This window comes from Myotis nattereri, assembly GCF_964212035.1.
Source record: "Myotis nattereri genome assembly, chromosome: 10".
NCBI classification, from domain to species: Eukaryota; Metazoa; Chordata; class Mammalia; order Chiroptera; family Vespertilionidae; genus Myotis; species Myotis nattereri.
In genome coordinates this window covers 58,748,531-58,892,709 of record NC_138085.1, presented here as the reverse complement: position 1 = coordinate 58,892,709, position 144,179 = coordinate 58,748,531, and the positions used below count along the sequence as shown (strand labels likewise).

Genomic DNA, 144,179 nt, shown 5'->3' with positions numbered 1-144,179 from the left:
CCTAGTTCAGTTATGGCGAACCTATGACACGCGTGTCAGAGGTGACACGTGAACTCATTTTTTTGGTTGATTTTTCTTTGTTAAATGGCATTTAAATATATAAAAATAAATATCAAAAATATAAGTCTGTTTTACTATGGTTGCAAATATCAAAAAATTTCTATATGTGACACGGCACCAGAGTTAAGTTAGGGTTTTTCAAAATGCTGACACACCGAGCTCAAAAGGTTCGCCATCACTGTCCTAGCTCATAGGTCAATGCTCAAACATTGAGCCACACCACCCGACTCCTGTGGTTCTAAAAGCGTGGTATACAAGCCCGCCCAGAGAGTTTAAATGCCATATAACAGACAGTGACTGAGATTACCGAAGGCAAGGATAATCTCTGTAGAACATGGTTACAATGTTCAAAGGGCATTTGATGACTTAGATGATGAAAACACACGCAGGCAGACCAACCAATACTAAAGGTGCCTTGGTCGTGGAACAGGAATAGGCAAATGCATATTGATCAGAGAATTTACCTGACATGCAAACCCAGAGTAGGTAGGTTCGACATTGGATGGGGGGAAGCTGGAACCTTGAGGGTGAGACTGAGATTGGGCTGAAGTCAGGAGCGTCTGAGCTGAGCGTGGAACCCCCGCTTCTCATCTGAATGGTGGGACCCTCCCTAGAAGAGGCTCAGGTCCATGGTCCTAGTCTGTCTGTAATCTGGGAGATAACCCGTAGGCTTTGTCTCCTTAAAATTCAGAAGAAGACTAAACTGAGAAATGGAGGAAAGGGTAGGCCAGTGCTTGAGTGCTCCAAACCCAGGGCGTGGGTCCTGCCAATTCCTGCATCTGTACGTGCCAGCCCAACCAGCCCAGAGCGCTCAAATCAAGCCGCTCGCTGGTCAGACTCATGGCTCTCTTGGTCTAATGCCCTGTGGTTTTAAACCACCAGCTCTGCAACAGGAAGAAGAAAGTACTGTATTTCTTCTGGGCTTCAGCAGGCTCTTAGAATAATGCTGTTTCTGTTTCAGATGATGATACCCTGAAGTGACCTGCCTACCCCTGCAGTTTCTCGTGCACCCAAGTCAATAATTAATTGTCCAACTAATCTTCTTGGAGACACCACTGAAGACCCAGTGCTGTGTTGGGCCTATGAGGATACCCATAGGTTCACCACCCTGCCCTTGTCCTCAAGGAGTTTAGCACCCAGATAGCGTTTGAGTCACCTTGAAGCTCGGCATGAGCACAGCGGAGGGGAAAAAAAAAACAACAGTACAGGAAACGCTTTCCTCAGTGTCAGCTCCAGCAGAAGATCACCCCTGATGACATTTGCCTGTGGCTGGAAATGTTTACACAGGGATTGCATTGTATGGAGCATTGTGCCACATGAATTTGCCTTCACAGGTTGAATTGTCCTTGCACATTTCCAAGGGCTGAGAAAGGGAAAGTAAGGCGCCTTAATGAGTTCTTCCTGTGGATCAGCACTGCGGCCAGCAGCTTTACAAGTGTAACTTCATCCTCACAACCACATTATTCCCACTCTGCAGGGGGGAGGTGGCAGCTCTGAGGGGCGTGGAAGGGCTGTGGCTGAGGGGGCTGGAGCTGAGAGCACAGGTTTGTGAGCAAATGGGGGCAGGGGATTAAGACAGCAAGGCAGGGTTCAGCTCATGAAGGACCTTGGGCGCTGGCTAAGGAGCGGGACTTTCTCCTGGAAGCTAAAGGGGACCACCAGAGGACAGCAGTGAGAGGCCTCTGATGAAATCTGCAGCGATGCTCTCCCCAGCTGTTTCAGGGCTGGTGGGGATGGAGGAGGAGGGATTGCAGCAGGAGGCCAGAAGAGAAGTCTCTGGAAGGGCAAATCTGTTTTCCCTCCCCTGCCCCCACCCCCTGCCCACAATAATGGTCTCAGGATTCAAATAAATTATTTTAATAACCCAATTTTAAAATTTATCCACAAGCTAAGCTGAGCCATCTGACAGAAGGTTGTGCCGTGGCCAACAGTCCGGGTAGGTGGCGGCACAACACCTTGAAAACATCATTTCATTTCTCTGATCCTCTTTGCTTCATCTGTCAAGTAGATTTCATCACCCCTCTCCTGCGTGACTATGGAAGTAGCGCATTCAAAGTGCCTAGCACCCCACTGGCGCTGGGGAAATGCCAGCCAGCGTCATCACTTGTACCTGGTGGCTGTGCTGTGATGGCTCCCGCTATCCTGGCTCTTCCCTGTGGAGCAACAGTGTCCTCTAGTGGCTGAATTGGGGATGACATGCCTACCAGGTGCTGGGGGCCCTGCTCCTGCCCCACCCCATATGGCTCAGGGTAGAAGTCTCCTTCCTACACTATCAGAGCTGACAATGACTCAGAACTACCCAGAATGCACCTCTCATGGGAGTTTCAGCCCCACCCTGCTGAGCAGGTGACAGGCTCCATCATCCCCTCTATTAGCTAGAGGAGCTCAAACTCAGTGGGTTCTGAACCTTCCGCTAGAAAGAAAACACAGCCTTGAGTAGCCTGGGGACAGTTTCCTAGACACGGCCATGACCTCCAACTCCTCTCCCCACACCCCTAAGAATAGTGTGAGTTGAAAACAAAATGCCAGCTGCACAGCCAGGCAGCCCTCAGCAAAACAAGGAAGGAAGCCATCAACAAATCCTCACGGGCACCATCCAGGCCCCTGGCTCCAGGCCAGGCAGTAGGTACAATGCCAGCAAAAACAAAGCCCTGCCCTCAGGGAGCTGGCTATTCGGTGGGAAAGGACATTAACCAATCACCGGATGCGTAATGTCAGACCATAGCAAAGGCATGAAGGAAAGGTTCGGGGTACTGACGCCACCCAGGGCAACATAATGTGGGCTCTTGGCACTCCCATGAGCCTCAGCAGCATTGTGCTGGTTGACGGGCTGCCCGCAGGCTCCGTGCACATAGCACACATTTAAATGTTCGCTGCTTTGGGAGGTGGGTCAGTGTGGCTCTGGGCTACCTACCCCTTCAGCTGGTAGATGGGAGTCAGGGAAGTCACCAAAGGATGGGGGTCGTGGAAGTCACCAAAGAACGAATAGGCATTAATAAGTACTGTTTAAAAAAAGAAAAAGAAAACACACTTCCAGAAGCAGGAACAGCAGGTTCAAAGGTCCTGAGGTGAGATTCCCATGGGGCATCTTGGTGAACAGAAATCAGAAGTGGTTGAGGTAACACTAGACATGGCGGTTCTCAACCTGTGGGTCGCGAACAATGAAAACACATCCTGCATATCAGATATTTACATTACGATTCATAACAGTAGCAAAGTTACAGTTATGAAGTAGGAACGAAAATAATTTTATGGTTGGGGGTCACCACAACATGAGGAACTGTATTAAAGGTTTGTGGCATTAGGGAGGTTGAGAACCACTGCCATAGGCAGGGGCCAGGCCATTAGGTACCAGGAGCCATAATCAGGAGTGTGGACTTGATGCTAAGAACAGTGGGAGGCTATATTTAGTGCTCCTGTCTCCCTTCCACCCCTTTCCACCCTATCCCCTACACACACACACACACACACACACACACACACACGCACGCACGCGCGCGCGCTCCCCCTCTTGCTGCCTCCCTCCGCTGCTCACTGCTCAAGGTGCCTCCACCAACTCTTTTCTGGACTCCGACCTTCTTCCCTCCTCCCAGTACCATCCTATCAAACTGTGTCTGAGATATTCCCCCCTTCCTTCTCTCTTTTCCCAGTAAATCCTGTTAAATAAAAACGACATTCAAAACCATTCTCCCACTTCCAAGCTGCAAGAATTTCTTGCCAGTTCCGTGTGCCCTGCCCTGTGCTAGGTTGGGCCTGAGGATGGAAGAGGAAATATCTCCTTCCTTACCACTAAGGGGCTTCTCATCTCATCCTGAAGCCAGACTGGCTCTCGGCTGGCTGGACTGTTCCATTCTGAGCCCTGCCAATGGGAAACACTTATAAATGTTCCCTCTCTTTCTGAACATTCAGGTCCTCACAAGGAACCAGTCTGATGGCCAGTCGGTTCATCTGGTGAATGGCATGAAATACACAAGGAAAGATCACTGAACCAGGAGTCTGAAAATGTGGGTTTGGAACCTGGCCCTGACTTTTTTAAAATATATTTTTATTGATTTTTAGAGAAAGAGGAATAGAGAGATAGAAACATTGATGAGAGAGAAACATCATGGATCCGCTGCCTCTTGCACGTCCCTCACTGGGGATCAAGCCCACAACCCGGACATGTGCCCTGACCGGGAATTGAACCGTGACCTCCTGGTTCCTGGGTTGACATTCAACCACTAAGCCACACTGGCCGAGTAGCCTTGCCATTTTTAAAACAGGGTGTCCTTATACAAGTTTCTTGAGTTTTCTGGGTTTGGTTTCTTGATTCATCAACTGTGGGTTAACAAGACTTCCTCTGCCTCCCTTGCAGAGGGTTTTGAAGAATCAGAGAGGCTCTGCAGTGGTCCTGATAAGGGTCCTGAGACAGGTGCCACCATGGGGGCATTTTCACCAGCCACAGTGAGATGAGGAGTATAAGGACAATGAAAGCAGGCTTTTACAAAGATTTATTCAACTGAAAGGACTGGCCTTTATTCTGAGATTGTGTCCTTCTTTGCATGGACATTACATTACTTTATTTTCTAAAATGATGTTGAGAGGATTTTTTTTTTAATGTCTTTACTTGACAAAATGAAAAGGTAAGTACTCAATTTGGGGGACCTTAGTGGTCAGTGAAACCCCCAAATCCTCCTGAGTAAGTGACCAGAGGCCCTTGGTAAACCCCTGGCGGCACTCTTGCTGTTTTCCTCCCCTGCCCCCCCGCCTGCCCCCCGCTGGCCTCCTGGCCACAGCCAGTGTCCTAGGGGCTGGGCTCCTCACTGGCATTGAAAGGGCAGAGCCTGGAATCAGACTGTAGGAGGTAAGTACCGGTTATGCCATTTTCTAGCTGTGTATGAGCTTATGGCCTCTTGTGCTTGAGTGTCCGTGTGGATGATATGTGTGTATTGATAGTGAAGATTGAACGTAAGGCATTTAGAGCGGCACGGGGCACATATGGACACGCAATGAATGAGAGCCGTGACGGTGGTATTCTCTCTCCTCCCAGCCCCCGCGCACCAGGTCACAGCTGCCTGTGCGAGTCTTAATAAGCCACAAGTTCTTGTGCTTCTCTTTCTCCCACCTTCAAGGCCTCTCCCCATCTGCCTTTTGGGCCCAAGAAGCCATTGGCTTCTCCTGGAAAGTTCTTGAAGTGAAAGACATACAGGACTGTTCCCAATAAACAGAAAGGAGGGTTTTCACTGTGCTCTTCTTTTTCATCTAAAAACCTGCCCACTAACTTGCAAATGAGGAATTGCTTCCCGGTTCTCAGCAATCATTTGACACAGCTAAGCCAGGAAGCCGAGAACCTGAGAGAGGCACCTGTTTGCAGGGGCCAGGTGTTTTGTTTGTTTGAAGGAACCTTTTACTATTGCAGGGTTCATATATATATACTGTTTTATTCTCAGAGAGGAAGAGAAAGATAGAAACATCAATGAGGAGAGAGAATCATTGACTAGCTGCCTCCTGTACATTCCTACTGGGGATCGAGCCCACAACCCTGACCCAGAATCCAACCGTGACCTCCGGTTCATAGGTCGACATTCAACCATGGGGCCACGCCGGCTGGGCCAGGACTCCTTTTTCAGGACACAGATTCTCAAACCCTTCCCCTCGCGCCGATGTTGGCTAAGACCCCACGGTGGCATTTGTCTCTCCTGTGCCTGCAAGAGTGCAGGGAGCTGGGATGTGCACGCGCCTCAGCGGCTTTCGGCTTTCGCTCCCACAAGACGGAGCTCACAGCTGGCCCCTAGGCTGGGTCAGCCCTCCCAGGTGTTAGCGTGAAAAGACAAGAGGCATAGTCCTGGACTTCTGGAACGAGCTGAAAATGCCAGCTAGCTCCCAGCTCCACGCTCCTGAGAGCCAGCACCCCCCACCCCCCGTCATCCAGAGAGTCGGGCAGAGGTAAGGTACTTTGTTCTTGCTTAGAGCTTATGGTATCTGGCATAATTAGAAGTTGTAAGTTTGTAAGCAGAGGAGTTTCCATATTTCTTTTACACTCTGACGATATGAATAATGAGCATCTTGGGTTTTTTGTGTTCGTCTCTAAGGGCCCTAAGAAGCGTGCAGCGGGTTTTGCCTGTCAGGGCTGCTTTCATCCGGGTCTGGTTCCCTTCATCTGTGGTTCCCTGGGTCCCACCCTCCTCCCTGAGCTGCTGCATGGTGGCCGCATGGCTCAGTCAGGCCATCAGTGTCCCCAAGAAAAAGAGGAAACAAGGCTAGTCCAACATTATAAGCCAGAGCCTGAGAATCCCCCTGGTTGGACAGCTGTTCCCACTGGGATCTTCCTATATAGTCTCCCCATAATCAGTCCTTCCCTGACAGCTGAGCCCACCTGAAGGCCCCACAGAGTGACTCCCACCTCCCTGAAGCTCACAGCTCCTCCCCTCGTGGCTTCTGTCCCGCTGGTTAGTAGAGAAAGGATCTCCTCATTCCCTGGTTCCTTCCCAATTCCAGCAGGAAATTGTTACATGGGTATTGAAGGAGGGAACAAATGAGCAAAAGTCTGCACTTGTAACAACTCACTCTCCCCTCCGTTCACCCACATTTTCTCACTGTTTCCCCTGCACTCACCCTGCTGGACTGTAGAACTGAGCCGAGTGCCGAGACCCACCCAGGGAGGGGCCTGTGACTGGCCCAGGACAGGCCCTAATCGCTGAGCTAACGGGGCCTGGAGCACACATGTGTGGTGTTCATGCTGACCGCACGTCTTTATGACTCTCCGGGAGCTGAGATAGTAGCCAATTAAATTATTTATTAGATGGAAATGATTCCTTAACCCCAAGTTACTCCTTTATTCTCTCTGACCCTGACAAGGAAGCAGCTTCCAAGAGCCACAACCAGGCAGTGGGACTTCAACTGAAATGAATAAGAACCTGTTGAGCGTGTTTTTTGTTGAATTTGACACATATTGTGTGAGCCTCTCCTGGGTGCCAGGGAATGTTCTAGAGGTATCAGTAAACAAACAGATGAAATCACCATCCTTATGGGATGTTTTCTAGAGGGAAAAGGCAGATAATAAACAAATGAGAGTATTATTTAGAATGCCTGCTGGTGGTGGTCCTTTGGAGAAACATAAAGTTCGAGAATGGGATAGGGATGAAGGGAGTAAGAGAAGGTTTAGAATGTTAACAGGGTGTCAGGAAGTGATTCATTGATGAGGTAACATTTGAGCAAAGGCCTGAAAGGGAGGATGGACTAAGCCGGGAAGATAGCTGAGGGGAGACTTTCCAGGCAGGGAGAGAGCCAGTGCAAAGGCCCTGGGGTGGGGACCGGTCCAGGTAATAGAGGAACCGCAGGGAGGACGGAGTGACTGGAGCAGAGTCAAAGTAGTTAGTGCCCAGGCCTGTGCTTGGTCTTCAGAGCAATCCAAGGGAAGAGAACAATAGTCCTTGGCCTCATAGAGGCCATGAGCATCTAAAGCCCACGTGGCAAATGCTAAAATAATAGCACATCCAGGAAAGATGGTTCTGTGACAGCCCTAATTTATAAGCACAAATTGAAAATGCAGGGTCCTTTGTGCAAAAGGCCAGGGAAAGGGGCCATTCAAGGCACTAACATATGGAACTTTTTCCTTGCTCTCACCCCCTCATGGTGTTTCCTATTTGCTAGTTAATGTCATGCTTCCAGGGATATCTGTAGGATGAATGCAGACCCTTACAGGCCCTAGGGTGGTAGTGGACTGACCCCTGACTACGTACAGACACACTGATGTGCCATGCTCCAGGCAGAACCCATGGTGGGTGGGAGCACCCCCAAGGATAAACCTCTGTGCGAGGACATGCTCAGTACCTGGATCAGGGGCGGTGAGAGGCTCACCTCTGCTGCTACTGCCAAATGTACTGACTCCGGGAGGGGACAGCAGCCACCATGCCTCTCCCCGAGGTGCTGCAGGCACCGTGCTCAGCCACAATTCTCCCAGGTCCCTAATAGGGGTGTAAGGTGGCAGCAGTGTGAAGACAAGGGCAGGGAAGGGGAAGCTAGGTGGGGCCAGGGAAGTCAGGGAGCAGGAACCCATCCCAGGGAAGCAAGGAGGTGGTGAGAGGCAGACTATGAATGAGGGAAGCTCCAGGCCCCAGTTCCTGCTTCACTGGCCCATCAGACTTCACTTAGGAAACATAATTTCAAAGAGAACATTATTCAGAAGGGTGAAATTATTCTTAAAATTATCTTCTTCAATAACTCTTAACAATAATTCTTAACATGATTAAAAATATCAAGACAGTGGCCACAGAGCATTCATCCCCACAGGCAGGACCTTCTGAGCATGGAGTCCTTCTGAGCGTGGGGTCCTGGTGACTGCCGTGATCGCACACACGGCCACAGCTTCCAACCCATACATCTTCCGGCTTAGGTCCCGGCAAAGGCCCCTGCTCCCAGTTGCTGCTATCAGAGCTGAGAGCGGTGCTCAGACAGCGTTAGGAGGGCGTGAAGCTCCCCACTGCAATAACGAACACATGGACCACAGCTGAGGAGCAATGGCTGCGCATCCTCAGATTCAGATCCCTGCCACCTCCGCAGCTTCTTCCAGATGCTGAAGAGCTCCTCGAGGCCCTGGGGACCTGGTGTGTTTGTGCCAGAAGTAATAACTTGCTTTTTATTTGCTTTGAAAAATGAGATATACTGCCAATATGCCAGCCTCTGGGATCAGACCCAGGTTTTACATCTCCCAGTGTGCTCTGAGAGAGGTTTATAAACCCAGCAACACTTTCTTTTTTCTCCCCAAGGTGGAGTTTAACCCTAATACTAATTACTACTGATGACTGGAGAGTTGTGTTGAGAACATCTTCTCTGTTCACCTCCATTTCTCATCTTAAGGGACTTGGTGAACATACAGCCCCCATTCGTTTGGGAAAGGTTTAAAGGCCCCTGAAGAAAACGAAAGCAGGTTTTGAGTTAAACATCATAAAGAAATAGAGAGACAAATGCTGGGAAAGTGTTCACTTTGATTTCAGAATCAGTGTGTGGAGATCCAGTTTCACACAAATGAAAAATGTCTCCTCAGCCTGGTAGCTTGTTTTAATAACCAAACACACAGGCAACTGAGCGCATTTAACTTGAGTTATTTGGTCCTAGAAGCGTATGTGAACAAGTACCAAGTCTCTGCTGGGCCCCTTTTTCTAGGCCTGCACAAAAACTGGCACCAGCAAAAAAAATAAATCAATCACCACCAAACTGGCACCAGTGGGACTGGCAGCTGTGGCCGAGCCGAGTCAGCAGAGCCAGGGCCACAGTCCGCCGTGTGGTCAGAGGTTCCTGCAAAGGGCTTTCAGGCCAAGAACCGTTACAGGACCAGGAACCAGCAAGAAGCGCATGGCGGACCCTCCCCAGTGGCCACAGCCCCAGCCCACACACCTCCACCCCTGATCACACTACAGTCCCTGAGGGAGGCTGTGGGCGGGGCCAGCTCGGAGCCAGTGTTCTTTGCACATTTATGCCAATGTGACCTAATTTGTTAAGCACAGGCTGGAGAAGCCAGATATACCTGTTTAAATTCAAAGCCTGATACCAATGGGTGTTTTCTGAGGGAGCGAGATAGCTGGAAAAGCCATCGCGCCATATTTGATTTGTCACCCCCCTCACGCTGGGAGTCAATACCTCCATTGTTCCCAGTTGTGGGAGAAGGACTTGAGTCATCCTTGTCTCCGATGAGCTATACCACACTGTCACCAGCAGAGGGCAGGATTGCATTTCAGAGGGGCAGTTTGAGAACTTGAATTTACGTAAAGAATTTGAACCCCCTCATCACTCTCCACCCCCTTGGAAAATTATAAAGCCATTCTGAAATAATTGTGTTGCTTTTGTGAGGGGGGGTGAGGGGGGGGTGTCCTCATTGGGATGGTCTTGAGCAAAATTATACCATCCTGGACACATGCCCCTTTCCCACCAAGGCCACGGTGTCTCAGGTATAAATATTCCCCCTCACTCCCCTCCCTCCCCCTACTCCCTCCATGGTCACTTTAGGCGTGCTCTTTAGTAATGCAGGGCTTTGCTCCCCATTGAAAGGAATGTCAGGCCTCGGTGAGCAGGTTGGGGGAAACATGCTGGAGGTAGCCCTTCCCAGCATACCTGACATCAACTGTACCTTGAAGGCAGGTCCTGGCAGTCCTCAGGGTCTGAACCTGGTCTCTGAAACACCAGAGGCTCTAACTTGAGTTCTGCCTCCTGAGTCTGGACCCCGCTCTCCAAGGCAGTGACAGTCATGGCTTCCAAACTCTGCTAATCGTGCCAGTAACTAAGCCCAATATAAACTTGCCTGATGGGTGGCAGAGAATGTGCTCTGTGGGGCATGTCTTCCTTCACCCATCCCCATCCACAGTTAGCCAAACCTTGGCCTAAGCCACCTGCTGGTGCTTGGCTTGGCTGTGAGACCCCCCACCCCGCTCCTTGTCCCTTTCTCTGCCTCCTGGGCCCCTTCTGGGTGCCAGCGCCCTTTCACAGGCTCAGACAGAATGGAAAGGTGTGTTTCACCCCAGTGGGCCTTCCTCAGATATCACCTCTGCCTTTCTCACCTGGGAGGGTGTGGGTATCCACCAGAAGCCTAGCTAGGAAAAAGAAAACTCACCATTCTTGACAAGGTGCTTACATTTTAGAAAGGGGTTACAACCCAAAGGAATGGGACTCCTAGCTTTAGAGCAGCGGTTCTCAACCTGTGGTCGCAACCCCTTTGGGATGGTCGCCTAAGACCATCCTGCATACCAGATATTTACATTACGATTCCTAACAGTAGCAACATTACAGTTATGAAGTAGCAATGAAAATAATTTTATGGTTGGGGGTCACCACAACATGAGGAACTGTATTAAAGGGTCGTGGCATTAGGAAGGTTGAGAACCACTGCTTTAGAGGGAGACCTATTTAAGTGCAGGAGACTAGACCACCACATATAGCTGCCTCTTCCCCCTTCACTGAGCAGATAATACAGGGCCAGGCACATCAGCCATGCTTGGTAAGCAACCAGCTCTGCCCAGCTGGATCCTTGGCCCTGTATATCTCTCTCACATTGATGTTTCTCTCTCCTCCTCCTCCTCCTCCTCCTCCTCCTCTTCCTCCTCCTTCTCCCTTCCACTCTCTCTTAAAATCAATGGGAAAATATCATCAGGTGAGGATTAAAGAAAAATGAAATAAGAAGTACATATCTTTCATTTCTCTTCTCACTGTGTTCATGGAATATGAATTTTCCTTACTGGTCTAGGCTCTGAAAAGGATGCAATTGAAGAGCCCGTGAGCCCTCAAGGTGTCTTCCACCCCCCTCCTCCCAGGGGCTAGCTTCCCTCCCCACATTTTTCTCATGGGCTTTCAATAGGCCATTTCAATAGTCCCACTCCATTGAGCAACATTGCATGCTTAGAATGGTGACATCAGACTTTAGGCGCACTCCCATGGCAAACTTCGGCATGTCCTATTTCCCTAGGCACTGGCTCTCACCAAGGAACTCAAAGCCATTTATGGGCCCTGTCTCCTTAGCTCCCATGGGAGCCCTGAAAGTGAAGGAGAAGCTGTGGGAACAAACTTTCATCCTATCTGGGAACAAACAGCCTGAAAGAAACTTCCGGGCCTTTTCTGGTGTAAGAAAGGAGCCTCCAGTGTTAGTCATGGCCACCCATCTTTATCGACAACATTTTGGATTGATAATCCTAGGGCGGTTTTGTGAAACGTATGTTGCAGCATGATATAATACTCAAGAGCCAGGGTTTTCCTATCAAGTGAATAAGGCAAGTTAAACTATCGTGAATTCCGTGGCAGGGAGTTGGCATAAGGACCAAGGCTTAAGAGCCAGCCTGGATGGCTTGGCAGGCCCCAGGGGATTAGCATATGGTCTCAGGTGAAAAACAGAACTGAGAAGAACCTAGACATTTTTATTACAATTCGTTATCACACAGACACACAAGGAAAGGTCGGAACCTAGACATGTGGCAGCGAATTTGGAGAAATGACAACGGGCCATGAGCGACCAGGAGACGGAGGGCAAGTGCAGGGTGAGAAGCGGCTGGAGCACCGGGCGGGGCCCACACGTGCAACTCGAGGACTATAACACGATTTTCAGACTTTATTCTAACGGGTCTCTGAAAAGTTTAAGCAGGAAAGAGACCTGATCAGATTTGCTCTTTGAAAGAATCACCAGGGCTACGATGAGGAGAGGACAGAGTGGGTGCAGGGCGCTCCTGCCGAAGTCCAGGCAGGGGCAGTCCCCTGCACTAAACGGGAGGCAGCGGAGGCAAAAAAAAAAAAAAAAAAGTTAAAGGATCTGAGAGCTATTCATGAGAAAATCCAGAGCGGGGTGGGGAGAGAAAGGACTCAATACTAGAACTGGGTTTCCCAATGTAAACTTTAGCATCTGTTACAATGCCATATCCTTGGAGCTGTCAAGTATGAGGGAGGGCAATGGAGTAAAGAGGGAGTCTAACATTTTAATTCTCAAATTCCTGCTATGAGCCAGGTACTGCCTCAAGCTCGTATAACCCATAGGTTAACGTGGGCTTTGGAATAAAGATCTGTGTTTATCAGACATTCAATTAACTCACCCCTAATGCCTTGGCAGGGCCAGACCAAATGATTTCTCGGACTTTATACAGCCCTCAGGCCAGACTTTCCCCACCCCTGCTACACCAAGGTTAGGGGTTCAATCTCTGGTCAGGGCACCAATGAATGCATAAATAAATGGAACAACAAATCAATGTTTCTCTCTTCCCCCCACACACTCTCTAAAGTCAATAATAATAATAATAACCAAAAAAAGAACAGAGCCTCAGTGATCTGTGGGACAATATCAAGTGACATAACATAATCAGAGCTCCCCCTTTCCCCCATCCCCCCCCAAAAAAAATTGAGGGCAGGAAGGACGAATATTTGAAGAAGTAATAACCAAAATTTTCAAACTTGATACTGTTTAAAATTTAAAATATTAGCAATGTATGGTGTAAAATAATAACAGAGGTAGAAGTAAAATGTGTGATCACTATAGTCCAAAGGACGGAAGAGAAGGAATGGAAATATATTGCTGTCGGGTACTTAAAGTTTATGTGAAGAGGTATACAGACACGTGAAGGTGTTCTGAGACACATAGTTTATCCAAGGCTGCTCATATGGTAGAGCTGGGATTCAACCCACTATTTCAAATTGCAAAGCCTTCCTTAGAGAGATATAATGGGAGGACAGGTTCACACAACACTAAAGTCATCCATGCTCAAGACAGAGTTGTACCAAAGGCTGTGTGTGAAAATGAAGCTCTTTCAACCCACAGTGGGTAGAATTGTGTCCCCTCAAAAGGTATGTCCTAACTCCCTGTACCTGTGAATGTGACATTATTTGGAAAGAGGGTCTTTGCAGACATAATTGAGTTAAGGTGAGGCCATACTGGATTAGTGGGCCTTAACCTGACGTGTTCATACAAAGAAAGGGAAATCTGGACACAGAGAAAGAAGACGCACAGGAACATGCCTGTGACAATGGTGGCAGGGGTTGGCGTGATGTAGCTGTAAGCCAAGGAACACCAAGGATTGCCACAACCACCGGAAGATGAAAGAGGCACGAAAGGGCCTCCCCCAGGTCCTCAGAGGGACCATGGCCCTGCCAGGACCTTGATTTTGAACCTCTGGCTTTTAGAACAGTGAGAGAAGAAATTTCTATTCTTTTAAGTCACCGAGTCTGTAGTACTTTGTTACAGCAACCCTAGGAAATTAATGCAACTTTAAAAAATTACTTTTCCCTAATGTCTCCAGTCTTTACAAGGTTAAAAAAAAATAAATAAAAAGGCTCTGGGTGCCCAGGTGCAAAGTGAAAGTTAAAAGCAGGGCTCTAAGTTGACAAAATAAACCAGCCTCAGGGGCTAAGAGCCATGAAGGAGGAAGCTGGTTGGACTGGTTTTCGAATAGAACTCCCGTGCCTTTAATTTCAACCAGGAGGAATTTTAAAGTTGAATAACTCAGTGAGTAAGCCAGGGCAGGTGCCTGGGGTGTGTGTGTGTTTGTGTCCCTGTGCTAGGCCCACTGGGGAAAGTCAGGTGAGTCAGAGGCCCCTGCCTTTGGAGAGCTCTTTCTCATGGGACATGTCTCAGTGCCAGGTGTAATGGAATAGGTAAGTGATTAGTTAAGGTGTGAGTAATAGGCTGTAGGGGCTCAAAATCAAGAGAGTGATTCATTCCACCTAGAAGAGAATCAACCATTTCGTTTCATGGAGAAGGAGGAGGAGGAGGAGGAGAAGTGGGGGAGGAGTTATTCACCAAATAATGTCTGACTGTGAAGTCTGCAGCCCAGAGGAGAGGGTGGCCTTCTATGTTGCCAAGAACGCTGATGTTTTTCTGGTGTTTCCCACCAATAATAAGTAATGCTCCCAGCTCAATGGAGAGTATACAGCTGTGTGGCCCCTGCTGGACCAGAGCCTCTCTAGAGGGCTCTTAGAATCTCTTCTTTTTCCTTCTGGTTCTCTACTTGCAGCCAGTGATCACCACCTTCTGCAGATGTTGAGGAAGGTGGAGAAGGTCAGAGAGGATAGGAACTGCTAATGATCTCTTATCAATTACATTTTGTTAGCTCTCTCTCAAATAAATTTAAAAAACAAAAACATGCGGTGATACTGAGTCTTTTGGCTTTGTTCTGGTAGCTTGATGAACTAATACCAATTGTCACAATAGCCTAGTGAAGAATTTCATGGCAGTGGCTCCCAAAGGGGGGTGGGGGGGCACGATTTTGCCATTGAGGAATGTGTGACATTGTCTAGAGCAGCGGTTCTCAACCTTCCTAATGCCGCGACCCTTTAATACAGTTCCTCATGTTGTGGTGACCCCCAACCATAAAATTATTTTCATTGCTACTTCATAACTGTAATGTTGCTACTGTTATGAATCGTAATGTAAATATCTGATATGCAGGATGTATTTTCACTGTTACACATTGAACATAATTAAAGCATAGTGATTAATCACAAAAACAATATATAATTATATATGTGCTTTCCGATGGTCTTAGGTGACCCCTGTGAAAGGGTCGTTTGACCCCCAGAGGGGTCGCGACCCACAGGTTAAGAACCGCTGGTCTAGAGACATCTAGTGGATAGAGAATGTTTCAAGATATTTTATCATGCCGTCCTCCAGGACAGTCCCCCACAACAATGATCCAGCCCCAAATATTAATAGTGCTGAGGTTTGATAAGTGAAACCTTAAGGATCTTTGAGCATGTGCATTTGGACTTGCCTGCTGCAAAATGCTGAGCCTGGAAAGTATAAAGATCACAAGCAGTCAGGGCTCCTCGAGAAAAGCCAGAGTGACTGCTTCCGGGTGGGGGTGGGGGGTTAAATGGGTCAGTATTAGCAGAAAAACAACTTAATGACAAACTTGGGACTGTACTATCTGCCTCAACAAATGGACTTGGGGCCCAGCAATTGGCCATGCCAAGCTCCCCCAAGACCAATTGCACAACTTTACTGCCCACCACCCCCACCAACCCTATGTCTTTAGTCTTCACAGGGCAGCTCTCCATTCAGTGAAATCTTCAAGGCTTAAACTCATCATCTGAGTTTCTTTGCACCTGAATACCATGCCTCACAGGGTCTGCTTTTCTTTTCAGGCTACACCCCTCAGGACACAGACAGAATTTGGACTTGTCTGTGTGGGCAACTGAGCAACCAGTACCATCTCCCCAGAACAGCCAGGGGTCTGGGAGGGATACTTGGGGCAACATTTTACCAAATGTTTCTGGCCCTCTCTCAGAGCAGAAAATGTGGTGATCAGGACGTTCTAATCACCAACTCCCCTCTATCCCTCTCTCTGGCTCATAACAAATACTGCAATCACTTCACGCTTTTAGTCATAAAATAACCAGTAATTGTGTCCACTCTGAGTCTGTGAGTGAGAAGAGCTATTTACCTGTATAACATTATCCAGGCTGACTCCAAGATTTAACATCTCAGTCAGGAAAGGGAGAAAAGTGTTAATGAAATATTTACCATTCAGTTTCACCAAAGTAAACACAATGTCCCAGGAAATAATCATTTATATTTCTATATGTCAATTAGTTGGGAGGTATGTGAAGAGCCTTTAAGAAGGTGATATCAGCCAGCACCGGTTTGGCTCAGTGGATAGAGCGTCAGCCTGTGGACTGAAGGGTCCTGGGTTCGATTCCGGTCAGGGGCATGTACCTGGGTTGCGGACACATCCCCAGTGGGGAGTGTGCAGGAGGCAGCTGATCGATGTTTCTCTCTCATTGATGTTTCTAACTCTCTATCCTTCTCCCTTCCTCTCTGTAAAAAATCAATAAAATATATTTAAAAAAAAAAAAAGAAGGTGATATCATCAGAGAAAGGGAAGGATTCTACGTGACTAGTTGTTTTTAAAAGCGAGATGTTAAAACAACAACAAACAAAAATGTAATAAAGAAAAGAAAAAGGCAGATGTGAGCGGGTTGGAGTGAAAAAGGTGAAGGAATTAAGAAGTACAAATTGGCCCAGCTGGTGTAGCTCAGTGGCCCTATGAACAAGAGGTCCTAGTTCGAGTCCTTCTCACTATTGATGTTTTATCTCTCTCTCCCTCTCCCTTCCTCTCTCTGAAATATCTTTTTAAAAAAGTACAAATTGATAGTTATAGAATAGGCACAGGAATGCACAGTACAGCACAGAGAATATAGTCAATAACATTGTAATGACTATGTATGGTGTCAGGCGACTAGATTTATCGGTGTGATCACTTGGTAAGTTACCTAATGTCTAACCACTGGGTTGTATACCTGAAACTAACATAATACTGTGTGCCAACCTTCATTGAAAAAATAATTTTTTTTTTTAAAGCATATCTTTCAAGATCTGAGAAGTATTCCTGAGCATCAGTTTTTGGGAGAAATAGAACAAAGCTTGCTCTCTGCAGTAAGACTATATCAGCTTAATGTTGCTTTTTAAAAGTTTCCACTGACCTTAAAAATACTGAAACCTAAGACACTGGATTTTGGAGTTTGAGGTCGGGGGAATCCCAGGGCTGTGGACACGCAGACACATCCGCCACAGAAACAAAAGGGGAAGGAAAAATGGGACAGCCGCCTGAGCTACTAGGAATCCTGGTCCAGGAGGGAGGCACACAGCCCCATCGGTGCCACGTGACCATCCCCTTAGCCTTCCCCTCGGAGACAAAGGAGAGGGGAGGAGACTTGGGGACAAAGAACGGGAGCTTTAGAAACGAGCCGTGGGGCGAGGATGCGCTGTTACTGGGTCTGAGTTCCTGCCTTTGTTTTTTAACCTCACCCCAGGGAAGTTAAAAATTAACCCGAGCTTGTAACAGGACTCCTCAGTAATGGGCCTTTAACAGAACCTGCTCGTCCAGTCTTCTCGCCCCACTGAGACCAGAGAGCAGAGGGAAGGGCTTCTGTTACAGGTACAAGGTTCATGCGCCCGAAGCTTCAAAGGAAAGGCCAATATTCAACAGACCGGAGTGTTGGAGTAAGGGAAGGTTTACTGATGGAGAAGAACTCGCTTGAGACGATCACTCTCAAATCCATCTAAAGAGAGTTCAGCACTCAGGCATATATTCTATAGCCAGGGAAGGGAATGGGTGAGGGGACAAGGTGGGTGGGGACTGTACACAGCCCAGTGAACAAAAGGGGACCTAGGAAAAGTGGGAAATTTCTAAACCCCCTTGTTCCTGGTCGGCCCCCACTGACCTGAGTGGTTTCGGAGTCATTCCTTTGTGCGAATTCCCCCACCTCATCAATGACAAGGGGCTTCTCAATCCCCCAGCTGAATTCCTCTAGTTAATTAGCATATACATAGCAGGAGCTATTAACCTGAAGGCCACCAGAGAGAGGAAACATTTCACCGCAAGCCCCTCGTGCCAGCCCCTCCTTTCAGGGTCTCCCCCCACCCCACTCCTACCCCGTCCCCAGGGAGTCAGGGCCCTGCAAGGCCGCGGAATCCATTTCCTCTGAGTACAATGAAACTAGACCCTATAGCTTCACATTTATGATTTCCATTATTTGGAGTGTTTGTGATTGTGTGCATGTGAGAGAGGCGGGGTGGCGGCGGCGAGAGAGCTTGGTGCGATTTCGAAATCAAATCTCTGTTGAACAATTTAAATTTTGGAGAAAAGGAATAAAAATCTCCATTGTAGCCAAAACCGGTTTGGCTCAGTGGATAGAGCGTTGGCCTGCGGACTGAAAGGTCCCAGGTTCGATTCCGGTCAAGGGCATGTACCGGGGTTGCGGGCATATCCCCAGTAGGAGATGTGCAGGAGGCAGCTGATCGATGTTTCTCTCTCATCGATGTTTCTGACTCTCTATCTCTCTCCCTTCCTCTCTGTAAAAAATCAATAAAATATATTTAAAAAAAAAAAAAAAAATCTCCATTGTATAGTTCAATGTTGAGTTCATCTCCCTAGTCTTATTAGTAGTTTTGACTTGGCCCTTACCTGCTTCTGTTCTCCAATTTCTGATCTGGCTGAAGGAGGGAAATCTTGGAGTTACAGGCTCTTCTGATTCTTTTCCAGTCTTTGAGTGAGGATGCGCATGGATGAGGCCAGTCTCCTGAAAGTGGCCCGGTAGGCAAATACAAGGAAACATAATACGTGGTCCTTGATTGTCTATTAGTCTGTCATTAGCTCTAAGGACACCATTTTTATTTTATTTTTTAAATTGAGATATAGGTTACATACAATAAAAACCCACAGATCTTAGGGTTATGGTTCAGGGAGTTTTGACAAAAGACTTCTGTAACTCACACCTCTATCAAAATAAAGAACATTTCCATGACAGCTCCCTCCCACTAATTTCCTCAGCACTCCCTTCCCAACCCTACCCCTGTCCCAGGCAACTTTATTCTATCCCTTTGGACTAGCTCTGCCTGTTCTAGAATCCCATACAAAGGAGTCATACAGAATGCACTTTTTATCTAGCTTTTATTGCTGAGCATAATGTTCTTAGAGATTCATCCGGGTTGTTGCAGACATCGTGGTTTCTTTTAAAGATACTATTGATAATAAAACCCCACAATTTATTGGTCACAGTGCTTGATGTTGAGAGCTTGTGATGGCTTTGTTCTGTGCCAGCTGAGCTGAGCTGGAACTATGTTTCCCGGAATTCCCTTCCCTGTATATTTCAGGTGAGTCTTGGCTTCAAGAGAAATTAGTGTGGAATCTGGAAGCTATAAGTGGAGCAGCAGTCATGATTTTAATGCCCCAGGCACTGAGGCAGCACACACGTTCTGCTAGTTCACAGGCTCAGATGGCACCCGGATCTGCAGCTCTTCTAGCTCCTACCAGAACAACTTTGGCTTCTCCACCGTCTGGGTCAAGTGCAGTCTGGGTCGAGTGCAGTCTGGGTCAAGTGTGTGTGGCTCCAGATGAAGGGTGCAGCACCTCCTGCAGGGCACCGATAGCAACAAGGTTGGAAGTGGTGAAAATCAGGCCTAGGTTTTAGTTTGTCCTCATAAGGTCCTGTTTGTCCTGCCTCTCACTCAAGCCCAGCTTTCTTTTCTGATTGCCGGTATGCTGACCTCTGGTGATTGAAGGCTAAACACTAGATACAGAGGCAACAGCCTTGCTGTCTTCTACCAGGTCCCACAATTGTGGAATTCTATATAATCCCTGTGATAAATCCTTTATTCTATGTCCTTCATAAAGTTTCTGCTTCTCTGGTCAAGTACTGATTAATTCAGGAAGGACTAGAAGTCAAAATCCATGTGGAATGGCATCCCACAGGAAACCAAGCCTCCTAGCTCCTTAGGTTTGGAGCCCAGCAGTCCTCTTCGGCAGTCCTCTGTTGTGGCTACACCCTGGACTCTGAGAACATGTGGAATTCCTCCCCCTCTATCTCTCAGCATAAATTCCTTTTTTATATATGTATTTTTATTGATTTCAGAGAGAAAGGGAGAGAATCATTGATTGGCTGCCTCCTGCATACCCCCTACTAGGGAGCGAGCCAACAACCTGGGCATGTGCCCTGACTTGGAATCGAACTGTGACCCCCTGGTTCATAGGTCAATACTCAACCACTGAGCCCCACCAGCTTGGCCTCGCAGCACAAATTCTTGTTCTTCATATCTTCTTACTCCTTTTCCCTGGCTACAATTGCTCTTGGACCACATCTAGACTGCCTGCCCTTGACTGCTCCCTTTTATCTCAGGCCATCACCTCCTGGCTTCCTTTTACCTCTTCCCCAGTCTACGCCTCATAGAATATCACTTGCCAGCAGTTTCGGTGTTGTTAAGAAAAATTATTCAAACTTGGAAACAAAGCAAGAGAATGACTGCCTGTCCTCTCAATGTGCAGTATGGCTTAACAGGCTCACCGAAGATTATTTCATTCGCTAGAAGAAAGAATTCAAGTTTGACTTTGCTATTTGCTATTCATTACAGCTCAGGCACTTGTTAGCTTAAAGATTTTTGTCCAGTAGAGCTGCAAATGATTTCTGTCCAGTGGGAAAGATAAATTATGACTTTGTTGCCCTGTAGAACATCATCCAGTTTTGTATCTAATTTAATAAATATATTCTAACATTCCTTTTTTTTTTTCTTTCTGATAATTATGCAGTCTTTCAGTGCTCTTGAAACAAGCTTTACCATCTTACTGGTTCACTTATTAACTGATGAATCTTTCACACATGTTGTTCATTTTATATTTGTATCAGAATCATTTTTAAATTTTTAAAAATTATACCTTCACTTCCTGGTCCATTTGGAGCATCAGCTCTGTAAATCACCAAGCCTGTATGTATCCAGTCATTTTCACCAAACTGTTCTGTAATGTGGTTTCCTCCAACAGTATCCAGCAAGGCCAGATGTGGATAAGGCTAATTATGTTTGCTCGGCAGAAGCGTAATCCCTCTCTCTTTCCTATATCTTCACCTTCTTCCTTGACTCCTTCCACTCAAACCCCAAGTATGCTCAAATTTTGCCCATCGTGAAAACATATCACATTTGACCTGAGAATATCCAGGCACAGGGCAAACATCATAGTTATTGTTTGGGTTATCACACTTTTTTTTACCCTCACCCAAGGATATGAATATTGACTTTAGAGAGAGAGGAAAGAAAGAGAAAAAGGGAGACAGAGAGAGAGAGAAACATTGAGGGGTTGTCTCCCCAGTATGAGCCCTGACCGGGATCGAACCAGAACCTAGGTATGTGCCCTGACTTGGAATCAAACCCGCAACTTTTTTGGTGTATGGGGTGATGCTCCAACCACTGAACCACCTGGCCAGGGCTGGGTTATCACACTCTTGAATCATTGGCCTTTACTCTCTGGAGTGGGAAGAGCCAAGATTTAGTAAGAAAGGAGGGGACAAAAAGGAAAGGCAGGTCTTCTTTGGTTCTTGACTTTAGGTCACTCCTACCCCAAGCAAAAGTAATTCCTCATATTTTCTGTCTTTGTTTTCTGTCTCCTTCTAGAACCTGAGTTTTAAGGCCAAAGTCTCACTTATAATATTATATTCCTTTTCTAGCCATACACCTCTGTGTATGTATTTCTTATCAAGACCTTCATTCATTCCATCATTTATTCATACGTAACATTTATTGTCTCATAAGCCATGCATTGCATTAATTGCTGAAAATATAATGGACAATAAAGACCTGCTCCTTGCTTCACAGAACTTAGTCTGATGTGAGGGTTGGACATTATTCAAATAATTCCTAAGTTACATATGTAAAATATACCACCAAAAAGAGCTACTTGGGATTCTAGGAGGATCTGACCTGCCCAGTAGAGTCAGTAAAAATTTCTTTGAAGATATAATGATCATGCTAAAGTTTGAAAAATGAGTGGGCACTAATCAGACAAAACTGAGGGGGCAGAACATTTCAGACTGTATGTGGGGGCCAGGTGAACATGGACTAAGTTCCGCAGGGATGGGGAGGAGTGAGGGAGAGCCCAGCGTGCTGGAAGAGAAGAAAGAAGATTAGCATGGCAAGGACTTGAGGCTGTTCGGGCTGCAGGGACCAATCCTGCAGAGCCTTCAGGATGTTAGGAATGGGGGTTTCATCCTTAGACAACGAGAGGGAAGCCACTGGAATGAGGATTGGGTAATCAGATTTGTGTTTTAGAAGGTTCCTCTGGTTGTGTAAAGAACGAGTTGGGAGGGGTACATGTGTGGATGTAGGAAAGGGGTGGCTAGTTGAGACCAGGATTCAGGTGTTTCTGGGTGCCCTGATTAAATACATCTTTTTTTTTTTTAAATATATTTTATTGATTTTTTACAGAGAGGAAGGGAGAGAGATAGAGAGTTAGAAACATCGATGAGAGAGAAGCATCGATCAGCTGCCTCCTGCACACCCCCTACTGGGGATGTGTCTGCAACCCAGGTACATGCCCTTGACCGGAATCGAACCCGGGACCTTTCAGTCCGCAGGCCGACGCTCTATCCACTGAGCCAAACCGGTTTCGGCTAAATACATCTTCATCAGCCCTCACTAGTTTGGCTCAGTGGATAGAGTGTCGGCCTGTGAACTGAAGGGTCCTGGGTTCGATTTCGGTCAAGGGCACATGTCTGGGTTGCAGGTTCTATTCCCAGTAGGGGGAGTGTAGGAGGTGGTGATGTTTCTATCTCTCTCTCCCTCTTCCTTCCTCTCTGAAATTAATAAAAATATATTTAGGAAAAAAAATACATCTTCATCTCACACCATTCGTTCCCATACCCCTCATCCTTTTCTCTGATCCTCCTTGGTGATCTCAAAATTCCACTTCTGCCTCTTCTCTGGCATTCATTTTAGTGTATTATGATTGTTTCTTTCATTAGCAGGAGCACTTGTCAATGGCAGTGACTACGTCTCCTATGTCTCCTTCAGTTCTCTCCCCCCTTCCCTGCCTTAACCGAATGTTTGAAACATAGTGAGTTCTCAAATATATGTAGACCTGAAGTGTACCTTCTTCCAGTTTTTACTCCAAGGTCAGGGCAAGGCTCTATCTCTTCTTTTCCAATCTAGTCCCATCCACTCTATCTTCTGCTCCTCCCCCCAATATTCCACTGAAATTTCTCTTGCTGAAATCACTCCAACCTCCTGGTGGTCAACCATGATGGACAACTTTAGTTCTTGCCTTAACTTGAACTCTGCGCACTAGTTTCTTTGAACTGTCTGAATTGCTTCTTCTCAATATCCTGTAAAGCCTCTAGTGCAGTGGTTCTCAACCTTCCTAATGCCGCGACCCTTTAATACAGTTCCTCACGTTGTGGTGACCCCCAACCATAAAATTATTTTCGTTGCTACTTCATAACTGTAATTTTGCTACTGTTAGGAATCGTAATGTAAATATCTGATATGCAGGATATATTTTCATTGTTACAAACTGAACATAATTAAAGCATAGTGATTAATCACAAAAACAATATGTAATTATATATGTGTTTTCCGATGGTCTTAGGCGACCCCTGTGAAAGGATCGTTCGACCCCCAGAGGGGTCACGACCCACAGGTTAAGAACTGCTGGTCTAGTGCCTCTATCTGTCCCTTAAGTATTGGTATTCCCAGAGATCCAGTCTCAGCTTTCTTTCCTTCTCTTCCTAGATGATTAATTCATACATTCTTACAATTTCAATTATGACGTTAGATACTGATGACTCTAATATCTATCCATATAGCCATCTGAAAACTTTTATCTTAGCTTTAGACATGTGTTTTTTCTTAGCTTTAGGCATGGGTTTTTTCTTAGCTTTAGACATGTGTTTTTTCTTAGCTTTAGACGTGTTTTTTCTTAGCTTTAGGCATGTTTTTTTTTCTTAGCTTTAGACATGTACTAAAATATCTGTACCTAAGCACCTCAGACTCAAATATGAACTTATTCTCTTACTAGAATCTACTGCCCAATCTGCTTCCTCCCTTCATGCCTTGTCTCTGTAAATGGTACAACCATTTACCCTGTCACCATGCCCAGAAAACTAGAGTCCTCCTAAATTGCTCCCTTTTCATTTTTCTCTTTTAAATTTTTATTGATTTGAGAGAGAGGGGGGAAGAGAGAGGGCAAATGAGAGGAGAGAGAAAAAGAGAGAAAGAGAGAGAGACATTGATTTGTTGTTCTGATTATTTGTGCATTCATTGGTTGATACTTATAGATGCTCTGACCGGGGATTGATCCCACAACCTTGGTGTATTGAGACAATGCTCTAACCGAGCTATCGGGCCAGGGCTGGCTCCCTTTTCTTATCTCCTGCATCCTGTTGACTCTACCTCTCATGCATCTCCTAGGTCTGTGTCCTCTTTTCCAGAACCTCCTCCCCACCAACGTCAGTTCCGGCTCTTGATTGCTCTCTCCTTTCACATGGTCTCCCTGTCTCAGCCCTCTACCCCTCCGATCAGTCCTCTGTATCACAACCAAAGGAAATTTTCCACACACCTGACCACATCACTCCCTGGATTAGTCATCACTTAGATAAATGCAAACGCCCTTATCATCTGCCCTTTACCTTCAGCCTCATTGCCCATCATTTCCCCCTAGGTACCCTATAATCTCACTGTATTCAACCACTTTTGGTTCCCAAACTTGTCACAGTTTCCCCTTTTTCGTTGTTGTTTTTTAGAACAATAAACACCATTATTACATGAGCTAAGGTGGGAGGGAGGCGCATTTATTTGCTTTGACTTTCCTCAGATAGAATCCAGCCCTTTGCCCTCCAGCACACAGCCATCTGCTTGGCCACTCTGGCCTGGTCTTGAGCGATGCATGCAAGGAGCTTACCCCCTGGAACTGCTCCTCTGGAAGACTGCTGATTTTGGCATTCTTTTTCCTTTCACCATATTGCTTCTGAATTTTCTTTCATCATTTTTTGTTTAAAAATCTCATGCTCCTCAGGAGTCAGCTTGGCCCCCTTCTTGTGGCCCAGGGGCAGTGCTTAGTGGGACTCATGATGTGCTGGCAATGAGCACGATGCAGTTTTTTACTCGGGCCTCGGTGTCGACCGTTTAGTCATTGGATGCATTGTAGACACCATCAATCATCTTTGTTTTGCCAGTACAACAGTGTGAGCCCCAGGAGAAGTTGCCCTTATCCAGCCTCAAGGCACAGTATGTCTTGCCACCTTCCCACATGAGGACCGTGTAGATGTGGTGGGAGCCAATTTTAAGGTGTGCAGCAGGGCGTCCCAGTCATATTTTCGCTTCTTGTGGTAGGGCTTTCTCTTCCCCACTCTCTTGCAGTGCTTGTGCCTGCTGTCCTGAGAGATGCCTATGGTTTGGTGTCACTGAAAAGAGCTCCCCTTTTTTTATAAGCTGTATAAGCTGGTCTCTGCTGCAAATGCTCTCCCTCCATCTCTTCCCACCCCATTGGCCTGACCAATCCCTGTTCACCTTCAGGACAATTTGAGCAGTCCCTCCTCCTAGCACCTTGACTGTACCACTTCTCTTCCACTATAGTCCTCTCACCTGCCTGAGTCCTGGACTAGAAATTCCTTGAGCAGATTGACCCTGTCTTGTTTATCTACAGAATATCATCAACATTATAACAAAATGAGGTTATTTGAGGACCTGATGTAGAAGTATCTTTTGGAATCAAATCTGAAGTTAGTAAGTGCCAGAGTTACCTGATACACAAATAAATATTTCTCTCAGTTTTCATGACTCAGATGTAAACTTTAGGGTTGATAACTGCATTCAATGAACTAAAGCTAGCTATCAAGTCACAAATTATTGAAATGTATCGTGAGGTCTCAGTTGTTGTAATTTGTTAAACTGGACTTGCATGAGAAATTAAAATATAATAATGATGATGCTTTATTATTAGCCAAAGTGCTCTCTCTCTGCTGAAATGCTTACTCATTGGTCTACCATGAATGTGTTTCAATAATAATCACTCTCTTTGCCTGGCTGGTGTAGTTCAGTGGTTGAGTGTCGACCTAGGAACCAGGAGATCATGGTTCGATTCCCGGTCAGGGCATATGCTCATGTTGGGAGCTCAATCCCCAATGTGGGGCCTGCAGGTGGCAGCCAATCAATGATTCTCTCTCATCATTGATATTTCTATCTCTCTCCCTCTCCCTTCCTCTCTGAAATCAATAAAAAATATACATTAAAAAAAATCACTCTCAGGAGATCAGTAGCCAGGCTGAACTTTGAAGCCCTGAAAGAAAAGCAATTAAGTTCCCCTGAAATATTCTCCTGGAGATTAGTTTATGGACTCCTCAGACACCAGTCTCATGGTGGATTTGGGTACCATGATGCATCTTTCTTCTAAAAAGCTCAATATTGTACCCTAGCATTATTGTCTGATGTTAATATGTAGCTCTTTAATTTTTTTAAACCTCACCCAAGGATACTTTTTCCATTGATTTTTTTTTAAGAGAGTGGAAGGGAGGGCGAGGAGGGAAAAGAGAGAGAGAAACATAGACATGAGAGAGACACATGGATTGGTTGCCTCACACTCACACCCTGGCCAACTACTGCCCTTGATCGGAAATCCAACCCGTGACCCTTCAGCCCGAGGGCCGGTTCTGTAAGTACTGAGCCAGACCAGCCAGGGCTATAGCTCTTTTAATTTTTAACTTAATGTATGTGTCTGATCTCTCCAAATGAGCTGGAGATTCTTGAGGGCCTATGTCTTTTACTTTCTGGCCACCACTGATGCTTAGTACAGAGTTGAGTAACTTAAGTAAGTGCTTAGTAAATATGTATTAAATAAATAAGAAATTAATTTCATGCCATCCCTGAGCTCCAGTGGAATGATTTGACTCTACTGCCTCAAACACATCTCTCTATGACATGCTTCTGTGCCTAAGATTCCCACCATCACTTGGCTTTTTTGGATAAAACATTGTCTCCAGAAGGCCTGCATTATAATATAAATATCTAACCTGGGAGGTATCCCTCACTAGAGATGGTCTTTAATAGTTTCCTAGAAGAGAGCTTGAGCCTAGGATTGGGTCCAGGGAAAGAGCCAGAGAACCTAGGGTCCCACTTGGGGGTGTGGATTAGGTAGAGCACCCCAATGATAGCTGTGACAGATGAGGGGTGGAGCCTGGAGCCAAAGTCCACTAGGCTGGGCACCTGTGGGCTGTGGGGTGGAGTAGAGGAATGCCTAACTGGCTTAGCGTGCATCTCAGTACAACCAGAATTGCTCTGTAACATAGAGCCTTCACAAATTAACCCAGCGCTGTTGGGTATGAATGAATTCCCATCTAACCAAGGCTACGCTGAGAGCATTGTCTGAGTGGTGACTAGGAGATAATCCAGTGCTCTTTGCAGTCTGTTCTACATTCAGAAATAACTGGTAATCTCATTGCAATTGCAAGGAAGACCAAAGTAGGGGAGCAAAAAGAAACAATTTCTGGGGTAAGTACTGGTAGAGGACTTTATTACATCAAGTTCTCAGCTGGAATCACCCCTCCTAAATCATAGGGTCATGGGTTGATATAGTGTGGCCCTTGACTCACAACCAATACAACTTCTGAATTCTGAGTAATCTGTACATAAACATACCTATGCCCGCATGTAATATAGATATGCCCATGTGCCTCTGTGTATATAATTCCAGGCTTTGTTTCTACAAATTGCTTGCTAGTGTGATGGGTAAGAATCAGAAATCAGCAGCAAACCAAAGCAAGTGGGGAGTTCATGGCCACCAGGCAGGGCTCTCTGTACTCCACCAACACCCAGCAGGAAGCAGGCAGGGAAGGTCCCTGAGGTTACAAGGGCTTGGCTAGTTTATTACGCTCATTCTTATGGGCGTTTTTATAGGAAGTGAGCAAAGTACAAAATATTTTATAGCCTTTCAGATAGAAAGTATGACACCACATTTCAAAGAATAAAGGCCCCCATAAAGATGAGCACCTCACTACAAGTTCCTTTGGGAATCAATGGGAAGTTATTAAGTGCCAGAGTTCATCTGATACACAAATAAACACCTCTCTAAGTTTTGACTGTTAAGACATAAAATTTAGAGATGATAGCCCTGCAGCTACACAGTGTGGGGAAAGAGTTTAGGTTTTGAAGTCAAACATACCTTAGTACCTCCGTTCACCAGTGGGATCTTGACATTGCCTAACTTTGCCTAACCCAGTGATTTCCAATCTTTTTCATCTCATGGTACACATAAGCTAATTATTAAAATTCTGTGGCACACCAAAAATATAGTTTTTGCCACTCTGACAAAAAAAAGGTATAAAAAATAGGTATAATTTTATCCATTCATACCAGATGGCTATTGTTGTGTTGGCTGCTATCATTTTTTTTTTTTTAATTTGACAATCTAAGGGAAAAGAGGTCAGTGCCTCTGACTAAATAGTCAGATATTGCATGTTTAAAAAATTCTTTTGGCACACCAATATGCCTTTTGCAGCAACTGGTTGAAAATCGCTGGCCTAACCAGTTCCCTAATTTGTAAAATGGAAATAATATGTGAAGATAATGTAAAGAAAGCACCTTGTGAATGCTTACCAAGTGTTCATTTTCTCCTTTTCTTCCTTTCTAAATGATCAGCTGAATTAACTAACTACTGAGGAAGATTTCAGACCAGTAGCCCAATACAGCTCTGAACCCCTCAAGAGTAAGAAAAGTCTAAAAGTTAAGCTGCAAAAAAAGAGAGCAGTCTGTTTCATTAACATTCCCAATGATCTACAACTGCATGGGAGCCAGACCAACCCTGATTCTATTGATTCTACGGACTGGAGCTATCCATGCGAGTATCTGTCTCACTACTGAAGCTAGAAACGCCTCAAGGGAATGCATGGAGACCGAGAACCCTAAGAACCCTTTCTTGTGAATGAATCTCCACAGAACTAGGGTAAAGCCTCAAAGTTTGATTTTTTATTAAAATTGAATGATTTTTATCTTCTCTCCCCACCAATTAGTCCTGAAATACCATTCTCTTTAGCTAATTTTGGACCCCTCTAAAGCTTATTCATAGGCCAGCTTTCACATTTTTGTTCCCCATTTTATGCCCAACAACATGCATCAAATAAATTTACATTGGCAGTAACAAAATAGTCACAGGGATGTAAGATACAGCATAGGTAACATAGTCAATAATATTGTAATAACTGCATATGGTGCCAGGTGGATTGTTTGAAATACCAGGGGGATCACTTTGTAAAATCTATGATTGTCTAATCACTATGCCTTTACCTGAAACTAGTACAAAATAATATTGAATGTCAATTGTAATTGAAAAATACAAATTTTTAAATTAGTTTATGCACAGACTGTATCTACAGGAGTGGGCCAGTTGGGGTGAAAAGCTAAACTATGCCTGTGTCCTAATCTATGTTGACACAATTTCACTGGTTAGCTATCTCCATTCAACAGACCCTCTGTTTTTTCCTACAAAGCCTTTTGTACCTAAGGATAGACGCAAAGTGTCCTCATGTCAAGATGGCTCACCAATCCTTCACCAATCTGAGATATTCTTTGAGCTGCTTGTAGCATTTAGCTCCACATGCTATTTTTTTTTTTTTGGGGGGGGGGGCTGTCCCTTTGACCAAATTAGAGATAGAAACCTCGTCCCTAACAGTGCCCCAAACTGTGTAAGTGACTCAACTCACCACCCATTAGCTTCTAGCAGTATTTCAGCAAGTTCTGTCAGCTATAGGTAATGGGGAAAATGCTAACCACAGATTTGCCTTCTTTGCTTTATTATTATTATTATTATTATTATTATTATTATTTTAGAGAGAGAGAGAGAAACATTGATTTGCTGTTCCACTTATTTATGCACTCATTGGTTGATTCTTGTATGTGCCATAATCAGGGATTGAACCCGCAATCTCAGTGTATCAGGATGATGCTTAAATCAACTGAGCTATCGGGTCAGGGAAGATTTGCTTTCTATAGGAAATCAAATCATCATCATCACCACTACTCCCCACTATTCTAATCTGCTGCTTGTTCACCTAATAAGGCCTGCACAGAAATGGAAATGTGGTCATTGCTTTATCAGTTCACAAGACTTCCCTACAGACTCCTGGAAGTTCCCCTTCAGTTTTTTACAGACAGGGAACCAACAAAGACATCCTCCCTCCCCCGTCTTCCTTAATCCACATTCTTTATTTCCTTCTTCTTTCAGTTCCTTCTACCAATTCACAGCAATTACTCTCTCTCTCTTTTTCACTCAGTCCTCAATGACTGTTGATTCTTAGTACTAGGACCGGACAGCTCAGACTCCCAGGAACATCATCAGGTTGGGTAGATTCTGAGTCAGTATTGTTTTTTTTGTTTTTTGTTTTTTTTAAATATATTTTATTGATTTTTTACAGAGAGGAAGAGAGAGAGATAGAGAGTCAGAAACATCGATGAGAGAGAAACATTGATCAGCTGCCTCCTGCACATCCCCCACTGGGGAAGTGCCCACAACCCAGGTACATGCCCTTGACCGGAATCGAACCCGGGACCCTTCAGTCCGCAGGCCGACACTCTATCCACTGAGCCAAACCGGTTTCGGCCTGAGTCAGTATTGTATACATTAATGTGTGTTGTGCCTGGTTCAGCTGGACTATGCCACGATAACTCACTCATCCTAAGAGTACCGATGACATTATGTTTGTAACATTTAGTTTATTCTTATCATACACTGATTTTCTAGAGACATCTCAGTCATCCCTGTTGAGACATCCAGATAATGTAAGCTCGTAGTTGTCCTTTGTTTCTTTATCTTGCCTTGCAAGCCACCAATGCAATAATTCCCAGCCAGCAACATAACCCACGAAAACAGTCTTGTTAGACTCTGTCCACTTGCCAGGAGAGGGAACTTCCTCACAGTTACTGTAGCCTAATTGGTTGCTTCAGAGAAGTCATTAAACAAGAACATGGAATACAGCTCTCAGGTTTTATCAGAGCTGTGACATACACTGTAAACGACCCACCATAAGGACCCCACCCCTCTCTCTGGTCCTGAGAAGGCAAAGGTTAAGGTTCATCTCCGTCTGCCACATTCTGTTTCCTTCTGTCCAAGCCAGGACACAACCTCTGGAGCCAACTGGTTCCTCTCTTGGCTGGCTCAAAGAACAATATTCTTTTTACAGTGTTGAATGGTTAAGTCATACACAAAGTAGGTGCCCAAGAAATACTTATTAATGATCACGACTCAACTATTCAGGTAGTCATTAAGCTATGATTGGTCACCCGTAGCCCCTATTTTACCATATCTTCCCAGAGAAAGCACTTCCACCCCTTTCTACAAAGTCGGCCACCACCACTACACTCCGCAGGGAGAGCAGTCAGCCTGGAGCTCCTGGACCTTCCTGCTAACTATTCAAAACCCACGCAGCTCAGGTTCATGCTCCATCTCTCTCCAAGAGCCTGTCAGGCTAATCCTAACGTGCCTCCTATTCCCATTTACCTCGGTCCCTGCCAGAACAAGCCATCAAGCCCAGCCGGCGTAGCTCAGTGGTTGAACATTGACCTGTGAACCAGGAGGTCACGGTTCGATTTCCCGTCAGGGCACATGCCCAGGTTGCAGGGCTTGATCTCCGGGTGGGGCCTGCAGGAGGCAGCCAATCAATGATTCTCTCTCATCATTGATGTTTCTATCTCTCTCTCCCTCTCTGAAATCAATAAAGATATATTTTTTAAAAACTAAGCCGTCAACATTGTATACTCATCCCAGTACCCTTGAGTTCCTAACCTGGTCTGAAACGCCCCCTCCCAGCCTCCCCAAACTCTTCCACTGTATCCTTTGCAACTCCAAATCTGTCACCCTCAAAGGTTGTGGTAGACCCCTCCTCTTCTCTGAACATTCCTGCCACCTCCTGGAAGTAAATGAACCTGGTTGCCCCAATCACCACATCTTCTGAGCAGTCCTCTCAGGTAGAAACTGTTTTTACTTCTCCCCTCATATCCCATGCACCCCAGGGCCAGGGGGTGTAGTAAATGTCCTGCTTGCCATTTCCAAACTATTTCTTTACTTTCCTTCTTCTAAACATACAGCACCTTTAAAGTCCTCAAGCCCTTCCCTTTTCAATCACTAAATACTAGTCCCACTAACTGCCTTTCTGTTCTTCTAGCATACTTTGTGTACAGTCCATTTTTCTATCTTATCTATAGCAGTATTAAATTAGGTCAAATATGCTGCTGAAATCAAGGTACAATATGCTATTATTTAAGGCAATAACTCTTTTATTGATTTTTAGAGGAAGAGGAAGGGATACACACACACACACACACACACACACACACACTCTAGAGGCCTGATGCACAAAATTCGTGCAAGGGGCTCAGCCCTCACAGCTGCAGCAGCTGTCTCAGCCCTCACTAAGAATAATATTTGCGGGGAGACCTTGGTAGCGCCAGGCAGCAAGCCCTCGCCATTTCCAAGCGCCTGCTTTTAAAATGGCAGGGAAGACATACAAACTACTAAACTGTGACAAGCACAAGTCTATGTTGTTGAAGAATGGACGGGACCCAGGGGAAGTGAGACCAGACATAGCTCACCAGAGTTTACTGATGCTGATGGACAGTCCCCTGAACCGAGCTGGCTTGCTGCAGGTTTATACCCATACACAGAAGAATGTGCTGATTGAAGTGAACCCCCAGACTCGAATTCCCAGAACCTTTGACCGCTTTTGTGGCCTCATGGTTCAGCTTTTACACAAACTCAGTGTTCGAGCAGCTGATGGCCCCCAGAAGCTCTTGAAAGTAATTAAAAATCCAGTGTCAGATCACTTCCCAGTTGGATGTATGAAAATTGGCACTTCTTTTTCCATCCCAGTCGTCAGTGATGTGCGAGAGTTGGTCCCCAGCAGAGACCCTATTGTTTTTGTGGTGGAGGCCTTTGCCCATGGCAAGCTCAATGTGGAGTATACAGGGAAGATGGTGTCCATCAGCAACTACCCCCTTTCTGCTGCTCTAACCTGCGCCAAACTTACCACAGCCTTTGAGGAAGTATGGAGGGTCATTTGACAGTAGGACCTTGCTCTGAAACAGAGACTGTTGACATTGCATCCCTGGACTCTTCTAACTCCCTGTTGGATGATGACCTTCCTGAACCAAGACTGGGGTTAGTGGAAGCCAAGGCTGAATGTACATTTGCTATTTGTTTATCTTATAAACACTGTTCTTGCCAAAAAAAAAGAATAATATTTGCTTTATTGAAGCTATTTTAAAATTATACCTATTCTTTTATTCTTTCCAGTTGAAAAGTTTAAGGTCAGTAGTTTTCATTTTGGTCTTATCTTTAAAATGAAAGATTTAATACAGTAACCAACTCATGTCAATTAAAAATATGAATAATAAAATGGCAATAAATACATATCTATCAATAATTACTATAAATGCAAATGATTAAAAGCTCCTATCAAAGGACATGGGTGGCTGAATGGATAAGAAAACAAGGCCCTCGCCAAAACCGGTTTGGCTCAGTGGATAGAGCGTCGGCCTGTGGACTGAAGGGTCCCGGGTTCGATTCCGGTCGAGGGCATGTACCTTGGTTGCAGGCACATCCCCAGCGGGGAGTGTGCAGGAGGCGGCTGATCGATGTTTCTCTCTCATCGATGTTTCTAACTCTCTATCTCTCTCCCTTCCTCTCTGTAAAAAATTAATAAAATATATTTAAAAAAAAGAAAAAAAAAAAGAAAAGAAAACAAGGCCCTTATAATTGCTGTTGACAAGACTTGATTCAGATGGAAAGACACACACAGACTGAAAGACCTTTGGATGGAAAAAGCTATTTCATAAAAACAACAAAGAAAAAGCTGGGGTAACAATACTTATACCAGACAAAATAGACTTAAAAACAAAGGCTATAACAAGAGACAAAGAAGCACTGCAATTCCACTTCTGGGTACTTATCTGAAGAAACCCAAAACACTAAATTGAAGACATATGCATCCATATATTCATTGCAGCATCCTATCTAATAAAAGAGAAACATGGTAATTAGCCGTACGTCTGCTACCCTTCCCATTGGCTAATCAGGGCAATATGCAAATTAACTGCCAGCCAAGATGGTGGCCAGAAGCCAGGCAGCTTGAAGCTAACATGAGGCTTGCTTGCTTCAGTGACGGAGGACTCCAACGTTCCCCACCTGCCTTGCCGGCCTCTGAGCTTGCAGTTTGAAACATTGTTACAAATATAGAAGCTAAACAAAACCCCAGAAACCTGCTTTCAGCCTGTCGGGATCTCAGAGCTGGAGTTGATACAGTGTTTCAATTATAGAACCCAAACAAACCAGGTACCTGCTTTCAGCAGCAGAGGCCTCAGAGCTGGAGTCAGAGCTAAAGCTGGCCCAGAATAATAATAATAATAAAAAAGGAGCAGTTGGGAGCTTCAGTCATCCACCAGCCTGAAAACAGCCCTCAGCCCCTCACCCAGACTGGCCAGGAACCCCAGTGGGGACCCCTACCCTGAAGGGTGTGTGACCAGTTGCAAACAGCCATCATCCCCTCATCCAGGCTGGCCAGGCACCCCAGTGGAAACCCCCACCCTGATCCAGGACACCCTTCAGGGCAAACCAGCCGGCCCCCACCCATGCACCAGGCCTCTATCCTATATAGTAAAAGGGTAATATGCCTCCCAGCACTGGGATCAGCGGAGCCGAGAGGCCTCCCAGCACCGGGATCAGCGTGACAGGGGGCAGCGCCCAAACCCCCTGATCGCCCTGCGGCTCTGTGTGTGACAGGGTGAGGCGCCCCAACCTCCCCCCCCCCCCGGGCCCTGCTCTGTGTGTGATGGGGTAGAGCCATAACCTCCCCATCGGCCCTGCCCTGAGTGTGACAGTGGCGGCACCCCAACCCCCTGATCCACCCTGCTCTGTGTGTGACAGGGGGCAGTGCCCCAACTCCCCTATCGGCCCTACTCTGTGAGTGACAGGGGGAAGCTCCCCAACCCCCTGATTGGCCCTGCTCTGTGTGTGACAGGGGGTGATGCCGCAATCTCCCCATCGACCCTGCCTTGAGTGTGACAGGGGGCGGCGCCCCAACTCCCCAATCGGCCCTGCTCTGAGCCCGACCAGGGGCTGCACCTAGGGATTGGGCCTGCCCTCTGCCACCCGGGAGCAGGCCTAAGCCAGCAGGTCGTTATCTCCCGAGGGGTCCCAGACTGCGAGAGGGCACAGGCTGGGCTGAGGGCCCCCCTCTCCCCCACAAGTGCACAAATTTTTGTGCACCGGGCCTCTAGTTATTTATAATAGCCATGATATGGAAGCAACCTAAGTGTCCATCAGTAGATGCATGGTTAAAGAAGTAGTACATATGTTACTCAAGGTTCTTGGAAACTCCATAAAAATAATATTCAAGTGAGAGGTTTATTAAAAAGTTCGTGCAGCCCTAGCCGGCTTGGCTCAGTGGATAGAGCGTCAGCCTGCGGACTGAGGGGTCCCGTGTTCAATCCGGCCAAGGGCACATGCCTGGGTTGCAGGCTCATTCCCCAGTGGGGGGTGTGCAGAAGGCAGCCAATCAATGATTCTCTCTCATCATTGATGTTTCTCTCTCTCTCCTTCTTCCTTCCTCTCTGATGTCATTAAAGAAATATATATATAAAAAAAAAGTTCATGCAGCCCTGGCCAGGTGGCTCACTTAGTTGGAGCACTGTCCTATAAACCAAAAGGTTGCAGGGTCAATTCCCCTTCAGGGTGCATACCTAGGTTGCAGGTAAGCATTTATACAAAAGCTCATGCACAAAAAGAAAACAGCATCTGAAGAGAGAAAGAAATGGCTGTTGCTCCCTGAACAAAGGCAGGGAACAGTTTTAACATTGAGGCAGGAAAGATGATGTCTGAATGTGACATCTAAGTATGTAGAGGTAGGAATTCTTTGAAGCTTGTGCAGTGGAACTACACACTCCTTTTTGCACCCAATGTTTCATTAATGTATTAACTATCCACCCAGCAGTGTGTTTTTTACTATTATAATGAAGGTAAGGTTATGCAGCCGTCATTCTGGGGCTAAACTGCACTTTCATAAGGGATGGGGAAGTCTCTTTGCCTGATAAGGCGGTACCTTGTGATTACTGGCACCATTCTGACTGGCCACTGATTGAGTGTAGGATTTGAGGGGCAACTGATGAAAATTCTAATCTTATATAGAAGAGGCTCAGTCTGTCTCAGGTAAGTAGAATGGAATATGTCTCAGCCATGAAAAAGAATGCAATCTTAACAAAGGGGACATTTGTATATTTTCAACAATAAAGATAAATTTAAAAATAAATAAATAAATAAAAAGAATGAAATCTTGCCATCCTATCTAATAAAAGGCTAACATGCAAATTGACTGAATAGTGGAACAACTGGTCACTATGATGCGCACTGACCACCAGGGGGCAGATGCTCAATGCAGGAGCTGCCCCCTGGTGGTCAGTGAGCTCCCACAGGGGGAGCGCTGCTCAGCCAGAAGCCAGGCTCACGGCTGGCGAGCACAGCAGCAGTGGTGGGAGCCTCTCCTGCCTCCACAGCAGTACTAAGGATGTCTGACTGACAGCTTAGGCCCGCTCCCCACACACTGGCCTAAACCTCCCTCTTTGAGGCGATCATGGAGCGATGATGGGGGCCCCCTGACCAATCACATTGCACCTGTCTTGGCTGGCCTGGTGCCAGTGCGTGTCATAGAGTGGTCGTCTGGATGGTCATTCTGCCATTCGGTCGTTCGGTCAATTTGCTTATTATGCTTTTATTATTATAGAGGCTGGGTGCACAAAATCCATGCACTGAGTGGGGCGGGGGGTCCCTCATCCCGGCCTGTGCCCTCTCGTAGTACGCAAGCCCTCAGGGTATGTCCGACTGTTGGCTTAGGCCCCCTCCCTGCGGGGAGCGGATCTAAGCTGGCAGTCAGACATCCTTAGCACTGCTGCAGAGGTGGGAGAGGCTCCCACCACCGCTGCTGTGCTCACCAGCTGTGAGCCCGGCTCAGGGCTTCTGGCTGAGCGACGCTCCCCCTGTGGGAGAGCACTGACCACCAGGGGGCAGGTACCTGGGACCCAGGCTTCCCTCTGGCCCTGGCTTCATCTGGAAGGACATCCGGAATGATGTCCGGAATGACGTCCGGCCTAATTAGCACATTACACTTTTATTATAAACTAGAAGCCCATTGCACGAAGATTCGCGCAATAGGCCTTCCTGCCCCTGGCTGCTGGCACCGGTTTTCCTCCAGCACCCAGGATCCAGGCCTTTGGTCCGGCCACAGTGGAGAAGACAAGCCTCTTCAGTCTTCAGTCTTCAATCTTCAGTCTTCAGTCTTCACTCTGGCTGGAGCCTTCAGTCTTTGCTCCGCACCTGTGTATGCAAATTAACCACCATCTTTGTTGGGTTAATTTTCATAGTCGCTCTGATTGGCTGGTGGGTGTAGCGGAGTGACACCAATTTGCATGTTTCTCTTTTATTAGTGTAGATGGGTGGACCTAGAGCAGTGATTTTCAACCCTTTTCATCTCATGGCACACATAAAATAATTAATAAAATTCTGTGGCACACTAAAAAAATATATGTTTTGCTGATCTCACAAAAAATAGGTATAATTTTGATGGATTTACCAAAAACAAAAAACCAAAAACTAAAAACAAAAAAAACCCCAATAGTGATTAACAACTTTTTTTACTCCAAAGTGAGTTTTTAAAAAATCAATTGCCTATACTTGTATATAAGACTTTCTGGTACCAAGAATTAACCAATCAGACACAACCTTATTATGCAACATGACCAATAAGATGCAACTCTATATGACCTGTATATTTATGACCTATATATTTATGGTTCAAGGCAGGGCATTTACACTAGACAACTACTGTGTTGGCTATTGTCTTTCTCTTTTTTTATTTGACAATATAATAGAAGAGAGGTCAGTGCCCCTGCATGTTTTATAACTTTTTGCAGCACACAGTTGTGTGCGGTGGCACACTGGTTGAAAACCAGTGACTTGGAGGGTATTGTGATGAGTGAAATAAGTCAGACAGAGAAAGACAAATGCCATATGATGTCACTTAAATGTGGAATCTAAAAAATAAAATAAACAAGCAGAACAGAAATAGACTCATTGATACAGAGAACATTTTGACAGTTGCCAGATGGGAGGGGGGTTGGGAAGATGAGTGAAAAGATTAAGTACAAATTGGTAGTTACAGAATAGTCATGGGGATGTAAAGTACAGTATAGGAAATAAAGTCAATAATCTACACTAATAAAAGAGAAAAATGGTAATTGGCGTACGGCGATACCCTTTTCATTGGCTAATCAGGGCTATATGCAAATTAACTGCCAACTAAGATTGGCAGTTAACTGCCAACAAGATGGCGGTTAATTTGCATATGTAGGCACAATGCAGGGAGGCGAAAGGGAAAGCAGGAAGAAGCCCCCTGCCACTGACAGTGATCTGAAACCCAGGGGGGAGCTAAGAGCTGATCGGAGAATCAGGCGCCTTTGCCGCCCTGGCCAGTGATAGCAGGAAGTAGGGGTGGAGCCAGCGATGGGAGTTGGGCACGGTTGAAGCTGGCAGTCCCAGGAGCTAGGGGTCCCTTGCCTGGGCCTAAAGTGAAGCCCAGGATCGCGGCGCCCCCCGCTGCCACTGCAGGTCCCCGCTGCCTGGGCCGGACGCCTAGGCCAGAGGCATTAGGCCTGGGTAGGAGCGGAGCCTGCAACCGTGGGGAACTGGGGGTCCCCTGCCCAGGCCTGACACCTCTGCCGGAGGCCTCAGGCCTGGTCAAGGGGCCGATCCGGTGATTGGTGATCAGAGGGTGATGAGGGTCAACTCCTCTGGCCGAGGCATCAGGCCTGGGTGGGGGGCGGAGCCGGGGATTGGGGGGATATGATGGTCCCCTTGCCCAGGCCTGAAGCCTGGGTCGGAGGCATCAGGCTTGGGCGGGGGGTGGAGCAAGCGATCAGAGGGAGATGGGGGTCCCCTGCCCAGGCATGATTCCTGGGCCAGAGGCCTCAGGCCTGGGTGGGGGTCAGAGCCAGTGATCGGGGGGAGATGGGGGTCCCCTGTCCAAGCCTGACACCTCTGGTGGAGGCGTCAGGCCTGGGCAAGGGGCCGATTAGGTGATCAGAGGGTCATGGGGGTCTACGCCTCTGGCCAAGGCATCAGGCCTGGGCAAGGGGCAGAGCCAGCAATCGGAGGGGTCTGGGGGTCCCCTGCCCAGGCCTGATGCCTCTGTTAGAGGCGTCAGGCCTGGGCAAGGGGCCAATCCTGCGATTGGAGGGTGATGGGGGTCAACGCCTGAGGGCTCCCAGTATGTGGGAGGGGGCAGGCTGGGCTGAGGGACACTCCCCCCCCCCCCACACACACACCCAGTGCACAAATTTCGTGCACCGGGCCCCTAGTATTGTAATAAGTCTGTATGGTGTCAGATGGGTACTAGATTTATCGGGGTGATCCCTTTGTAAGTTATATAAATGTCTAACCATTGGGTTGTACACCCAAAACTAATATATTGTATGGCAACTATAATCTATATTATAAAAGGCCAGTGGCCGTAATGACCAAACGACCAGTCACCAGGAGGAGCATTGATGGGTCTCGAGGCATGGCAGGTCCGGGTTTCGCATGATTTCGCGCGCTGGACCTCTAGTTAAAAAATAAAAAATTACTTGAAAATTCAAAAAATACTTCGATATAGTTTTTAATCTTATCATATTTCTTTTGTTAATACTCACCCAAGGGTATTTTTCCTATTGATTTTTAGACAGAGTGGATGGGAGAGAGGGGGAGAGAAAGAGAGAAAGATCCATGTGAGACACACCAATTGGTTGGATCCAAACACCCTAACTGGGACGGGGAACAAACTTGCAACTCAGTTATATGCCCTTGACCTAGAATGGTACCCACAACCCTCCAGTGTGTGGGCTGACACTCTAACCCAGCCGTGGGCAAACTACAGCCCGCGGGCCAGATCCGGCCCGTTTGAAATGAATAAAACTAAAAAAAATAAAGACCAGACCCTTTTATGTAATGATGTTTACTTTGAATTTATATTAGTTCACACAAACACTCCATCCATGCTTTTGTTCCGGCCCTCCGGTCCAGTTTAAGAACCCATTGTGGCCCTTGAGTCAAAAAGTTTGCCCACCCCTGCTCTAACCACAGAGCAACACCGGCCAGGGCATGTCATATTTCTTTCTCAGTCAAATATTATCTGTCAATTGACTCTTGTCAAAATTAAAAAGCAACATCTATAAAATTTAATAGATATACTTGGATATGAAATCTTACAAAATATTAAGAAATATTCTTAAATATAGCACTGTAACTACACAAGATTCACAATCATAGCATAAAATGAGAGTACTTTGCCTGGCTGGTGTGGCTCAATGATTGAGCATTGTCCTATGAATCAGGAGGTCACAGTTTGATTCCTGGTCAGGGCACATGCCCAGGTTTCAGGATCAACCCCCAGAGTGGGGCGTGCAGGAAGCAGCCAATCGATGATTCTCTCTCATTGATGTCTCTATCTCTCTCTCCTTCTCTCTTCCTCTCTGAAATCAATAAAAATATATTTTTTAAATGAGAGTAATTTTGAGCAGTGAGTGACAAATTGAGGTGTTAGTGAGCTATAAAAATAAATACCTTAGATGTATGCTCAGATATTATGAGTCAGAGCTTAGTGTGGTATTTGTCATTTATTTAATAATCATGTTTACTCAATTCACTTTACTGCAATGACCAATTTAAAAACAGCTGTCAACTTGATTAGGTAACAGATTAAGACCTGGCAATGTAACATTTTGCAAGTAAAGCCACAATACCCAGTTAGATTGTTCTTGTTAAAAGTACAGTATGTGTAGTTTGGAGGCTGGCCCTGGGCAACTTCCTGAAATGAAGAAGAAAACAAAAATCTGGTTAACTTGTTCCTGATTTGATAGTACTATTCTTTTAACTTCAAGTTGTTGAGCAGATCACAAAGTTCCAAAACTAGGTCTAGCAACTCAGATTTACAGATTTAAAACAGTGATAGGATTTTCTTAAGACTTCAATCATCAAGTAAACCCTGGCCAGGTAGGTCAGTTGGTTAGAGAGACCTCCCAATACATCCTGATACTCTAAGGTGACAGGCTCCATCCCTGGTCAGTGTTCTTATAGGAATCAACCAATGAATGAATGAATGGGGGAAACAACAAGTCGATATTTCTCTCTCTCTCTCTTCCTCTCTAAGTCAATTTTAAAAATATTTAAAAAAAAATTAATCAAGTAGATAGATCATTAAATGTTCAAGTAAAATTCAAATTAGATAGCTATTTACTGTAACAATGTGATTATTTACATTAATCAATTTTCTTTTTTTTTTTTAAATATATTTTTATTGACTTTTTACAGAGAGGAAGGGAGAGAGCTAGAGTTAGAAACATCAATGAGAGAGAAACATCAATCAGCTGCCTCCAGCACATCTCCCACTGGGGATGTGCCCGCAACTCATGTACATGCCCTTGACCGGAATCGAACCTGGGACCTTTCAGTCCGCAGGCCGACGCTCTATCCACTGAGCCAAACCGGTTTTGGCAACATTAATCAATTTTCAATAAGAGAGTACAACACACTTAAATGATCACTCAATAAAAGCATAATTTTTTACAGGATACATACTTATAAAAATTAGCTGAATCTTAAAATTGGGTTTTCACCTTTCGTCTTTTGAACTCTTACTCCAAAATTTTCTTATGCAGAAAAAAAAAGCCTTTTAAAAACAGATTAGGAAACATTTGAGATTTTGCTTTCCAACAATTGTCCAGTTTGGGCTCAAATAAAGTCTTATAAAGATTAAAAAACAAATAAAGAAAAACAGATTATAATGATATTTATGCTAACAAAAACATTAAAGACCATATTTTGTTATTGAATTACAATTCTTTTAAGACTAATAATGTTTAATTTGAAGTCATTGCAGTGAGATAAATTATTATCCAGTGTTTCTATTTCCCCATGTTTTCAAAACACTCATCAATATTGTTCCCTAATATTAATCAAACCGGAGTGATCTCAGTTTCCAGCATTTGGCTCAATGGGAACAAGTTTCCTTACATCTCCAAGGGCTAAAAAAGGGGAAAGAACATACGAACTTGTCATCCCCCACCAGCCAGGGAGATTTTTTTTCTCTCTAGATTCAAAGGAGTACAATTAAACTGATAGGTCTAACTCAGTTTGGTGGTTTTTTTTATTTTGGTTTTTTTTTGTGGTTCGATGGCTCTCCGCTTCTCTTTGTATTCCTTTTATCTTCCAAGTTCCTCTTCCTCGCCGCCTCACTCGCTCTTCCAGGCCCCATTTCTTGAAGGTTTCAGAGTAGTGCTCTGTCCGATAAAAGAAAACGCATTATTTTCAAACCCCCTTCTGTGGCCACCGAGGGTCCCCACCCAGCCGCAGCCCATCGCCCTCCCCGCTCCCACCTGCCGCCGCAGAAAGCACCAGGTGGCCGCGGGGCAGGGTGCGCACCTGGAGAGGGTGGCGCCCCAAGACCGCGCAGGCGGTGGGGGAGGGGAGCCCGCTTCCTCCCCGCCCCCGCGCTCGGGGCGGTGACTCACCGCGGAGACCCACGGGCAGAGGTGAGCAGCCCCGACCGGCGCCGGGAGGCGGGGCCGCCAGGTCGGGCAGGTCCGCTCCGCCCCGCCCGGCTCCCAGAGTGCGCAGTCCCTCGGCGAGTGCGCGTCGTCCGTCCCGGCCCCGGAGCATCCTGCAGCGGCCTCTTCGCGCTCGCGCGCCCCACGCCTCGCGCCCCGGCCGCCCGCGGGCCCCGCCGGCCCCCTCCTTCCGCGCCCTCCTCCTCGCGCGCAGCATGGCGCCCCCCCAGGTCCTCGCGATCGGGCTTCTGCTCGCGACAGCGGCGGTGGCCGCGGCTCAGAAAGGTCGGGAGCGGAATTGTGGGCTTGGCCTGGGCTCGGGGTGGGGTGTGTTGGCTCCCGGCACCTGAGACGGAGATTTGGGGAAGGGGAGCGCGGCCGCGCACTGCCGTCTGGAGACCAGACCGCGCGGGGCGGGGCGGGCGGTGGGGGCGCAGGAAGACGCCCACTCGCGCGGGGCAGAGGGAGCAGCCTCGTTGGGCGGCTTTGCCGTCTTGTATAGGGAGGTGGCCGGGTCAGGGACGGAGGGACGGAGGGACGTGGAGGGGGCGGCGCGGGCAGGAGATGGAGTGGCCACGTCCGGGGATTCTTCGGACTCTGTGTGTGCGAAGCACTTGGGGTTCTGGAGGGGCCGAAACCGGGTGGGCCGGGAGCGCAGTCTTGGGCGGCGACCTGCCGCCCGCCCCTCCGGAGCACCTGCGATGGCCCCGGATGTGGGGCTCAGGAGGGGACAGGTGGCTGCGGGAGGCCACCTGCGGGGAGCTCACCCGGGCCGCTCCTCACCTGCGGGCGGGAGAGAGTCCGCCTGGACCTTGACTCCTAGGCGTTGTAGGTGTTTTCTTTTCTCTAAGGATCGTATAAGTAATGCCAGCTTTAGTGTAGGGGACCCAGAAATACCGATAACACTAAAGGGTAAAAAAACCCCATAATCCCGCCACTTAAAGAGAATTCCATAATTAATAATTGGGTGTATTTTCTCTTTAACCTTGCTCTAAATGTTGCCCTAAATCCAAACACGGTTTTATATCTTGATTTACACCCCCCACCCCCCATGCATCCAGAGTTTGACATTTTCTTTAGTGTTGGGAAACACTATTTATTTTTTTATTTTTATTTTTTTAAAATATATTTTATTGATTTTTTACCGAGAGGAAGGGAGAGGGATAGAGAGTTAGAAACATCGATCAGCTGCCTCCTGCACACTCCTCACTGGGGATGTGCCCCCAACCAAGGTACATGCCCTTGACCGGAATCGAACCCGGGACCCTTGAGTCTGCAGGCCGATGCTCTATCCACTGAGCCAAACCAGCCAGGGCGGGAAACACTATTTAAATGGTGACAGGATAGTCTATATCGTGGAAGGTCACACCATTATCCAAATGCCGGACGTGTAGTTTGACTCCAGTTTTTCTTATTCTGGGATAAACATTTTGGCTGTTATCATTTGTAAGATGGTGGGCAGGAGTACATGGCTATTGGCCAAAGTTTTCTCGAAAGGGTTTTATACCCTCACAAACAGAGCACAGCCTAATTAATTATCCTTTCAAAGTAATGCAGTTTAAACAACTCACGGTCTTCTAGATTTTGTCTGAGGTTAAATACTGAAATCCTAAAATCCCTTTACAGTGATGATAGCTGCTATAGGCCTGTGTTCAGAAAGTGTGTACATTATTGGTCTGTTTTAAACTTGACATTGCTTGGACATGAAAAGTGTGCTTTGAGCAGGTATAGTGCTTCATAAGATTTTAACTCTGAGGACAGCCACTATACTTGCTCCATTTTTTAACCCTAATATTTCGTTTTGTGCTGATATAGGTGGTTAGTATTGATTATAATTTAAACGGGGCAAAAATAAAGCCAACTTGGGACATGAAGGATTAATATTAAAATTCTTTGGTTTGCCACACTACTTTTGTTTTTAATGATTGCACTCTTAACCAGACAAAAGAAATTAGGTGGGCTTGCCATTTCGAGTTAAAATTTAATTTTGAGATAGTCAAGGATATAACTATTACACTGACATCAATAATCAGATGGGCAGCAGAGTTGGGTACCAGGGCCCCTGGCTGGTGTGGCTCAGTTGGTTGGAGCCTTGTCCTGTCCCATGGTCCTGTCCCATACACCTAAAGGTGGTGAGCAACCAATTGATGTTTCTCTCTCACATCCATGTCTCTCCCTCCCTCCCTCCCTCCTTCCCTTCCTCTCTAGAAAAAAAAAAGTTGGGTATGTGCTAGGAAACGCACATACAGAAGTGCTCCCAAATTCAATTGAAAGTATGTATTTTTTGAGATACCATATAGTCCAGCAGGTGCTGAATATGTTCCTATTAAACCCCAAAGCAAGCATCTCTTAAGAAAATCCGGGACCCGGGGGGGAGGAGGAAGGGAATGGGATTGTTGATTTTGGAAGAAGAGTCAGTAGCTGACAGGCAAGGGCTTATCTTACCACAGGAAGGAGGGAAGGAGCTGACCCTGGGACCAAGCTAAATATGATGTTTAGGTGGCTGTATTCTTGGTTTCGAAAATCAAAACAGCAATGTGTGCAAATTAGACTATATGTCTATATTAAGTTATGTCAGCCACTCCAACTGTAGCTGAAAAGTAAAACGTTCAGGACCACTTTTTAAGGCTTTGTGTCCCCGTAACTCGGACACTGTTATCACAATGTAATTTAGCTGGGACACCAGAGTCGATAGTTGGATTCACATTTTAAAGTGGGGTTTTTTTTCTTCCTAGAATGTATCTGTGAAAACTACAAACTGACCACAAACTGCTCTACGGACACGTATGGTCAATGCCGGTGTACTTCAATCGGTACACAACACACCGTCATCTGCTCAAAATGTGAGTAGAACATCTTCAAGGCCTTTCAGCTTTATTTTGACTTATATTTCTTTAATGGTGTGTTTTGAATTGGGAAGCCTTTTACTGGCTCAAATCTGAATCATGTTATTTTGTCAGTTATCGTACTCCTGACAGCTTCTTGTCTTTAGAAAGTGAGTGGGGAACATGCGAGTCTATAATAATCTTTGGCCCTGAGAGTTTGAAGTTAAATTAAAATTTCTTTCCTTTAAGAATAAAACTGCAGTTATTTTTCAGTATGATGTTCAGAGTTTTTTGTTTGTTTGTTTGTTATTGTAGTGGCGACCAAATGTTTGGTGATGAAGGCAGAAATGTCTCACTCCAAGTCTGGGAGAAGACCGAAACCCGAAGACGCCATTCAGAATAACGACGGACTCTACGATCCTGACTGTGACGAGAACGGGCACTTCAAAGCCAAGCAGTGCAATGGCACCACCACGTGCTGGTGTGTGAACACTGCTGGCGTCAGAAGAACGGACAAGGACACTGAGAAAACCTGCTCCGAACGAGTGAGGACCTAGTGAGTTGGGTTGCCTGTTCTATTTGTTTTTATGCTTTTCAGATTTGTTTATTTAAACTTACTTTTGAATAAGTAATACAATGTAATGATTTAGAATTCAACAGAGAAAAGGGCGTACAGTGAAAAGTCTCCATCCTGTCTCAAGCCCCTAGTTACCCAGTTTAACTTTATAGAACTGATTCACCAGTTTATCCTACAACCTTCCAGAGATATTTTATAAATTTACTAGCAATATTTATATTTTTTCTTTACGGTAGCATATGAAACATAATTTTCCTTTAATATTTTTACTCGACACTGTTCAGTATTTCAAAGTTGGGTTAATATTAAATGTATATGAATGATTTAAGCTACTTATGTATTTGCTCACTTATAGTGGTGTTTTTGTTGTTTTGTTATTTTTTAAAATATTTTTTATTGATTTCAGAGAAGAAGGGAGAGGGAGAGAGAGACAGAAACATCAATGATGAGAGAAAATCATTGATCCACAACCCAGGCATGTGCCCTTGACCGGAATCAAACCTGGGACCCTTCAGTTCACAGGCTGACATTCTATCCACTGAGCCAAATCAGCTAGGGCTCACTTATAGTTTCAAAGTGAGATATGGTTGTCTTGAGGATTATGTAATGAAAAAGAACAGAAACACACTCAAGCTACCATAAGCAAAAAAGGTTTTATTGGAAAGAACTAGAAACTGAAAAGGTATCAAGACCAAGATGGTCGCTCTCTACGCTTCTGTCTCCTGGAGTTTCGAGGTTACTTTTCTGTTTCTCTTGGTGTCTTTCTGTGTCTTCGCTGGACCTCAGCCCAACATGACCAGAGGCCAGAGAGTCAGTGTTAGAAAGGATGTTCCCTCCTGGATGAGTTCTTTTTTTAAATACAAGGAAAAGTTTATTTAGAAAATCACAGAGGTAGGAGAAGTGAGTCATAGAACAAATGGGCTCAGGAAACAAGTTACAGAGGCAAAGGAAGGACCCTTGGAGCTTAGGAGAAAGAGAGGCAAGGAGAAAGGGGTGGTGGGTTCTGGGAGAAAGGGTGGGGGGAGGTGCTGGGGTGCTCCATAGAGAGAGCCACTGGATGAGTTCTTTATGAAAGATCTGTGAGGGCCAAGGAAAAAATTAAAGGCATATCTTTTGCATAAATCCTTTTCCTGTTACCCCTACTAGGTTATTAAGAAAATAATATAATGTAAAAGTCTGAGCTGTTACAGTTAATACTGTCTTTTTATTTTACAGCTGGATCATCATTGAACTAAGACACAAAACAAGAGAGAAACCTTATAATAGTCAAAGTTTGCAGACGTAAGTGCTATTCAGTGTATTGTATTTACATGGTCGATGCCTCAGATCTTCTATCCTACATTAGAAAAACTAAAACAAGTCACAGTGCTTTTTCGTGTTTCTTCAAAGGATACTATACATACTATTTTTAATCTTATTTTGAAATAGATTTGTAAGAATAAAAAGATTTCTCTAGTACCCCTTTACCTAGATTCACCAGGAAACATTTGCCACATTTTTTCTTTATATGTGTATGTTTGTATGCATGTGTGTGTCTGCTTTGTGTATCTATCTAAGCATGTATGTTTCCCCCAGAACCATATGAGAGCAAATTGTAGACATCATGCCCCCAATCTTGTCCTTTACAACAATTTTTTATCCTCTGACCCAGGACCCAATCTAAGATTATGCATTGCATTTAGTTGTCATGACTGTTTTCTCTTCAATATGGAACACTGTTTTGGCCTTTCTTTGTCTTCCATGACCTTGATAATTTTGAAGAGTGTGGGCAAGTTGTTTTTGTTTTGTTTGCAATAAATTTTTAATTTATTGATTTTAGAGAGAAGGGAGAGAAAGAGAGAAACATTGGTTTGTTGTTCTACTTATTTATGCATTCATTGATTTGCTTCTTGTATGTGTGTCCTGACCAGGGATTGAAACCACAACCTTTGTGTATCAGGACAATGCTCTGACCAACTCAGCTACTCGGCCAGGGCCTGTTTTGTTTTGTTTTGTTTTTAATTTATTTTTTGGAGAGAGACAGAAACAGAGACATGGACTGGTTGCCTCCCATAACACCCCGACTGGGATTGAACCTGCAACCTGGGTATGTGCCCTGACTAGGAATCAGTATGCATTTAATACTGAGACCCTTCAGTGTATGGGCCACGGCTAGGCAACTTGTTTTATAGAATGTCCCTCAAATTTGTTTTTTCTGATGTTTCCTCATAATTTAGTACAGGTTATACTTTTTTTCCCCTTGGTTTATCACCAGCATCTATAAAACCAGTCCTAGAAAGGACATGATGTCACCTTGTTCCTACACTGGTGGTGTTAACTGGTTAAGGTTGTGTCACCAGGTTTCTCCACTGTAGTTACCATTTTCCTCTTTTTAATCCTATCTAATAAAAGAGCAATATGCAAATTAACCGTCACTTCTCAATAAAGATGGTGGCGCCCACAGCCAATAAGGAGGGAATATACAAATTGACGTGACAAGATGGCGGCGCCGGCTGGAGCCACGGAGCGGGCGGGAGGCTTGGCTTCCTTGGTTGCCCCAGCCAGCTCTGTGGTCACCGCCCAGACCAGCCGTGGGCAAACTACGGCCCGTGGGCCAGATCCGGCCCGTTTGAAATGAATACAACTATTGAAATAAAAGACCGTACCCTTTTATGTAATGATGTTTACTTTGAATTTATATTAGTTCACACAAACACTCCATCCATGCTTTTGTTCCGGCCCTCCGGTCCAGTTTAAGAACCCATTGTGGCCTTCGAGTCAAAAAGTTTGCCCACCCCTGGCCCAGACAAAGCCATAGTGGCAGGGTCGAGGTAGAGGCGGTTAGGGGTGATCAGGCCAGGAGGGGAGTGCAGTTGGGGGTGATCAAGCCTGTGGTGGGGGAAGTTGGGGGCGAGCAGGCTGGCAGTGGGGGGCAGTTGGGCGTGATCAGGTCAGCGGGAGGGGCAGTTTGGGGCAAGCATGCTGGCAGGAGTGGCAGTTGGGACCGAGCAGGCTGGTTGGGGGGCAGTAGGCGGCGAGCAGGCTGGTTGGGGGGCAGTAGGCGGCGAGCAGGCCAGCAGGTGGGGCAGTTGGCGATCAGGCTGGTGGCGGGGGGCGGGCAGTTGTGGGTGATCAGGCTGGCAGGGGGGTAGATGGGGGTGATCAAGCTGGTGGGGGGCGGCAGTTGGGGATAATCAGGCCAGCAAGGGGGGCCAGTTGGGGGTGAGAAGGCCGGGGGGGGCAGTTGGGGGCAAGCAGGCTGGCAGGCAGAGTGGTTAGGTACAATCAGGCAGGCAGGCAGGTGAGCAGTTAGGAGCCAGCAGTCCCGGATTGCGAGAGGGATCCCAGATTGGAGAGGGTGCAGGCCGGGCTGAGGGACACACACCCCCGCCCCCCCCACACAAATTTCGTGCACCGGGCGACTAGTTAATAAGTATAATCTGTGGGCAAGCTCTGGCTGGGTAGCTCACTCAGTTGGTTAGAGCATTCCAATAACTCCAAGGTTGCAGGCTCTGTCCCTGGTCAGGGCACATATAAGAAGCAACCAATGAATACATAAATAAGTGGCACAACACATTAATAGTTTTCTCTCCCTTCCTCTCTCTCTAAAATCAATAAATAAAAAATTTAAAAACTAAATAAATAAGTATAATCTGTGGGCAGACTCTTGATACCCTGTTTCTAATCAAAGTAGAATTCAATAGTTTAGCATCAATGGATGATTCTAGCCTGAATCAATTATCTTGATACTAGAGGCCTGGTGCACGAAATTCTTGCACTCGCGGGGGATGGGGGTGGCGGCGGGGGGGGGGGGGGAAGGTGGTCTCTCTGCCTGGCCTGTGCCCTCTCACAGTGTAGGAGCCCTGCAATCTATCACCCCAAAGAGGTAGGCCCCGCCCACCCATCCAGGGCTTCTCATGGATTGCCCCAAAGAGGTAGGCTGGAGCCATGGGCCCCGCCTCCATGCTATACACGCAGCATCAAGCCCCCACCCACCCGCACGTGCATGAAGCCTCCTGGTGATCGCTCGCTGTGGCGTGAGGGGAGACGACCGCATAGGTTTTTATTAGTATAGATTTGCCAAATGGCATAAAATTTCCAACAAGTTTGGTTATTGACAACTCCAGACCTTGACCTATCTGCTTAGTTAACAATTAGTGCTTCTTTTTTTTTTTTTTTTTAATATATTTTATTGATTTTTTACAGAGAGGAAGGGAGAGAGATAGAGAGTTAGAAACATCAATGAGAGAGAAACATCGATCAGCTGCCTCCTGCACATCTCCTACTGGGGATATGCCCGCAACCCAGGTACATGCCCTTGACCGGAATCGAACCCGTGACGTCTCAGTCCGCAGGCCGACGCTCTATCCACTGAGCCAAACCGGTTTCGGCGACAATTAGTGCTTCTTAAAAAAAATTAATTAATTAATTAAAATTTCTAAAAAGTATTTTCTTAATGTTGTATAGTACAACCATTTTTTTAAAAAAAACATGATTTTTAATTATTTACAGTGCACTCAAGGAGATCATCACAACTCGTTATCAGCTGGATTCAAAATATATTGGAAATATTCTGGTAAGTTTTGTTTTTGTTTTTTTAGTAAATGAGCTTTACAGAAAGTTGGTGAAGCAGTGTGGTTTGGATCTGATTTTTGGTGGTGATTAAATTTCATTTGAGTAACATTTTCAGCTCTGGGCACTTCATAAAGCAAATACCCTGTTTATTTTCTTTTATAGTCTTTGAAAACCTCAGTTTACCCTTAAAGCAAATGTTGTATCTCTTAGTATCCCAAACACACACCAGTCTTCTTACCCTGGCAAACTGCTCTCTGGTTGCTGTTAGCACACCTTTCCTTCTGGGTGCCTCGCTCCCATCTTCTCTCTTTCAGGAGGTAGTCCTAACCAGTTAGCTCTTCCTTAACTTTGTCAGCTCTGGTTGAAAATGCTTTAATAGTGTGATGGAACTCTTTTAAAGCAGTATTAATGTACTTTTAAGTTCCTCTAGATGAAAATTTATGTCATTTTTATTTTTAAAATATATTTATTGATTTCAGAGAGGGAGAGGGAGAGAGAAACATTAATGATGAGAGAGAATCATTGATCAGCTGCCTCCTGCATGCCCCACATTGGGGATTGAGCCTGCAACCCAGGCATGTGCCCCAACTGGGAATTGAACCATGACCTCCTGGTTTATAGGTTGACACTCAGCCACTGAGCCACACTGGCGTGGCAAAATTTATGTCATTTAAAAAAATATATTTTTATTGATTTCAGAGAGGGAGAGAGAGAGATAGAAACATCAATGATAAGAGAGAATCATTGATTGGCACTCCCCCTACTGGGGATCGAGCCCGCATCCTGGGCATATGCCCTTGACCTTCTATTACCCATCATTTATTCTATATTTGAGAGCTTTCTATGTCTTTGTCTTCCAAGCCTTCTATTGCATTTTAATTTGTATCATATTTTCTATTTACAAAAAGTTCTCTCTTAGCCTCCAATTGTTCCTCCCTTTCTATTTTTGCTTCATAGATGCAATGACTCCCCCCTCCACCCCCCAAAAAAACAATTTTTTCTTTTTCCTTCATTTTCACTGTTTATTCTGTACTTTCTTTCCTCTCCTTACCCTCTCTTCCCCTCTACCCCCTGGTATTTTGGTCTATTTTTCATATTAAAGACTTTCTTTGAAAAGAAATAACTTGCCCTAACCGGTTTGGCTCAGTGGATAGAGCGTCGGCCTGCGGACTGAAGGGTCCCGGGTTCGATTCCAGTCAAGGGCATGTACCTAGGTTGCAGGCACATCCCTGGTAGTGGGTGTGCAGGAGGCAGCTGATCAATGTTTCTCTCTCATCGATGTTTCTAACTCTCTATCCCACTCCCTTCCTCTCTGTAAAAAATCAATAAAATATATTTTAAAAAAAAGAAATAACTTTTTGGAAGGAATATGCTTTTTTGCTTCCTAAAAGCAGAATGTGGTAAATACATACTGCATTTTGGATTGTGTTTCATTAACATTTTAATTTTAATTTTAAAGTAGTTCTAGCCAAATATGATGCTCTAATATCTTATTCTAAAATCTTTTCAAGAGAAGAAAATTTTCTTTTGATAAGAAAACATGATTGTAATTATTATTTGCATTGCTGTTTCAGTTCCCTTGGATAGATTTAAAGACCTCCCAAAGATTTTTTATTTTTCCAAAGATTTTTAAAATTCTTAGTGATAAACTCAATTATCTACTACTGGAAAGGAACACTGATATGTGTAGATTATAGAAAATCAAATAGTAATTATTCTGATTATTGAATAATTATATATTCATTATTTCGGTTATGTTAATTTTAATTTGTATTTTTCAATTTCCTCCCCAGTATGAGAATGATATTATCACTATTGATCTAGTGCAGAATTCTACTCAGAAACTGCAGAATGACGTGGACATAGCTGATGTGGCTTATTATTTTGAAAAAGATGTGAGTATAATCTTCCTCGTCTTACTCCTTTGAATAGAAATGTAATGCTGTTTGTCATTCCTCAGCGGATTCAAGATCTTTCATCATCTGCTTCTCCACGTATAGACCAACCTTATCTCTGTTCTCCTAGTGGTTCTTGTGCTGCCATTAATGTCTTCTCTGTCACTCTTATCACCTTCCTTATATACCTTTCTTATTTGTTTGTATATTTATGCCTTTTTATCAAATTGTTCTACCTAGAATATCTTCACATAATTCTTATCTATTACCTCTCATTGGTAGATACTTAGTTTGTGTGTATAGTCTTTTCCCATTATTTTCATGAATAAGAGTTATGTGAGAAATGCTGTGTAGCTGGTATGATAAAATAGTTTGTTTAAGCTTTACATCCTTTTAAAAATATTTTTATTTTTCTAAAGTATTTTTTAAAAAAATATTTTTATTCATTTCAGAGAGAGGAAGGGAGAGGGAGATAGAGATAGAAACATCAATGATGAGAAAGAGTCATTGATTGGCTGCCTCATGCACGCCCCCTACTGGGGATCGAGCCCACAACCCAGGCATGTGCCCTTGTTTGGAATCGAATCCGGGACCCTTCAGTCCGCAGGCTGACGCTCTGCCCATTGAGCCAAACTGGATAGGGCTAAAATATTTTTTTTATTGATTTCAGAGAGGGAGAGAGAAATAGAAACATCAATGATGAGAGAGAATCGTTGATCAGCTGCCTCTTGCATGCTCCCTTCCCTACCGCCTCCCCAGGGATTGAGCCCGCAACCCGGGCATGTGCCCAGACCGGGAATCGAACTCGCGACCTCTTGATTCATGTGTTGACACAAAACCACTCAGCTACACCAGCTGGGCAGTTTATATCCTATAATATGCTAATTTTTTATATGAAATCTGTTATTTGCTTCAAAATAATTTGGTCTGAAGAAGGCGGGGGGTTGAGGGGGAAGATGGAAGGACAAGTAAAATAAGATTGACCTTGTGTTTTTATTGTTGAATCTGGTGATAGGTACATGGGACTTCATTATAGCATTCTTTCTACTTTTGTATATGTTTGAAAATTTCCCATAATATCTTTTTTTAAATTTCAGTGTATGAGACTGTTATCACTGAAACCATAAAGATTCTTGGCAACAGTTCTTTTATCTTATTGATTTGAGAGAGAGAGGAAAGGAGAGGCAGAGAGAAATAGACACATTGATGAGAGAAAAACATCAACATTGATTGGCTGCCTTCTGCATGCCCCCCACTGAGGATTGAGCCTGCAACCCAGGCAGGTGCCCTGACTAGGAATCAAACTGTGACCTCTTGGTGCATGGGTTGACGGTCAACCATTGAGCCACACCGGCTGGGTGGCAACAGTTTTTTTTGGTTTATAATTGACATGTAATTCCACGTGGCCAGGTTTTAAAACATATTTTAAATTGCTTTTCTCCTTCTCAATATAGGTAAAAGATGAATCCTTATTCCATTCCAAGAGAATGGACCTGAGAGTAGATGGGGAACAACTGGATCTGGATCCTGGTCGAACTGCCATTTACTATGTTGATGAAAAACCACCTGAATTTTCAATGCAGGGTCTAAAAGCTGGCATTATTGCTGTCATCGTGGTTGTGGCAATAGCACTTATTGCTGGAATCGTTGTTCTGGTGAGTATAGAACAAGTTAAGGATTTGTTTTTTTTAAATATATTTTTATTGATTTCAGAGAGGAAGGAAAAGGGAGAGAGAGATAGAAACATCCATGATGAGAGAGAATAGAATCATGGATCAGCTGCCTCCTGCAAGTCCCCCACTGGGGATTATACCCACAACTCGGTCATGTGCCCTTGACCGGAATCAAACCTGGGACCTTTTAGTTCACAGGCTGACGCTCTATCCACTGAGCCAAACAGGGTAGGGCAAAACAAGTGAAGTTTTATTTAAGGTGGTATTCTTTCAAGGAAAGGTGACATTATCAAAAGGCTACATCCATGTTCCAAAATGATATAAATGAAATGAAAATATTTTTTTCTTCTTAATAATTCTCTATAGTGAGTGAATCTATTGCATTTCTGGTCCCTTTTTATTAAAAAAATCACCTTAGGAAGCAAGGAAGGATACTAATCAGAAAAGCTTGTAGCTGTGCACCTCGCAGGTCAGTTAGGTTGTTGTCAAGCAGCAAATGTCATTCAGTTCTTGCTGCAAACAGTTCAACACTCCTGCCAGGATTAGTGCAAAATACCTGAACTTCCAGCCATTCAATGAGATGAGACGACACAACACAGATTAAGGTTAGCATAGCAAGAAGTTAAAAGTGATAAATGTGAAGCAAATTGAATTTATCAGTGCTTCAGGAGAAGGATGTGTCACGCGAAGGAGTGGGGTTTGTTCTAGAAATGTACGGGTGCCTCAGCTTCAGGGCATCATACCAGCATAAAAAATTCAGAAATAGATTTGAAGGTACTTGGGAATTTACATTGTCAGTTCAATGGGATTGTCACACTTGGCACTCCACCTGGAAGAAAACAAGTTGCATTGCAGTTTTCACCCCACCGGGGCCGACCACCTTGTCCACCTGTGTGAATGGCAAAGCACCTGGGAGAGGAGTCAGGCAGTGCATGTTGAAATAATCTGTGGTAAAAAAAACCAAGTAAGACAAGAAATCTGGAATCTGTGAGGGAAAAGCTATATATTTGACGTCATTGGAATTAACATCTGTATGGCAAAGATACTGTAAAGTAGAAAATATCGCCTTAGTTGGTTTTTGCTCAGTGGATAGAGCATCGGCCTGCAGACTGAAGGGTCCAGAGGTCAATTCCGGTCAAGGGCACATGCCTGGGTAGCGGGCTCAGTCCCCAGTAGGGGGCGTGCAGGAGGCAGCCGATCAATGATTCTCTCTCATCATTGATGTTTCATCTCTCTCTCCCTCTCAATTCCTCTCTGGAATCAATAAAAATATATATTTAAAAGAAAATATCAATGATAGGCTGGGGGAAATATTCACCATGCATGATAAAAAAAAAAAATTATGCATAATGTATATAGAGCTCTTACAAATTGATGAGGAAACTAAAGAAGGAATGGCAGCAGGTATGGATAAACAATTTACAGAAGAGGAATTCCAGATGGCAAAAATAAACACATGAAAGATTAGTCATAGGATGGCAGGTGCTAGGGCGCATAAAAAAAAAAAAAGATTAGTCATAGAAATCATTGGGTTTGTCCTGTTTAAATGAAAGTGTAAGTACATAAGGAAGCATGGTCAGGTTATATATTGCAGTGTTGCTAATAATGGTCAGTCTGCAAACAACCTGAACATAGTATATCCGTGCCATGGAATAAAGTGGCTATGGAAAAGAATGAGTTCAGTCTATAGCTTTTGATTTGGTAGGGTTCCTATGGCAGTACAGGCTGTGCAAAAATATTGCATGATTCTAGTTGATGTTTGTATTAGGATGGAACAGTATGTGGAAGTATGCACATCAGGCTTTTACATTTCATTAAAGATGATTCATTATTTTGATTTCAGAGAGTGTAAAAACTTCTCTCTTCTCTGCGTCCAGTTTGGCTAGAGAGCGGTCCGGTTCCTGAGTAAGGGCTGCTGGGGATTGAGAAAATGAAAGTAAGAGACAGACACAGATAGAAGGAAAAAGCTGGGGCCGGGTGGGACCACTGCCCTCTGATGGAGAGACAGGAACCCAGAGCCAATACAGCGTGTTTATTTTATACAGCAAAAACCAGGAAGTTTTACTAAAGGTCAAGACAAAGGAGATTATTCAAATTCTTGGGTGGGCCCGAGTCGTATTCATTCCTGGTGCTTGGCTGGATTTAGATAATGAAACCCACTCCCTGACACCTGGACTGAAGGTCAAGCTGACAACACTCCTGCCTCTGGCAAAGCGTGTTTCCAGGACGTGTTTTTGCCAATGCCACTGGATTCAGCTAACAATAATTAAAGAAATGCTCATGTGCCTTCCCAGGCGCTCTCTACAAGAGAGGAAGGGAGTAAGAGAGAGTAAGAAATATCAGTGATCGCCCTACCTGGTTTGGCTCAGTGGATAGAGCGTCAGCCTGCAGACTGAAGGGTCCCAGGTTCGATTCCAGTCAAGGTCATGTACCTTGGTTGCGGGCACATCCCCAGTAGGGGGTGTGCAGGAGGCAGCTGATCGATGTTTCTAACCCTCTATCCCTCTCCCTTCCTCTCTATAAAAAATCAATAAAATATATTAAGAAAAAAAGAAATATCAGTGATGAGGGAGAATTGTTGATCTGCCTCCTGCATGCCCCCCACTGGGGACCAAGCCCACAACCCAGGCATGTGCCCTGACCAGGAACCTAACTGTGACCTCCTGGTTCATAGGTCAGGCTGTTTTTATTTATTTTTGAGAGAGAGGAAAGGAGAGAGAGATAAATCGATCGGTTGCCTCCCACACGCACCTTGAGCAGGCATCCTTTCAGGCATGGGACCATGTTCAACCAACTGAGCCACACTGGTCAGTGCTTCAACCTTTTTCATCTTATGGCACACATAAACTAATGAATAAAATTCTGCAGCACACCAAAAAATATAGTTTTTGCTGATCTTAAAAAAAAAGGTATAATTTTTATTCATTTACACTGAATGACTGTTGTATTGGCCGTTGTCATTTTTTTGTTTGACAATCTAAGGGAAAAGAGGTCAGTGCCCCTGAGTAAGTAGCCAGGTATTGCATGTTTTTAACATTCTTGTGGCACACCGGTTAAAAATTGCTGATTTAGATCAACTTTTTGTTTGGGTAGCAGTCCTAAAATTGTAATAATTTTTCTTCCATTCAGGTTATTTCCACAAAGAAAAGAAAGACAAAGTATGAGAAGGCTGAGGTAAATGGATTACGTAATAAAAAGACCCTTGTTTAATCTTTTATTGCTGATAATCACTATATCTTCCTAGACACTGACAGGTCTCAATTACACTGGAGTCCTTTTGTAATATTGTCCATAGAGTCTTAGGAACAGTCTTACAATGCTCCCTTACCTAAATTTTCTTGCTCAAGTTTCATGGCAGACCAACTTACAAGGAATTCTGTCTCGTATAATAATGGGATAGGAAGCCTGTTACATATATATTTTTTTTTTACAAAGTGTTAACATTTAGTGGAGTCTTTTAGAAGCATACTCTGGTGGATTCATTTTAGAGAAACTCTATGAATAATCACCTGATTTATTGTCTTTATGCTAGTGAAATAATAATCATTAAAAATAAACTTAATTTATGTCCTTAATTTGTTGCATACTAACTAGTCATTGGTGTGAAATCTAAGTGTGAGATTGCTAGTGTGTTTCAGTCACTTGGAATTTGATACGAATACACTTGTTAAATCCATCAATAATATTTTCAGTTTACCCAATTTTTGTATATCTGTGTATTTTTGTAATTGTATATGTGGTATTTACTGATATTTTACCAAATAATACAGAAATGTAAAATAATATTGACAAAATCTAATAATGGAACTAGAAAGTTCTACCATTTTCTTCCCATACCATAATCATCTGGCTTACCTGGTTTGGTGACCGCTGGTCTAGGGGACTATCCATAAACTAAATCATATCAGAGATTCAGAATGACAATATAGTGTTGTGGTTAAGAACAATATAGACCTGGGTTTGACCTCTTATTAGCTGGACAAATTATTTAACTTCTTTAAGCCTCCATGTTTCCCTGTGTATAAAGCGAAGATAATAGTGCAGACTCATGAGGATTAAACAAAGTAATCCATGTTCAGTTTTCGTCTCAGGCTTGCCACAGGGCAAAATGTTTGTCGGGTGTAGTTGTTGTAACCATGTCTCAGTTCTGCCTATAACTAATTGTGTCGTCTGGGACTAGCTACTTACTTCTGAACTTCAATTTCCTCACCCATAAAATAAAAGATTGATAATAGAAAATGAATTGGTTCTGCCTAGATGTAAAAATGGCATACATGTAATAAAAATCTTATCCATTCTTAAAGACATTAGCTTACCTGCTACTTTCCCCTGTCACTTTGGCCATCTTCGCTCTCTAAACAGCAGTTTGAATCATGCACCCAGTGTGTGCTTCCTTGTATGATAACTTTCTTTTTTAAAATTTAAATATGTCTCATAAATGTGGAAGAGAAGCATCTTGCTTTCTCTTGGTTTTGTTTTAACTTTTCAGAAAGAACAAAAGATTGGAAAATTATTTTAATGTTTTCTCTCTTTTTTCTTCTATTGCAGATAAAAGAGATGGGTGAGATGCATAGGGAACTCCATGGATAACTGCTGTAATTTGAATAGTAACTAGAAGAAGGGAAATTAGCAGATGGACTCAGATTACAAATGTATGAACGTGGGACAGAGAAATCTTTGCAGACTATTTTATTAGTTAACATATATTTGTAATAGTGAAACCTGTACTCCAAATATAAAAGCTTGAAATTGACTTTACCAATCTTAAAATTGACCACAAGTGTCATGTATATGCAGTTCTGAAAGTCCCAGAACTTGGGCTGCACAGTTAAAATTATTTATACACAACAGTGAAGAGTGTGCATTAAATAGGCTTCCACAGTAGAGTTTGAATGACTGCCGACTCATCCATTTGTGATTGAAAGCTGCCTTCCTATTTACTTTTGAGTCTTGTACATAAAAGCCTTTTTTTATGAACTATGAAATAAACATTTTAAAACTGAATTTTCTTAACTTTGTTTGAATCATATAGAATCAAATTTCCTAGTCTATACATAAGATAATAGTTTAAGAAATGTTCTGAATGCTAACTACAAATTGGAGTTCTGCATGAGTCATGCATATTCAATATAAAATGTATAACAGTATGTAACCTCACAGAAAAATCAGTTTTATTCAAAATGAATCTAAAGATTCTGCTTAGACAAATTGACATTTTGGCAAATATACCCTTGAGGTAGAATTGATAGAAAATGTTGTGAACCATGAATTTTATGGTTGGTCAAGTTAGAAGCACCAGTTTTTCAACATGTATAATGAATAATTATGGTACAAATATGCAGGGTGGGGCATATGGAAAATAATACAAAAATTAATAAAGAATAATACAAGAATAAATTTTCACATACAACTATAAACCTACTTTTACCCCACCTGGTATTTTATATGAAGTTAAATATTTTCTTTTTGATAGGAAAATTTTAAAAATACTATGAAAATAACATGAAAGAAAATGTAAAAAGTATATTTAAGCATGATTTTTATCCCATCTGTAGTAGGTAGAATTCTAGGATGGTCCCCAAGATTTCTTACTCTGGATGTATATGCTCTGTACTGTATACATCATTCCCAGTATTAAATTACATTATATGGCAAAGGTGAAGGGATTTTGTAGATATAATTAAGAACCTAATCAGTTGACTGAATTCAAAGGGAGATTACTGCCTGTGGGCCTGACTTAATCAGATGATGCTTTTAAAAGAATGTCTAAAGGTGAACAGCAACAGCAGAGGTGCTCTCCAGTTAGCCTTAAAGCAAACTGCCATATTGCAGAGAGGGTCACCTATCAGGAAACGCCCAGCAGAGTCTCGGGGCTGAGGCCTCAGTCTCAGAACCATAGGAACTGAATTCTGCCAAAAACCAGTGAGCTTGGAAGAGACCCCAGCTCCAAATGACATAGCCCTGGCTGACATCTTCAGCAATCTTAAGACCCCAAGAAAAGGACCCAGTTATGCTATGCCTGGACTCCTGACCCATGGAAACAGATAAATGCTTATTGTCTTAAGATGCTAAATATGGTAATTTGTTATTAAGTGATAGAAATGGACATAGTAGAGAGTAGCAACAACTTTAAAGACAATAGGAATAGCAGATGTAGGGAGCAGCCCCACTACCTTAGGGCTGAGATAGGGCAGCACCCAAGAAAGAGACCTTTAACTGCCCCTAAGCCCCACACATACCCTGGGCCCCAGAGTTTGAGGGAGAGACAGAAAGGTCGCTGCAGTATGGCACTGGCATCACCGGAAAGTCAGTCTTGTGAAACTTGATGAAAATCTTCCCTCTAGAATAGGAGTCATCAAACTACAGCCTACAGGCTGGCCCGTCACCAGTTTTTATACAGCCCAGAAGCTAGGATTGGTTTTTGCATTTTTAAATGGTTAGGGGGAAAAGAATATATTGTGGTAAGTGAAAATTAGATGGAATAAAAATTTCAGTGTCCATAAATAAAGTTTTATTGTTTACATAAGGTGTGTGGCTTTTTCAAACTACAGGGTAGAGTTGAGTAGTTGTGACAGAACCTATCGAGGGGGTCTGTCCTTTACAGAGAAAGTTTGCTGAACCAGGCTCTAGGGTGCTGGGGAAAGCTCTTTATAGGGAGATGTCTCACCAGACACCAAAGCCACTCTATAAAGCTACCTTTTATAGTTGGGGTGTGGGCAGGTTCTCAGAAGCTGCCGGAGGACCAGCATTGTGCTGGAGAAGCCACCCATGCTCTAAGGGCCGGATGATGGAGAAGTCCTGGGTCTGTAGGAGCTGGGCACTGGGGAAGCCAACAGTACTTCAAGAGAAACTACATTTTCCTCTTGCAGTGTCTCTCCAGTGCCCTCTACTGACAAAGCTTCAGATCATTTTTACAGAGCCGGCAAAAGGTGAATTTGGAGCTAAGTGGCACACTCTTTAATCCAATGCCCTCTACTTTCAGTCTGATCTCTAATAAAGCTACTCTTGCCAAGTTCAACACTGACCTGCTAATTGCCAATGGCCTTTTTACCCCCAGTGTTTCATCATTTGATCTTTCCACAGCTTATTCACCATGTTGACTGCTCCATGTCCTACCCCAGTATGTTGCTTACACATTTTCTCTGCCTTCATTGACCTTAGTCTCCTCTGGTTGTTTTCCTCTTCCACCAACTCTGAAATACTGATGTCCTCAGGATTTATCTTTACTTTTTTATTTTTCCCCTTTTTTCTTCCTGGAGGATTTCAGCCATTCCCTTGTCTTAGCCTAGATCAGTGGTCAGCAAACTCATTAGTCAACAGAGCCAAATATCAACAGTACAACGATTGAAATGTCTTTTGAGAGCCAAATTTTTAAAATTTAAACTATATAGGTAGGTACATTGTTATTAATTAGGGTACTCCTAAGCTGGCCTTTGCTAAAAACTTCTTCAATCTGATTGAGGTACGTTCGCTGAGGTCGACCCCTTCCAACTCTCCCATCCACACTCATCTTGTATACTTGTTTCATCTATCTCCTTTCGTTCATCCTCTCTATATGTCCAAACCATCTCAACATACCTTTCTCAATCCTCGACACTACATCTTCTTACACTCCACAACATTCCCTGTACGTGCGTGCCCGCACATAGTATTTTGTGGAAGAGCCACACTCAAGGGGCCAAAGAGCTGCATGTGGCTCCAGAGCAGCGGTTTGCCGACCACTGGCCTAGATGATAATAGAAATCTCATCTCCATTTCTGCTCTTCATCCTGAGCTCTACACTAAACTGTGTTTCACTTAACCAGCCTTTAATCTCACCATCTTTCTTCATAAACCTAGTGTGTCTCTTGTGTTCTCAGAATCAGTTAACGACATCACCAGGCATCAAGTCCCTCTTTTCTCTCTTACCTTCTCTGATCCTTTAGTCATCGGGCGGGCTCTGTGATTCTCCCTCAGAAATAATGTTCCTGTAATGTACCTTCTCTTACACATTTTCACTGGTCTCTTAGCCACCAAGCTATTCTCTCTCTAGCCCAAACCCCACATTGCTCCCAGAATTATTTGCCTAAAGCTGATCATAGCATTTTTATACAACATGGGAATCTACTAGTCTTGCCTGCCAGAGGGGTATACAAGGCCTTTCACAGTCTGGCCCTATAGAGGGCACTCTTTCCCCTTTTGGCTGTCCAGTACCCCATCACCTCTTCAATTTGGGGAGAATTCTGTGTATGGTATTAGTGACAGTTCTCTGCCTTCCTTTGCAGAAGTTTAAGCATAGAGATCCTCCCTCTGATCTCAGTAGCCAAGGCACAGGGACCCTCATGTAGGACTTGGAATCTTAAGATAAAAAGAAGGAAAAACAATTGAGAAAACACTCATGGGCACCAATGGGGTGAGACCAATGGCAGCCATAACAGTGTTCCAGGGGTGGCATCCCAGCCCTTGGCCTCAGATGGTGTCATCTAGCTATGGTTGCTCTGTATTTTGCCTCCCTTGGTTCTTCTTTCCCCTCCACTATAATTTTTGGTTCCAGACTTCACCATTTGCCTGGATTAATATAATTTTTGGCTTCCCCAATACCAAGCTCTTCCCACTCTCAAGCTTCTGTGTATACCTAGCATTCTCAGAGCAATTGAAATCTGGTCACAATCAACTTTATTTCGCATTATACCCTCTACGTAGTCAAGGCCCAACTTAAGCTCCCTTTCTTCCATAAAGCCTTTCTTAACACGTTAACCTTAGCTCTTCCTACTTCTTTCGATATGAAGGGGATCAGGATATGCCACCCCAAAACATGCCACTTTGGCATAAGGATTATTTTGAGCTGAAAGCAATTGAGAATCAGCAGTTGCAGGAAAAGTTCTCTGCCCTCCCCTTACCTTTCTAAAAGCAGGGCATAGTCTGGCCGGTATGGCCCAGTGGTTGAGCATCAACCTATGACCCAGGAGGTCACAGTTTGATTCCTGGTCAGGGCACCTGCTGGGGTTGTGGGCTCCATCCCCAGTAGGGGGCGTGCAGGAGGCAGCCAATCAATGATTCTCATCATTGATGTTTTTACTATTAGGTGGACGCTCAACCACTGAGCAACACTGGCTGGGCAAAAGATATATTTCTTAATACCCAACTCCAAGGACCCTTTTTAGTCCTCCTCTCTCTGAAACTGCAGCTTCTGATACGGTTGACAGCAGAGGGACAAGTTTGTGTTGGAGTCACAAGTGTTGAGAGGGAAGGGGAATTTTATTGCCCTAGATCCGTGGTCGGTAAACTGTGGCTCGCGAGCCACATGCGGCTCTTTGGCCCCTTGAGTGTGGCTCTTCCTAAGCCTTAGGAGTACCCTAATTAAGTTAATAACAATGTACCTATCTATATAGTTTAAGTTAAAAAAATTTGGCTCTCAAAAGACATTTCAATCATTGTACTATTGATATTTGGCTCTATTGGCTAATGAGTTTGCCGACCACTGCCCTAGATCATAGAGTTTGGGTGAGGGGAGGGAGAGTGGCGGGAAGTAGCATTGCTGAGTAGTCAAATGATGCAAATTTTGTCGGCTTCCTGCCTCGAAAGGTATTTTAATTTTAACATGTGGGTCAATGGTTTTTTAACTGAGTAGATAATCAGGCATTCCTAGGGAGCTTTTTAAGAGATCCCAAGACCCCACCCACCTTCAGAAATTCCAACCCTTTGTATGTGGGTGGGACCTGGGAATTCGTTTGAAAACCCTACCACCCTACTGGTCATTCTATTTGCTGAATCAGGGGTTGGGCAGCTTCCTAGGCATTCTTGGCAGAATGGAAGCCAAATAGGAGAGTGTAATACTTTTTTCTAAGGCAGGTAACTAACTGTGCAGGACAGGGCCTCATTCGGGTCTTTGATCAACATTTAAAAAAATTTCAATCCCACTTCCCCATCGGTTTTTTTTTTTAACTAAACGCTTATCTTCTAACATTTAGTTTACTTATTGTATTATCTAAAGCCATCACTAGAATTAAGCACAAAGGCACTGTTTATTTTTTTACTAGTAATCTTTAGATCCTAGAAGAGTCTGGTATATAAACATTTTCAAATTAATGAATCAACGAAGGAGTGAACTAAGTGGCTAGTATGAAGCAATAAGGAGGATGTGGAGAATAAACCTGTAATCCTATTATTTATTGATTTTAGAGAAAGTAAGGGAGGAAGAAACATCCATTTTTGTTGTTCCACTTAAGTTATGCATTCATTGGTTGCTTCTTGTAGGTGCCGGGACCCTGGGGGTCAAACCCTCAACCTTGGCGTATGGGGAGGACGCTCTAAACTACTGAGCTACCTGTCTGGCCAGGGGCTTTAGATTTGTAATCTTGATGTTGGCAGTTTACTTATAAAGGAAAAGGGAGGCAGTTGGGGGAGAAGGGAGCAAGTTTAAAAAACTACTGGAAATGGAGAAGACCAGTTTTTCCTTGTTTTCAAGTTTCTTTCTGATTCCACTTCCATGCTTCCGGGTACGTAAAAAAACGCAAAACCTGCCAGTACGTCCCACCTAATCGCTCTCCCTGGCTGCTGTCCATCCACCGGGACCCAGCCCCTTGAGTGGAAAAAACCGGGGAGAAAACATTATCTTCAGGATGAACGCCTGCCCTGTCCGCACACGACCTAGGCTCACGCAGGCGCAGTAGGCAGTCACCTGCGTGCGCGGGAAGCTGGGCCGCGTCCGTTTGTGATTGGCTGCGGCAGCGGACTCCCACCCACCGAAACGCAGCGCCGGATGCCGATTGGTCGGGCTGCAGAGGCCGGACGCCGCCCGGGGGGCGAGGGAGGGGAGGCGGGAAACGGCTTGGTGGGTGCGGGGTCGCGCAGTTCCTCCGCCGGGCTGTGGAGAGGCTCGGAAATGGCGGTGCAGCCGAGGGAAACGCTGCAGCTGGAGAGCGTGGCCGAGTATGCCTTCGTGCGCTTCTTCCAGGGCATGCCGGAGAAGCCGAGCACCACGGTGCGCCTCTTCGACCGGGGCGACTTCTACACGGCGCACCGGGAGGATGCGCTGCTGGCCGCCCGGGAGGTGTTCAAGACGCAGGGGGTGATCAAGTACATCGGGCCGGCAGGTGAGGACTCGACGGCCGGGGCCGCAGGGACCCTGCGGAGGGGGCTCTGCTCAGGCAGCGGGCGGCCCGCGGGCTCGGGCGAGGAGGGCCCGGGGTTGGGGATGTGGGTGCCCCGTGCGAAATTGCGCTTTCTCCGGCCCCCGCCTGGCCGGGTGGGGCGCCCCCGCCCCCGCCCCGAGTCTGTTCCTCTGCAGCCTCCCCAAAGCCGAACTTATAACGAACACGTAGGGAGCGTTTTAATGGTTCGGTTTCACAGCATTCGTGTGGGTCTGTGCCCTCCGCCCCCACGTGGGTCCTGTGACTCATCGTAAGCAACGCCAAGTCCCTATTCCAGAAACACGGGTTCAGAAGTGAGATTAGACTAGAGGTGGGTTTGGGAGACCTTGTTATGTCAACACCGTTTTGCTCCCACTCGGCTTGTGCCGCCGGGGCAGCGCCGGAGCCTGGGAAGGACTGTTGGGAGCAGTGTTGCCAAGTGGTCAGGACCCGGTACTTTGTCTGGAGCCCGGTTACCTGCGTGAAAGTGTCCGCTCCTCAACTTACTAGCCGTGCCCGTGGGCTAGTAATGCCTGCCTGTGCCTCAGCTCAGCATCCAGTGCCCTCGGTAACTCGGCCCATCTCTCCCGCATCATCTCCCCGGAAAGCCACAAACTTCTCACCCCGTGTGGGCTAGGTGTTCTGTACGTCTTATGCGGATCTCTTTCCTTCCCGGCTCCATTGTGATGGTGGGAAGAGCATCCGGGGGAGGGGGGTGGAGTAAGGAGTTGTGGATTTCTCCTCTTGCTGTTGCCACATGCAAATTGGATGTTACGGATAAAAGATTCATTAGGTGGGGATTTCTTGAGTGCTGGCGTGTCAGCCAGGGTTGTGGACACCCGGAGTACATAGATGAAAAGGCAATATCCCTGCCTTCCCAGAGCTCACTCTAGTGGAGAGCAAGGCATAAATAATTCCAATTCAAGGTGAAGAACTGGGCGTTGCATGATCCACACCAAGTTGTTGAAGAGGTATAGAGGCAGGAGTACCAAAGACTGGAGCCATCAGAAGAGGCAGTGTATGAGAGGCTAAATTCCACTCGAGCCTTGAAGAACAAGGAATTATTTACCAGGGAGAGGGCCTGCGAAGAGGTAGGTGGGTGTTGCAGGAGCAGAAAATGACGAGCGAGGAGAGTAGCCCAGATAGGTGGGGTCAGATGATAAAAGACTTTATGTTGTGCCGAGTGAGATGCTAGGATTTTATGTTGTAGGTGAGCAGTGAGAGTTCTGAAGACTTAATTTAAGGTGGAGTGGTGTGTTGGATCATTTGCATTGTGGTGTGGAGGATGGGGCAGAAGGAGCAATGTTAGAGGCATGGGGACCAGTTGAGACCAGCCAGAGGTAGTGTTACGGTGGCTTCTAGTTAATGAGGGTCTCAATTACTTTCCAGGCTTAAAGTGATGATATGATTCCTTTTATTCTAGGCTAGTTCACTTTTCTTGTCTTTGCTTTTTTTTGTGTGGTTTAGAATAATTTAAGCATTTAAAATGTGTGAAGCTCTAAATGTACTTATATGTTTGTATAAATTGGATAACTGATTTTTCTAAGTTCCTGTTAATACAAATAGTTGGTGGTTTTTTGTGTGTTTTTTTTTGTCTAATTTAGATTATGAAAGGAATAATGGATGGATGCTAAGCATTACATCCATTTATTGGGAAGGAAATTTAGTATGAGCATCCAGGTATCTTTAATATTGGAGTGTAGATTTTGTTTTTTTGAAGTACAATTTCCATTTATTTTTCCCCCAGGGAACTTTCCACTCCTTAAAGACTTAGCTCCGTACTTGGGCTTTTGGTGGAGGTCGTGAGGCAGCACCCACAGGTCTAACTCGGGGTGGGGCGTGTTCAGTCCTTCCGGGCTTCACGAGAACAATTCCTGGCTACCTTGCTGTGAGTGGCACAGCTCACACAAGTAATTTAGTTTCACATACACTTGGGAAGCACATAGGCGTCGATTGTCCCTAACGGCTGCGGCCTCTACTATGTTTCAGATGACAAACTTCTTAATGGCCTTGTCCTTGGGCACACACCAGGCAGTTGGTGCAAGGAATAGCTGCACATGGCCTCGGCCTTTTTTGGCACGGCCATTATTCCTTCTTTTCTTGATCATCTTGGAAACGAGGACCTGAGAGAGCTAGATTTTTTTTTTAACATAATTTTTCCTTTTGTTGACCATGAAAGTTAAAATGTTGGTTTTTGCCAAGGACATTTCCAAGAATAGAATAACCTAGAAAGTCACCTCATCTTAATCCTATTGAGAATGTGGTTAAGGTGATTAGAAGTGAATGTGAGGCCCGGGCCAGGTTGCTCAGTTGGTTAGAGCTTGTCCCGATACCCCAAGGTTGTGGGTTCGATTCCTGGTCAGGGCACATACAAGAAGCAACCAATCCTTTATAATAAAAGTGTAATATGCAAATTGTCTGACCGGGAGTTTGACCGCTCGCTATGACATGTGCTGACCACCAGGTGGTGGCGCAGAACATGGTGGGTGTTGACAATGTGGCAGTGGCGGCACTGCGACGTGATGGGCCCCAGCAGGACCACGGTGGGATGGTGGAGCAGGTGAGCAGGTTGTGCCAGGCCAAGGCGGGTGCGAGCTCCCTGCCGATCGCCCCGCAGATGGTGACCAGTGGCGGGGGGAAGGGCTGCTGCCTGGCTCCCAAGCCCTGAGGGAGCCCGATGGGGGGGCCCTAATCTATCGCTCCACTGCCCAGGCGGGATGGTGGAACAGGTGAGGGGGCAGTGCCAGGCCATGGTGGGGTGCCAGGTGGGGCTGTGGGGCTGTGAGGCTTGGAGTGTGAGCTGTGGCCAGATTCCCGCAGGCTACTGGATCGGGGGGGGGGGGGGGACCCCCACCCCCCACCCCTGCACGAATTCGTGCACTGGGCCGCTAGTGAATGCATAAATAAGTGGAACTTCAAATCGATGTCTCAATGTCTCTCTCTCTCTCTCTCTCTCTCTCTCTCTCTCTCTCTCTCTCTCTCTCCCTCCCTCCCCCTCCCCCCTCCCTCCCTTTCCCTCCCCCTCTACCTTCCTCTCTCTCTAAAAATTAATGCATTTTTAAAAATTACTCATTAAATAAAGAGAAGTGAATGTGAGTTATTCCCAAGGTTCTATTTCTTAGAGGTTTATGTCAAAGGCACATTATAGGTTAAGGATTGTCTTAACATTTATTTGATTAGGTTAGTAAGAGTTCTAAATGATGGGTAAATTACTAGATATTGGCTGAAATAGCTGAAAAAGGGAAAGGCTCGAAAAAAGTATCTTGGATTCCCAAAAGCTGATGTTTTGCAGTTTTTATTGCCTAAGGTAATATTTTTTATAATGTATGTTGATGTCAGGCTGCCAAAGTTACTTGTTTGTTGTTACTTGTTTCTTTACTATAGTTTAATATTATACCACCTGGGTAAAGGGTTAACAAAACCTTTTTCCTTGCTGCTCTGGAAATCAGATACGGTTAAGAAGGTTAGCCTGTTTCTGGGCAGCATTGCTTACTGCAAAAATGACCCCAGATCGGTAAATGACATCTGTACTCTAGAAACTATAAATACCTGGTGAGGATCCCTTGCACTCCCAGTCTTGACAAATTTTGGACCTGTCACCTTTCCCTACATTCTTTAGCAGTCAGTCTTGCTTCTGACTATTGAAAATAGATATCATTGGCCCTGGCCAGATAGCTCAGTTGGTTAGAACATTGTCCCCGATATACCAAGGTTGTGGGTTTGATCCCCAGTCAGGGTATATACAAGAAGCAACCATAAATAAGTGGAACAATAAATTGATATTTCTCTCTCCCTTTCCCTCTCTCCCTCCCTTCATTCCCTCTCTCCCTCCCCCTCCCTCTCAAATCAATAAATAAAAATTAAAAACAAAAAGAAAATAGATATCATTAGAAGAGAAGCTCTCAATTTCTTGCCCTCGAAGTTATAACATGTTTGTTGAGCTGTTGTTCACATATAATACTGTTCACCCACTTAAAGAACAGGATGGAGCAAAAAGAGGTTTACCATTGTTAGTACAAGAAACAGAGCTTATTTTGTATTATTTCTTAAGGGTTGTATTATTTTCCATATGAAAATCTGTAAACCTACTTTTGCCCACTCTACACAGTTCACTGGTTTTTAGTATATTCACAAAAGGAAGCAACTATTACACAACAAATTTTAAAACATTTTCATTGCCCCCAAAAGAAACCCTTTATCCATTAACAGTCACTCCCCCTTATCCCCAATCCTTCCAATCCTTGGCAACCGCTAACGTACTTTTCATGTCCAGATTTGCTTATTTTATTTTTTATTTATTTATTTTAAAAAAATACATTTTATTGATTTTTTACAGAGGGGAAGGGCAAGGGATAGAGAGTCAGAAGCATCGATGAGAAACATCGATCAGCTGCCTCCTGCACACCCCCCATTGGGGATGTGCCCGCAACCAAGGTACATGCCCTTGACCGGAATCGAACCTGGAACTCTTCAGTCCGCAGGCTGACGCTTTATCCACTGAGCCAAACCGGTTAGGGCAGATGTGCTTATTTAATTTAATTTATTTATTTAAAAAAACATATTTTATTGATTTTTTACAGAGAGGAAGGGAGAGGGATAGAGAGTTAGAAACATCGATGAGAGAGAAACATCGATCAGCTGCCTCCTGCACACTCCCCACTGGAGATGTGTCCGCAACCAAGGTACATGCCCTTGACCGGAATCGAACCTGGGACCCTTCAGTCCTCAGGCCGACCCTCTATCCACTGAGCCAAACCGGTTAGGGGTGAGATTTGCTTATTTTAGACATTTCATTAACAGTTGTCCTTTGGCATGTGTAGGGGATTGGTTCCAGGACTCCTTCTCCATACCAAATTCCAGATGCTCAAGTCCCTTATATAAAATGGCATAGTATTTGCATATGTCCTAGGTACACTCTCCCATATACTTTAAATCACCTCTAGATTACTTATCTAAACAATGTAAATGCTATGTAAATGATTGTCATACTATATTGTTTAGGGAATAATGACAAGGACAAAGTCTGTATATGTTCAATATAGACATAACCATTGTAGGAGTAACCACATAGTAAACAGCAACAATATCATCAACCCCCCAACCCCCCGCCCCCAAATATTTTCCATCCAAGGTTAGTTCAATTTGAGGATTTGGAACCACAGATAACAGAGGGCTGACTAAATGGAATCATACAATGTGTGGTGTGTGGTCTTTGTGACTGGCTTTTTTTTTTTTTTAAGTATGTTGATTTTTTTTTAGATTTTTTTTATTTAGAGAGAGGAAGGGACATCTATCAGCTGCCTCCTGCATGCCTCCCACCGGGGATTGATCCTGAAACCCAGGCATGTGTCCTGACTGGGAATGGAACCAGTGATCTCTTGGTTCATGGGTCGATGCTTAATCACTGAGCCACACCACCAAGGCCTGACTTCTTTCACTTGACATTATTTTATGGATGTACCATATTTCGATCAGTTGATGGACACTTGGGTTATTTCTTTTTTGTTGTTAATCCTCACCTGAGGTTATTTTTTGCATTAATTTTTAGAGAGAGTGGAAGGAAAGGAGGGAGGGAGACAGAGAGAGGGAGAGAGAAAGAGAGAAAGATTGATGTAAGAGAAACTCATGGATGGTTGCCTCCTGTACATGCCCCAACCTGTTAAGACATCACCATGGTTGTGAGCCTGTGTTCTGTTAAATGTGTCAGTAAAAAGACACATTGCAGGTTCAGGGATCGAACCTGCAATCCCTGCAAGGTGCCCTTGATCGAAATCAAACCCAAGATCCTTCAGTGCATGGGTCAACAGAGCCTCCACATTATTATTTTTTAAATAAAAATTAATGTAATTAATTAATGTAATTAATTTTTATTGAGAGGAAGTGAGAGGGATAGAGAAATCAATGCAAGAGAAACATCATTGATTGGCTGCCTCCTGCACACCCCCTACTGGGGATCAAGCCCATGACACAGTGCCCTGACTGGGGATTGAACCATGACCTGGACACTCAACCAGATTGAGCCATGGCCAGGCATCCAGGTTGACGTCCACATTCTTCTTCTAGAAAAAGAATGTTGCACCAGCCTGAGGGTATTCTTTCTGCTATAATCAGGTGGAGACTGGGTAGCTTTCTCTTCTTGTTCCTCTTATTTCACACCAGGAGATCAGTCCTACTTCCCAGCTGTTCTGACTGAAAGCATATGGTCTTAGCTCTTTTCCAGAAGTAGCTGCACTTCAGGTGCTTCTTGGTAAATATGACTTAAAATGCATTGCCATCCAATGTGTCTCAAAACCACTTTGAGAGTAGTATCTTGGGAGGATAATGGAGGTTGGGCAACTTAATCTGTAGGTTAGTAATGGAGGTAGAGGAAGCCTTGGGAGGGAGGGGAATAACCTATTCATTGCCTCTTTTCCCCACCCACTGTTAAGACATCACCATGGTTGTGAGCCTGTGTTCTGTTAAATGTGTCAGTAAAAAGACAACTGTTGTTCTAGGTACTTCCACTCAGGGCCAGGCAGATAACATTGATGTGCAAAGTAGTCAGGTATAAGAATGGGGAGTGGTGCTGCTTGTAGATCTGAGAGTGTTCATCCTGTGATAAGTATTCAAATTCAAATGCTGGCATATCTAACTGGACTGATTATGTAAGAGCTGTTAAAGAATTATGCCAGATCAGTGTGTTTTTTTTTCCCCTCTCCAGAATTGTTTTTGCTGGGTTGCACTTTATATTTTGCCTTAAAAATTGAAGGATGATATGAAAAACACTGTTTTGAAACTCATTGCCATATTTGCTAGAAGTTGCTGACTATATTCACAGTGGTATTTTTAAGTGTTTCTGGGAGAAATTCCTGTTTGGTTTTGTATTAACTCTGGTTCAGTGCTTTTCTCGAGCAAGTTTTTTTTTTTTGGATGTTTCATCATAGGAATACCTATATGGAATTCATCTAGATGGGCTGATAGGGTTTGCCAGTCATTCTGGTTTGCCTAGGAATGAGGGTGGCTTCTGGGATGCTGAACTCTAAGTACTAAAACTGGAAAAGTCTTGGGCAAACCAGCATGGTCCCGCTATGTTTTAGGCAAAAACAGGGAAGAATTAAAATGGAGCTTCTCGTTTCACCTTGTGGTTCTGAATCTGAGTAGTAGTGGGGAGTTGTGAGTCTGCTGCAGCCTGCATAGGCCTTAATTCCTGCATATGCCTGTGAGAATGTGAGTACATGCCATGTTGAATATGATTCTAGAGTAAATATAATTTTCATTCAACCTGATTTTTTTCTTTTTGCTTTTTTCAACTTGGTGTTTTTTTTAAAATATTTTTATTGATTTCAGAGAGGAAGGAAAAGGGAGAGGGAGATAGAAACATCAGTGATGAGAGAGAATCATTGATTGGCTGCCTCTTATACTTCCCCTAGTGGGGATTGAGCCTGCAACCGGGGCATGTACCCTGAATCGAACCAATTGAACTGTGACCTCCTGGACAACCACTGAGTTAGGCCAGCAGGGCTCAAGCTTCTTTTTTTTATTAAAATTTTTATTTATTGATATGAGAGAGATTGATTGATTTGTTGTTCCACTTATTGATGCATTTTATTGGTTCACTAGAGGCCTGGTGCATGAAATTCCTGCACTCCGGGGGGGGGAGGGGTGCCTCATTCCAGCCTGTGCCCTCTTGCAGTCCGGGACCCATCACGGGGATGTCTGACTGACATGCGGAGCAGGCCTAAGCCGGCAGTCGGACATCCTTTGCACTGCTGTGTAGGTGGGAGACGCTCCCGCCACTGCCGCTACACTCGCCAGCCGTGAGCCCAGCCTCTGGCTGAGCGGCGCTCCCCCTGTGGGAGTGCACTGACCGCCAGGGGGCAGCTCCTGCATTAAGTGTTTGCCCCCTGGTGGTCAGTGCACATCATACTGACTGGTCGATTTGCATATTAGCCTTTTATTATATAGGATTCTTGTGTGTGCCCTGACTGGGGATTGAGCCTGCACCCTTGGCACATCTAACCAACTGAGCTAGCCAACAAGGGCTTCAAGCTTCTTTTTGAAAAATCTGCACAGTTGGAAACTCTGGGCAAAAATATCCCTGCACTTCAGCAGTGGGTTGGAGCTGAGTAGCTGCTCTCAGACCTAGTGAGTCTAGATTTCTTTTTTACCTGATGTACTTTTCTCCTTTTGTCAGTTCTCACCATCCTATATGGTCTTTGTTGTAATTCATCCTTTGCTAATTTGTTACCTGCCTGATCCCTATAGATCAGGGGTGGGCAACCCCTGGCATGCATGCCAAACATGGTGCACCAGTAACTTTTGCTGGCACACGAAACCCTCTCTTATAATCTTCCATTTACAATTTTTTTCTTAATAACGACTTTTTTATTTTTCAGATAAATTAAGTGTAGGTGCATCTTAGATAAATAAATAATTTTACATAACATGTATACATTAAAAAATAAATGTACTTTTCATCATCATATACTGTGTTTCTGTCGCTCAAATGAATTTTATTATTTCTTCAAGGTTCTTCACATACATGCACCTTAAGAGATATCAAGTAGGCGTAACATGTTCTCAAAAAATTAGGGTTGGCATGCAGAAGAATTTTGAGTCAGAGATTGCTGGGTTTGGCATGCACTCACAAAAAGGTTGCCCACCCCTGTGGGGTTAGCCATGGCAACATTGATATTTTGGATGGAATAATTACTTTGTTGTTGTGAGGGGTTATCCTTTATATGTTTAACAGCATCCCTGCTTCTACTCACTGGATTCCATTATTGTTCCCTTCCCCTAAATTGTGACAACCCAAATGTCCCCCAGACATTGCCACATGTCTGCTAGGGGAGCCAGATAACCTCTTATTGAGGATCAATGATCCAAGATAAAGACCGGAAAGTTTGAAAACTATGTTGACTGGATGGGGGGGAAGTATATGCATTTGTACTTTATGGGTGGTGGTGTTAATTGGCATAGCCAACCAGGGGGATAGTCTGGTAATATTTAAAAAAATCACACATATCCTTTGATAAAATCCAATTTTAAGACTTTAACTCACAGATAGACTCACATGTTTGGAGAGTGAAGCACAGACAAGGCTGTTCATATAGCATTGTTATAATAACAAAGGCTAAAACCTATATGTCTGTGCATCAGTAAGAGACTAAATTATAGAACATTCTTAGAGTCATTGGATTGTTTGCAGCTCCAAACTAAAAGAAGCTGATTAAGTATTGATGGAACAACTTTCAAAATATATTAAAGTTAAAAACAACATCGAGATACAGAACAGTGTGTGTAATAATAAGTATTTATGTAAAAGGAAAAAGGTAATGCTCTATTTATAATTTGCTGTGTGTGCATGTGCTACATTTGAGAATATCCTATATAATAAAAGGGTAATATGCAAATCGACTGAATGGCGGAACAGCTGGCCACTATGATGCGCACTGATCACCAGGGGGCAGACGCTCAACATAGGAGCTGCCCCCTGATGGTCAGTGCGCTCCCACAGGGGGAGCGCCGCTCAGCCAGAAGCCCAGAAAGCAGGCTCATGGCTGGCGAGTGCAGCGACGGAGGCCTCCGCGGCAGTGCTAAGGATGTCCGCCTAAGCCGTCAGTTGGACATCCCCCAAGGGCTCCTGGACTATGAGAGGGCGCAGGCCAGGCTGAGGGACGGATACACACACACACACACACACACACACACACACCCAGTGCACTAATCTCTTGCACCGGGCCTCTAGTATATTTATAAACTGCTAACACTATGCTGGTGACCTGGATGTGTAAGGGACAGTGGTGAAAAGGAAACTTTACTGCACCTTTTTGAACCTTTGAATTTTTAGCTATGTGAATATATTATCCAGGGCATTTTATAGTACATAATGACTAATTTTTATGAACCTTTTGAAAAGTTAATTCCATTCCATACAAATACTGTATAGTTATTATATGGCTTGTGTTCAAAATTGTGAAAAATTATAAGAAAGAACAAGTAAAGTTAGCTATGTATTTTTACTCATTCTTTTCTCTTTATATCTTCTCAGTTTTTAATTTTAATTTATAGGCTTCACAGAAGCAGAAGGCTATGTCTATTCACCATTTTAGAGAGAAGAAGGGAGAGAAATATGTAGATAGAAACTTCGGTGAGAAACATCATTGATCGACTGCCTCCTGCATGCCCCCTATTGGGGATCGAGCCCAAAGCCCAGGCATGTGCCCGAAGAATCAACCAGTGAACCTCTTGGTTCATGAGTCAGTGCTTGGCCACTGAGCCACACAGGCTGGGCTCTATTCACCATTTTATACTTATCATCTGCCAAAATCCTGAGGACATACAATAGGTGCTTTATTGAATGAATGAATTACTGAGAGAACCGTATAGTTTGGGGGGGGGGGCTATATTGTGTTAGGTACTTGGAGCACATTACTTCAAATTCTCAAATCTGTAACATTTTTAATATTTTTCTTTAGGAGCAAAGACTCTGGAGAGTGTTGTGCTTAGTAAAATGAATTTTGAGTCTTTTGTAAAAGATCTTCTTCTAGTTCGGCAGTATAGAGTTGAAGTTTATAAGAATAGAGCTGGAAATAAGGCCTCCAAGGAGAATGATTGGTATTTGGCATTTAAGGTAATTATCTTATTTATTTACTTATTTATTTTTAAGCATAGAAAAAATTAAAGTCTAAGGAGATTCTTTATGTTTTAATATTTTAACCAGGTGTGTTAGTAAAATGCTTTGAGAAATTTTAATTTTTAGCATGTGATTTTTTAAAAACTATAGTTTAAAAGTAACTCAGAAATTCAGTAAATCCTTGTAAGTATGAACACTGATCTTTGTCACTGTTCCTGAAAGATAAGTAATAAATAGCTGTTACATAAAGAATACAGCATTAAATAAAGATTTGATTTTACTGTTTGTGAAGTAATTTTACACAAATTTACAGTATTCCAAATATCTCACTTATGCACATTTGTAATGTGTTTGTATCTTTGTATGTGCCTTTCTCCCATTAGATTGCAAGTTTTTGTAAGTCTGGGACTTTAATGGTGATCATGCTCTGTAACCCAGCAAACGTATGACTCTTTGTTGTTACTGAGTTCTATGAGGAATGAGATAGAAAACATCCTTTGTGGTACCCTCCATTTTTTATTAAAATTTTTCAAGATATAGGCTAAAACTCTTAAGTAAAAGACCCACTTCTTTTATTAAGCAATGAAAATTCCCATAGTGTAGAATGCTAAATTCTCTCAGATATAATCTTCAGTAAATGTCTAGTTTTACAAATGGAGTGGGGTTGGGAGGGGTAATGAAATGAAGGTTGAAAAATATTATATTTGAAGCAGCACCAACATCAAATGTTTAAATATTAGACTCCACAAGAAAAAAACTCAAAGAATTTTTTTAAAAAGTATCTTAAGCCTGCCTGGTGTGGCTTAGTGGTTGAACATCAATCTACGCATTAGGAAGTCACGGTTCAATTTCCGGTCAGGGCACATGTCTGGGTTGAAGGCTCAATCCTTAGTAGGGGGTGTGCAGGAGGTGGCTGATCAATGATTCTCATCATTGATGTTTCTACCTCTCCTCCCTTCCTTCTGAAATCAATAAAAATAAAGAGCCGTAAGTTTAAGTGATTACCATGGTTATCAGTTGGTCACACCTCAGTCCTTTATGTCATCAGAATCTTTCAAGATGAACTGAAAAATTTTTTTTAAATTATTGATTTTAGGGAGAGAGAAAGAGAAACATTGATTTGCTGTTCCACTTAATTATGCATTCATTGTTTGACTCTTGCTTGTGGCCTGACTGAGGATTGAACCTCAAACCTTGGCGAATCAGGACAATGCTCTTATTAACTGAACTACCCAGTCAGAGCAAGATGAATTCTTTTTTTTTTTTTTTTAATAGTCTAAAGTTTTACATACGTCTCCTTTTTCCCCAGTTGACCCCCCCCCCCCAAGCCATTACCACCTGGGCAAGCCCCCACTGCCCCAGTGTCTGTCTCCATTGGTTATGCTAATATGCATGCATACAAGTCTTTTGGTTGCTCTCTAACCTCCCCCCACCACCACCACCATTTGTCTCTAGATCGATCTATTCTTGTTCAAGATGAATTCTTTTTACTTTTTAAGGGAGAAGGGAGGATGTTAAAATAAGTATCTTTATCAGGTTTAAAAGGTGTTATCTTCATCCTGACTTTTAAGAAATTCAGATCTAAAACTGCTATTTTTAGCTTACTTATTAATTCTATTGTAAAGTATTAGTGATATTTAAAATAGTTGATCTGTGATTTTCTTTCCATGTTCTCAGTAGTTTGTATGTTCAGATATTACCATGTCATTTTTCATCTTGAAGAATCCAATTTTATTACCTACTGGTTCACTTTTAAGTGTATTTAAGGTGTGCTTCATAAGCTGTGTGTGTAAATTCAAAGCTTGTATGTGAAAATAGGATGTTTACATTTATGATTGAATTGGTGCTTTTTAAAAAAATCGATAATTTTTCTTTTTTGATCCAGATTTCAATCCATAGTACAGGAGATTCAGAATCATATTGTGAAAAGATAAATGATTATGATGCCAACCACATTTAAGAACAATTGATGGCTACTGGTTGCTTTGACTATCACTGAACCCATTTGAACTATTTGTAACTAGCTCATGTTTTATTACCATGGTTGTCAGTTGCCTCAGAATGCCTCTGGTTGAGGCTTATAGTGTCACCACAGACTTGTCCAGTCACAAGCAAAGAAACTTGACACTAATTAGTCTATGCAATCTTAAAAAGCTATTTCTAATCTTTTTGAAGTATTGAAAATAGGTCAAGGACCCTTTATTTGGAAAATCACTGATCCAGAATAATCTGCATTTTACACATAAGTATATTGATACAGAGAGACTTTTCAAAGTCATATTTAAGCTAAATAATAACTGCTCTTCTCTGTAGAATAGCTACTTAGTGAAAATACTGATATGTGCAACCCATGGGTAGTTTGGCAGAATGTAGAAATTTAAGCCTGCCATTGACAGGATGATCACTTTGGTTCCTTAATGATTGTGTGTATATAAACTCAGTTGCCAAATTACAAACTGAAAATCACTTGATACAATTAATTTTAGATATGTCCAAGTGCTCTGAAAATAAGTGGAAAAGTATGGGTACTTTATTGAACATTGGTGATAATTATTGGAATATATGGTTATAAGCTTTTTTTTTTTTTTTTTTTTGGTAAAAATCATTTTGTTAAATTCATCCAGGTTGGGTAATTCTTGTTTGCTAGTAAAATTTTAAAGTACATCCAATAGTTTCTTAAACTTTTTCTTTGTTATTGCTTAGGCTTCTCCGGGTAATCTTTCTCAATTTGAAGATATTCTCTTCGGTAACAATGATATGTCAACGTCCATTGGTACCGTGGGTGTTAAAATGTCTATAGTTGATGGCCAAAGACAGGTTGGAGTTGGGTATGTTGACTCCATACAAAGGAAGCTAGGACTGTGTGAGTTCCCTGATAATGATCAGTTCTCCAATCTGGAGGCTCTCATGATTCAAATTGGACCAAAGGAATGTGTTTTACCAGGAGGAGAGACTGCTGGAGACATGGGGAAACTGAGGCAGGTAAGAGACTTGGTCTAGTGACAGAGGTGAAACCAAGCCTAAGAAAGGCTCTAATTAACATGATATTATTTAAGGAAAAGAATAATTTAAAAGTGTCTAATTTCAATAATGCTTTATTTTGAGGAATGTCTTGATTTTTATGTTTGACAGAAATTTTGTGTTTAATGGGACTTTAGAATAAGCTGTTTTTTATTTAAGACTTGGTCTACTTCAGATCATTTCCCCTCTCTTCCTCCCTCACTCCTTAAAGAGTAACAGAATGGGAGCCATAGAGGGTTCCATTCAACTCACAATGCTTTCACAGTTCAGGGGAAAAACAAGGTGATTTTAAAAACTCCACAGTTTATTATTGTATCTCTCATGGATTTATCAAATAAATACGATGCAGTTCTTGAGGACTATTATTATTTTTAAATTTTATTTATTTATAATTTTTTCCATCACCATTTATCCCCCCTATACCCCTTATTTCCACCCCACCCCCCCTTTCCCTCACAGTCACCACACTGTCAGGATTATTAGTATTTATTTTTTTACAGACTTTAAAAATTTATTTTTAGAGAGAGCGGAAGGTAGAGAGAGAGAGAGAAAGAGAGATTCATGTGAGAAGGAATAATCAATCAGCTGCCTCCTGTACACCCCCCTACCAGGGATGAGCCTGTAACCCAGGCATATGCCCCGACCAGGAATCGAACTGGCAACCTTTCAGTGCATGGGATGACACCCAACCAACTGAGCCACACTAGCCAGGGCAGGATTTTTTTTGATAGTTCAGGTGGAACTTAGCTGATTTTTTAAAAATTTAATCAATTTATTTTTATTGTCTAAAGTTTTACATAAGTCTCCTTTTCCCCCAATTAACCCCCCCCCCCCACCCTACCCCAGCCATTCCCACCCCGGGCAAGCCCCCACCGCCCCAGTGTCTGTGTCCATTGGTTATGCTAATGTGCATGCATACAAGTCCTTTGGTTGCTCTCTATCCCCTCCCTCCCCTGCCTAGCTGATTTTTTTTAACAAAATTTTGATTGTGCCATTTGTATAAGTGTATGGTTTATTAGATATTTCTTAAGGGCTGTTGTATTGCCCAAGGGTTCTTTTATTTTTGTGGGCCTCAAATACCATAAGAAGTGGGCATTTTTAGCATAGATAGTATCTAAACAATTTTCTAAGAGTATTACTCTTTTAAGATTTTTTTACCTTTGGGAATATTTTTTAAAAGCTTTATGTGAACATAATTTTAAATATCCATGAAAATTTAGTGTATATATATATATATATATTTTTTATATATATATATATTTTTATTTATTTCAGAGAGGAAAGGAGAGAGAGATAGGAACATCAGTGATGAGAGAGAATCATTGATCGGCTGCCTTGTGCATGCCCCCTACTGGGGATTGAGCCCACAACCTGGGCATATGCCCTTGACTGGAATCAAACCTGGGACCCTTAAATCCCCAGGCCGATGCTCAATCCACTGAGCCAAACCAGCTTGGGCTAGTTTATATATTTTTAAAATACTTGTTAATACATATATATTTTAGCAATATCTTGCATGTAGTATGAAAATTTAAGGTGGGTTAATAATTTGTTAGATATTGTCACTTTATATTTGTCAGTGTTACAGTTTTCCTTTTCTTACAGCTTTTCTCAAAGTAATTTAAAATATTTCTTGTAAAATAGGTTATTCAGCGAGGAGGAATTCTGATCACAGAAAGAAAAAGAGCTGACTTTTCCACAAAAGATATTTATCAAGACCTTAACCGGTTGTTGAAAGGCAAAAAGGGAGAACAGGTGAATAGTGCTGTCCTGCCAGAAATGGAGAATCAGGTATGTGAATTACAATGTGAATTTGTCCTAATTTTAATAGTGACTTTTTAAGAAGGCTACTTCTGTCACATATATCTCAAACCTAAACTGTGGGTCACAGATATTAAGCTTATTTTTATGATGAAGCTTGAGAAAAACTCAAGGAAATGACTAGAAAATTTTAAACATAACCTTGAACATAATTCTATAATATTTGCATAAATATCTCCGGGACAAGGAAGAGTTTTATTGGATTCATGTGAAAGAGCCTGATTACTGTCACTTAAGTGTGTGAGAAAGCTTAATGACTAGAGGAGGGAAAAGGCCTATCAAAGCTTTACAATTTACAAGCTGTAAATTGAATCATTTATAAATTACTTCTGAGAGGCAGTTTCATTACATGCTAAATGAGGTTAAAAATACCTGTCTTCAAGGATTGTTATGGAGATTAGAAAGTACAGGGGTGAAAATACATACAGCACAAAATAATTGTATAATAAAAGTTACATTTAAACAAGTTGGCTCAAAAATTGGCACTAGTTATAATGTTTTCAGTGGTAGAAATGAATGTGCATAATAATGTAATTTATGGCATTTTCAGTGGTTAAAGTTTATCTTACTGTTCAACTCTTTGATGTGGGTATGGCTTGGGAGAGGTATTTTTATGGTAGAATATTGGAAGCTCTTGACAAGATGTTTGTGGAGTAAAATGGAAAATTCTGTTGTATATTTAAATAAGACAGAACAAACTTTGTAATTTTCAAAGTAGATTTCAAACTCGAACGACCTGAGACTGTTATGACTACCATGATTTTGCAGTGATTATCAGATAATAAATAGTTTGGTCCTTATAAACTAAGTTTATCCTTTTTACCTTTTTTTGGTGACATAATCAAAAGCCAGTATGGATGAGCAATAATTTCAATATTAGAGAAACTTATCTCTCTGTTGAAAATATGAAGAAGCTTTTAGGGTACAAGAAACTTTTTATCTGTGTCTTCTGGTGACAGGAGATTCTTGTGGCAACCTTATACATTTGTTAGAGTTTGGCAAGGGCAGAAAGCTAACTATGTTATCAATTAGGAAAAATATGTTCATTTATAATGAATCTAGTATCAAGTATATTTCAGTGAGTAGAATTTGTCGTTGGGCTATCATTTGCTCTGCTGAACTTCTTATTTTATGTTCAGTACTGTTACACCTTGGAGATATTGCAGTTTCAGTTTAGACCACCCCATAAAGTGAATATGTGAAAAAGTGACTCACACATTTTTTTGTTTCCCAGTGCTTTTAAAGTTATGTTTACACTATACTCTAGTCTCTTAAGTGCACTATACTCTATATAGAGTATAGTTTACATTATACTCTAGTCTATTATACCTAAAAATAGCACATACCTTAATTAAAATATACTTTATTGCTAACATGCAATATTGCTATTATTTGAGCCTGCAGGGAGTTGTAATCTTTTTGCTGGTGGAGGGTCTTGCTTTGATTTTGATGGCTGCTAACTGTGGCTTTTGCAATTTCTGAAAATAAGAACACAACGAAGTTTGCCACATTGATTCACTTTTTCTTTCATTAATGATTTCTCTGTACCTTGCAATACTATCTGACAGCACTTTACCCCCAGTAGAACTTCTTTCAAAATTGGAGTCCTTTGCTGTCATTTTAACAGTCTTCCCAGCATCTTCACCAGGAGTAGGTTCCATCTCAAGAAACCATTTTGTTTGCTCATAGGTAAGAATCAGTTCCTCATCTGTTAAAAGTTTCATCATGAGATTGCAGCAATTCAGTCACATCTTCAGGCTCCACTTCTAATTCTAGTTCTGTTATTTCCACCACATCAGCAATTACTTCCTCCACTGAAGTCTTGAACTTTTCAGTCATCCTTGAGTTTGAGTCATCCTTCCAAACTCCTGTTAATGTTTATTTTCACCTTTTCTCATGAATTAGGAATGTTCTTAATGATATTTAGAATAGTGAGTCCTTTCCAGAAGGCTTTAAATGTACTTTGCCTAAATCCATCACAGGAATCACTATTAATGGCAGCTATAGCGTTATGAACTGTATGTCTTAAATAATAAGACTTGAGAGTTGAAAATATTCTTTAATCTGTAGGCTGCAGAATGAATGTTGTGTTAGGCATAAAAACATCAGTCTAATCAGTATACGGCCATCAGAGCTCTTGGGTGACGAGGTGCATTGTCAGTGGGGAAAAAAATTATATATATATATATATATATATATATATTTATATATTTATATATTAATGTTTTTATTGATTTCAGAGAGAAAGGGGGAGAAAGGGATTGAGAGAGAATCATTGATCAGCTGCCTCCGGCATGCCCCCTACTGGGGATTGAGCCCGCAACCTGGGCGTATGCTCTCAACTGGAATGGAACCTGGGACCCTTCAGTCTGCAGGCTTACACTCTACCACTGAGCCAAACCGGCTAGGGCAGCAGTAATATTTTGAAACGAATCTTTTTTCCCCCTGAGCAATAAGTCCCAACAGTGAACTTAAAATATTCAGTACAGGTGTGCTGTCATCCAGGCTTTGTTGTTCCACAGGCAGAGTAGATTCAGCATAAATCTTAAGGGCCCTAGATTTTCAGAATGGTGAATGAGCATTGGCTTCAACTTAGTCACCAGCTGCATTAGCCCCTAACGGGAGTCAGTGTGTCCTTTGAAGCTTTGAGGCCAGGCATTGACTTCTCTCTAGCTATGAAAGTCTTAGATGGGATCTTTTCCCAATATAAGGCTGTTTCATCTACATTGAAAATGTGGTGTTTAGTGTAGTTGCCTTCATTCATTATCTTACCTAGATCTATTGGAGAACTTGCTGTAGCTTCTACAGTAGCACTCTGTACCTTGCAATTTTATTATTACAGAGAGAGCTTCTTTCCTTAAATCTCATAAACCAACCTCTGTAGGCTTCAAGCTTCTGCTGCTTCTTTACCTCTCAGCCTTCATAGAATTCAAGAGTTAGGACCTTGCTCTGGATTAAGCTTTGGCTTAAGGACATGACTGGTTTACTCTTCTATCTGGCCTACTAAAACTTTCTTCATATCTGCAAAAAGTCTTTGCTTTTTTAAAATCATTCATTTAAAAGCATTCATTTAAAGTATTCACTGGAGTAGTACTTTCAATTTTCTTCAAGAACTTTTCCTTTGCGTTCACTACTTGGCTTACCTGTTTGGCTCAAGAAGACTAGCTTTCGGCCTTTCTTGGCTTTTGACATGCCTTCATCATTAAGCTTCATCATTGCTAGCTTTTGATTTAAAGTGAGAGACAGGGGACCTTTCTTTTCACTTGAACACCTAGAAGCCATTGTAGGATTATTAATTGCCTTGATTTTAGTTTTGTTATGTCTCAGGAAAGAGAGAGGCCTGAGGAGAGGGAGGCCAGAGGAACGGCTGGTTGGTGCAGCAGTCAGAATATATATAATAATTTATTTAAACTTCTTATTTAAATATACATATAAGGAGTATATGAACTTCAGTCATTACCGCCACCCAGGGTAAGCTGGCTCTTACCTCTGACTGTAGATTAGTTTGGCCTGTTTTTGTTGTTTATGTAAATGGAATCATATAGTTCTATATGCTCTTTGTGTCTGGTTTCTTTCATTCAGTATTATGTTTGTGAGATTTATTCATATTGCATGTAGTTGCAGATTGTTTGTGCTTATATTGTGTGTAGTATTCCTTAGGGTGAACATTGAACATGCCAGACTTTACCCAGTTTGCTCTTTTTTTTTTTTTTTTTTTTTTTTTTTTTTTAAATATATTTTATTGATTTTTTACAGAGAGGAAGGGAGAGAGATAGAGAGCTAGAAACATCAATGAGAGAGAAATATCGATCAGCTGCCTCCTGCACACTCCCCACTGGGGATGTGCCCACAACCAAGGTACATGCCCTTGACCGGAATCGAACCCGGGACCTTTCAGTTCGCAGGCCGACGCTCTATCCACTGAGCCAAACCGGTTTTGGCTACCCAGTTTGCTCTTAATGAACATTTGAGTATTTTCTATTTTTGGCTGTTATGAACAATGCTACTATTATAGTATATTTTCATTTTCTAAAAACCATTTTCTAATATTAAGAGATTTAAACTTTTATTTTCTTAGTTTGGGTTGGGAAGAAACGTCAAGGAAAATGATGTGCTTGAATTTTTTTTTCCCATTGCCTTTAAAAAATATCTCTAGAATTCTAGTGATGACAATCTTTTATTTTATATTCTTAATCTTAGGTTGCAGTTGCATCATTGTCTGCAGTTATCAAATTTTTAGAACTCTTGTCAGATGATTCAAACTTTGGACAGTTTGAACTGACTACTTTTGACTTTCACCAGTACATGAAATTGGATATTGCAGCAGTCAGAGCCCTTAACCTTTTCCAGGTAAATAAAATAATACATGGATTGAAAACTTTGGAAAATATGCTCTGGCCATGAGACTCAGTTGGTTGAGTGTCATCCCATGCACCCAGAATTTGCAGGTTCTATTTCTGGTCAGTGCACTTGCCCAGGTTTTGGGATCAATCCCCAGTAGGGGGCGTGCAGGAGGCAGCTGATCGATGTTTCTCTCATGAATGTTTCTCTCTCCCTCTCCCTTCTTTTCTCTCTAAAACTCAATAAGAATGCATATTAAAAAAGACCACATTGAATGGTAAAATTCGTAGACACATAACAATAGAATGGTGAGTACTATAGGGAAAGGGGGTGGGGAAGATAGAAGGTGGGTAAAGGAGGATAAGTGGTGATGGAAGAATTGTGGTGGTGAAAACACGATACAATATACAGATGACTATTAAAAAAGAAGTCTCAAAATAAGAACCATTGAATGGTTATAAATGTTTCCTCTCACATACCCTGAGGAATCTTTCTTTTTTGTTAATCCTCACCCCAGGATATTTTTCTATTGATTTTTAGAGAGTGGAAAGGAGGGGGAGGAGAGAAAAAGAGAAAGAGAAACATCAATGTAAGAGAGGCAAATCAATTGGTTGCCTCCACATGCACCCTGACTGGGGCACATGATTGATCCTGCAACCAAGGTGTGTGCCCTTGACTGAAATCGAACCTGCGGCCTGCGATGCTCTGTTCACTGAGTCAGCCTGGCTAGGGCCTGAAGAATCTTTCTAAGGAGCTTAAATATTTTGAAATATTATTATACTTGAATAAGTAGTTTTGCATTAGTATACACACCTTCCTCCCCTTCCCCCTGCTCCCTCCAAGCACACTGTTCCCCAACCCTGGCCTGCTCGGACCTCACCCTTGAGTTACTATATTTGTCTAGTTGTAAGTTATATGAATAGTATTTGCCCTGACTTTATACGTAATTTTTAATATCGTTTTTTAAAAATTACATATTAATAAGTTTTATGTCTAAAACTGCAGTAAATACAAAGCGGTTTTGGTTTGGGTAATACACAGCAGAAAATACAGATTAACGGGTTGAAAATTTGACTTTAGGAAGAACTTTTGTGCAGATTTCTTTTTTTTTTTTTTTTTTTTTAGATTTCTTATTTAATATTTGAAGAATATTAAATGTTGGTTCTCAAAATAATTTTTCATGGCATAGTAAGATTTTTCACTAATGAGAACACCATTCTTTTTCATTTTTTGTTTACTAGGGTTCTGTTGAAGATACCACTGGCTCTCAGTCTCTGGCTGCATTGCTGAATAAGTGCAAAACCCCGCAAGGACAAAGACTGGTTAACCAGTGGGTTAAGCAGCCTCTCATGGATAAGAACAGAATAGAAGAGAGGTATATGACTAACTTTGAGTGACATTCAGTTACTCCATTTGATTGTACCCTTTATCCTTATATGCAATTTTTTTTAGCATCCAGCTTCATGGAGAACTAAATAGTAATAATAGAATGATAATTATTTAGATTGATTAAATAATGTATTTTCTTAATTATGTTTTTCTCACTGTAAAGTGAAATTTTATTGGAGAGATGGTATGGATAGTGTTTCAGAGCATGAACTTGGGAACTAGAGTACCTTGTTTCAAATTATGGCTTTGCCACTTTTTAGCTGTTATCTTGGGCAAGTTATTCAACCTCAGTGTCACAGTTTCTTCAGTTTTAAAGTGAAGCAATAACATACCAAATTCATAGGGTTGTTTTGAGGATTTGGTGATTCAATATGTATAAAGTACTTTGAACAAGGTCTGGCACATAGGAAGTATTTGATTATTCTAGAAAGGACTAAGTCTAAAAATATATTTCAGATAATTTTTAAATTGAGGCTATAAAAGAAAATTATATAATCATTCTACCCTAATACAATTAGCAATTTGAGTATATTTTATTTTTCTTTTGTTTTAGGTAATCATTTTAAAATTTTTAAATGAAGTTTAATATACATAAAAGCACAAATCTTAAGTGTGCTTGATGAATTTTCACAAAGTAGATACATTGATGTAACAACACATAAGTCAAGAAACAACATAACTAGCATCCCAGAAACTTCCCTGGATTCTCCTTCTAGTTACTACCCCTCCTTAGTCCAAGAGTAATAATCACTGTCCTGGCCTCACAGTTTAATTAGGTTTTGCCTGTTTTTGAACTCTGTATGTATGAATAGAATCATTTTATATAGTCAATTCTTATGTTAGCAGGTTTTTTTTTTTTTAATTGATTTTTTTTTTTTAAGAGAGAGAGACATTGATTTGTTTTTCCACTTATTTATGTATTCATTGGTTGATTCTTGTTATGTGCCCTGACCAGGGATGGAACCCGAAACCCTGGTGTATCGAGAGACCACCCCAACCAACTGAACCACCTGGCCAGGGCTGTGTGCTAGTCTTTTTGTTTTTATTTTATATTTTTATTGATTTCAGAGAGAGGAAAGGAGGGGGAGAGAGAGGTGGAAACATCAACAATGAGAGAAAATCATTGATCAGCTGCCTCTTGCATGCCCCATCCTGGGGATTAAGCCCACAACACGGGCCTGTGCCCCGACCAGGAACTGAACTATGACCTCCTGGTTCATAGGTTGACGCTCAACCACTGAGCTACCGCTGGGCTCCATTTTTTAATTTTTCGTGAACACTTTTTATATATAAAATTTAATATGATTAATGTAGCAGTCTTAGTAGAAACATAAGCTACAAATAAAAGTATGACTCCTGTAAATTTAGAGATGGTGGTGGTGCTTATGTGATAGGATACTATATTATGTTTTTTGAGGCAGTGTACTTACAGGGTCCCTAGTTTCCTACCAGGTTATGTTATCCTTTTATGCAAGGATATCTTTAATTAGAATTAATATTCTGTGCAAACAGAGATCTGGAGGTCATACAGTGAGTGCAGTTTCTTTGAAATAGTGAAGCACTGCTCTGGCTTCTGAAGAACAAGGAGGACTTCCAATTCATTGCTTCCCAGCCACTGTTGCCTCCACTTCTAAAACAAGTTTCGTGGAGACTCCTTTATTCTGGTCTCTGGACTGATCTGCTAGCTCCTTTGTGTTTTATTTGCCTCCTAATCCAGCCTGCACAGCAAAGGCATTTCTCTTCCCAGTGCTTTCTTGGGGACCATAGAATTTCTTGCCCTAATGGGCCTTTGTCATACTGACCTCTCCTCAGCTTTCTTTTTCAATTAAAAGTTGCTGGAGAAAGTCACCCAATGTTGATTGGATCCATTGTACCTTCAAGCTATCTAGCTTTCATTGCCACCTGGTATTACTTTTATTACATGACTCAATACACTGATCAATCCAAATTTTTTTTACCTTCCCTGAAAGCCTTCAGCTGCCTCCTTGCTCTAAGTAAATAATGCCCACTTTAATCCTTCCAATCTCAAAATGTATCTGTATTTTCAGTCTTTCTCTTTGAGGCTCTTTCTCAGAAGAAATAACACCTTTGCTTTCCAAAGCCAAAGGCCTTTCCACTGTACCTGTAGTTATAATTTTGTCCTATTCCTTCTCTGCTTTGGTTTTCTTTCAGTGGATCCTCTGCTTCCCTTCTTTCGATTTTCTGCTGTTGCCTCTCTTTCCCTCTCTCCCAAGTATTTTCCCCAGAATCCTATCTCTATAAACCCCAACTGTTCAGAATATTGGCAAATGAAATACTTCAAAATGAAGTTTCCCAGCTCTCATGGGAATTCCTTGCCTTCTTATCCATATCACATTTCATTGCATTTTGTATATCATTGTTACTCAGCACTAACTGAAAGATGGAACATGTGCTTGTCCTCCACTAGATTGAATATTCCTTGAAAGCATTTCTCTTTTTTCTTGCCATACTCTGTTTTCTTCTATCTTAGGCCTATCAGAATATTTGTTAGTTAATGTATCAAATAAGTGGTTCTTCTTGCATTAAACTATGTGAAGAAAAGATAAAGAAGAGACTCAAAATTTATCATTGCTATTCTTTAGGTACCAGATTTGTTCTTAGCCATGTAAATATGCTGTCATGAACTTCCAGTCATGTTTTTTTTTTTTTTAATCTACTTTAAAAAAAATATATATTTTATTGATTTTTTACAGAGAGGGAGGAAGAGGGATAGAGAGTTAGAAACATCAATGAGAGAGAAACATCGATCAGCTGCCTCCTGCACACTCCCCACTGGGGATGTGCCCGCAGCCAAGGTACATGCCCTTGACCGGAATCGAACCCGGGACCCTTCAGTCCGCAGGCCGACCCTCTATCCACTGAGCCAAACCGGTTAGGGCTCCAGTCATGTTTTTACAATGAAAGATCAGAAATGCTACTTAATGAGAAAGGACAGACTATTGATTTTCAAAATACCAAAAATTCCATGAGTTAATCTGTTGGAATTTTAGAAGTTGGTGACCCTAAAACATTGTCTTGTATTTCAGTCAATTTGAAAATTAATGTAGCGAATTGTGTACAGCTGAATAATTTTATTGAGTAGGGTTGACAGATATACTTATGCTATGCCAACAGTACCTTTGGTACTTCTAAAATTGTGATGTAAAAATGGCATTGTCATGGAAGCAGTCAGTAGAGCAATCATTAAAAAAAAAAAGTCTGTTAGCCAGAACATAAACTGACACTGTAATTAATTTTGAAGTGTCATATTGAATAGACTTGTGAAACTAGCAATTTATTAGGCTTTTAATGATACCTGAACCAAAGACTAAGGGGGCTGTGTATGTTGCCTTATGCTGTGTGTTTTAGAAGCTTTTCCTTTCCTTGAGTTTTACTTAATACTCTTTAAAAATTATTTTTTATTGATTTTTAGAGAGAGGAAGGAAGAGGGAAGTTTTCCTGGAGCAGTAAGTGCCTGAATTATTCTCAATGTTTGTTTATAGCTTCAGTGACTGGGTCATAATACAAATTTGGTAGCAGATTATTTTCCCACTAATTTGGCATTTGCCACAACAAGTGTATCTGCTACCTAGGTACTATCTTGACTCTCTATAGAGTTTTAGTTATTTTTCGGTTTATTTTCATCTTTTAAAAAGTGAATTTTTAGTCAAGTTCCTTTAAACCAGTGGTACCTGGTGCAATTTTTCCCTCCAGGGGACATTTGGCAGTACCTAGAGACATTTTTGGTCGTCACTCTGTAGACAGTATAGTGTGTAGAAGCCAGGGATGCTGTTAACCACCACAGAACAGCCCCTTACCACAAATAATGAGAATATTGCTGTGGTTGCAAAATCCTGCTTTAAATATATACAACTAGAGGCCCAATGCACAAAATTTGTGCAAGGGGCTCAGCCCTTGCAGCCCCATCTTCTTCCAGAAGGTTGTCCAGACAGTCGTTCTGCTGTTTGGTCTAATTAGCATATTAGCTTTTTAGTATATAGGATTATGTCATTCTGGGGGCAGCACAACTTTCCCTTATATAATACTAGAGGCCTGGTGCACAAAATTCATGCACTGGCAGGGGGAGGGTGTCCCTCAGCCCAACCTGCACCCTCCCCAATCTGGGACCCCTTGGGGGATGTCCGACTGCCGGTTAGGCCTGATCCAAATGCCCAGTTTAGGATTGGGCCTAAACTGGCAGTCGGATGTCCCTCTCACAATCCAGGATTGCTGGCTCCCAACCACTTGCCTGCCTGCCTGCCTGCCTGATTGCCCCAACCGTTTCTGCCTGCCAGCCTGATCACCCCCTAACCACTCCCCTGCCAGCCTAACTGCTCCCCTGCCAGTCCAATTGCCCCCAACTGCCCTCCCCTGCCAGCCATCTTGTGCAATGGCGTGATGGTCAATTTGCATATTACCTCTTTATTATAGGATATTGGAAAAACATTTTGATGATGCAGGAATTGTAAATGCTGATGGAGCGATAGTAAATAGTTAAGAGATTTAGAAAGCTAATTTGTTTCCTTACCCCATCTTTGCGTAAGCCACTGTGGGTTAATTTACTGCTCATAGAGTTTACAAATGTAAGGAAAAGGTTGCTCATCTGATAGCTTTCTGACTTTGGGTCATTTGCTGCGCCCATGGCCATTTCCCTTACCATTTAAAAAATATATTTTTTAAATTGATTTTTAAAAAGATAGGAAGGAGAGGTGAGAGAGAGGGGGGGGGGGGAACATTGATGTGAGAGAGAAATAGCAATCAGATGCCTCCTGCACACCACCCCACTGGGCATCGAGCCCCAAACCCTAAACCTCTCAGTGTACAGTAGGATGTCCAGCCAACAGCCCCACTGGCCAGGGCCATTTTCCCTACCTTTGATTATTAAAATTTACCTCTCAGCTATTAACTTCAGTAACATCTACGACACTGTTTTCAAACTGAAAATTGTGACCAATAGTGGGTTGTGAAATTAGTTTAGTGGGTGATAACCAGCATTTTTGAGAAGTCAAATATGATAGAAAAATAACACTGGATCACATATAGTAAGTGTTGTTTTGTGACAACTATTATAATTATGTAGGGAAGTGAAATTCCTTTTTTCTGTTATCATCCTAGGTTATCTGGCTGAGGCCCTGTGGAGTGGACTGACAAAAGACAGATTAACAAGAGCAAAACAAAAGTTTATGTTTACACATGGGAACACTCAGAGATGAATAATAACAGGGTTGGTTAGAACTTGGGCTTACTAGTATATGACATTTTAGCAAAGGAACAAAAAATTTGTAAAGAAGTGACAAGATTGAGTTTCTAGGGCTGCAAATTGTGGGAAGGCAACTATTTGAGAAGCTAATAGTAAAGTTTGTTAGGTAGGTTCCCCTGGTGCCACCTCCAGATGGGTCTAAAGTGATCTAAGGTGATTAACTTTTGTCCTTCCTGGTACAGAAGGAAGGAGGTGAAGGGAACCTTTATAGATTTACTAGAGGCCTGATGCACTAAATTGATGCACTTGGGATGGGGGGGGGGGCGCTCTCAGCCCAGTCTGCTCCCTCTAGCAGTCTGGGAGCCCCATGATTGATTGCCCCATAGAGGGGGGCCCTGCCCACCAGCTGCAGCGCAGCCAGCCGTGTAGCCTGGGCCTCTCTCTTTGGGGCGATAGATTGCAGAGCCCCCAGTTGATCGCCACTCTGGCCAGTAGCCTGGGCCTCCATCTGCGGGGCAATTGTGTGGCGATGGCCCCCCCGACCAATCTCATTGCACCTGTCTTGGCTGGCCTGGTGACAGTGCATGTCATAGCATGGTTGTCCGGACGGTCGTTCCGCTGTTCGGCCATTTGGTCAATTTGCATATTATGCTTTTATTACTATAGATGTTCTGCTTTTATGCAAATAAGTAGAAGACAGAGAGCTTTTCTTTTTTTTTCTGCTTCTTAGTTGTTTTTAGCTCAAAATAGTTCTTATGCCAGAGTGGCATATTTTGAGATGGCATATTCTGCTCCCTACAGAATCTATGCATACATGTGCTGGGTAATGATGTGAAAATAATCCTTGCTGTAGATTACAGTGAAAAAAATGGAAAGCCACTGATTCCAAAAATTTGCAAAAGCAATATGAGCTGCATGTTTTATAGTTATTAAAACAAGCTAAGACTTTATTTATTAACTTTGGGAAGAAACAAACATATTTCAGGGTTTTTTAATATATATATATATTTTTATTGATTTTTTACAGAGAGGAAGGGAGAGGGATAGAGAGCTAGAAACATCGATGAGAGAGAAACATCGATCAGCTGCCTCCCACTGGGGATGTGCCCTGACCAGAATCGAACCTGGGACCCTTGAGTCTGCAGGCTGATGCTTTATCCACTGATCCAAAATGGTTAGGGCCATATTTCAGTTTTTTAATTAGAAAATTTTACCTTTGTTTTGTCAGATAATTTTAGAATGCATTGTGAAAATTTATAAAATTTCTGATAGAATAAATATTGGATTTGGCAACCTTCTTGAATTTTAATTCTCTTTCATTTAAGATTATTGTGACCCTTTGAGAGGGCATGGAGGGATCTGGAAAGTATTAGGCTAAATGAAATAAGCCAGTCAAAGAAAGACAAGTATCACATAATCTCACTGATATATGGAATCTAATGAATAAAATAAACATGAACAAAATAGATCTAGAGCCATAGAAGCATGGAACAGACTGTCAAATCTCAGAGGGAAGGCAGGGACAGGTGGGTGGGTGGGAAGAGATCAACCAAAGAACTTATGTGCATAACCCATGGACTCAGACAGTAGGGTGATGAAGGCCTGGAGCAGGCTAGAAGAGGCCAATGGGGGGAAAGGGGGGTATATGTAAAGCTTTCAACAATAAAGATTTAAAATAAAATAATTATTTACATGTGCAGTATGTGTCAGTAACAATAATATCCCAGTAATGAAATTCTTATATTTAAGAAATGCCAGTTTGATGAAAGTTAAACAAATTGGGTGTATTTTATTATCTTACTAGTATACTATTCAACTAAACATTAATTTGGTTAGCAACTAATTAGAAACTTTTTACATTACAGTGTTAACAGAGCCTTCCATCCTCCATAAAAAGCTGGTATTTCAGAATAAATTCAAACTCCTCATATGGAGTTTTTGAGTTCATTTAGTTGAAACTTCTATACATTGTTGGCAAATTTTAATTCTATACTAAAATATTTATAATTAATACTAATGTAATTTATTTCAGATTAAATTTAGTGGAAGCTTTTGTAGAAGATGCAGAATTGAGACAGTGTTTACAAGAAGATTTACTGCGTCGATTCCCAGATCTTAACCGGCTTGCCAAGAAATTTCAAAGACAAGCAGCAAACTTACAAGATTGTTACCGACTCTATCAGGGTATAAATCAACTCCCTAATGTTATACAGGCTCTGGAAAACTATAAAGGTAACAAAATGATTTTGTTTTTGTTTTCCTTCACTCTTGATAAACTTAGCAAATGTGTTGTCCTTATATAGCGAATGTGGTTCTGGTAACTCACTCTAAATTTTTCTAATTACAGGTTTACATTGACCTATAGCTCGTTACAGAAGTCATGAGACAACTTAGAATTTTTGCTTTTTAGAAATGAATGCTAGAGTTACTGGGTTTATTAATAGGCCTATTGCACCAACAGTGGCCATTGAACAGGGCACAGTTGCTAAAGAAGACACATAGGACCCAAATCTACAGTTTGCCTATAGGAAAGGGATTCAGTCTAACAGTAGCACTAAAGTAAAGACATGCATTACAGCCTAAAGCAGGGGTGGGCAAGGGCAAACTTTTTGACTCGAGGGCCACAGTGGGTTCTTAAACTGGACCGGAGGGCCGGAACAAAAGCATGGATGGAGTGTTTGTGTGAACTAATATAAATTTAAAGTAAACATCATTACATAAAAGGGTACGGTCTTTTTTTTTTTTTTAGTTTTATTCATTTCAAACGGGCCAGATCCGGCCCGCGGGCCGTAGTTTGCCCACGGCTGGCCTAAAGCCTTCATAGCAAGGGGGCCAGAGAGGTCATGTGCAGGTTCCCAGTGTCCTTGAAAAAGGTCTGTGGTGAAGTACACTTTTTTCCTCAGATCAGGTATCACCAATGTGTACAGGGACCTTCAAATGGAGTCTTGGCTGGACTTTTTAATACTTATTTTATTGGTCTCATGTACATATTCCTGTCCTGTATCTAGCTTCTCCAGCAGAGCCGCCTCTGGGGTGCTCACTGACACCAGGTGCAAGTCATCAGTCACAGTAAACAGTGCTGGCAAGATGAACTGACCACCTGAATATCCTCTGAGCAGTGATTACAAAACAACACAATTAGTATGTTTCATGCCTTCACCAGGGGTTATTGCCATGATTTGAAGAAAGCAGCACAGGCTATTTCCAGGTCTGCTGGAATTAACCTTATTGGCACACTTGTGAAAAAAGTTGATAAAGCGTCTTCTGCTCTCAAATAGGTGAAGTCAAAATGAAGTTATCAGAATAAAGTGAGCAGAGTCACATATAGTTAATAATGATAGTACTGGATAAAATCATCTGCTTTTCCAAGCATAGTTTTTAAGTGAACATAGGTTTCTACAGCAAATCCTATCTAATAAAGAGGTAATATGCTAATTGACCCTCACGCCGTTATAAAATGGCAGCGCCCACAGCCAATAAGGAGGGAATATGCTAATTACTGCCACACCCTCTAATATGGCGGCGCCCAGTCCCGTCAGCCCTACCCCAGGTGGGCCCGGCCGCTCCGTACATCTGCCTCCAGAGTCCCCCAGTCCCCTCAGCCCCCCAGCTGCCCAGGGCCAGCCCGAGGCGTAGGCAAGCCTCGGATGGCAGCTGCCCAGCCACCCAGGGCCACCCGAGGCTCAGGTAACCAGGGTCAGCCGAGGCTTGTGCTGCCGGCAGTGGCAGCAGCAGAGGTGTGATGGGGTGTCCCCTTCCCCTGATTGCCAGGTCACCTCCCACCCCTGAGGGCACCTGGACTGTGAAAGGGGGCAGGCCGGTCTGAGGGCCCCCCTTCCAGTGCATGAATTTTCATGCACTGGGCCTCTAGTATATATTACTAATTAAAGAGTCTTATGTCTAATATATAAAGCATTTTAAGTTTCAAGGTTAAAAATCAACATCTCTTACAACTATTAAAACAAACCTTTCAATATTATGAGAAAGCTTTATTCTTTTGAAAATAGAATTAAACAATTTTATGATGACAGGATACAAAATAAGTATAGATTTAGTGATATTTTAATGTTATTCCTGAAAAAATAAAAATTCAAAGACAGCAGAGGGCAGCAACAGTGTAGAAAGTTCATTTGTGTATGTTGCATTAGAACTGGCTGCATGCAGAAATGTAATAGAATATATTGGTGAGGTAAACATGTATCTAATACTAATTATTAGTTGCCATAATTTAACCTCTATTGTTTGATATTACTTTAGAAATTATTCATTCTTTGTAATTAATAGTCAGCCAACACCTATTATTTGAAAGTACGGGAAATTACTATGCAGAAACTTCTTTAAAAGGTTTGTGTACCTCCCTGGCATTTTGATTTTTTTATTCTGTTAATACATTATTAAAACTAGAATTTCTTGGCCATACTATGCCTTTTTTCTTTTTCTTTTTAAATTTTTTTGTTGCTTTGGAAGGGAGAGCGAGAGAGAAACATCGATTAGCTGCCTCCTGCATGCTCCCCACCAGGGATTGAGCCAACAACGTGGGCATGTGCTCTGTCTGGGGTGCATGGGAGGATGTTCAACCAACTGAACCACAGCAACCAGGGCTTATTTAATCTCTTAATTGGAACACTGTAGTATTACTAATGGAAATTAGGGATATACGGTATGTTAGAGATATTTCATTTTAATGACTTGAGTTACTAAGTCTATTTAAAAAATGCAGTTTAGCTCTAACCGGTTTGGCTCAGTGGATAGAGTGTCAGCCTGGGGACTAAAGGGTCCCAGGTTCGATTCCGGTCAAGGGCATGTACCTTGGTTGCGGGCACATCCCCAGTAGGAGGCGTGTAGGAGGTAGCTGATCGATGTTTCTCTCTCATTGATGTTTCTAACTCTCTATCCCTCTCCCTTCCTCTCTGTAAAAAAATCAATAAAGTATATATTTTTTTAAATGCAGTTTTTTAAGTTATAATTAATGTCACATCTCCGCATCTCTAGTACTCCTTAGGAGGGAGACAGGTGGGAGAGGCAGTGTTTTATTAGTAGGAAGCTTTGGGTGCCAGATTTCTCCCTTTCTAGAAAATAAGTACTAAACAGTGCCCTAGTTGGTTCGGCTCAGTGGATGGAGCATCAGCCTGCGAACTGAAGGGTCCTGGGTTTGATTCCGGTCAAGGGCACATGCCTGGGTTGCGGGCTTGATCCCTATTAGGGGACATGCTGGAGGCAGCCAATCAGTGATTCTCTCTCATCATTGATGTTTCTCTCATTCCCTCTCCCTTCCTCTCTGAAATCAATAAAGATATATTAAAGAAAAAAGTACTAAACAATTAGACTAACTGGGTAAATAGTAACTTTGGAGACCTGCTGTGCTCTTTGTGCTTTTGGATTAAATGATGCTCATTATCTCAGTCAAATTTTTATGATCTGTAGTTTGTACTTTTAAAAATAGGACTTTAGCTGAAACCGGTTTGGCTCAGTGGATAGAGCGTCGGCTTGCGGACTGAAAGGTCCCAGGTTCGATTCCGGTCAAGGGCATGTACTTGGGTTGCGGGCATATCCCCAGTAGGAGATGTGCAGGAGGCAGCTGATCGATGTTTCTCTCTCATCGATGTTTCTAACTCTCTATCTCTCTCCCTTCCTCTCTGTAAAAAATCAATAAAATATATTTTTTAAAAAAAATAAAATAAAAGAAAGAAATAAATAAAAAAATAAAAATAGGACTTTCGTTTATATATTTTTTTATTTCTTTTAGGAAAACACCAGACATTGTTGTTGGCAGTTTTTGTGAATCCTCTTGTTGATCTTCGGTCTGATTTCTCCAAGTTTCAGGAAATGATAGAAACAACTTTAGATATGGATCAGGTATGCAATATGCTCTTTAATTCAAGCAGATTTCTCCCTTTAGTCTTTAATTTTGGCACTTCTGTGAGGCTCCTTTGAGATAGTTGATGTAAGATTAAGTGATGGGGAAAAGTTTGTGGGTTTAAAAAAAAATAATTATTTCAGTGGATGAAAATTAATCTTAAAAGAGGAAATGAAGCCCTAACCGGTTTGGCTCAATGGACAGAGCGTTGGCCTGTGGACTCGAAGGTCCCAGGTTCGATTCTGGTCAAGTGCATGTACCTTGGTTGTAGGCACATACCCAGTGGGGAGTGTGCAGGAGGCAGCTGATCGATGTTTCTCTCTCACCGATGTTTCTAACTCTCTATCCCTCTCCCTTCCTCTCTGTAAAAAAACAAAATATATTAAAAAAAAAAAAAGAGGAAATGAATATTGGGTAAAGGAAACCTCACAAACAAAAGATTTCACATATGCAAGCTGAGTTTTATTAACTCCAAGAGAGAAGGAAAATTATAGTCATTTAGTTCTTTTTCTGGAGATTTCTTCTATTCTTTCATTTGTAACATGTTTCTTTGTCTCCACATTTGACTGCTTCCCTGTGTTTGTTTCTGTGTGGTAGAGCTGCTTTGTCTCCTGGAATTGGTAGAGTGGCCTTGTGTAGTAAGGTGTCCTGTAGGGCCCAGTGGCTCAGCCTCCCCAATCACCTGAGCTGGGCACTCTGTGTACCCCTGTGTGGGCTGTGTGCACAGTCTTGTAGTTGAGCCTTGATTGCTGTTGGCGTCAGTGGGAGGAATTGACCTCTGGGCCAATTGGCTGTGAGGATCAGCTGCTGTGCAGGGGACACCCCTGTGGAGCAGTACTTGCTTTAGTGGGGCTTTGGTGCTCACTGAGACTGCCCCTTGAGTGTGTCGCTCATGGATGTGTAGCATTTGTAATCTGGTATGGAAAGAAGCTGTCTACCAGGTGCACTGGCTGGGGCCACCCAGCAGGAGCTATAGAGAGATCTGCAGATGGCTGCTACTGTGTTGGGCTCATAAGTGCCCAGGTGAGTCCAAGCTGTCTTGTGCCTCTTATTGATAGATATGGGGCATGCTGATGCCAGCTGCTGCTTGTTGGCAAGATTTTAGGAAAGTCTGAAGCCTGAGCCAGGACAGGCCATTCATATAGAAAAGCCATTGCAAACATCTTGAGTGAGGCTGCAAATTGGATGGGGCGGGGACTCAGGGAATCACCAGGGTAGTGTGAACTGTGTGAGCCAGGCTAATGGAAACTCAGACATGGCTGCCAGTCAGCTCTGAGACAGGAGGTCTCAGCATAGGAACAGTTACCCCTGCAAGCACCCCTGTCTGGGAGATAGCTGCCCCTGAGTTTTTGCTCTGATGCCAGACAATCCAATTCCTCCCCATATGTCCCTGGATCCTCCCCCTGCCCTCCTAGCTGTTGCCCCAGCCCTGAAGCTCAGAGGGAGGGAGTCAGTGTAAATTCATGTGCTGGCTCTTTAAGAGGAACTGCCTGGGCCTCCAGCAACCTCCGTGTCACTCAGCCACAATCCCTGCTGGTTTTTACAGCTCGAAGTTACAGGAGCTTCTCTGCTCTGGAACCCTGGGCTGGGGGTCTGGTGTGGGCTAGGACCCCTTGGTCCTCATGGGAGGCCTCCACAGCCAAGATATCCCTCCTGATTGAAAAAAATGCCACATGTAGGTGTCGGACCAAGACTGTTTCCACGCCTCCACTCCTCCACCCCTCCTACCAGTCTCCAGTAGGACTTTCATTCAGCCAGATTTCAGGCGATTCTGAATGATGGTTCTCTATTTTTATTGTAATTTTGATGTGGTTGTGGGAGGTGGTGAGTATCAGCCATTTTGGTTCTCCTCAGATGTACAACTTTTAGATCAATGGAAGGCAGAAATACTGTTTCAGAGACATTTGGATGCAAATCATTACCATCCCTCTGTAGCTAAGGATGTAGCCTTTGATTGGACTGAGTTGGATATTTGTAAACATTACTTTAAATGAAATCATCTGAAGGTGTAGTTCTTGATGGTGAACAAAAATTCTGAGTAAAATAGAGAGGTGGGAAGGCAAGAATTGAGCTTTTCACTGTCACTGCAGCTGTGCATGCTTGAAGGATCCCAGAAGCAAGGCAAATGCTGCCCTTTGTGGTCACCTTTGTTCTTTGAACTTGCTATCTCCTTGCCTTAATATTGTGGGTCTCAAGCTAAGCATGTATCAGAGTCACCTGATGGGCTTGTTAAAACACATGGCTGGACTCTGACCTCAGAATCAGATTCTTATAGGTCTGGGGTAAGGCTGGAGAATTTGTATTTTAAATATGTCCCCCAATGGTACTGCTTGTCTGGGGACTACTTGCTTAATAAACTACTAGTGCAATTGAGAAGTGAGTATGTGACTTTCTTCACAACAGTTTGTAGCCTACCAGTAATGCTGTACTCTTGGACCATCATGGGCAATATCTGTCCAAAATTATTTTGTATAGTTGAGAATGTTTAAGAGTTTCTTAAAATTTGTAGCCCCTCTATCCATGTACAGGTCCTTTATTAAAGATCCCCGTGCAGGTATCTTTATTTTTTATTTATTTTAAAAAATATTTTTATTGATTTTAGAGAGGAAGGAAGAGGGTGAGAGAGATAGAAACATCGTTGATGAGAGATAATCATTGATCGGCTGCCTTCTTCATGTCCCCCACTGGGGATTGAGCCTGCAACCTGGGCATGTGCCCTGACTGGGAATTGAACCATGACCTCTTGCTTCATAGGTTGACGCTCAACCACTGAGCCATGCAGGCCAGGCTGTAGCTATCTTTATTTTTCTTTTTTAACATTTTTATTGATTTCAGAGAGGGAAAGAGAGAAATAGAAACATAAATGATGAGAGAGAATTATTGATCAGCTGCCTCCTGCACACCCCCTGCTGGGGATCGAGCCTGCAACCCAGGCATGTGCTCTTGACTGGAATCAAACCTGGGACCCTTCAGTTCATTGGCTGATGCCCTATCCACTGAGCCGAGCCAGCTAGGGCTGTAGCTATCTTTTTCTCTGGGTTATCATATTCACACCTTCACAGCCTGCCCAAAAGATGTCCTACCTTTTTGGATCACCCTTTTTACCCTCTCCCTCTTCCCTTCCCCACACTGAACAGTAAAAGCTGTATTCCTGCAATAAACAGTTTGTTTTCATTATGTGCAGTATATTAGCCACTACTGTGATAATTATAGAAGATAGCAGGATGATAAAATCTTGGATACTTTTACTTTATATTATGCCTTTTCATGAACTTCCTCCCTCCCTGCCTTCCTGTCATGCAGTATTTTGACTGTATAAATCCAACTGTTACCGGTGATGTTGGCAACTAAACAATGTTGGCGACAAAATGACAGCAGTTGTTACCGGTGATGTTGGAACTTATCTTGAGTTTGGCAAAGAAAGAATTCAGAGCCAGAACTCAAATTATAAGAGAAAGTTTATTTAGAAAGTTACAGAGGTAGTAGAGTGAGCCAGCTGGAAAGCGTGGGCTTAGGAAACAAGTTACAGAGGCAGGAGGAGGTCCCTTGGAGCTTAGGAGAGAGAAAGGCAAAGGTAGAATAATTGGAGGGAATAAGGAGAGGGGAAAGGTGCAGGCATGCTCCTGGGAAGGAGAGTGCACTGCACACCCCTGGGTCATTCATCTTGAGGGTTTCAAAGGCTGGAGCTTTGGGGAGGATCTCAACAGATTATCTTCAGCTTTATACTGATGCACCACAATGAGATTTATTCCCTTACTTCATCTGTCTTTGGGTGTGATTGGCACACACGGCACTAATTGGATTTCTGCTGTTACCCTGAGTAGCATGATTTAGCTATTTACCCTCTGGTTGGGGAGGAGAAGTGTAAACCATTAACTCTTACGTGCCCTTGGTTACGGAAGATAGGATTTTGTGATTTACTAGATGGCTGTAAACTGCTTGGCCATTTAACTATCAGGGTCATTTTCCCTATTCCACTTGTCCTGGTTTACTAGTCTGTCTCATTCCCCCTCAGAAACTTCCATCCCTGAAATTATTCAGGAGTGATGGAGGATGGGGGCGGGGGGTAGGGTGGAGGTCTGCCTTTAGTAACTGCTTCCTGCTGGCAAAGGCCATGTTCCCTGCCTGTATAGGGTATGGAAGTCTCTCCCTGCCTGATCTAAGGGAGACAAGGGATCCAAGGCTAGAACAGTGAGGCTGTTAGCTGATTCTTCCAAAGTAGGAATAGGCTGGAATCCCTGAAGCATCATCATCTTGATATGGAATTCTTGTCTCCAGAACTAATTTCTTGATTTGTTCTATCTTTTGTGATTTTAATGGGTCCTCATTTGGTCCTAGGATGGCTATGTACCAGTAGCAATTTGTGCAACATTTCAAGTAAAAGCCCTGTAATACTTTGATGGAATCATTTAAGCAGTGATTGAGGCCAGGAAAACTACTGATGATTGGCCTAAGATAAACCAGGGGTGGAGATACTCAGAAGAGCACTACCCTATCAGGAAGGGGGAAGGAGGGAAACAACTGTTGTATACATCAGCTGGTGCCTGCTAAGATACTGTGCTGTAATACAGGCTTTCATGTTTTATGATATGCTGCTCTCTTTTAAATGAACAAGATTCCTAGTATATAATATCTTTATTCTCAGTTATAAACCTTTACACTTGTCTCAGGTCATAAGTGAACTCAGCCCTTCACTGTTGTAGATATTTGTAATGAATTTAGCCATCTAAGTTAGATGACTTAGAACTACTTTGGGAAACTCTCAAGAGGCTATCAGTTGCTTCATGTATCTTTTCTGAAAGCTTCACTCGTGTTTTTCAGCTGTGCACTTGAGAGTTCAGTGGTGGAGGGAACAGCCATTAACATGAATGGCTGAGTTAATTTTTTTTCTAGGCTTAGCTTTGTACATAATGCTTAAGGTATTTTTGTGGCTGCTTTCCATAAATCATATAGAAAGATTTTCTATTTTTGAAGTAAATGTAGATCAAAACCATTCCAAGACAAGGTTCAAAAAGAAGCAATGATTTTTCACAAAATATAAACATTTTCATTTAGATCAGATGATTCAGTGAGAGTATTAAATTTTTAAACCTTTCTATACAGTATGTGGACCAAGTTATCTTTGAATATTAGTTTTCACATACACTTATTTATTTTATCTACTGTTGGAAAAGTAGTAATTTTAGATAAGTTTTTATTGAAAATACTGGGACAGAAAAAATTAAAATAAATTTTAAAAAATGCAATTGCATGATCGTGGTACAGCATTATTGTATGAATATATGTAAGTTGTAAAGATAATGTATATAAATGCTTTAAAATGTTCTTGGGAACAAAAATAAATAAAAAAGAAGTATTTATATTTTCCACCTAAAATTAACTCAAAAGGTGTCAACATTTTTGCTTATAGTTATCTGTACAAATAAAACACTATTGTAAAACTGTTATCTATATAAAGCATTCAAATTACGCAGGAAGAAAGAAAGCTTAAAGTGTCTCCCACATCTATCACCCAGAAATAACTGAATTACTATTTAGTCTTTTCCTTTTTTTTTTTAATACCTTTTTATTGATTTCAGAAAGGAAAGGAGAGGGAGAGAGAGAAAAAAACATCAATGATGAGAGAGAATCATTGATTGGCTGCCTCCTGCATGCCCCCTACTGGGGATGGAGCCTGCAACCCCAGCATGTGCCCTTGGTCAGAATGGAACCTGGGACCCTTCAGTTTGCAGGCCAATGTTCTATCCACTGAGCCAAGCCAGCTATACCTAGTTTGTTTTCAAGTATGGGTAGTATTGAGGGTTTTGGGGACAGGTTTTGAAATTTTGTGTTTTAGTCCCTTACAACAAAGTATTGTCCCACTCAAAATGCCAGTAGTGCCTCCATTGAGAGACAGCTAATGATCTTTTTATGGTTATATACAGACAGATGTATAAAAGAATTCAGCTTAATGTTTTTCAGTATAACAAAAAAAAAAATTATGGAAGGAATTGTTGAGCTTCAAATGAATGATTTTCACCACAAGAGAGGAAAAATAACCTAAAAGATAGGTTAAAGAAACTAATTAGAAAAAAAAATATGAAGTGATAGGCAATTTCTTTCAATGACATGTTTCAATTTTGGACAGTATTAATGCCCTGTTGTGAAAGTTGAGCACTAAGCACTGTCTTATGTGCCTGTATAAGAGCCTCATACTTCTTGGTGTTTTATTGTTGTTGTTGTCTTGTGTTTTTTGTTTTTTTTTTTAAATATATTTTATTGATTTTTTTACAGAGAGGAAGGGAGAGAGATAGAGAGTTAGAAACATCGATGAGAGAGAAACATCGATCAGCTGCCTCCTGCACATCTCCTACTGGGGATGTGCCCGCAACCCAGGTACATGCCCTTGACCGGAATCGAACCTGGGACCTCTCAGTCCGCAGGCCGACGCTCTATCCACTGAGCCAAACCGGTTTCGGCTGTGTTTTTTTTGTGTGTGTGTTTTTGTTGTTGTTTTCTCGGTTTTTACTGGTTTTATTTTTACATTGTCCAGGTCTAAAATATGCACAATATGTCTGTAGGTAGAATTCCAATTTTCAGGGTTGTTTAATGTTTATATTTACATGTAAATGGTCTCATGCTCACGGTTAGTCCTTTTGCCATGGCTTCTTCATTTCTGGATTTATAACGTTTGATTTCTGCTTTGGCTGGTATGGCTCGGTTGGTTGGAGCATCCTCCCAATACACCAAAAGATGGCAGGTTCAATTTCGGTCAGGGCACATGCCCAGGTTGCGGGTTGAATCTCTGGTTGGGGCACATGTGAAAGGCAACTGACCGATGTTTCTCACTTGATGGTTCTCTTTCTCCCTCTCTCTAAGATAAAATAAAAAGTTTGATTTCACTTTTATTGGGCTAGACTTGTTTCTCAGGTTAGGGTTTTTTGTTTTGTTTTAAAGAAAGGTTGATGGATATTATAGTCCTTGAGTTATTATTTCATGCTCAATAAGAGTATGTTTTTCAGCTTTATTCTTGAGCAAATCTTGATTATTTTATATACAACTTTTCTAAATTTTGAAGGTGATACACACTGTTCTCTGGCATTCCATATTAATGAAGTTGATACTGTTATAATTAGCTAATTAATAACAATAGGAAAGGAGCAAAGGGAAGGCCAGACATCATAGGCATGTCATTTGGGCAGCTTCACCCAAGTTGTAACTGCACTCCCCAGCGAACCACTGGCCTATTTTCTGCAAAACACTGGGGGAAGGGATCCAACAAAGAGAAGATAGACACATGCCCAGTAAAATTGATTTCAGAGAGGAAGGGAGAGGGAGACTTTGTGTAAGTCTGATATAATGGTATATTGCTTCTTTTTAAAATATATTTTTATTGATTTCAGAGAGGAAGGGGGAGAGAGAGAGAGATAGAAAGAAACATCAGTGACGAGAGAGAATCATTGATCGGCTGCCTCCTGCATGCCCCCTACTGGGGATCAAGTCCATAACCCGGGCATGTGCCCTTGACCGAAATTGAACTCGGGACCCTTCAGTCTTCAGGCTGACGCTCTATCTACTGAGCCAAACCAGCTAGGACTGGTGGTATATTTCATTATCCCAGATTGTTTGGGAGTGGTGAGGTATTGCTGAAGGGCATTTAATTTGGCATGTGGTCCTTGGAGTATTTATTTTAGTAAGTTAGAGCTCATTTACTTTTCCCTTGTTTCACTCGCATCTCCCTAGCAGCATGTTCAAAGCAGTATTCCCCCATCCAGGGAAGGAAAATGTAAGGATATTTAATTTAATTTTCTTGTCTCCAGATTTAGGATTATTAGTAAGAATTCTCAAGTTTTTTTTGACTCACCATTGGGTTTCTGGAAGGTGGGGAAGAGGGTAGGAGCTTGGCCTGCCTCTGACTCACTTTTCTTAAATTAATTGGAGGAGGCAAGTTCAGTGGCAGTATCTGTCCACCATTATAGCATTACTTTTCCCCCCTGGAGTTATCATAAGCCTTGGTCCTTATTTCCAGATCCTCTTCATTGTCTTTTTAAGTAATCATACAATATTTTATTGATGTACCATTATGCAAATACTTGATGTTTTATTATTTCTGGGGTTCACTCTAACAAATAAATCTGCACATATTTTATTCATTCATGTATTGTTTTGCTTCTGTTTATTATTTCCTTAATTTGAATTCCTACAAGTAGAATTGCTATGCCAAAGAGTATAAAAAAAATCTCTTGAGTCTTGTTGCATTGCTTTTTTTAAGGTTATACTAACTTATATTTTCACTAGAAATGAGTGCATTAATTGCACTGTAGCCTCATTAGTATTTGGTGGTGGGGTCTTTTTTTCTTTAAAACAAAGCTGTAGAATAATATCTTAAGGTTGCTTAAATATTCATTTTATCATTATGGCGCTTTACCATTTTCTTTTGGTTTTGTTTATTATCTATTTCCTCATCCATGAGTTGTATGTCATACTTGCCCATTTAATGACCTTGCTGTTTTTCTCATATATGCAAACAAGTGCTGTTATAAAAGAAAATATTAATCTTTATACTTTTATATTTCGCAAAGCTTTTATTTTAACAAATGTTTTATCTTTTTAAAAGTTAGCTTTAAAAAACCTTAAGTTTTAATACTATATAATTAAATATATTTTTCATTTTGTTGGTTTAAATTGAGAAAGTTATTTAATGTTTTTATTTTTAATTGATTTTCTTTTCAAGAGAGATAGGAGAGGGGAGAGAGAGAGAGAAACATCGATTGCCTGCCTCCTGCACATCCCCTACTGGGGGTCAAGCTGGCAACCCCGGGTGTGTGCCCTGACCAGCAATTGAACCAGCAACCTCTTGGTGCATCGGACAGTGCTCAACCAACTGAACCACACTGGCCAGGCCTAACTCTTATATTATGCTTTTATATATAATTCTTTTTCATAGTTATTAATACCTATAAGAGTAGGCTTTATTTTTTAAAAATATTTTTTCATAATTTTGTCTTTAAATTTTAGTCATTTTGTTTTCTTTCAAAAAGATTCATATTGGGCAGTTATATAGGAATGAGTAGATCTTAACATTTGATTGAGTTTTCTGAGTCTGCCTTGTCATTTATCAGTGCTTTTTTTTTTTTTTTAATATATTTTATTGATTTTTCACAGAGAGGAAGGGAGAGAGATAGAAAGTTAGAAACATCGATGAGAGAGAAACATCGATCAGCTGCCTCCTGCACATCTCCCACTGGGGATGTGCCCACAACCCAGGTACATGCCCTTGACCGGAATCGAACCTGGGACCTTTCAGTCCGCAGGCCGATGCTCTATCCACTGAGCCAAACCGGTTTCGGCATTTATCAGTTCTTAAATCTTCTAATAGGCAGGTATCTTTATAAAAATCTTATTAAGGCTTTGTTTCTAAATATTTTGTGTGTTTAGTATTGTGAGATCCACTTTTCATCATGATTTCTTGCTGCTTATTATTGGTAAGAAATTATGAAAACAAAGTACTTAAGAGTATGTTTTTAAATTATGAGATTTTGATGAACTTTCAGTTTGAAGAAATAAAATTCTATAGTTTTTTTTTGTTTTGTTTTGTTTTTGGTTTTTTTTTTTAGAGCTAACTTTTTGAGATTCCTAAGGCATTTCCTTGGTTTGGGCAAAAACTAAATGTTCTGTTATAAGCTTAGAACATTGAGCATTCTTTAGTAATATTAGGAAAAATGTTTTGAACGTTGTTTAAGGGAAATGTAAATAAAAATAATACTATTGGTGACATATGCATCAATAGTACTATGTTTCACAAGGATAATTTTGTACATCTAGATCTCTAAGCTGCTCATAAACAGAACTTTATATCTCTTGATAAATAGAAGCTTCTTATAGTTGTGACTGAGTCACTTATGGGTAGTGAATTATTTAACTCAAAACATGAAATCTAATAAATAAGCAAAAGAACATACTTCCTTCATGACTTCCATCTTTAAAATGTAACCACTCTTTGTTCTCCCTATAGGTGGAAAACCACGAATTCCTTGTAAAGCCTTCATTTGATCCTAATTTGAGTGAATTAAGAGAAATAATGGATGGTTTAGAAAAGAAGATGCAATCAACATTAGTAAGTACAGCTAGAGATCTAGGTAAGAATGGGCTGTTCGAGGTTTGAATAATTCTTTTGTCTATATAATATCCACTGGTGTCAGAATTACTTTCCTAGAAGACACACTTGATTGTGCCAATTTCTTGTTTAATGTGCCAGACCCTTTTTCTACAGAATAAAATTACAAACACTTATAGTTGGCACACATGGTACTTTACATTCAAAGCCTTACCTGACTCATCTTCCAGACTCATTTCTTATTAACTCCCTCAAATCCTAGCATGACTCCCCATTCCTGCCAAACAAATCACCCAACAGGTCCTTGCATCATGTCTTTTAAATAAGACCAGTTTTAAATGTCACCTCCTCTATAAGCCTAATTCTGCTAGAAATAGTTCATTGATTTGGCTATGGGGTTCTTGAGCACTTCATTAATATCAATTTTTAAAATGTCTGCCTGCAAACTAGATTAATTCCCTAGTTAGTCTCACACTATTCACACTGTTTTTGTTCTAAATTTATAAACCTCTTTGTTCTGAGCATCACTCACATGTGTGCTGACTGAATAAATGAATCTCAGCATTCGAACTGTAAGACCCCTTCAGGGCAGTAGTACTTAAAATACTTAAACTTTTGGAGAATCTAAAAGGTATGGATCCTCTTCCAAGAAACATGCCATCTATCTATATGTATATAAAAGCCTAAGCAACCGGCTGACTGAACTACTGATCAACCGGTCACTATGACTCGCACTGACCACCGGGGGGCAGATGCTTAACGCAGGAGCTGCCCCCTGGTGGTCATTGTGCTCCCACAGCTAACTTCCTGCAGCCGGCCAACCTCCTTCGGTCCCTCCCCTGACCCCGAAAGCTGGCCAGGCCAAGGGACCCCCACCCATGCATGAATTCGTGTACCGAGCCTCTAGTATCTTCATATTGAAAAGATAAGGACTGGATCCTAGAGTCAAGAATCTTTTCCTTTGAAGAATATTAAAATTTACCCCTATCATGTCATAGTTATCTACAGTCCCTTTGCTCCCCAGTCAAGTGAGATCTGTCTGTAGTTGTTGGCTGCTAACAATATTTGATAGTCATGCTTCAGCAAATAAATTGGTAGTTACTATCTCTGTCTTCTAGTTTGTGGTCTAAAGATCACATTGATAAGTGAGATTATGAGAGGACAGACTTAAACTCAAAAATCTTTGTTGCATGAAGTCTAGCTAATCTATCATTGCTTGTTTTGTAAAGTTTCCTACACTTAACAAAAAACATTTGTCCTAATTTTTCTAGAATTTCATTGTCAGAGTCTCCAGTTTTTGTTTGGAAAGTGTATGTGTTCAGTTTGATGTGCTCTGTCTCCCCGAGAAATGCTTTGGTTAATGACTAAAGAACCCTCAGGCAGAACTCCTCAAAGGCAGGGTTTATTGTGCTCACCTTCGTGCCCCCAGCGTCTAGAGCAGTGTGTGTGCCCACTGCTGGTGCTCTGCTTCCTAGGTTGGGTTTACCCAGAAAGTGCTTCCACTTCAGAAGCAACATTTATAAGGGACCTTAAGGGTTTATTTATATCCTTAATTTGTGTAGATTTTTGTGTAAAGTGAAGTAGGACTTGTATCGTTCCTAGCTAGATAACAATAATTTTCAGTACCTATTTTGTAATAAAAGTATGCTTTTTACTCTTTAGATATAATTATTTTAAACATCTACATGGAAAATGGCTATTGACAAACTTTTTTTTTTTTTCCTTAACATAAAGGTTTGGAATCTGGCAAACAGATTAAACTGGATTCAAATTCACAGTTTGGATATTATTTTCGCGTAACGTGTAAAGAAGAAAAAGTCCTTCGTAACAACAAAAACTTCAGTACTGTGGATATCCAGAAGAATGGTGTTAAATTTACCAATAGGTTTGTAAGCCTGTATCATATTATTAAGCCTTCAGTAGTACCATAGAACTAAATTATTCTCTGATGAAATGTAGTGCCCATTACTTTCAGTAGATGTTTTCATTTTTAAAAATAATACCATTACCTTGATTTGCAGTGCATTGACTTCTCTTAATGAAGAATATACTAAATACAAAACTGAGTACCAAGAAGCCCAGGATGCCATTGTTAAAGAAATTGTCAATATTTCTTCAGGTAATAATAGAACCAAAAGATTCTGAATATGACCTGGTTTTTGATCCTAGGAAAACATCAGGATGTTTCAAGAGTGGTCTTTTAAAAAGTTATTAGACTGTTAATTATGTTAGGCTACCTACCAAATAATGCATGCTGTATTGTGGTAGGAAAAGTAACTGGAAATTACTCTGGTACATGAGAAGATAAGCTAGTGCAGGCTGAGGAATGGGAATACCCTGAAAAACAAAGATGTGCGAAAAAGCACAAAACTTAGCTGTAGTAATAAGGGGAAGAAACACCAAGGACTATTAATAATCTGTGGGCTCATGCTCTAGGTTATGGAAATAAATATCACTGAAAAATAAAAGTTATACATGAGACAAGCAAGCCCTTTTAAGTTCTGTGTGCCATTTATAGATTTTCAGAGTTCATTCTAGAGCAGCCGTGGGCAAACTACGGCCCACGGGCCGGATCCGGCCCGTTTGAAATGAATAAAACTATAAAAAAAAAGACCGTACCCTTTTATGTAATGATGTTTACTTTGAATTTATATTAGTTCACACAAACACTCCATCCATGCTTTTGTTCCGGCCCTCTGGTCCAGTTTAAGAACCCATTGTGGCCCTCGAGTCAAAAAGTTTGCCCACCCCTGTTCTAGAGGCATCGTTTGAGGTGAATGTTTTATAATTGAAGGGACAGAATGCCTTAACATCATGGTATTGCCCTTAGCATGAAATGAATGTATGTTTAACACAGTAGGTGGGGATATGTTAATTAAGCTGGAAGGCTTTGCCTATCATCATGTGGCTATTGCTTATAACCTTAATTGTGCCTTGCAAAAATATACCAAAGAAATGCTTAAGCCAAGTGATCAAAGTTGGCATCACTAGTAATGGGACAAGTGACATTATATATTTCCTGATGGGATGCAGAGGGAAGGACACAATATAACCTATGTAATCTTGACAAAACATTTAACTTGATTATAAATAAGAAGAAAAAAAAGTAAATTTAGATTGTGGCACACTTCTATTTAAAAATGTCAGCATCATGGAAACAAAAAAGAAGAATGGTCAGGATCTGTTTTAGATTAAAGGAGACTTAAAGAGACAGTGGATGCAGTGGATGAACCTTGATTGGATCAAGGATTAATGGTTGTTGGAGAATAGTGATAAAGTACACTATTGGAACAAATTGGCTAAGTTTAATATCTATATATATTTAAGGCTAATATGCAAAGTGTCCCCTCGGGAGTTGGACCGGGAGTTCTATCGCTTGCTATTACGTGCGCTGACCACCAGTGGGCGGTGCGGAACATGGCAGGCGACCAGCAGCAGCAGCGGGGCGCTGAGGGAGCAAGAGAACGTGGGAGGCAGGGAGGTGGGGAAACTGATTGGCTCTGATCGCTGGCCAGGCCTAGCAACCCTACCTGTTCATGAATTTTGTGCACCGGGCCTCTAGTGAGATTATAATAGTACTAGAGGCCTGGTGCACAAAAATTTGTGCACTGGGGGGGGGGGGGGTCCCTCAGCCCGGCATGTGCCCTCTCGCAGTATGGGACCTCTCGGGAGATAACGACCTGCTGGTTTAGGCCTGCTCCCAGGTGGCAGAGGGCAGGCCCAATCCCTAGGTGCAGCCCCTGGTCGGGCTCAGAGCAGGGCCGATTGGGGAGTTGGGGCGCCGCCCCCTGTCATGCACAGAGCAGGGCGGATCGGGAGGTTGCGATGCCACCCTCAGTCATGCTCAGGGTAGGGCCGATTGGGGGGTTGGGGCACCGCACCCTGTCACACTCAAGGCAGGGTCGATGGGGAGGTTGCGGTGCCACCCCCTGTCACGCATAGAGCAGGGCCGATCAGGGGGTGGGGTGCTGCCCCCTGTCACGCACAGAGCAGGGCCCATCAGGGGGGTTGGGGCTCCATACCCTGTCACGCACAGAGCAGGGCTCTTCAGAGGGTTGGGGAGCTCCCCCCTGTCACTCACAGAGTAGGGCCGATAGGGTAGTTGGGGCACCGCCCCCTGTCACATACAGAGCAGGGCGGATCAGGGGGTTGGGGTGCCGCACCCTGTCACACTCAGGGCAGGGCCGATGGGGAGGTTATGGCTCTACCCCGTCACACACTGAGCAGGGCCCGTGAGGGGCGTGGAGGGTTGGGGCGCCGCACCCTGTCACACACAGAGCAGGGCCGATCAGGGGCTTGGGGCGCTGCACCCTGTCACACACAGAGCAGGGCCGATCAGGGGGTTGGGCCACCGCAGCCTGTCACATACAGAGCCGTAGGGCAATCAGGAGGTTGGGGAGCTCCCCCCTATCAGGCACAGAGCAGGGCTGATCAGGGGGTTGGGGCGCCTTCCCTGTCACACACAGAGCTGCAGGGCGATCAGGGGGTTTGGGCGCTGCCCCCTGTCACACTGATCCCAGTGCCGGGAGGCCTCACGGCTCCGCTGATCTCCGTGCTGGGAGGCATATTACCCTTTTACTATATAGAATAGAGGCCTGGTGCACGGGTTGGGGCCGACTGGTTTGCCCTGAAGGGTTGTCCTGGATCAGGGTGGGGGTCCCCACTGGGGTGCCTGGCCTGCCTGGGTGGGGGGCTGAGGGCTGTTTTCAGGCTGGTGAGTGACTGAAGCTCCCAACTGCTCCTTTTTTTCTTTTCTTTTTTTTTTATTCTGGGCCAGCTTTAGCTCTGAGGCTCCAACTCTTAGGCCTCTGCTGCTGAAAGCAGGTTTCTGGCCTTTGTTTACCTTCTGTATTTGAAACAATGTTGCGATCCTGCTGGCTGAAGCCCGGTGACTAAAGCATGTTTCTGGGGTTTTGTTTAGCTTCTATATTTGTAACATAGTTGCTTAGAGTTGCAGCTCAGAGGCCGGCAGCGGCAGGCGGGGAACGTTGGAGTCCTCCATCACTGAAGCAAGCAAGCCTCATGTTCGCTTCCAGTTGGCTGGCAGTTAATTTGCATATTGCCCTAATTAGCCAATGGGAAGGGTAGCGATCGTATGCTAATTACCATGTTTCTCTTTTATTAGATAGGATTGGTGTTGCAGTTTGTGGATGTGTGTTATGATTAAGTAGAAGAATGTCCTTGTTCTCAGGATATGTATGCTGAATTATTTAGGGGTAAAAGTAATTTTAAGATGATGAGCATGTATAATTCTGTAAATTGTTTTACTATTGTGAATTTTCATAGTAAATCAGAAACAAAATTTAAAGTTTTAATACACTTGATTGGTTTTGAGATGAATGAGATTTAGAAAGATTATTTTTGCTTGGTGGTATCAGATAACTGTACCATGATAATCTTGTTGGATTATGTTTCTTAGCTTAGATTGCATTTTTAAGAACCCTCTAAACACTATATACAAACAGTCTTCCTCATAAACCAATATTAACTAATATTCAGTAAGCACCTAGTAGGTTAAAATGGCTAGATTTTAATATTTTTAAATTGAAAGTGCTTTATTTGGAGTTACCTTGAATTTAAGTGAAACCTCTTTTTGGTCTACCATACATTTGAAATTTTTATTTTGAAAGGTAGTGGATCATTTTTGTAGTTTTCTAACTTGCTATTAAACCAGAAAAGATGGTATTGTTAAGAGCCAGATGAAGTGAGATACTGAGTATGGACTGTTAATTAAGAGGCTTTTGGTTTTCTTTTTTATTATAAACCTATTCTTACTGATCTGTTAGAAGTTTTATGACTTTTAAAGTAATTGTAGTAAGTACTCAACTAATGTTTAAGTAATTCTCACAGGTTCCTATTTGCTACATGATAGGGTAATGTGAACTCTTCAGGGCCCGTTTGTGTTAATTGTATCACTTTTATGGGGAACAAAGGTATCAAAGATGAGTCAAATTTGCTGCCATTTGAATACTCATAATTTTGTGTTCTTATAAAATTGAACATTATTCTCTTGAATGTTCCTTAAAGCTTTTGACACATTGATGTCTGTATGGCAGGTCTATATGACACGTGGATCTGGTAAACAACCCCTCCAACCTATTAAAATTTTAGAATCTATTCTGAAATCTTAACCATTATTGGCTAAACATGCTTTACCTAGCATGTATCAGGGACTTTTTAATGTACATAATAGCTTTTAAGTTTGTCTCTTTTTTTTCATATATTAAGATTTTATTCTCTATGGAATAAAAATAATTCTAAGGCAATACTGAGAGTTTCAACCCAAACATCACTACCATAAAAAACTTAGGTGTTATCTATTTAGTGGATCTCAATTCTCTTCACCCATAAGCATAAAACAGGTCTCTGATCTGCTTTTGTTTATAATGTGAGGTTCCTTAAGCTCATCAGGTCAGATTGGTGTTCAGCATCAAACAAGAACTGTTAAATAGAGGCAGAGTTTTATTTACAAGTTTTCAAGAGGCAAAATCATATTTTATGAAATGAATATTTGAGTGAAGCCAAGAAACATATCTACTGTTACTAAGGGGCAATGATATCCTTCTATTCATCAGCTTTTAGTTTTAATATTCTAGCAGACTAGCATCTTGTTAAGTATTTTAAGTGACAATTATGGATCTACATTTATACTAAAATTTAATTGTATGTGATGTTGATGGGGGGGAAATGCTGAAATGAAAGCCTGACAGACAGGTCTTACATGCACAGGTCTTGATGGTCACATTATACCTTATTACCTGTTGCTTGCATGTTTCTTATAATTATGAAATGCCATTCTGGTTTCAGACTCTTAATTTTACAAGAAAAGTGTGTCTTAAAAGTGCAGCTATGACTCAAATATTAGTACCCTGCTTTTCTTTCTTACCAGTAAATTATGATAGTTTTTTCTTAATCTACCTCATTTCTAAACAGCTGTGTGCTTTTATATTTTAATGGATTTTGGCAAGGGGGCATCATACTCTTTGTATTTTTGAAATCTGTTCATAGGGGGGGAAGATATAGTAACACATTTTAACATGTTGAGTTTTAGGTGTTACTTTCAAGTTTAGTTGTGGCAAACTTCTATTAATTTTTAAAAAGTATATAAATTAGGAAATTAGAGTTTGAATTCCAAAATGGGGAAGTTAAATTTATTCTTATAGCTGCTTATATGTATTTTTTTATTATTCAATGTTCCTGTGCACATTTTCTGTTTTTATATAGGCTATGTAGAACCAATGCAGACATTCAATGATGTGTTAGCTCAGCTAGATGCTGTTGTCAGCTTTGCTCATGTATCCAATGGAGCGCCAGTTCCATATGTACGACCGGTCATTTTGGAGAAAGGACAAGGAAGAATTATTTTGAAAGCATCCAGACATGCTTGTGTTGAAGTTCAAGATGAAGTTGCATTTATTCCCAATGATGTTCACTTTGAAAAAGATAAACAGATGTTTCATATCATTACTGGTAAAAAACAAAACAAAAACCAACACCTTGTTTATGGGTTATTTTGGGTAATGTTTCTTTTTTTAATGTTGGGGTGAAAAATATGCTTAAAATTGATGAAGAAAATCCAAATTTTTGAAATTTTAAGAACATGTTATTCATATTAATGAGTAATATATTCGTATTTGGATTAGTGGGAAGATTTTGGAGAGGGCGTAAAGGCTTTTGAGAAAATACTGTATTTATAAGAAACTTCTGTTTAAGGAGTTCAGGGCATTTAAAAATGAACACCCCTTCTTCCTCAATGCTTACTTCTGTGCCAGACCTTTTAGTAGTGAGGTCATTGAAAATCAAGCAGAACTGGCTGCTGGAATGACCTCAGTTAAGGGTAGCAGTACTTTTATTTTTAATTTCTTAAAAAAATATTTATTGTTGAAAGTATTACAGATGTCCCTCTTTTTTTTTCTCCCATTGTCCCCTTCTGGCCCACACCAGGATAGCAGTTCTTTTAAAGCCATGGCACTAAGGAAAATAATGTAGCATGTCTCAAACTAAAATGCTTTGAGAGATCTTAACCAGATTCCAAAAAAACAAAAGTGAGGGAGTAAGGAGTCTTTGGGCAAATGTGTTCTATTTCCCCAAATGGATTTTCAAGTTGTTTTTATAATCTAACCCAGATATGTAAATTGTGCATTTTCCAAAATTGTAGGGTCATGTCTTAGGGCTTTAGTGTGGTTTTTAAGTGGTTGAAGGATTTGACCATACTGATCCATTCACTAATGGCCCATTTATTTTATTTATTTATTTTTTTTATATATTTTTATTGCTTAAGATATTACATGGCCCATTTATTAATGAGTTACAGTGTTAAGTCAGTTGGGCCTGTACTACTTTTCTGGATGTCATAAAATTATTCTGCAGGCAGCTCTATGAGCTGTGAGAAAATGTCTGTGTGATCTTTCTAGGCGATAGTCAAATTATAGGTAAGGTATATTTTTTATGGGTCCTCTCTATGAAAGGAGCAATATAGGTTTGTCTGAAGGGAAAATAGCATTACCTCAGGGAGTAGTATTGGCAGCAACTTTGTCCATGTCTTTGGGCAGCTAATGGTTCTGCTTCTTTTATCTCACATCATATTACCTAGGTGATTAGTCACCAATGTGCAATTTAAGACTAAGTCGGTTTATTAGAAATAAATTAATTTTGCTTTTCAATATAATGTGTTTTATAGGCCCCAATATGGGAGGTAAATCAACATATATTCGCCAAACCGGGGTAATAGTTCTCATGGCCCAAATTGGGTGTTTTGTGCCATGTGAGTCGGCAGAAGTGTCCATTGTGGACTGTATCTTGGCTCGAGTAGGGGCTGGTGACAGTCAATTGAAAGGAGTCTCCACCTTCATGGCTGAAATGTTAGAAACTGCTTCTATTCTCAGGTGAGTGCATTTCCCAGTCCCCTAAAAATGGAAATGAATGTCTCTGTCCTATGAGAAGTACATTTGCAGATTCACCTGTAAAACATCTGAGGACTTTTATGTAGTGTAACTGTTTGTTGTGAGCTTTTTGTACTTTATATTATCTTAAAAGCGTGATTGGTGATAGTTGTGGAAAGCTTTGATTTTTAAAGGTGTCTTCTTAAGGTTTCTGGTAGTTGTTCACCTTATATTTCCCCACCACCATGCTTTCCTGCACTGTTCACACTGCCTGGAATGTTCCTCCTTTCCCTTTGCCCAAGTCCTTTCCAAGCTTTACAGGCCCTAATGATAGAAATTCTACTTCTTCAGTGATCCCCCCTGAACCTAAGGTCTTGGCTAGTTCCTCACTGAACTCTGTCATGTCTGAAATTTATTAAGTTTTTATTTTAGAGATTACTGAAATCTCTTGTTTTTATTTCACTTTTCAGGAGCTTCTTTAAAGACATGAAGGCATTAGGCCCTTTGAGTTTTGGTGTCCTTAGTAAATTGTGTTGATTATAATTTTTTAAAAATTCCCCTCCTTACATTTGGTAGTATTGTGGCAGGCACACAAATTTTCTTGACCATCAGCCATGTGACCCACTCACTGTTCATATTATTATACCCTTGTTCCATCGTCATGTAGTGTTACTATTTTTTTTAAATTTTTATTTATTAGCGCGAGAGAGAAACATGAGTTTGTTGTTCCACTTATGCATTCCTTGGTTGATTCTTGTATGTGTTCAGATCAGAGATCATACCCACAACCTTGGTGTATCAGGATGACGTTCTAACCAACTGAATTACCCAGGCAGGGCTGGAATTATTATTAATTTTAAATCTTGGTTGATTTGATTTATTCACCTTGTTTCTTCTTCTACCCATTGTTCATATCCATGCCCATTTTTTCTCCTAAAGTTTAGTGCTTTTTATTGACTTCATTGAAAATTTTAACATTAAAATAATGAATCTGTTGTTTGTGGCATATCTTTTGTTTTCTTGCATTACTATTTTTGGGAAATTTTCCCGTAATTTTGTGTTTCAGGTCTGCAACCAAAGATTCTTTAATAATTATAGATGAATTGGGAAGAGGAACCTCTACCTATGATGGATTTGGGTTAGCATGGGCTATATCAGAGTACATTGCAACAAAAATCGGTGCTTTTTGCATGTTTGCAACCCATTTTCATGAACTTACTGCCTTGGCCAACCAGATACCAACTGTTAATAATCTACATGTCACAGCACTAACCACTGAAGAAACCTTAACTATGCTTTATCAGGTGAAGAAAGGTGAGTAGATCACTGGTATACTGAGAATTCAGAGTGTGACAGTGGGAAACTTGCTTGAAATTGTCAATAATTGTCTTGTTCTAAGTTAGTATGAATTATTGACATTTTTACAGAACACATTTATCTCTTAATTCACACTCTGGGAGCCAAGACATGGTACATCATCTCTGTTTCTGTGTCTTATAGTAGGATCACTCATTCTAAAACAATCACATAAATAATAATTTATACTCTTTAACATCATCACAGAGGAATTTTATACTGCCTCCCATGCAGTCACATTAGTAACAATAAGCTCTGAAGTTCCAAGGCTCTAGCTTTTACTGTTTAATAAACTATTTATTATGATTATCTCATTAGGTTATGTAATGGTATATTACATAAACAGGTTCATTTAAAGCTGGGGGTTCCAGAATTCCTGAAATTGTTTGTAGTTGTCACATAAGGAATGAGTTACTTGTTGGCATTTCATCCTTTCAGGAAAGCTTGTCATTCATGGGTCTAGAGCAGAGGTGGGCAAACTTTTTGACTCAAGGGCCACAATGGGTTCTTAAACTTGACCGGAGGGCCGGAACAAAAGCATGGATGGAGTGTTTGTGTGAACTAATATAAATTCAAAGTAAACATCATTACATAAAAGGGTCTTTTTTTTTTATTTTTATTTTTTTAGTTTTATTCATTTCAAATGGCCGGATCCGGCCCGCGGGCCGTAGTTTGCCCACGGCTGGTCTAGAGACTCTAGCAGCTAATCAGATTACTGAGTTCATGCGGTTAATGTGCTGTATAGCTTTTATTACTTAAACATTTCACCACTCATCAGAATAACTTGTTCAGATGGCTTTCTGATTTTCCATGAACATGTTTTTCTGCATCAGTAGGTTGCACATAAGTGAGATAATTAGTTTTGGTTATTTTGTCCTTTGTTATTTATGCTTCAGTAGGAATTCTTTTGAGTTCTGTGTTTGCATTATTATTATTAACATAAAATATAGATACTTTTAGTTGGTCTGGCATTTCACATAAAGTTGAGGTTTTGCTTTTAAATTATTATGTTTGGGGTGAAATAGAAATGGGTTCAGAACATTTTTTAAAAAACACAGATAAAGTACAGAGAAGATAGGAATTAAGTTTTTCCTTCACTGTGGATGCTTATGAACATATGCTCCCATTTTGTTTTTACTTGTTTTTCTTAGTCCCAGCTCAGGAATGCATGGGATATATATGTAGGCCCCCCCCAGTAATTTACAATTGGTATATAACTGAGGCAAAAATGAAAGCCTCATAATAACTGCGAGCATCATGTGTGTTAAACATTTGGAAGGAATACCTTGAGTCAGTTTATTTTCTGCAAATAGAAATGAAGATCATCTACCTAGTCTGTAAATTTACTGATGATTTGGGTCCAAGAATTCCATTGTCATTTGTTTGTAGTAGTTTAGAATCAGAATGAGATTATATAAAATGGTAAGTAACTTTTCTAAGAAAAGTATTGTAAATATTTAAATTTACTTTTATTGTTCTTTTTAAATTTATTTATCCAGCCAGTTTTCTGGAGTCACCATTTCTGGAAATTGATGTAGGCAGATTCAGAGGATAGACCATTCACTAATAATCAGTATATTTTGAATTAAATGCTCCTCTTAATTAGTGACACTTTTACATTTATTTATTTATCTTAGTACTTTAATTTCTCCCTTATGAAATGAGAAAACCTCAGAGAGATAGACTTGATTAATTTTCTTCAGAATTCAGATATTTGTCTAGGCCTTTTGAGGATTATCTGTCAAGCCTTTTCTCTGCTATTTTTATTTTTCTGCTACATTTGTCAAGGATAAAATATAGTACTGTGCCAAGTCATAATCACTTTTCACTGGAGGCTTAATTAAAATGCCTTTATCTCCATTACTATGAAACATTTGGCTAATGTGTTTGAAATAATACAAAATTGACTTTTCTAATGATAAGGGAAGAAGGATAAGTTCCATTCACATAAATTGCTGTTTTTTCCTACTCTGTCCCTCTCCCCACACTCCCCTTCCCACTTTCTTGTAGGTGTCTGTGATCAAAGTTTTGGGATTCACGTTGCAGAGCTTGCTAATTTTCCTAGGCATGTAATAGAGTGTGCTAAACAGAAGGCCCTTGAACTAGAGGAGTTTCAGAATATCGGAGCATCACAAGAAAGTGATGAAATGGAACCAGCAGCAAAGAGGTGCCACCTGGAAAGAGAGGTTTGTGAGATTGATTCTGCAGTTATTTAACCTCTGTATTGTTACATAGATCAGGTCACCAAGATGAGTTAGTTTTTCCCTATATGATTGTAATGTGTATTTACTGATCATTCATTATTGGCGTTCACTTACATTTCTTTGCATCGCAAAGAATTCTCTGTATCATTTTGATTTCTGCACTATATAAACATCTGCATGCTCAAAAGATAACATTTAGGTACCAGGTTTAAAAAGTAGGCGAATAGGACTATTAGTCTAGGTTTAAAATAAGTAATTCAAAGGAGTTAATAAATGTCCAAGCAGATCTTTGAATCTTCATAAATGAATATCAAGTCCAGATAAGTTGTACATTTACTCAGTGCTTAGTTAAGATGACACCAACGAAATAAAAATAGTTCTTGTCCTCCAATTGTTTATAATATAGTTGGAGAGATAAGAACAATGAATATGTCATAGTCATAGAGAATAAAGTGGCATATGAAAAATGTTTACTCCTGGAAGTTCTTTGTGGGCAGTCTGTTCGTTCTCATGGGAGAAATGGGCCTTCTCTAAGTGATGGGTGGAATTGAGAGGCTCACACAAAAAGGTACACGCCTGGCCCTGGCCTGTGTTGTTCAATGGTTAGAGTGTCAGCCCGTGCACTGACTTAGGTTTGATGCACAGTAAAGGGCATGTACCTGGGTTGCAGGTTCAATCCCTGGCCCTGGATGGGGGCATGTGCAAGAGGCAACCAATCAATGTTTCTCTCTCACATCTCCCCCCTCCCTCCCTCTCTCTTTCTCCTCCTCTCTTCCTACCACTCTTTAAAAAAAAAAATCAATGGAAAAAAATATCCTCTGCTGAGGAAGGATTTATATATATTTATGTATATGAAAGGAACAAGCCTGTCCCAATGTAGTTTTTAAAAATTAAAGGAATAGTAGTTCTCTATAACAATGGAAACAAAGTAATCTTAATTCACTACTGCTGGGTTCTGGCAACATGTACTGTGGTGTACATTGTGACAACTTGTCACATTTTAAGCTTTTATCCAGTGCATTTTTTGTTCTTGAAGGATAGCTGATTGGTACCATAATTGCTGGTGTATATGGTTTTTGAGCTTAAAAGGTATGATTTTATGTGTTATACCTGTAATCAGGAGAAATGTGTTATAGCTTATTAACACTGGTAGCTTTAAGTATGGAAAATGCCATCCTGAATATGAAATGGTACTGGTATCAGCACCACAGCTCTGAGTGATCTGGGATTAGGTAGGCTCTTTATGTAATCCCGGCTTCCAATTGGAACAGAAGTCATGTTCTTTGATAATAATCATTACAATGTATTGTGAACAGTGTTTAAGCTAAAGGGAGACAAAGGTGCACTTGTTCATTAATAGAAAAGTATTTTTTTCCCTTACCATTTCGATATCTACCTTTCTTTCACCTTTAAGGTACTTATTACCAACTGGCTTCCTATGTGAAAAGCAGACCTGCTTCATATATCATAATAAACATTTACATAGGGCTTACCCTTTGCTAGGCTCTGCACCTTAACATATTAATACTTTAACCCTCACAACAGCCCTGTGAGGTTGATAGTATTATCTTCATTTATGGATGAGGGATGTTGGTAAAGAATTTGCCCACAGGTCGTATGGCAAGTAATAAGCATGCTTTAGAATGGTAATAACTGAGCAGTTAAGTTTAACAAGAAATACCCTTTGTAATGTCTTGCTATAAAGAAATGTGCTCAACTGAGGATTTTGCTACGCAGTTCACCGTTGAACAACAGGGTTTGAATTTGCGCAGGGTGCACTTTTACGTGGACTTTTTCAATAAATACTTCAAATATATTTTTCATGACTTTCTTAACATTTTCTTTAGCTAACTTATTTTTTTTTAATATATTTTATTGATTTTCCACAGAGAGGAAGGGAGAGAGATAGAGAGCTAGAAACATCGATGAGAGAGAAACATCGATCAGCTGCCTCCTGCACATCCCCAACTGGGGACGTGCCCGCAACCCAGGTACATGCCCTTGACCGGAATCGAACCCGGGACCCTTCAGTCCGCAGGCCGATGCTCTATCCACTGAGCCAAACCGGTTTCGGCTTAGCTAACTTATTTTAGGAATATAGTATATAATACACATAACATACAAAATACCAGTTTGTATTCATTGACTGTCTTTGTTATCAGTAAGGCTTCCAGGCAACTAGCAGGCTATCTGTAGTTAAGTGTGTGTTTTTTTATTTTATTTATTTATTTATTTATTTATTTATTTTTTTAAATATATTTTATTGATTTTTTACAGAGAGGAAGGGAGAGGGATAGAGAGCCAGAAACATCGATGAGAGAGATCGATCAGCTGCCTCCTGCACGCCCCCCACTGGGGATGTGCCCGCAACCAGGGTACATGCCCTTGACCGGAATCGAACCCGGGACCCTTGAGTCCGCAGGCCGACGCTCTATCCACTGAGCCAAACCGGTTCGGCAAGTGTGTGTTTTTTAATATATTTTATTGATTTTACAGAGAGGAAGGGAGTTGGATAGAGAGTTAGAAACATTGATGAGAAACATCGATCAGCTACCTCTTGCACGCCCCCTACTGGGACCAAGGCTGCAACCAAGGTTTATGCCCTTGACCAGAACTGAACCCAGGACCCTTCAGTCCATGGGCTAATGCTCTATCCACTGAGTCAAACCAGCTAGGGCTGTAGTTAAGTTTTTGGAGAGTCAAAAGTTATACACAGATTTGCAACTGCCCAGCACTCCTAACTTTCATTTTATTCAAGAATGTTCTAGAGTCACTGCACACTTAAAATGTAAAGAATGTTTTTTAAATACTGAGTGTCATGTTTATATAGAAGTCTAATGAAGCAATTTATTATTATTGAATGTGACTTTTAGAAAAGACATTTTGAAGACTAATGGAACGTTCCCATGTTTTTCAGCAAGGTGAAAAAATTATTCAAGAGTTTTTATCCAAGGTGAAGCAAATGCCTTTTATTGAAATGTCAGAAGAAAACATCACAATGAAATTAAAACAGCTGAAAGCTGAGGTGATAGCAAAGAATAATGGGTTTGTAAATGAAATCATTTCACGAATAAAGGTTACTACGTGAGAAAATCCCACTAATGGAATGAAGATAATATTGATAAGCTGTTGTCTGTAATACTTTTATATTGTTTTATATTAATCCTTTTTCCATAGTGATGGCAATTGATGCCCATGGCATACCAACTTAATAAAATATTTAGTAATACTTTGCTCTACCTGAGTACATTTTCAGAGATCTTTATTTTGAAAAGTAACTGAGGAATACTTAAAGGGACATGGGTAATAGTATACAATATGTTGAATTTATAAATAAAATTATGTAGTTTGTGAAATTTGATGTGTATTGTATTTCTTTATAATAGGACTTCTATGCATATTTTATTCCCAAATGATATGGAAGAAATAAATAGCACAGAGACTTTGTAAAAGTAAAGGATCTTAAAGCAGAAGAAACCAAGGAAATCCTTTCCAGTGACTTCCCCGGAGTGTCCGTCTGTTGGCAGGAGCCAGGTTGGATGCATACACATTAGCTGGGGAACTTACTGTAAATCCAGAGTCCTAATGTGATCCTCTGCCCTGTCTGCCATTCCTCCACCCCCAGTCTGTGGAGAGACTTAAAAATCTGGATTTTAACAAAATCTTTCGTATTGGGAACCCTGATTTAGTCTATCTATTTCTCTTGTTCTACAGGTTAGTGACTGGCCTTGCTGAATATGAGGGAAAGGGCAGTCTTGTAATAAATGGTGAAGGGATGATAGCTTATCCATGTAGGAATAAAATGAAATTGGATCATATCTAAAAATAAACTCCAGTGAATTTTTGATCCAAATGTACAAGACAAAACTACCAAGCTTATAATGTTTAGTTTTATAAATTCTATAGAAAGTAATACAGGAAAATATTTTTATGACCTCAACTTTGTGAAAGATTTAAGTCACAAACACCATAAAATTTGATACACTTAGCTATATTGAAATTAAGAACTTCTTTTCATTAAAAGGCATCACAAAGTGAAAAAGACTAGATCCATAATGGGAGAACATATCGTATTACATAAAATATCAAAGGATTTATATCCAAACTATATAAAGAATTCCTATAAAATCACCAAGAAAATGGACACTTAAGAGTCTTTACAAAATTTTATAGAGTCTTAATGCAACTCAATAACAAAGAGACCAGTTACAAGGCAAAGGATCTGAATAGATCCTTTTCCAAAACATATACAAATGGCTAATAAGCACATGAAAATATGCAGATTGTCATCAGGGAAATGCAAGTCAAAACTGCAGTGCGCTCTCACTTCATACCCATTAGCATATCTAAAGTCAGAGAACAGGTATTGAGGAGGATTTGAAGAAGGAGCTCACACACTGCTTGTGGAAATGTAAAATGTTGCGGTTGCTTTGGAAAACAGTTTGGCATTTCCTCAAACGTTATCATGATCCAGCACTTTGATTCCTAGGTGTTATATCAAGAAAAACATGTCTACACAAAAACTTGTACACAAATGTTTATAGCAGTATTATAATAGCAAAAATTTTGAATATAACCCAAATGTCTACCGACAGGAATAGATATGCAAAATGTGGGATATCAATAAATGGAATATTCTCTGTTAAAATAGGCATGAAATACCGATACATGCTACGACTTAGATGAACCTTGGAAACAGTGAAGAAGCCAGTCACAAGAGTTTGTTTATGATTCCGTCCATGTGAGAGTCCAAATAGGGAAAGTGCAGAAACAAAGTAGATGAACAGATGCAGAGGGCTGTTGGGCATGTGATGGCTGGCTAGGGAGGTGATAGCTAAAGGGTATGGGGTTTCTTTTTGAGATAAAAATGTTCTAAAATTGCTGATTTTTGCACATATCTGTACATATACTAACTAAAAGTCATTGAACCTTACACTTTAAATGTGTACAGTGTATATTATGTGAATTATATCTCAAAGCTTGTTTTTCAAAAAGTTCAGGCACTTTACCCAAGAGGAAATCTAAATGGTTCATACATTTAGATTTAATCAACAGTCAGAAAAATGAAAACCATGCTTGGCTCCCCCTCAGGACTCTGCCCAGATTGACAATCATTTTAAGTGTGTCTGCCAACTTGTTGGTGAGGATGTGGGATATCTCTGCTGGTGGGAATAATCCTATATAATAAAAGTGTAATATGCAAATTGAATAGAGGAATGACCAGTCAGTGGGGGGCAGGGCTGGTGAGCAGGCAGCACCAGGCCAGCCAAGGTGTGTGCCAGTGGGCAGAGGGAGGAAACAGTGATGGCGGGAGTGGGGGTAGGGTGGTGACCAGCAGCAGTGGAGGGGCGATGGGGGGGGGACGGACAGCACCGCCCCCTGATCCTGTCCTCACCTCCTGCAGAGGGAGGCCAGACTGCGGTCTAGGCCCGCTCCCCACAGGGCTAAGCCGTCAGTAGAACATCCCCTGAGGGCTCCTGGACTGTGAGGGCACGGGCCTGGCTGAGAGACCACCCACCCACCCAGTGCACCAATTTTTGTGCACTGGGCCTCTAGTCTAATAAAATTGAGAATATGCATATGACCCAGCAATTCTGCTCCTAGGTGCATACTCTATAGAGGTGCTTGCACACATTGTACTATGATGTATATATAAGAATGGGAACAGCCTAGCTATGAAAAATGAATGATAGCTGCATAAAACAACATGGATGGTATCTTAAAAACTAAGTAAATGACAGATAAGGAATAATACAATTTGTCCCATTCATATGAATGAGTTGTCTAAGGGATGGGGAGGGAGATTCTAGAGCAGTGGTTCTCAACCTGTGGGTCACGACCCCTTTGGGGGTCAAACAACCCTTTCACAGGGGTCACCTGAGACATATCAGAAAACACATATAATTACACTAGAAGCCCGGTGCACAAAAATTTGTGCACTCGGCGGGGAGGAGGGGTCCCTCAGCCCGGCCTGTGCCCTCTCGCAGTATGGGACCCCTCGGGAGATAACGACCTGCTGGTTTAGGCCTGCTCCCAGGTGGCAGAGGGCAGGCCCAATCCCTAGGTGCAGCCCCTGGTTGGGCTCAGAGCAGGGCCGATTGGGGAGTTGGGGCACCGCCCCCTGTCATGCACAGAGCAGGGCGGATCAGGAGGTTGCAATGCCACCCTCAGTCACGCTCAGGGTAGGGCCGATTGGGGGGTTGGGGCACCGCCCCCTGTCACACTCAAGGCAGGGTCGATGGGGAGGTTGCGGTGCCACCCACTGTCATGCACAGAGCAGGGCCAATCAGGGGGTTGGGGCGCTGCCCCCTGTTACGCACAGAGCAGGGCCAATCGGGGTTGAGGAGCTCCACCCTGTCACAGAGTAGGGCTGATAGGGGAGTTGGGGCACCGCCCCCTGTCACACACAGAGCAGGGTGGATAGGGGGTTGGGGCGCCGCCCTCTATCACCCACAGAGCAGGGCCGATCAAGGGGTTGGGGTGCCGCCACTGTCACACTCAGGGCAGGGCCCATGGGGAGGTTATGGCTCTACCCCACCACACACAGAGCAGGGCCCGTGGGGTGGGGGTTGGGGTGCCGCCTTCTATCACCCACAGAGCAGGGCTGATCAGGGGTTTGGGGCACTGCCACTCTCACACTCAGGGCAGGGTCGATGGGGAGGTTATGGCTCTACTCCGTCACACACAGAACAGGGCCAATCAGGGGGTTGGGGCGCCGCACCCTGTCACACAAAGAGCCGCAGGGCAATCATGGGGTTGGGGAGCTCCCCCTATCAGGCACAGAGCAGGGCTGATCAGGGGGTTGGGGCGCCTTCCCCTGTCACGAACAGAGCAGGGCCGATAGGGAGGTTGTGGCCCTGCCCCCTGTCACACACAGAGCTGCAGGGCGATCGGGGGGTTTGGGCGCTGCCCCCTGTCACACTGATCCCGGTGCCGGGAGGCCTCGCGGCTCCGCTGATCTCGGTGCTGGGAGGCATATTACCCTTTTACTATATAGGATAGAGGCCTGGTGCACGGGTTGGGGCCGGCTGGTTTGCCCTGAAGGGTGTCCTGGATCAGGGTGGAGGTCCCCACTGGGGTGCCTGGCCAGCCTGGGTGAAGGGATGATGGCTGTTTGCAGCTGGTCACACACCCTTCAGGGTGGGGGTCCCCACTGGGGTGCCTGGCCAGTCTGGGTGAGGGGCTGAGGGCTGTTTTCAGGCTGGCAAGTGACTGAAGCTCCCAACTGCTCCTTTTTTTCTTTCTTTCCTTCTTTCTTTCTTTCTTTCTTTCTTTCTTTCTTTCTTTCTTTCTTTCTTTTTTTTTTTTTTTATTCTGGGCCAGCTTTAGCTCTGAGACTCCAGCTCTTAGGCCTTCGCTGCTGAAAGCAGGTATCTGGTTTGTTTGGGTTCTATAATCGAAACTCTGTATCAACTCCAGCTCTGAGATCCCGGCGGCTGAAAGCAGGTTTCTGGGGTTTTGTTCAGCTTCTATTTTTGTAACTATGTTTCAAACTGCAAGTTCAGAGGCCGGCAAGGCAGGCGGGGAATGTTGGTTTCCTCCGTCACTGAAGCAAGCAAGCCTCGTGTTAGTTTCAAGCTGCCTGGCTGCTGGCCGCCATCTTGGCTGGCAGTTAATTTGCATATCTCGCTGATTAGCCAATGGGAAGGGTAGCGGTTGTACGCTAATTACCATGTTTCTCTTTTATTAGATAGGATATTGTTTTGTGATTAATCACTGTGCTTTAATTATGTTCAATTTGTAACAATGAAATTGGGGGTCACCACAACATGAGGAACTGTATTAAAGGGTCGCGGCATTAGGAAGGTTGAGAACTACTGTTCTAGAGCATTAGAGCATTCTGTTTTGACCTGAGGGGTGGTTTTACAGGTGCTTGTTTTATAATTGTTGTGAAACTATATAATTATGTTTTAAGAACTTAAAATTAGGTATGACAACATGAAAATTTAAGACCAATGAACCCTTTAAAATGCTCATCTTAATTTACCATGGCCCCCCTTTTTAAAAAAAATATTTTTTTTATTGATTTCAGAGAGGGAGAGAGAAACATCAGTGATGAGGAAGAATCATTGATCGGCTACCTCCTGCACACTCCACACTGGGGATTGAGCCCCATCCCGGGCATGTGCCCTGACTGGGAATCAAACCATGACTTTCTGGTTCATAGGTCGATGCTCAACCTCTGAGCCACACTGTATCATACCCTTTTTTGAAACATCATTAGAATGAGTTACAGTAGTTTTTCTTTTATGAATACCAAAAGCTTGGGGAGAAGATAAACTTACAGAGAAAGAATTTAAATGTGGACATTTTTATTGGTTTACAGTCATTTAGTCGCTTGTGTGAAAGACTTATATAACTAAAAAAAAGCAGTTTCAACATTCATCATCTGGTTAGCTGTGAAGGAGTGTTTTTTGACTGCTGCACAAAAGTACATATAAAATGGTGGTCAGTCAGTCCATGGATTTAGTTGTGAGGGCTACAGAATTGGAGGGAGGAACCCAAGAAATCTGAGGCATTTCTATACACCAATAGTGAACTTTCAGAAAGAGAGATTATAAAAACAACCCCGTTTACCATCGCACCAAAAAAATTAAGCTACCTAGGAATAAACTTAACTAAAGAGGTAAAAGACCTCTACTCAGAAAACTACAGGACGTTGAAAAAAGATATAGAGGAAGACATAAACAGATGGAAGAACATACCGTGTTCATGGATTGGTAGAATCAACATCATTAAAATGTCCATACTACCCAAAGCAATCTATAAATTCAACGCACTTCCCATTAAAATACCAACGGCATACTTCAGAGATCTAGAACGAACTCTCCAAAAATTCATCTGGAATAAAAAAAGACCCCGAATAGCTGCAGCAATCCTGAAAAAGAACAAAGTAGGTGGGATCTCAATACCAGATATCAAGTTGTATTACAAAGCCACTGTTCTCAAAACTGCCTGGTACTGGCACAAGAATAGGCATATAGATCAATGGAATAGAATAGAGAGCCCAGAAATCGGCCTGAACCAATATGCTCAATTAATATTTGACAAAGGAGGCAAGAACATACAATGGAGCCAAGATAGTCTCTTCAATAAATGTTGTTGGGAAAATTGGACAGATATATGCAAGAAAATGAAACTAGACCACCAACTTACACCATACACAAAAATAAACTCAAAATGGATAAAGGACTTAAATGTACGACAGGAAACCATAAAAATTCTAGAAGAATCCAAAGGCAACAAAATCTCAGACATATGCCGAAGCAATTTTTTCACTGATACAGCTCCTAGGGCACTTGAAACTAAAGAGAAAATGAACAAATGGGACTACATCAAAATAAAAAGCTTCTGCACAGCAAAAGAAACCATCAACAAAACAACAAGAAAACCCACTGTGTGGGAAAACATATTTGCCAATGTCATATCTGATAAGGGCCTAATCTCCAAAATTTATAGGGAACTCATACAACTTAACAAAAGGAAGATAAACAATCCAATCAAAAAATGGGCAAAGGACCTAAATAGACACCTTTCAAAAGAGGACTTTCAGAAAGCCAAGAGACATATGAAAACATGCTCAAATTCACTAATCATTGGAGAGATGCAAATCAAAACAACAATGAGGTACCATCTCACACCTGTCAGACTGGCTATCATCAACAAATCAACAAACGACAAGTGCTGGAGAGGATGTGGAGAAAAAGGAACACTTGTGCACTGCTGGTGGGAATGCAGACTGGTGCAGCCACTATGGAAGACAGTATGGAGTTTCCTCAAAAAACTGAAAATGGAACTCCCATTTGACCCTGTGATCCCACTTCTAGGAATATATCCCAAGAAGCCAGAAACACCAATCAGAAAGAATATATGCACCCCTATGTTCATAGCAGCACAGTTCACCATAGCTAAGATCTGGAAACAGCCTAAGTGCCCATCAGTAGATGAATGGATTAGAAAACTGTGGTACATCTACACGATGGAATACTATGCTGCTCTAAAAAGGAAGGAACTCTTACCATTTGCAATGTCATGGATGGAACTGGAGAGCATTATGCTAAGTGAAATAAGCCAGTCAATGAAGGAAAAATACCACATGATCTCACTCATTCATGGATAATAGAGACCATTATAAACTTTTGATCAATAATAGATACAGAGGCAGAGCTGCCTCAAACAGATTGTCAAACTGCAGCGGGAAGGCCAGGGAGGGTTGGGTGGCAGGAGGTAGGGGGGTAAGAGATCAACTAAAGGACTTGTATGCATGCATATAAGCATAACCAATGGACATAAGACACTGGGGGATAGGGGAGGCTAGGGGACTGTCTAGGGCGGGGGGATAAAATGGACACATATGTAATACCCTTTGTAATATTTTAAGCATTAAAAAAAAAAGACTTGTGAAAAAGAAAAAAAAAAGAAAAAGAAAAAATGACACAACAAAACAAACTATTAAAAAAAAAAAAGAATTGGAGGGAGGAAGAGGGTGTTGATTCTGAGAAATGTCTATCAGGTTCTGATAAATCATGTGACATTCATTTCTCCCAAAGAGACTTTGTGTTTAATTCTAAGATCTTTTTGAGAATGAAAAGTACATAATAGACCTGTTTACGATGTTTCAGATGTAAGCTGTGCTTATTACATGGATATGCTAATGAATCAACTAGACCATCAATTAAAGTCTCCTTCCTTTTGGAGTGTTGGATGTAAGTAAAGCAAAAGATAAACTAATTTCTGATCTGTCAAAAGACGTTTGGATTTTAAAATTTTAATTATAATGTTTCTTTTTCTTCACTCAAACATGAACTTGGAAAATACCAGAATAAAACAAAATATATTAATATCCAAAATTTCTAACTCAACCATACTCTTTTTTATGAAATCTGTTTGCCAAACAACCACATTTCTGAGAAAATACTTTTTTAAAAAGTATGTATTTGTTATTGATTTCAGAAAGGAAGGGAGAGGGAGAGAGAGAAACATCAGTGATGAGAGAGGATCATTGATCAGTTGCCTTCTGCACGCCTCCTACTGGAGATCAAGCCCACAACGGGCATGTGCCCCTGACAGGAATTGAACCCAGGATCCTTCAGTCCACAGGCCAACGCTCTAGCCACTGAGCCAAATCAGCTAGGGCTTTTTTTTTTTTTTGGTATTTTTAAAAGCACCAAGAATCCATCCAAGATGCAATTATTTTGGTAATTTAATTTTTTTTCCTTAAAATACTCTGTAACAGAACAGAAGAAAGATGTTTTAGGTTATATTAAAAAAATAACATTTTCTCCTTAAACTCTCAATGTTCCACACACTAAGCACATCCTGTTAGACTCCTTGAGTATTAAATGCATCTTCTATCCTTGGTCTTTCTGCATTTAGCTCTTTTGGGAAGTATGTTTTTACCCACAGCATATGGTATGAGCTGCTGATTCAGTACTGAGTGGCTCTTTAAGCTTGTTAGTTTTTCTGTTGATTAAAATGGATACACAGAAGAAAACGGTGTGCAGATCAGTCAGAAGAAAAACCGGTCCCTGGTCTGAAATAAACTAAACAATGTTAATCAGCTTTTGGGGAAAACAAATAAGTAAAGGGAATTTTCATATACAAAAAAGACCTTGTACTATCTTCCTAGTGTGTGTGGGTTAAGGAGATAGAGTGGCCAGGGAAGGTGATGAAAATGCCCAGAATGATACACACATTTTTAGACTAAAACTGGAAGTGGAGCCCAACTTAATAGTTTTCTGCCTGTTCTCCATATTCTCCTTGATATATAGAGCTGCTGCTTTCTCTGGTTGTGCTGCTTTAGACCTTGCCTGTTTTTCCAGTTTTCCAATGTCTGAGCATTCTGGTGCAGTGCTGAGCTAGAAAATGTCTCACTGCCATAGCAGTGTCTCTGGTTCTCTGACCGGGGACGGGAAGCCCTTGTCTGGCCTTTGCACAGCAGCTTCTCTTCCTCCCTGGAAGCAGAGCGTCCATGGTGTCAGACAACATTCAGAACATGGTCCAAATTCAATGTAAGTTGGCATATTTTTGCTTTGGCATGTGGTTTGTCCAAACAGAAGTGCCCACACACATCTTTCACCCAGCGATCTGGGAAATTCGGCAGTGGAATAACAGTCTGGGATGTTGGCGGCCTTCACTGGACCATCTTGCTCTTATTTTTAGCCTTGGTGAATAGAAGACTACATTGTCACTGTCTTTGGTTCACTTCCAAGAGGTAAAGAGAAATTACAAACCCCCTGAAATGGTTAAATTTAGAAGGAGGGAAAATTCTGTCTGGCCAATTTCTTATTCTAACAAAAGAACAATGACAATGAATTCATCGGTGTTCAGAATCAACCAGTAATTACAACCATAGCAATTAACCTGTATTGTCACACTACTAGAGGCCTGGTGCATGAATTCGTGTACCGGTGGGGTCCCTCAGCCTGGGCTGCGGGATTGGGCTGAAAATGGCTCTCCGACATCCTCCGAGGGGTCCTGGATTGCAAGAGGGTGCATGCCAGGCCGAGAGACCCCACTGGTGCACAATCAGGGAGGGATGTGGGAGGTTGGCCAGGCGGGGAGGGACCGCAGGAGCGCTCCAGGGCATGTCCGGCCCATCTTGCACAGTCCCGATCAGCTGGACCCCAGCAGCAAGCTAACCTACTGGTTGGAGCATCTGTCCCCTGGTGGTCAGTGCGCATCATAGCAACTGGCTGAACAGTCGAATGGTCACTTAGCATATTAGGCTTTTATATATACAGATTATGCTTTGATTGGTTGAATGGATGACCAGACACTTAGCATATTGGGCTTTTATTATATAGCATTACTATTGTGTTTATATCCTGGAATTTTGTTGACACCAGTTATAATGATCAGTTTAATATTATGAATAATTTTGAATGGAGATAGCTTAAAACCAAATTAAGTATAGTTAAATCTAACTAATACAACTATTTTTAGTTCAGCAACTGATCTGAAATTTTAATATACATCATCCATCCAGCAAGATGTCTTTTATCCATTTTTCTTCACCTAATGAGGTTTTATTGCTAAACATTTTTCTTCACATAATGAGGTTTTATTGCTACACATTGCCTGGCTCAGCCAAATCAATCATGAAAATGACTTTCCACATTGAACCCTTAATATTACAATGAGCGTGAACAATCTGGCAACATTAAATACTTTCCGAGCATCTGAAAAGGTCCAGGCATTGTGTGGAGCTTCTGAAAAGGCTCATCCTCTTAATACTAAAAGGTAGGTATGTACTTCTATTATCTGTGCTCCATAGATGAGAACCCAAGGTTCAGATTCAGTAACTTGCCTAGGTCACACAGCTAGTAAGTGGCAGAGCTGGGATTTGATCCCCAGCAGCTTGTCTCTGAGAGCTGTCTTTTTTTTTCATTCAGAGGCTTAAAATACAGTTAGGAATCTGAGATATACACTTGTGATAAATTTAGTCTTTCTAAATAAGTCTAAAAGAGGGGTGTGGGCAATGCAGTGGGAGTTAAGGAAAGTAAAGGGAGTGTGGTGCAGATGTTTGTATTTCTGAGTCTGCATAGAAGCTGGCATTCCTGTGGAAGGCTTGTCTCCAGGCACCAAGGTATTCATCTGGGCCCCTGCTGCCCCAGGCCCCGCCTGGGAAACAGCAATTAAGAAGCTGCATTGTTTCACAAGTCCACCAGTCACCAAGTGCTGACATCTGATCAAGTGATTGCATCACACTGTGTTTGGACAAAGGATTATGTTTAAATGAAAAGAGAGGTCAGCCAGAAGCCTGGAAAATGAGGAGTTAGAATTAAATGTCAACAGTGTTTGGAGGAAGATGCTAAAGCTGGTGCACTCCAATCTTCTGGTCACTTGACTTTGAGGTTATGTTTTGTTCTGTCTTGAGCCAGGAATGTTTTAGCCAGCCTATGGGGAATAACCATGGGGGTCTTCTCCATCACTCAATATGTGCTTGGTGGTCTGCACAGGCCTGGACATGTGGATTAAAGTGGGCAGCAATGTGGTGTACCAGGAAGGCTGTTTGAGTTATGTTCATCCTTGCTTTGCCACTTAGCAGGTGTCTTGAAATTATCCCTACTTGGATTTTTATCCCTCTTGTGTAATTTAAGGGGGTTGGATTATTTGAGTTCTAAATTGCCACACCAGGGCTAAGGCAGGTGTGGGATACAGAGAATAGTGGGGTTAAGGTGAATGCCCTAATTGGAAAGCATTCAAGATTTACAAACACTGCTGGCCAAGAAAATTGTCTGCAGTTCTAATTTTGTCTAAGGGCCACCACTTTGTGTTCTCCGAGTGGTATTTAATGTTCCATGATTATATGAAACTAGAGGCCCAATGTACAAAAATTCATGCACTTGGGGAGGGGGTCTCTCAGCCTGGCCTGCGCCCTCTTGCAGTCTGGGAGCCCTCAGGGGATGTCCACTTGCCAGCTTAGGCCCGCTCCCTAGGGGATCGGGCCTAAGCTGGCAGTCAGACATCCCTCTGGCAGCCCAGGAGCCCTCGGGGGATGTCCGACTAACAGCTTAGGCCCACTCAACCCAAGTCACAGTTGGACATCCTTAGCGCTGCCGCGGAGCTCCCCCTGTGGGAATGTACTGACCACCAGGGGGCAGCTCCTGCATTGAGTGCACTGACCACCAGGGCAGCTCCTCCCTGGTGGTCAGCGACCGGTCGTTCTGCCTATTACCCTTTTATTATATAGGACTAGAGGCCCGGTGCACAAAATTTGTGCACGGGGAGGGTGTGTGTCCTTCAGCCCGGCTTGCGCCCTCTCGCAATCCGGGAACCCTCAGGTAGGGTCCCTAGGCCTGGCCAGCGATCAGGGCCTCTCAGGGCTTTCCTTCCCCTGGCTGCCAGCAGCTGGTCCCGCCCCCACTGCTGCCACTGCTTGCCATCTGTGCAGCATTGCCCCCTCACTCCCCTGCCACTGGTCACCTCCCTCTGCAGGTGACAGGCGTGGGGTGCAATTGCTTGGCTGGCCTGGGCCTCCCTCTGCATGGCGATTGTGAGGTGATGGTGGGGCCCCTGACCAATCGCATCGCACCTGCCTTGGCTGGCCTGGCGCCAATGTGTGTCACAGAGTGGTCGACCTGAAGGTCATTGAGACGGTTGTTCTGCTGTTTGGTGGTTCAGTTGATTTGCTTATTATGCTTTTATTATTATAGGTGATTTTTTCATACATGCTAAAAAAGGGCTCAAGCCTCCGTTGCAATTATTCTATGCCAGCATCCAAGTGGTCCCTGCCCTCATCCCTCCCTTTTTTAGTGCCACGTTAATAATCTAACTCCCAATGCTCTAATCAGCAACAGAACACTTTGCTGCTTTATTTTTTTTTTATTAACTATGGTCCAAGTTCATTGAGGCCTTGGAAGTATTCACTGATAATACTTTTCCCTGAAACCCTTTTGGTGGCCCCTTCACTAGACTCAGACATAGAGAAAAAAAGACCCAATGAATTCCAAGCAGACAGAATGGGGGAGGACCCCTGAGACGGCAAGGCAAGCTGGTTACATCAGAGCAGCACTTCCAAGCCTCAGCTCCATGAGCTTAAGTCTAGGTTTGGGGCGAGTCCATCGTAGAGATGAGGAGATAGTGCAGGCTCTATCCTTCAAGATTGGATATGACATAAGTAACTTTTAAGATTGAAAAATAGTAACTTGAAACAAATCTAGGCAGCAACCAGTTGGAGGACAGGAATCCTGGGAGGATGGAGACGAGTCACAAATCGAACAAATGGACTTGCTGTGTTTGTGTTGAGAGGAATTTGGGGTTGAGTTATTAAAAGCTACAAAAAAACAGCAATTGGGGAAAAGGGGGAGTGGGTGGGATTATTAACTCCTGGAATATCAAGATGTTATTTTTAAAAGTAAATATCATGATAGTAAACTGTGAATTTACTCATTCAGTTATAATAATTTCAACACCAATGGTGATTTAAGAAAAATAGTTAACAACTATGCATATTGGGATGGGGAAGGGTGTAAGAATAAATCTGCCACTCTGTGTGAGATAATGTCTAAAATTAGAAGTTATGAAATAACAGTGTATGCATGTAATTTTAAAGTGTGGGAATAAATGCCAGAGGATCCTCAGCCGAAAGTGGCTGCCACTGGGGCAGCATGAAAAGGGGGTGCTGTTTTTCATTATAAACCTCATGTTACTACCATTAGATTTTCAAAAAATTATGTTTACTACTTTGATAAAAGTCAATTTTAAATTGAAAATTAACAGAAAGAAAACTGTCTAAAAGTATATATAAATAGTGATCTTTGCATGTTAACATGTTTGCATTACTGCATAACATGTCCTTTTCTTGGAGATGATCTAAATTGATAGAGAAAAATCTAAATTAAGGCAAGTATTGAATATCACAAAATATCTTCAAGCATCCTTAAAATTGTGATTAAAAATAATTTACTTTCCTGGCCAGTTTGGAGGAAGGTGCAAGGATGTAATTTCCTACCTTTAAGAAAACATGAAGGTTATGCACATTGCTTCCACTTGCATCTTGGCAAGAATTGAGTTATGTATCCACACAGAGAGAGCCTGGGAAATAAAGTCCTTTAGCCATCCTCCCTACCCCGTAGGGGCAGTTGACCAAAGGTCATTTGGGGACTGATTAGGGATTTTTAAAAAATATATTTTTATTGATTTCAGAGAGGAAAGGAGAGAAAGAGAAAAATAGAGACATCAGTGATAGAGGATCATTGATTGGCTGCCTCTTGCACACCCCACACTGGGAATTGAGCCCGAAACCCAGGCATGTGCCCTGACCGGGAATTGAACATGACCTGGTTCATAGGATGACGCTCAACTACTGAGCCACGCTGGCCGGACAATGGCAAGGGATTTTTAACTTGGTGCTTGTAAATGCTTTGGATGATGATGTTTCCTCTTCTAACCACTGTCTTTGCAGCCCCATCTGGTATATTTCCCCTCAGGGCATCATCTGGCTTCTGTTCTTCTCTTTTCCTCATAATTAACTTCTTTGGATTCAACTCCACTTTGTGATCACTGTTTCTACTGAATCCAACTAATCTAAAAACTCAGGACCTTGTCTGTCTCACCCACAGTTCTGAGCACAGCAGACATGGAGTCCCTTCTCAGGAAACACTTGTGCACAGTGCAATCTCTGTGGACCTGGATTATTGACACTTTGAGCAGGGACTCTGATACCCCCCAATATACTTAAGTTTCCCTCTGTCAGAGGGGAGGGGGGTTGGCAGCTGTGTGAGAAGCAAAGGGATTAAGAAAACAGCTCAGGCACAGACAGCAGTATGGTAATTACCAGAGGGAAAGGGGGTGGGGGACATGGAGGAGAGTATAGGGGGGCATAAATGGTGATGGAAGGACAATTCACTCTGGGTGGTGAACACACTACAAAATACAGATGATGTATTGTAGAATTGTACACCTGAAACCTATATAATTAACTGTCACCCCAATAAATTTAATTTAAAAATTGGTAATGCATTTTTTTGTATTCGGAAATTATTTCTTCCCTCCTCTTGGGATTGATTAACTTAGCTGGAAATAAAGAACCTGAACTGGTTTTTTTGAGCACCGATCTACGTGGTAATTATTGAGTATTACCTTGTTTGTAGACTTTCAGAAGGATCATAATACTTATTAAGATGATCCCCTTCTCTCATTTATCCTCCCACCAGGTTTTCCCTTGGTCTGAGAACTGACAGGCCAGAAATCAAAGGAGCTGGAAGAAAGAACAGTTTCTTTTTTCTAGAAGTTGTGCCATAGTTCTAAAGGGCAGAGCTGTAAATACTGTAGTCCCTTTGGGGAAGAAATTGTGCTTCAAGGGCACCTTGCTGCAGAGCAAACTCTGGGGGAAGAATGGCAAGTTCAGGACTTAACGTGCCATTGGCCAAATTTCTCCCTTCCCAGAATCCTGCCGACAATCTCAGGGTTACCTCACAGGGTTTTTTGAGGCCATTTCTGCTTTCTTCTGACTTTTCTCAGTAGATATTTGTGGCTTTCTTAATAACATCATCTCTCAGACCACTTGGAACCAATCCATGTCTGAATCTTGGTTCCTCCTTATCTGAGACTCCTGTTTGTCCCCAACTGGTCTTACGAGTTTCAAAGGCAGCCCTTCCTCCATGTGTCTTGGGAGGTAGTGAGCAATTCCATCTACATGGCTAGGGACACTTGGTGAGCTGGTGGAGGCATCACAGTGTCCCTCAGAGCTAGTCCCATGGTGACTCCAGCTCAGATTCTATGGTCACCAGAGGTCCCAGGTGACAGCTCAAAAGAGGGCACCATTCCCTGGGAGCCCTGCTGACTCAGCCTCTTCTGGCTTTAAGACGTCCTCTTGTGCATCCCACCTGGGCCCTAGCAGCCCTACAGCCATGTTAGGAAAGGACCAACTTCCTTGGCTTGAAGCTGAGTTGCTTTCATTCCACATGTAGATTTTACCCTCTCTGGTTCCTTTTCTGGGGCTTCCAAATCTAACATTCTGGCCCCATAGTCTTCCCAGGCAGCCTAAGGACCAAATTTCTGAAACATCCTGACCACTTTGAGGGGTCTGATGTCAGTTCTTTCTCATTTACAAGCAATTTAATCTTGCAATTAAGCCCAGGCCCAGCAACTTCCTGATCTTCACTCTGCTTGGCCTCCGGTCGTGGCCTCAGTCCTTCCCTGCCTGCCTTTGGCCAGCCCCCACTTTCATTTACTCTAGCACCAGCTCCAGCACTGGCTGGGGCTCAAGCCCAAGAGGGCTTCGTGTCTTGTAGCTATGACAGTCCTTGGATGATCAGAGCTGGGAGGGTCTTCAGACACCACCATCAAATTCAAATACTTGACCAGATATGAGGAAACCAAGGTCACACAGGTGGTATGAGCTGAAATTGCCAAGGATGAAGATGGGAAGCACCTGTGTGCCACATCCCTCTGTGTCGGGGGAGGCTGAACTGGATGACCTCCACCAAGCCTTCCTCAAATTTTAACCTGTGTTGACAGTGAGGTGATATCTGATATTTTGTCTGTTCACCATCCCCTCCCAACATTTCTTGGTGAAGCCCCTCTATGCAGATCTGAAGGGGCTGCCAGTCACTGGGCCTGTTGTCCTGGCCACAGAGATGGGCCAGTGAACCAAGCTGTGCCGCCAGGTTATAGGCTGTCCTTCCTCCAAGATTGTGAAATTGGTATGTTGTTTGCCTGGAGCTATCTGTGGGCATGCCTCTCACCTCCCATCCCCTTCCCTCACCCCACCCAGCCATCCCAGGGTGCCCTTCAGGAGTGGGGAACAAATTGAGTGGGCCCACAGAGGGGAGAGCTATTAGGGGTGGGTGGGGGAAAGGTGCAAAAGTGAGCTGGCCACAGTAATTGGAGTCTTTGGGGTTTCTGAGTCAACCAGTTCCCTTTTGGCTTTTGTTGCTTGTGACCAAAGGGTCCCTGGATGACTCATGTCTAAGAGAGCCAGAACGAAAAGCCATGACCACCAACTCCTAATGGGCCTCAAAAGAGGCTCCGAGACTCATGCTTCTGTGAATTACTCAGATTCCAGATGCACCATGTATACCCACTAATGTGAGTTGTTTTGCAGCATCGTGCAAACCGTAAATATGGCATCACATGCATTTGATCAAGTGGGGTCATGTCGGTAACATGTGACTGGACTTCTTTTCTAGATTGTTAGTTCTAAGAGAAAAATAACCACTTCTACACTGTTCTCTCTGTGCAGCATCTAGCACGTGGCCACACGGGACACTCAAGTAGAATGAAACACAGTCATGCACGGTCTCTGCTCTGCCTGTGGACCTCAGGCACCTACCTTCATTTTCCACATCTGTAAAGTGAGGATAGTAACAGAATTTATTTAATTTACTTGTCTATTTGCTAATTATTTTGCTTTCAGGTGAGAGAAAGCCAACCCATATTAACTTACACAAAATGAGTAACTTACACTGATCTCAGGCAGTGGCTGCATGGCCTTGCCTCCCCTCTCTGCTCCCAGCCTCTGTGAGTGTCTGCCTTGTCCTTGGGTTCCTTCATGTGAGGGGGGGCATGGCCACCAACAGACAGCAACAGGGTCAAGTCCATCCAACTCTCAGTCCGGCGGGAAGAGGGCCTCTCTCTTCAGGGTCCATGTTTAAAGTCCCAGGAAGGATTCCAGTCACCTTGACAGGGCACCCCTGCCAGACCATGCCAAACAGGGGCGGAGAGGTTCCCCAGGGGAGATGGGGAGAACCGTGATCCAAAGAAGTGAAGAAGGGGGTGCTGGGCTGAGGAAAACAGCACATATCCACACATTTCCTTTTTTTTATATGTATATATTTTTTATTGATTTCAGAGAAGGGAGAGGGAGAGAGAGATAGAAACATCAATGATGAGAGAGAATCATTGATCAGCTGCCTTCTGCTTGCCCCACACTGGGGATCCAGCCTACAACCTGGGCATGTGCCCTGACTGGGAATTGAACCGTGACCTCCTGGTTCATAAGTCCACGCTCAACCACTGAGCTCCACACACTTCTTTCTAGGAGACTTGAGAGGTTAGAACAGATGCTGTGTGGGAGAAGCTGAGTAGTGTCTGGTTCCTAGCAAGTGTCAGCTGCTGCTATCATGGTGGTGGTTGTGGGGGATGGGGAGGAGGGAGAGGCAAAGTAGAAGGAACAGGAGCAGGGATGTGGTATATCTGCCCCTTGCATGAGGGCAGCCAGCTGGTGGCTGAGTGGCTACACTCCAGCCTTCTCTCCACCGTATGCCCCCAGGCTTTGTGTGCTCAGAGGGCACCTGGTTCTGACTCCCACAGAGGCCCTGTATGAGCCAGCAGTGGCCTGAGGAATAAGGGTGTCTCTCTGTGCTGACGCACAAAGAGCTAAGATCCCTGAACTCAAAATAGCCAGCACTGGGAAAATGACTCAAGTCATGTAAAGGCTGAACTGGAGCATGAGTGTGTAGTGAAACGAGAAAGCATTTTGGGAAGTCATTCTAGGAGCCAGAATAATTGAGCCCGAGGTGTTAGTGAAGGACGTGGGCCTTAGCTGGGGGACCCAGGGAGACCCAGGGACACTACTGCGTGTGGACTGCAAAGGGGAAGGGAACAAGAACCAAGGAGCAACCTGGTTTGCGCCATTACTTCTGCACGTAATCTCATTTTCCCACTTACCTGCAGATGAGCCTCAGAGAGCTGAAGGGCCTGCCCGGACACACGGACACATGGCTAGTAAGTGGCAGAGCTGGGTCTTCTGTCTAAATCCACAAACAAGCAACTCGACCGGCAGCATCTGCGGCATTTTCTTGGCAGCGTCCTGCAGGAATCTTGCAGTCAGATCCCTCCTGCAGGGGTGACTAGTGGCCTGCAGAGACTATGCAGTGCTCCATTCATCATGTTGGCAGGTACTTGCTTCTCTGTGGCAACAACATTTCTCTTTCATCTGCTGAGAAATGCAACTCCATGCTGCTTATGAGGCACTTTTCATAGGGAGATATTTCCCCCCAAAATCTTAATGGGGTTGACATCAGTGTGAGCAGGACTCCGGTGGCGGGGAGAGGTCTTTAAGGGGCTGCTGACGCTGCAAAGCTCTCCCTTTACTGACTCACCTGCACACTGTTCTGTGGGGAATCTCTGGCCTGAGGCAGCTGTCTTTAAAGTATCCATCATCTCCTCATTTAGCTCATTTTGTTGGCTTCGGAATCCCTCATGGACGGTCCAATTAAAATCTTGGAAGGAATCTGGGCTCTGAATACAGTCCTCAGTGGAGCAACTAATTGCTGAACACAGTAAAATGAAAGGGGAGACAAAGCCATGGCCCAGGTTAGGATAATTAGAATCTGAGGCTTCTTCCTTCTGTAAAACGGGGGCGGGGAATGTCCTGGTGGTCTCCATTAGAGAAAGAGAAATGTTTTATCAAATAAAATGTAATCCTGGTAATTTTCTTCTATTGGAGCTTGAAGAGTGGCCTGGGAGTGCTTAATCTCCCAACACTTTCTCTGTGCTTCCTTTATGATACTTTTCACTTTCTGCCAAGTTATTTATATCCTGGTCCAAACATTTTATATTTCCTTCTAAGATTGTATGTTTCTATGATCTATGTCTGTGGACAACTTGCAGCAGCTTTTACATGGAAGGTGCTCAATGAATGATATAATATAAATGCAGGGATGGATGGGTGAATGATTGGATCGATGGATGATTGGATGGATGGATGGATGGATGGATGATTGGATGGATGGTTGGTTGGGTGGCTGGATGGCCCCTGATAGTAATATTGACACAGGAAACATAGAACTTGTGGATTGATAAGGGGAGGGAAGAAGAGGAATTGATATTCATGCAAATGCCTGTGCCAGACCCTGTGTCTGGCATTTTATAACCATCATTTCAGTTAATTCTCACACTGATGCAGTAAGGTAGGTTCATTCTCCCATTTCAAGATGTTGGGAAACTGATACTCAGAGAGCTTAAGAAATTTACTTAATGGAACCCTCATCTAGGCCTGTCTGAATAGAAAAACCCACCATTCAGGCTCGGATATGATGGAGAGTCTGCAGTAGGGGCAGAGGGAAGAGCCGGCCTCCCCAAGGTCTGGTCACTCAGTTGTCAGCCTCAGCAGCCTGTTCCCCTCCTTTGTGTGAGAGGAATCTGAGGACAGGTGTGGCCACGTTCTCAACAGACCTGTCCCAGAATGCTGTGTGCTGGGGCAGGTGGAGCCCAGGCCAGGGCTGGCTGGCCCTGCCTGTCTTGGTCCTTCTCCCCTTCCATGCCCCTCAGCCCTGCCCTCCCCACAGGCAGCAGACTCCACCCTTCCACATGCTTATTCCACAGGGTAAAAGCTGAGGGCAGGCCTCAGAGGAGGAGGGAGAGGAGGCCTCACTGCGGGACCTGGGAGCACTGTTTGCCAGGCCTGACTTCAAGCTGATGTCACTGAGACAGGGCCGGGAGCCAACGGGCAGAGGGCATGGGAGCCTGACTGCATCCTTGGTGTGACTGTGGTCTGCCCTGCCGGCGCGTCCTGGTTCCAAAGCCTCTCCCCACCCTGGCTGTGAGCCTGTCCCTCACAGGATCCTGTCTGGGCCACTGTGGGCCGATGCTCCATCAGCGGGCCCAGCGCTGGTAGAACAAGCTGCCATGACTGCTCTGTCCCCTTTGAGGCTCAGCCTGTGAGCCTTTGACAAACCACAAAGCTGTTTACCTTTGCGCCCGCCCCCCGCTCCCCACCAGCCCCCTTTCCCGTCCTCTTGAGGCGCCGGTGAGGCCTACTGTTTCTGCCTTTGGCTTTGTCATAAACAGCCTCTGCAGGGCTCTGTTATCAGTCATTTATTTGCTGGGCCATGTAAGTGGAAACCACAATATCTCCTTTCTCCCTGGTTGTTTACACCTCCAGTCACAGTATGGAGAAAAATGTTCCTGTCAGTACAATCATAGTAGTCCTCATTTTTCTTCATATGGCCTTCAACAGTAGATATTATTATTTCACACATGTCATCTTTTGGGCATGGATTATTATAACCCAGTGGGTTTTTTTGGGGGGGAGGGGGTTGATTTTTATTTTAGAGAGGGAGGAAAGAAGAGGGGGAGGGAGGAAGGAAGGGAGAGAGGAAGAGAGAGAGAGAGAGAGAGAGAGAGAGAGAGAGAGAGAGAGATCAGTTGCTTCCTGTATGGCCCCCAACTGAGGATCCAACCCACAACCTAGGTATGTTCCCTGACCTGGAATCAAACTGTGACCTTTTAGTGCCCAGGATGATGGTCCAACCAACTGAGTCACAGCAGCCAGGGCTATATAACCCTGTTTACTTGTATGTCCCTGTGGGGGCTCATTTGCTTACCTGGTGACTCCGGCAGGCCCAGGCAGGACTGGCATACGTGTGTGTACAGGGCCCTCAGGGGTCCTTGTGGCCTTCTATTGGGCGTGAGGTGCCTGGAACACTTCCCCAAGATGGAAGAAAGAGATCGCCCCTCCCGTCCAGCAGGGATTGACAAAGGTAGAGAGGAAACTCCCTGTGAGGTTGCAAAGACTGAAGGCACTTGCGCTGGACCTTGGAATTCTGTGGGGAGAGGTACTTTTGGGTATGACACTGTAGAGCCAGTGGGCAGAGGATTTGGGAGCCAGGTGGACTAAGGTTACCTGGGGTTAGACCTTGAAGGCCTTGAAGTGAGCAATGGAGATGAAATGTTAGGAGAGAGGTAACCCACAAACCCTAGAGTGTAGCATCCCCTTGGGGGTAGGGGTCAGGGCCATGTTCTGGCTCTGACTGGTGTGGTGGGGAAAGTAGAGGCTCTTTGCCAGGGGTGCCAGCTGATCTGCTTCTAGTTCAGCTTTTCCCACATTCAACCAGGAGGCCGGTGAGTCACTTCTCTTCTCTGCCCAGGCTCCTCCT

The 144,179-nt window shown here is 42.7% G+C and overlaps 3 protein-coding genes and 2 pseudogenes across 5 annotated transcripts; 3 read left to right on the top strand and 2 right to left on the bottom strand.

Annotated features, from left to right (window-relative positions):
- Window positions 1-24,590: 24,590 nt before the first annotated feature.
- Window positions 24,591-25,799, bottom strand: LOC308525904 (small ribosomal subunit protein eS8-like; annotated as a pseudogene). The gene is made up of 2 exons: window positions 25,796-25,799; window positions 24,591-25,208 (listed from the first exon to the last, which is right to left on the bottom strand). The product of its transcript is annotated as a small ribosomal subunit protein eS8-like (transcript).
- Window positions 25,800-32,308: 6,509 nt separating this feature from the next.
- Window positions 32,309-32,866, top strand: LOC308526220 (ribosomal RNA small subunit methyltransferase NEP1-like; the record flags this gene model as incomplete). The annotated part of the gene is made up of 2 exons (XM_081101308.1): window positions 32,309-32,602; window positions 32,753-32,866. Exons 1-2 carry the CDS (start codon window positions 32,345-32,347, stop codon window positions 32,864-32,866), a joined length of 372 nt encoding a protein of 123 aa, XP_080957434.1. The 5' UTR covers window positions 32,309-32,344.
- A 9,537-nt stretch (window positions 32,867-42,403) lies between these two features.
- On the top strand, window positions 42,404-58,961 carry EPCAM (epithelial cell adhesion molecule). The gene is made up of 9 exons (XM_081101233.1): window positions 42,404-42,718; window positions 45,169-45,276; window positions 45,574-45,814; window positions 47,051-47,116; window positions 50,327-50,390; window positions 52,183-52,284; window positions 53,739-53,939; window positions 57,087-57,131; window positions 58,506-58,961. Exons 1-9 carry the CDS (start codon window positions 42,649-42,651, stop codon window positions 58,545-58,547), a joined length of 939 nt encoding a protein of 312 aa, XP_080957359.1. The 5' UTR covers window positions 42,404-42,648; the 3' UTR covers window positions 58,548-58,961.
- A 5,788-nt stretch (window positions 58,962-64,749) lies between these two features.
- Window positions 64,750-123,206, top strand: MSH2 (mutS homolog 2). Its single transcript, XM_081101479.1, has 16 exons — window positions 64,750-65,032; window positions 75,526-75,680; window positions 78,387-78,665; window positions 80,349-80,495; window positions 84,726-84,875; window positions 86,108-86,241; window positions 93,488-93,687; window positions 97,202-97,311; window positions 107,307-107,430; window positions 109,143-109,293; window positions 109,430-109,527; window positions 114,633-114,878; window positions 116,089-116,293; window positions 117,357-117,604; window positions 119,657-119,832; window positions 122,768-123,206. Exons 1-16 carry the CDS (start codon window positions 64,822-64,824, stop codon window positions 122,936-122,938), a joined length of 2,805 nt encoding a protein of 934 aa, XP_080957605.1. The 5' UTR covers window positions 64,750-64,821; the 3' UTR covers window positions 122,939-123,206.
- Window positions 66,839-67,176, bottom strand: LOC308526355 (small ribosomal subunit protein eS26-like; annotated as a pseudogene). The gene has a single exon. The product of its transcript is annotated as a small ribosomal subunit protein eS26-like (transcript).
- Window positions 123,207-144,179: the final 20,973 nt, after the last annotated feature.

Bases quoted from the DNA above. Each gene is read 5' to 3' on its own strand.
- MSH2 (XM_081101479.1), top strand. From the start codon at position 64,822: ATGGCGGTGCAGCCGAGGGAAACGCTGCAGCTGGAGAGCGTGGCCGAG. The intron at 93,688-97,201 runs GTAACAAAATGA...TATTTCTTTTAG, and splicing joins GGCTCTGGAAAACTATAAAG to GAAAACACCAGACATTGTTG. The intron at 114,879-116,088 runs GTAAAAAACAAA...TGTGTTTTATAG, and splicing joins GATGTTTCATATCATTACTG to GCCCCAATATGGGAGGTAAA.
- EPCAM (XM_081101233.1), top strand. From the start codon at position 42,649: ATGGCGCCCCCCCAGGTCCTCGCGATCGGGCTTCTGCTCGCGACAGCG. The intron at 50,391-52,182 runs GTAAGTTTTGTT...TTTCCTCCCCAG, and splicing joins AATATATTGGAAATATTCTG to TATGAGAATGATATTATCAC. The intron at 52,285-53,738 runs GTGAGTATAATC...TTCTCAATATAG, and splicing joins CTTATTATTTTGAAAAAGAT to GTAAAAGATGAATCCTTATT.